Source organism: Scyliorhinus canicula, chromosome 15 (assembly GCF_902713615.1).
Source record: "Scyliorhinus canicula chromosome 15, sScyCan1.1, whole genome shotgun sequence".
NCBI classification, from domain to species: domain Eukaryota; kingdom Metazoa; phylum Chordata; class Chondrichthyes; order Carcharhiniformes; family Scyliorhinidae; genus Scyliorhinus; species Scyliorhinus canicula.
Genome location: NC_052160.1, coordinates 143,812,848 through 143,957,026, shown reverse-complemented (window position 1 = coordinate 143,957,026; position 144,179 = coordinate 143,812,848). Strand labels below are relative to the sequence as shown.

The 144,179-nt window shown below is 52.3% G+C and overlaps 2 protein-coding genes across 3 annotated transcripts; both read left to right on the top strand.

Moving 5' to 3' along the window:
• The first annotated feature begins 22,073 nt into the window (after positions 1–22,073).
• LOC119978215 (acidic mammalian chitinase-like) lies at positions 22,074–46,014 on the top strand. Of its 2 annotated transcripts, XM_038819661.1 has the most exons (12): positions 22,074–22,198; positions 22,301–22,405; positions 23,108–23,137; positions 24,719–24,920; positions 25,699–25,755; positions 26,803–26,968; positions 27,600–27,724; positions 32,894–33,017; positions 33,145–33,327; positions 34,513–34,629; positions 39,335–39,476; positions 45,299–46,014. In XM_038819661.1, exons 2-12 carry the CDS (start codon positions 22,381–22,383, stop codon positions 45,547–45,549), a joined length of 1,422 nt encoding a protein of 473 aa, XP_038675589.1. In that variant the 5' UTR covers positions 22,074–22,198; positions 22,301–22,380; the 3' UTR covers positions 45,550–46,014. The 2 variants fall into 2 exon arrangements, with proteins under 2 accessions (XP_038675589.1, XP_038675590.1); XM_038819662.1 differs by lacking the exon at positions 22,074–22,198 and having other exon boundaries at positions 24,720–24,920.
• Positions 46,015–50,865: 4,851 nt separating this feature from the next.
• Positions 50,866–121,822, top strand: LOC119978216 (chitinase-3-like protein 2). The gene is made up of 12 exons (XM_038819663.1): positions 50,866–51,112; positions 59,349–59,453; positions 60,095–60,127; positions 61,517–61,709; positions 73,224–73,280; positions 74,698–74,854; positions 75,582–75,706; positions 76,906–77,020; positions 77,157–77,339; positions 101,611–101,727; positions 109,598–109,739; positions 121,137–121,822. Exons 2-12 carry the CDS (start codon positions 59,429–59,431, stop codon positions 121,349–121,351), a joined length of 1,362 nt encoding a protein of 453 aa, XP_038675591.1. The 5' UTR covers positions 50,866–51,112; positions 59,349–59,428; the 3' UTR covers positions 121,352–121,822.
• The last annotated feature ends 22,357 nt before the right edge of the window (positions 121,823–144,179 follow it).

Sequence of the window (144,179 nt, the reverse complement as noted above, 5' to 3'; positions counted from 1 at the left end):
CCCGCACCCAGCGGGGCGGGGGGGTCCTGGCGGGATGGAGTGGCGTGAACCACTCCGGCGTCGGCCCGCCCCAAAGGTGCAGAATCCACCGCAACGTCAGGGGCTAGGCTGGCGGCGGAGTGGTTTGCGCCCCGCCAGCTGGCGTGGAAGGCCTTTGTCGCCACGCCAGCCGAGGCCGCAGGGACGCCGTCAGCCGGCCGACATGCATGGGAGCGTCAGCGGCTGCTGACGTCATCCCCACACATTCGCAGTGCAGGGGGGTGGGTGGGGGGGGGGGGGGGGGGGGGGTTCACCTACGCGTCGGCCATCGCGGAGGCTGACACGGCCGACGCGTAGGAAAAGAGTTCCCCCACGGCACAGGCCCGTCCGCGGATCGGTGGGCCCCGATCGCAGGCCAGGCCACCGTGGGGACACCCCCCGGGGCCAGATCGCCCGCGTCGTCCCCCCCCCCCCCCCAGGACCCCGGAGCCCGCCCGCGCCGCCAGGTCCCGCCGGCAAGAGACCTAGTCTAATCTACGCCGGTGGGACTGGCAAAGAACCAGCGGGACTTTGGCCCATCGCAGCGGGGGGGGTCGGAGAATCCTGCCCGGGTTGTCTGAGAGGTTTAAAACATGAAGGATACAAGTGTTTGTTTTGTGCACTTGTAATGAGATATTATGGTGGGATTGAGATACTGTGAATATATTGGATCTCACAGTTACATTTCTAGATAAGCTGTTGGTTTGTTTGAATGAGAAGTCTTACAACACCAGGTTAAAGTCCAACAGGTTTGTTTCAAACACGAGCTTTCGGAGCACAGCTCCTTCCTCAGGTGAATGAAGTGGTTTGTTCCAGAAACATATAGACAAATTCAGAGATGCCAGACAATGCTTAGAATGCGAGCATTTGCAGGTAATTAAGTCTCAACATCGACAACTGCCAATCTCCAGACACAATTCTGCAACTCATCCGCTTTATTCTGGATCACAACATCTTCACCTTCGACAACAAATTCTTCATCCAGATGCACGGAACAGCCATGGGGACCAAATTCACACTTCAATACGCCAACATCTTCATGCACAAGTTTGAACAATACCACCTCACCGCACAGGACCATCAACTGACGTTACACACCAGATACATCGATGACATATTTTTCCTTTGGACCCACAGCGAAGAATCACTGAAACGACTACACGATGACATCAATAAATTCCATCCCACCATCAGAGTCACCATGGACGTCTCCATCAAGGACGGTCACCTCAGCACTTCCCTTTACCGCAAGCTCTTGGATAACCTCACGATGCTCCACTTCTCCAGCTTCCACCCTAAACACATTAAAGAAGCCATCCCCTATGGACAAGCCCTCCGTGTATACAGGATCTGCTCAGACAAGGAGGAGCGTAACAGACACTGAAAGATGCGCTCGTAAGAACGGGATATGGCGCTCGACTCATCGATCGACAGTTGCAACGCGCGACAGCAAAAAACTGCACCGACCTCCTCAGAAGACAAACACGGGACACAACGGACAGAGTACCCTTCGTCATCCAGTACTTTCCCAGAGCGGAGAAACTATGACATCTTCTTCACAGCCTTCAACACGTCATCGATGAAGATGAACATCTTGCCAAGGTCATCCCCACACCCCCACTACTTGCCTTCAAACAACCGCACAACCCCAAACAGACCATTGTTTGCAGCAAATTACCCAGCCTTCAGAACAGTGACCACAACACCACACAACCCTGCCATGGCAATCTCTGCAAGACATGCCAGATCATCGACATGGTTACCACCATTACACGTGAGAATACCGCCCACCAGGTACGCGGTACATACTCGTGCAACTCGGCCAGTGTTGTCTACCTCATATGCTGCAGGAAAGGATGTCCCGAAGCGTGGTACATTGGCGAGACCATGCAGCCACTGCGACAACGAATGAATGGACATCGCGCAACAGTCACCAGGCAGGAATGTTCCCTTCCAGTCGGTGAACACTTCAGCAGTCAAGGACATTCAGCCTCTGATCTCTGGGTAAGCGTTCTCCAAGGCAGCCTTCAGGACGCGCAACAACACAGTATCGCCGAGCAGAAACTTATAGCCAAGTTCCGTACACATGAGTACGGCCTCAACCGGGACCTGGGATTGATGTCGCATTACATTCACCCCCCACCATCTGGGCTTGCAAAATCCTACCAACTGTCCTGGCTTGAGACAATTCACACCTCTTTAACCTGGGGTTACCCCTCTCTCTGGATCTGTAAAGACTTAATCACCTGCAAATGCTCGCATTCTAAGCATTCTCTGGCATCTTTGAATTAGTCTATATATATGTTTCTGGAACATACCTCTTCATTCACCTGAGGAAGGAGCAGTGCTCCGAAAGCTAGTGATTTGAAACAAACCTGTTGGACTTTAACCTGGTGTGAGACTTCTTACTGTGCTCACCCCAGTCCAACGCCGGCATCTCCACATCTTGTTTGAATAACAAAGGGAACTAAGAGGTGATAAGAAACATTTTGCATCTTACAGAAATTCACAGAATCACAGAAAATACAGCGCAGAAGAGGCCCTTCAGCCCATCATGTCTGCACCGACATGAAAAACACCTGACCTACCAACCGAATCCCATTTGCCAGCACTTTATCCATCGCCTTGAATATTACGTAATGCCAAGTGCTCATCCAGGTACTTTTAAAGTATTTGTTAAGTGTGTCCAGGAAAGTTCTTTGGAACAATATGTGGATGGTCCGACTGGACAGAGGGCTGCATTGCACCGAATACTGGAGAATGAGAGTGGCCAAGTCATCAAAGATGCAGTGGGGGGGGAACATGTGGCGAACAGTGACCACAATTCCGTTAGCTTTCCGATGCTCATGGAAAAGAATGAGTGTTGTCCTTGGGTTAAGGTGTTAAATTGGGGGAAAGGCAACTAGATTAGGCGGGATTTGGAGGCTATTGTTTGAGGGTAAATCCACATTTGGCATGTGGGAGTCTTTCAAGGAGCAGTTAATGGGAGTGCAGGACAGGCACGTGCCGGTGAAAAGGAAGGGCAGGAAAGGCAGGATTCGGGAACCATGGATGACCAGGGAAATTGAGAATCTTGTCAAAAAGAAAAAAGATGCATACGTGAGGTCGAGGCAACTAAAAACAGATAAAGCACTTGAAGAATACAAGGAAAGTAGAAAAGAGCTCTCGCAGAGAGTTAGGAGGGTAAAAAGGGGTCACGAAATGTCCGTGGCAGACAGGATTAAGGAGAATCCCAATGCATTTTATACATATATTAGGAACAAGGAGATAGCTAGAGAAGGAGTTGGTCAACTCAAGGACAAAGGAGGGAAATTATGCATAGAACTAAAGCAAGTAGGTGAGGTCATTAATGAGTATTTTGCATTGGTATTCACAAAGGAAAGACGTTAATTGGTGGTGTCTCGGAGGGATATGTAAATACTTTAGAACAGGATGTTATTACGAGGGAGAAAGCGTTAGGTATGTTAAAAAGCAGTAAGGTAGACAAATCCCCAGGGCCAGATGGCATCTACCCCAGATTACTGAGGGAGACAAGAGATGAAATCGTTGGATCTCTAACAGAAATCTTTGTGTTCTTATTGGTCACAGGTGAGATCACAGAGGATTGGAGGATAGCCAATGTTTTTTACGAATGGAGTGCTGTAACTAGTGATGTTCCGCAGGGATCCATACTGGGACCGCTGCTGTTCGTAATATAGAACATAGAACAGTACAGCACAATACAGGCCCTTTGGCCCTCGATGTTGTGCCGACTATTTATCTTAATCTAAGATCAACCTAACCTGCACCCCTTCAATTTACTGCTGTCCATGTGCCTGTCTAAGAGTCGCTTAAATGTCCCTAATGACTCTGACTCCACCACCTCTGCTGGCAGTGCATTCCACACACACACCACTCTCTGTGTAAAGAACCTACCTCTGATATTTTCCCTATACCTTCCTCCAATCACCTTAAAATTATGTCCCCTCGTGACAGCCATTTCCTCCCTGGGGAAAAGTCTCTGGCTATCCACTCTATCCATGCCTCTCATCACCTTGTACACCTCTATCAAGTCACCTCTCTGCCTTCTTCGCTCCAGTGAGAAAAGCCCCAACTCCCTCACCCTTTCTTCATAAGACATGCCCTCCAGTACAGGCAGCATCCTGGTAAATCTCCTCTGTACCCTCTCCAAAGCATCCACATCCTTCCTATAATGAGGCGACCAGAACTGGACACAATATTCCAAGTGTGGGCTAACTCGGGTTTTATAAAGCTGCAGCAAAACCTCGCAGCTCTTAAACTCAATCCCCCTGTTAATGAAAGCCAACACACCATATGCCTTCTTAACAACCCTATCAACCTGGGTGGCAACTTTGAGGGACCTATGTATGTGGACCCCAAGATCCCTCTGTTCCTCCACAATTCCAAGAATCCTGCCTTTAAACCTGTATTCAGCATTCAAATTCAACCTTCCAAAATGAATCACTTCACATTTATCAAGGTTGAACTTCATCTGCCACTTCCCGTACCAGCCTCCCCGGACAAAGAACAAAGACAATTACAGCACAGGAACAGGCCCTTCGGCCCTCCCAGCCTGCGCCGATCCAGATCCTTTATCTAAACCTGTCTCCTATTTTCCAAGGTCTACTTCCCTCTGTTCCCGCCCGTTCATATACCTGTCTAGATGCCTCTTAAATTATGCTATCGTGCCTGCCTCTACCACCTCCGGTGATAAAGCGTTCCAGGCACCCACCACCCTCTGCGTAAAAAACTTTCCACGCATATCCCCCTTAAACATTCCCCCTCTCACCTTGAAATTTTGACCCCTTGTAACTCTTAAGAAAAGCTTGTTGCTATTCACCCTGTCCATACCTCTCATAATTTTGTAGGCCTCAATCAGGTCCCCCCTCAACCTCCGTCTTTCCAACGAAAACAATCCTAATCTACTCGACTTTTCTTCATAGCTAGCACCCTCCATACCAGGCAACATCCTGGTGAACCTCCTCTGCACCCTCTCCAAAGCATCCACATCCTTCTGGTAATGTGGCGACCACAACTGCACGCAATATTCCAAATGTGGCCGAACCAAAGTCCTATACAACTGTAACATGACCTGCCAACTCTTGTACTTAATACCCCGTCCGATGAAGGCAAGCATGCTGTATGCCTTCTTGACCACTCCATCAACCTGCGTTGCCACCTTCAGGGTACAATGGACCTGAACTCCCAGATCTCTCTGTACATCAATTTTCCCCAGGACCCTTCCATTGACCATATAGTCCGCTCTTGAATTTGATCTTCCAAAATGCATGACCTCGCATTTGCCTGGATTGAACTCCATCTGCCATTTCTCTGCCCAACTCTCCAATCTATCTATATTTTGTTGTATTCTCTGACAGTCCTCCTCGCTATCTGCAACTCCACCAACCTTAGTATCATCTGCAAACTTGCTAATCAGACCACCTATACCTTCCTCCAGGTCATTTATGTATATCACAAACAGCAGTGGTCCGAGCACGGATCCCTGTGGAACACCACTAGTCACCCTTCTCCATTTCGAGACACTCCCTTCCACCACTACTCTCTGTCTCCTGTTACCCAGCTAGTTCTTTATCCATCTAGCTAGTACGCCCTGAACCCCATACGACTTCACTTTTTCCATCAACCTGCCATGGGAAACCTTATCAAACGCCTTACTAAAGTCCATGTATTTGACATCTACAGCCCTTCTCTCATCAATTAACTTTGTCACTTCCTCAAAGAATTCTATTAGGTTTGTAAGACATGACCTCCCCTGCACAAAACCATGCTGTCTATCACTGATAAGTCTATTTTCTTCCAGATGTGAATAGATCCTATCCCTCAGTATCTTCTCCAACAGTTTGCCTACAACTGACGTCAAACTCACAGGTCTATAATTCCCTGGATTATCCCTGCTACCCTTCTTAAGGGACAACATTAGCAATTCCCCAGTCCTCCGGGACCTCACCTGTGACAGGCGCCGGAATGTGGCGACTCGGGGCTTTTCACAGTAACTTCATTGAAGCCTACTCGTGACAATAAGCGATTTTCATTTCATTTTCATTTTCACTTCTCAACCCAGCTCTGCATCCTGTCAATGTCCTGTTGTAACCTGCAACAGCCCTCAACACTATCTACAACTTCACCAACCTTCGTGTCATCGGTAAACTTACTAACCCACCCTTCCACTTCCTCATCCAAATCATATATAAAAACCACAGAGCAGAGGTCCCAGAACAGATCCTTGCGGGACACCACTGGTCACCGACCTCCAGGCGGAATACTTTCCATCCACTACCAGTCACTGTCTTCTTTCGGTCAGCCAATTCTGTCTCCAGACAGTCAAATTTCCCTGTATCCCATGCCCCAAATATATATAAATGACTTGGAAGAAATCATAGCTGCTCTGATTAGCAAGATTGCGGATGATACTAAGATTGCATGAGTTGCGGATAGTGATAAAGATTGTCAGAGAATACAACAGGATATAGATAGGCTGCATAAGTAGGCGGAGAAATGGCAGATGGAATTTAACCCAGATAAATCTGAGCAGTAGCGGCCCTAGGGTTGCTGGCGCCCCGGGCAAGCTGAACTTCGGCGCCCTTGTAGTGATCCTACATAACAACCCTTACAAGTGCCAATTTTAAAGGCCTCCAGCACTGCGCTCCATCACCTTTCCCCGCTGCGGATAGCCTTTTCCTGCTCCCCTCTGCGGCCCTCCTCCCGCCGAGGACCCTCCGTGCAGCTACTGCCTCACACAGACACTGAGCAGCCGCCAGCGGCTGAACCAGACCTGCAGGCGGCCGAGGCCAATCAACATGGCGGCCGCACAGGGGGCGGGGCCGGGGCTGAAGGAGCACCCCACGTGACTCCGGGTTGCGCGTGGGCAGCTACTGAGCATGCGTAGCTGCCATCAAGCGGAGGCAACATGTTGCAAATGCGCAGATCGTCCTTAGAATCTTACAACCTCAGTACTGATGGCGCCCCCTAGCACATGGCGCCCCGGGCGACTGCCCGAGTTGCCGGTACCTTGAGCCGGCCCTGAATCTGAGGTGATGTACTTTGGTAGATCCAATTCTGGTGGGAGCTATAAAATAAATGGTAAAACCATCAGAAGCATAGAGACACAGAGAGATCTGATCCAATTCTGGTGGGAGCTATAAAATAAATGGTAAAACCATCAGAAGCATAGAGACACAGAGAGATCTGGGCGTGCTGGTCCACAGTTCCATAAAAGTAGCAGCACAGGTGGAAATGCTGGTAAAGAAAGCATATGGCATGCTTGCTTTCATCGGATGGAGTATCGAGTATAAAATCTTGCGAATTATGCTACAGTTATATAGAATGTTGGTCAGACTACATTTGGAATACTGCGTCCAATTCTGGCCACCACACTACCAGAAGGACTTGGAGGCTTTGGAGAGAGTATAGAAAAGGTTTACCAGGATGTTGCCTGGTATGGAGGGTATTAGCTATGAGAGAGATTGAATAAACTGGGATTGTTCTCCCTAGAGAGACGGAGGCTGAGGGGCGACCTGATAGAAGTTTATAACATTATTAGGAGTATTGATAGGGCGAACAGTTGGATGCTTTTTCCCAGGGCGGAAATTACAATTACAAGGGGGCACAAGTTCAAGGTGAGGGGGGAAAGGTTCAGTGGAGATGTACGGGGGAAGTTTTTTACACAGAGGGTGGTGGTGGCCTGGAATGCACTGCCAAGTGAGGTGGGTGAGGCAGATACGTTGGCGACCTATAAGACTTATCTGGATAGGCACATGAACAGATGGGTGTAGAAGGATACAGGCGGTTGGTCTAGATAGGACATGTGATTGACGCAGGCTTGGAGGGCCGAAGGGCCTGTTCCGTGCTGTATTGTTCTTTCTTCTTTGATGTGAGGCATCCTTCCTCCATCACCCTCCCAGGCAATGTGTGTCAGACCGTCACCACTCTTTGGGTGAAAATGTGTTTCCTCAAATCCCCTCTGAACCTGCAGCCCCTGAACTTGTGTCATCTCGTAACCAACCTTTCAACTAAGGGGAACTACGAGAGATTGGCCAATCTCATGGAGAGACACATGCAGTAACATTTGGAGTGGATGGAAGAGCAGTACCTCAGTCAGGAAAGGGTACAAGCCTCCCCCAGTAGCCTGGCTCACTCCACACATCGTGAGTGCTGACTTCCACAGAATACCTTTAATGGTGATTCCATTACAGGGACGGTTGCACTGTTCGCACAGCGGTTACTGGATTGGAAGACTACTGTGCACCAGCAGCCAGTTCCACCAATTCCCTCTGAAGGCCAATCCAGGGCTATGCAGGTCTCCAGGAATGGTTAAGGTACTGAGAGTCACCCTCACCCTACCAGCAGGGCCCTCATCCGGTCCACACGTTGCAGCAACAAAGGCTCAGGCAGAGATGCAGTGGTCACAGTCTGAGACAGGTCCCCAATGAGTGCCTGTACAATGAAGCTGGCCATCATGCTACTTATTGTCGTTTAGACAGCTAAATGATCAATCTGCTTCCACCTCCCCTGAGGCAACACAGGAGGCGGGGGGGGCATTTTGTCGGAGTGTGCATGAGCACAGGGTGCCATCTTCAATGTGGTTACTGTTTTCATCACATGTATCTACATCACATTTGAGCACTTGTTGAGTATATTTCTTTCATTTCTGCATGATTCGGTATGTATGTGCATGATAGTGAACTCAAAGGAAATATTAAAAATGTGAGGTTACTTTTTAACAGTAACATTGAGAGCGGCTTGCTGAGCTATACCCCTCAACATAGCTTCACCAGGAGCAAAGATGTGACCTAATTGTTGAGGCACATGAGAGCTTCCTCCTTCTCAGTTGCATCATATAAGCCTCCCAGAGGCCAAAGGCTCAGGCACTAAGATGCTCCTTATATCTTTCAGTTTCCACCTAAATGTCTTCATGATCTCACTACACGACCCTATGCTGGTCATCAAGTGCATCTCAAGCATAATTGTTGGGTGCTAGACATTGATCAGGACTTTGGCCTCGGTGGGGGCAGTACAGTTACGGTCGGCTGTGTAAGGTGCAGTTAAAATCGCCGTGACCACTACAGTAGTTGCATTATCGTTCCCACTGTCACAGGATGGGGTTTGTGTGGTTTGAGAAAGCAGAAGCCAGGCTTTTACATTTGATGCCCATTACACATTCCAGAACACGTTGAGAAAAAGTAATTTCAATGAACTTTCATGGCAAAGTTATCAAAACACCATGAACAGGATCTGCATGTATGGTGCAAAACACACTAATTTGATCTTTTATCGGGTTTCATATCACTATCTGCACTGGGGACATAGCTTTGTAATGGTCAAGTTGGTGGCATTCAGGTGAGAGTTGCCAGGTGAAAGGAACTCATTACCATACGTGTTTGAAAGATGCTGATGACTGCGTTTATGATGGAGAGGAGAGCTTCAGTTTGAATACGTATGGTTCAAACTCATTGATGTTGACTCATTCCTTCATGGGGGATGGGTAGCACCCTAAGTCAAAGTTTAAAGATCTTTCGGTGGAGCTGTGTCACGAGGCACTGTCTGATGCCAGTTGTTATTATAGTGATCTGGAAATCTGCTGGTATATAAAAGGTTAACAACTGTATTATAGTGTTAGACAACCACTAGATGGCACCAGATCCATGTTGACAAAGCTCTGCAGGGGGTCTGTGCACCATGCCGACTATTCAGGTTTATTTTACATGCAGGTAAATGAGCTGCTTACTATTCATTCCTCTGCTTCAACATTGAAGCTTGGATGTGGCAGATCTCACATTTGATCTGCAGAATGCAGATGTGACCCTTCACCTGACCCAAGCAACTCACCTTGCTACACAACAGAACATAGAACATAGAACAGTACAGCACAGCACAGAACAGGCCCTTCGGCCCTCGATGTTGTGCCGAGCCATGATCACCCGACTCAAACCCACGTATTCACCCTATACCCGTAACCCAACAACCCCCCCCCCCTTAACCTTACTTTTTAGGACACTACGGGCAATTTAGCATGGCCAATCCACCTAACCCGCACATCTTTGGACTGTGGGAGGAAACCGGAGCACCCGGAGGAAACCCACGCACACACGGGGAGGACGTGCAGACTCCACACAGACAGTGACCCAGCCGGGAATCGAACCTGGGACCCTGGAGCTGTGAAGCATTGATGCTAACCACCATGCTACCCTGCTGCCCCTTAGGTGACTGGAAATTTAGCGGCACCTGACCCACAATCTCTGCTGCTCTCCAGTGGCGCTTATCGCTGCTGCAATCTAAATCTATGTCTGATTGGTTGCAGCTGGCAGTTTGCAATGACCAACTGGGTGAAGGATGCTCTTGGTACTTTGTAACTCATTTACCGGAATCTCCAAATGTGGAGCATCTGGCTCCCTAGTTCCTGGTGTGGCTACTCGCTGTGACAGCCGATTAATTAATGAATTACTTCATGAAAATGCACTCACCACTTCATACAATCGTCAAATCTACAGCATGGAGACAGGCCTTTCGGCCCAAACTGGTCCATGCCAACCAAACTGGTCCATGCCAACCAAACTGGTCCATGCCAACCAAACTGTTCCATGCCAACCAAACTGGTCCATGCCAACCAAACAGGTCCATGCCAACCAAACTGGTCCATGCTAACCAAACTGGTCCATGCCAACCAAACAGGTCCATGCCAACCAAACTGGTCCATGCCAACCAAAAAGATCTCAGCTAACCACTGCTAATGGTGTGGTTGGAAGAAGAGACACGTGCTTGGTGCTGTATATATTACTTCTAACACTCCAAAGTGGCTTGCTGGGCACAATGCCAACCTGCATCTCTCCTGGGTTAATCTGACATGTTCAGACTGTTCTGATGCAACACTGCACATGTGAGGAACCTGGTCAAGGGTCAATGGTGTGGCTGCATCCAGCCAAATAAATGGCAACAGCACAAGTGGATGGTATAACGAGCATGGTAATGTTGTCCATTGAATCCAGCCACCTCACCAAATCAATGCATATTGTCTGCACCAAGCGGTGATGGTCAGACAGTGCCCAACTCCATTTCTACGTTTTGAGAATCCACTCAGTTGTTTAGTTCACCACACGTTTGATCACGAAACAGCAGGGATAATTTACCCACCGGAAAAGTCCAGACTGGAGTATGGATAATCCAACAGTCAGACCACATTTTAACATTAACTCGCAACTGGCAACCCAATGACGCCTCCTCCAGGTCTCAGGATGCACTGCATTCGTGGCAGTGCTCAGGCCGAAAACTCCAAAGGGATGCTTAATGTATGTGCCCAAGTCACCTGCCTCACGCTGGGCATGCCCTGACCCATCACCTCTTCCGGGCTCGCCTGGGAACCCTCTCTCCGATTCCAGCCTGCCTGGGAATTCTCCCATCTCAGCCCACCCAAACCAGGGGTTTAAATCTGGACCGGAACCTCGGCTTCATTAACTCAGTGATTTTCTCTGCAGGGGCCGCATCCAGCTGTGAACCAACAGGGCGTGTGTTTAGGCTTTAGTTGATGGTCATGCAACAGATCCATAAACCATCGTTTTTCAGCTAATGCCACAGTTCTTTAAAAACAGCAAGTCATTTTACAGTCAGTTGTCCTGGTCATGCACCCTAACACAGAATTAGAGAATCACAAGACAATCTGTGCTGTCACTGGGATGATTCAGCTCCGAAAAGCCTAAAAAAGATTGAAGGAAGTGAAACGTTTGCCACTCCAGCATCCGGTTAGATTTTAACCCCACTGATGTTTTCATAACAATGCTGTAAAAAAATATAAAGGTCAAGCAACACCTGTGGAGAAAGAAACAGAATGAACTTTTCAGGTTTCCTCAGAAACAGAAGAAGCTAGAGATGAAGTGTTTACAGCAAGTTCCGAGGCGGCAGCATATTCGATGTTGTGTTGTCACTGGGCTATTAAAGACCCGGGTTTGAAACTTGCCAAGGCAGATGGTCGAATTTGAATTCAATAAGCAGTTGGAATTAAAATATTGCACATTAAACCATTGGCAATTGTTACAAAAACAATTCACTAATTCCCTTTGGAGAAGGAAATTGGCTGCCTTACCTGGTCTCATAGAATTTACAGTGCAGAAGGAGGCCATTCAGTCCATCAGGTCTGCACTGGCACTTGGAAAGAGCACCCCACTTAAACCCACACCTCCACTCTATCCCCATAACCCAGTAACGACATGTAATGATTTTGGACACTAAGGGCAATTTAGCATGGCCAATCCACCTAACCTGCACATTAGGGGCTGGTTTAGCACACTGGGCTAAATCGCTGGCTTTGAAAGCAGACCAAGGCAGGCCAGCAGCATGATTCAATTCCTGTTCCACCCTCCCCGAACAGGTGCCAGAATGTGGCGACTAGGGGCTTTTCACAGTAACTTCATTGAAGCCTACTCGTGACAATAAGCGATTTTCATTTCATTTCATTTCATTTCTTTGGACTGTGGGAGGAATCCGGAGGAAACCCATGGATACACGGGGAGAACGTGCAGACCACGCACAGACAGTGACCCAAGACGGGAATCGAACCTGGGACCCTGGAGCTGCGAAGCGACAGTGCTAACCACTGTGCTACGGTGCCACTATCATGGTCTGAACAATATGTGACTCTCGACCACAGTGATATGGTTGAATCTTAAACGCTCTCTGAAATGACCTCGTCAGCCGCTCAGTTGTAGCAAATCACTGAAATCGAATTGATTTTATGAAGCCAGATGGACCATTGAATTCAGCACTCAAAACATCAAACTCAGCCCAAATGATCCTGTGAAGTCATATTTATTAACATCTGGGGGATGTCACATTGAGATCCCACCTGTGAACATGCTCAAGTTAAACATGAAAATCGCTCTTTTCACCTGCTGCCCACACAAACACTGGTCAGATAGAAATACCCTGGATAACTCCATCTCCACAGGTGCTGCCTGAGCAGAAAACATCACCAGATTCTTCTGTTTTTATTTCACACCACTGGAATCTTAAGTACTTTGCTTTTTTACACAACTGGATGCTTTCAGGAGAACAGTCAAACGTCTACTGATTGCTCAGTGGAATTTAATGGTGGGTTCCGACTGGATCCAGTGACATCTGGGACATGCGCAGTACAGCCATTAGTAAAAATCAATAACATGAAACACAGCAGATCTACCTGTCACACTGCATTGGGATCCCGGGAATGAAATGAAATGAAAATCGCTTATTGTCACAAGTAGGCCTCAAATGAAGGAACTGTGAAAAGCCCCCTAGTCGCCACATTCCGCCGCCTGTTCGGGGAGGCCGGTACGGGAATTGAATCAGAGCTGCTGGCCTGCTTTCAAAGCCAGCTCGTTAGCCCTGTGCTAAACCAGCCCCTAACAACGTTAATTCTGCTCACGTTTTCATAAAAACCGTGTGATTCCCAATTAGAACATAGAACAGTACAGCACAGAACAGGCCCTTCGGCCCTCGATGTTGTGCCGAGCCATGATCACCCTACTCAAACCCACGTATCCACCCTATACCCCCAACAACCCCCCCCCCCCCCCCGCCTTAACCTTACTTTTATGTTAGGACACTACGAGCAATTTAGCATGGCCAATCCACCTAACCCGCGCATCTTTGGACTGTGGGAGGAAACCGGAGCACCCGGAGGAAACCCACGCACACACGGGGAGGACGTGCAGACTCCGCACAGACAGTGACCCAGCCGGGAATCGAACCTGGGACCCTGGAGCTTTGTCACAATTGTGATTGGCAAGTGAAATCATTAACAGAGTAACCTTACACCCAGCAGCCCTAACATGTTCCAATGAGACCCAGGGCAGGACTCAATCCTGCTGCACACACTGATAAGGACATTCTCATTGCAACACTTCAATAGATGTTGCAGGTCCGTTATTGTATGATGAAATTACACACTTGTTACACAACTTTATGACCTGCTCCTGCAAATGTTGATATCATGCGGTTTGTGTCCCATGGTGCCTCATTTCAATGTAAACGGCAATCACACTGTTGCCATTTAAATTTTAAATTTGCATCTCATGTGATGGGCCATGTGCTAGCAACACGTCAAACTCTTCAATCTGTGAGCTGCTCCAAGTCTGTGCCATTGATAAACGAGCAGCTGACCAGAATGTTTTGGAGCATCTCAGTTCCAGCGTCAATTAACAACTTGAGTCCATCAGTTTTGGGAAGTCAGCCTGAAAATGTCACAGAGACAGGGATAGGATCAGGTTTCAGTTAAAACCTTAAATGACCACGTAGCGCAGACTGTAAGTAAAGAGGGCCTTTGGGGAAATGGTACCTCTTAGGAGCTGTGGAATTCTGTTTGGCACAGCCATAGATCAAATCATGTGTTTGTAAGCTAATGTTTGAGTGTGCTCAGGAATCCATGGTGAAGGGATCTTGAAAGGCGAGATGGAAACCCTGTGAGGTGAGCCATTGTTTAAGCCATCTGAGAGGGAATGATCTTTGGAGAGAGTTCCAGGCGAGATTGTCGAAGGTGAATGTGGGAATCTCTCCAGAAACAGAGTTTTAATGCAATTGTTTGACTTGGTGTTCACTGACTTCTGGGTGGGTGCTTGAGAAATCCACAGACCCTGTCTTGGTTGCATCTGTCATTTACTTGGTGTGTTTGACCGCAGTTCACCTGTTAATTCACATGCACCTCATTCTTCCCTGGATGTTACAGTATAAGCTACATATTATAAACAGTTTTAACTTTCTGAACTGCAACCGGAAATTTTGTTTTTGTTTGTTCAAAACCTAGAGGTTTTTAAAAAATTCATTTACAGGATGTAGGCGTTGCTGGTTAGGCCAGAATTTATTGCCAATCCCTTCAGAAGGTGGTGGTGTGTTGCCTTCTCAAACCACTGCAGTCCTTGAGGTGCAGAAATACCCACTGTTTTGTAAGGGAGGGTTCCAGGGTGTTTTCATGGCGATAGTGAAGGAACGGCCAATATCTTACCACATCAGGGTGGTGAGTGACTTGCAGGGGAACCCAGGTATCTGAGTGACTTGGTGGGGTTCCCAGGTATCTGCTGCTCTTGTCCTTCCAGATGGTAGTGGTCATGTGGTAGGATTTTGTGGCTTTTTTCTGAAATCAGAAGTCTTGAATATCATCCTTTATCTACTTTGAATAAAAAACCCCACATCTCCCACATCCCAGCGCCCAGCCCACATCCCAGCGCCCAGCCCACATCCCAGCGCCCGGCCCACGTCCCAGCGCCCAGCCCACGTCTCAGCGCGCAGCCCACGTCCCAGCGCCCAGCCCACGTCCCAGCGCCCGCCCCACATCCCAGCGCCCAGCCCACGCCCCAGCGCCCACGTCCCAGCGACCGCCCCACGTCCCAGCGCCCGCCCCACGTCCCAGCGCCCGCCCCACGTCCCAGCGCCCACGTCCCAGCGCCCAGCCCACGTCCCAGCGTCCAGCCCACATCCCAGCGTCCAGCCCACATCCCAGCGCCCAGCCCACATCCCAGCGCCCAGCCCACGTCCCAGCGCCCAGCCCACGTCCCAGCGCCCGGCCCACATCCCAGCGCCCAGCCCACATCCCAGCGCCCAGCCCACATCCCAGCGCCCGGCCCACGTCCCAGCGCCCAGCCCACATCCCAGCGCCCGGCCCACATCCCAGCCCACATCCCAGCGCCCAGCCCACATCCCAGCGCCCGGCCCACATCCCAGCGCCCAGCCCACATCCCAGCGCCCAGCCCACATCCCAGCGCCCAGCCCACATCCCAGCGCCCAGCACACATCCCAGCGCCCAGCCCACATCCCAGCGCCCAGCCCACATCCCAGCGCCCAGCCCACATCCCAGCGCCCAGCCCACATCCAGCGCCCGGCCCACATCCCAGCCCACATCCCAGCGCCCAGCCCACATCCCAGCGCCCGGCCCACATCCCAGCGCCCCAGCCCACATCCCAGCGCCCAGCCCACATCCCAGCGCCCAGCCCACATCCCAGCGCCCAGCCCACATCCCAGCGCCCAGCCCACATCCCAGCGCCCGGCCCACGTCCTAGCGCCCAGCCCACATCCCAGCCCACGTCCCAGCGCCCGGCCCACATCCCAGCGCCCAGCCCACATCCCAGCCCAGCGCCCAGCCCACATCCAGCGCCCAGCGCCCAGCCCACGTCCCAGCGCCCGCCCCACGTCCCAGCGCCCAGCCCACGTCCCAGCGCCAGCCCACGTCCCAGCGCCCAGCCCACGTCCCAGCACCCGGCCCACATCCCAGCGCCCAGCCCACGTCCCAGCGCCCGCCCCACGTCCCAGCGCCCGGCCCACGTCCCAGCGCCCAGCCCACGTCCCAGGCCAGCCCACGTCCCAGCGCCCAGCGCCCGGCCCACATCCAGCGCCCAGCCCACGTCCCAGCGCCGGCCCACATCCCAGCCCAGCCCACATCCAGCGCCCGCCGTCCCAGCGCCCAGCCCACACCAGCCCCAGCACATCCCAGAGCCCGGCCCACGTCCCAGCGCCCAGCCCACATCCCAGCCCACGTCCCAGCGCCCAGCCCACATCCCAGCGCCCGGCCCACGTCCCAGCGCCCACGTCCCAGCGCCCAGCCCACATCCCAGCGCGGCCCACATCCCAGCGCCCAGCGCCCGGCCCAATCCAGCGCCAGCCCACATCCAGCCCAGCGCCAAGCCCACGTCCCAGCGCCAGCCCACATCCAGCGCGGCCCACGTCCAGCGCCCGCCCCACGTCCCAGCGCCCAGCCCACATCCCAGCGCCCGGGTCCCAGCGCCAGCCCACATCCCAGGCCCGGCCACGTCCCAGCGCCCAGCCCACATCCCAGCGCCCGCCCCACATCCCAGCCCCGCCCCACGTCCCAGCGCCCGCCCCAGTCCCAGCGCCGGCCCACATCCCAGCGCCCGGCCCACGTCCCAGCGCCCGGCCCACGTCCCAGCCCACATCCCAGCGCCCCAGCCCACATCCCAGCGCCCGGCCCACATCCCAGCGCCCAGCCCACGTCCCAGCGCCCAGCCCAACCCCAGCCCCAGCCCCATCCAGCGCCCAGCCCACATCCCAGCGCCCAGCCACATCCCAGCGCCACCCCAGCCCACATCCCAGCGCCCAGCCACATCCCAGCGCCCGGCCCACATCCCAGCGCCGGCCCACATCACAGCGCCCAGCCCACATCCCAGCGCCAGCCCACATCCCAGCGCCCAGCCCACATCCCAGCGCCCACCCACATCCCAGCCCAGCCACATCCCAGCGCCCAGCCCACATCCCAGCGCCCAGCCCACATCCCAGCGCCCAGCCCACATCCCAGCGCCCAGCCCACATCCCAGCGCCGCCCACATCCCAGCAGCCAGCCCAGTCCCAGCGCCCGGCCCACATCCAGCGCCCAGCGCCCACGTCCCAGCGCCCAGCGCCCACGTCCCAGCGCCCGCCCCACGTCCCAGCGCCCGGCCCACGTCCCAGCGCCCAGCGCCCACGTCCCAGCGCCCAGCCCACGTCCCAGCGCCCAGCCCACATCCCAGCGCCCGGCCCACATCCAGCGCCCGGCCCAACATCCCACGCCCGGCCCCACATCCCATCGCCCGGCCCACGTCCCAGCGCCCAGCGCCCAGCTCACCTCCCAGCGCCCAGCCCACATCCCAGCGCCCAGCCCACGTCCCAGCGCCCGGCCCACGTCCCAGCGTCCCGGCCCACGCCCCAGCGCCCACATCCCAGCGCCCAGCCCACATCCCAGCGCCGAGCCCACGTCCCAGCGCCCAGCCCACATCCCAGCGCCCAGCCCACGTCCCAGCGCCCAGCCCACATCCCAGCGCCCGGCCCACATCCCCAGCGCCCAGCCCACATCCCAGCGCCCAGCCCACATCCCAGCGCCCAGCCCACATCCAGCGCCCAGCCCAGTCCCAGCGCCCAGCCCACATCCCAGCGCCCAGCCCACATCCCAGCGCCCAGCGCCCGGCCCACGTCCCAGCGCCCAGCCCACATCCCAGCGCCCAGCGCCCGGCCCACATCCCAGCGCCCAGCCCACGTCCCAGCACCAGCCCACGTCCCAGCGCCCAGCCCACATCCCAGCGCCCGGCCCACATCCCAGCGCCCGGCCCACATCCCAGCGCCCAGCCCACATCCCAGCGCCCAGCGCCCGGCCCACGTCCCAGCGCCCAGCCCACATCCCAGCGCCCGGCCCACATCCCAGCGCCCAGCGCCCGGCCCACGTCCCAGCGCCCGGCCACATCCCAGCGCCCAGCGCCCAGCCCACGTCCCAGCGCCCGGCCCACATCCCAGCGCCCGGCCCACATCCCAGCGCCCGGCCCACATCCCAGCCCACGTCCCAGCGCCCAGCCCACGTCCCAGCGCCCAGCATCCGGCCCACATCCCAGCGTCCGGCCCACATCCCAGCGCCCGGCCCACATCCCAGCGCCCAGCCCACGCCCCAGCGCCCGGCCCACATCCCAGCGCCCAGCCCAAGTCCCAGCACCCAGCCCACATCCCAGCGCCCGGCCCACATCCCAGCGCCCGCCCACGCCCCAGCGCCCGGCCCACATCCCAGCGCCCAGCCCACATCCCAGCGCCCAGCCCAAGTCCCAGCACCCAGCCCACATCCCAGCGCCCGGCCCACATCCCAGCGCCCGGCCCACATCCCAGCGCCCGGCCCACGCCCCAGCGCCCGGCCCACTCCACGCGCCACGTCCCACGCGCCCACCCACATCCCCGCCCCTCCCACATCCCAGCGCCCGGCCCACATCCCACGCCCGGCCCACATCCCAGCGCCCAGCCCACGCCCCAGCGCCCGCCCACGTCCCAGCGCCCAGCCCACGTCCAGCGCCCAGCCCACGTCCCAGCGCCCGGCCCAGCGCCCAGCCCACATCCCAGCGCCACATCCCAGCGCCCGGCCCACATCCCAGCGCCCGGCCCACATCCCAGCGCCCGGCCCACGTCCCAGCGCCCGGCCCACATCCCAGCGCCCAGCCCACATCCCAGCGCCCGGCCCACATCCCAGCGCCCGGCCCACATCCCAGCGCCCGGCCCCACATCCCAGCCCACATCCCAGCGCCCAGCCCACGTCCCAGCCCACATCCCAGCGCCCGGCCCACATCCCAGCGCCCAGCCCACGTCCCAGGCCACATCCCAGCGCCCAGCCCACGTCCCAGCCCACATCCCAGCGCCCGGCCCACATCCCAGCGCCCGGCCCACGTCCCAGCGCCCGGCCCACGTCCCAGCGCCCGGCCCACGTCCCAGCGCCCAGCCCACATCCCAGCGCCCAGCCCACATCCCAGCGCCCGGCCACATCCCAGCGCCCAGGCCCCACGTCCCAGCGCCCGGCCCACATCCCAGCGCCCAGCCCACGTCCCAGCGCCCAGCCCACATCCAGCGCCCAGCCCACATCCCAGCGCCCAGCCCACATCCCAGCGCCCAGCCCACGTCCCAGCGCCCAGCCCACGTCCCAGCGCCCAGCCCACATCCCAGCGCCCAGCCCACATCCCAGCGCCCAGCCCACGTCCCAGCGCCCAGCCCACATCCCAGCGCCCAGCCCACATCCCAGCGCCCAGCCCACGTCCCAGCTCCCAGCCCACGTCCCAGCGCCCAGCCCACATCCCAGCGCCCAGCGCCCGGCCCACGTCCCAGCGCCCAGCCCACATCCCAGCGCCCGGCCCACATCCCAGCGCCCGGCCCACATCCCAGCGCCCGCCCACATCCCAGCGCCCAGCCCACATCCCAGCGCCCGTCCCCCACATCCCAGCGCCCGTAGCCACATCCCAGCGCCCGGCCCACATCCCAGCGCCCGGCCCACGTCCCAGCGCCCTGCCCACGTCCCAGCGCCCGGCCCACATCCCAGCGCCCAGCCCACATCCCAGCGCCCACATCCCAGCGCCCAGCCCACATCCCAGCGCCCACATCCCAGCGCCCAGCCCACATCCCAGCGCCCAGCGCCCACGTCCCAGCGCCCGGCCCACATCCCAGCGCCCACATCCCAGCGCCCGGCCCCACATCCCGCGCCCACATCCCAGCGCCCGGCCCACATCCCAGCGCCCGGCCCACATCCCAGCGCCCAGCCCACATCCCAGCGCCCAGCGCCCAGCCCACGTCCCAGCCCACATCCCAGCGCCCAGCGCCCAGCCCACATCCCAGCGCCCAGCCCCGTCCCAGCGCCCAGCGCCCAGCCCACGTCCCAGCGCCCAGCGCCCAGCCCACGTCCCAGCGCCCAGCGCCCAGCCCACGTCCCAGCGCCCACCCCACGTCCCAGCGCCCAGCCCACGTCCCAGCGCCCAGCCCACGTCCCAGCGCCCGCCCCAGCCCACGTCCCAGCGCCCACCCCACATCCCAGCTCCCGCCCCACGTCCCAGCGCCCACCCCACATCCCAGCGCCCAGCCCACATCCCACGCCCAGCCCACATCCCATCGCCCGCCCGCCCATCCCTCGCCCGCCCACATCCCATCGCCCAGCCCACATCCCACGCTCCGGCCCACATCCCAGCGCCAGCCCACATCCCAGCGCCCAGCCCACATCCCAGCCGCCCCGGCCCACATCCCAGCGCCCAGCGCCCAGCCCACTTCCCAGCGCCCGGCCCACATCCCAGCCCGGCCCACATCCCATCGCCCAGCCCACATCCCATCGCCCGCCCACATCCCGCGCCCACATCCCGCGCCCGCCCACATCCCAGCGCCCACATCCCAGCGCCCAGCCCACATCCCAGCGCCCAGCCCACGTCCCAGCGCCCGGCCCCACATCCCCTGCCCAGGCCCACGTCCCAGCGCCCAGCCACGTCCCAGCCCCGCCCCTCCCAGCGCCCATCCCACATCCCAGCGCCCAGCCCACGTCCCAGCGCCCGCCCACATCCCAGCGCCCGGCCCACATCCCACGCGCCACCCACGTCCCAGCGCCCAGCCCACATCCCAGCGCCCAGCCCACGTCCCAGCGCCCAGCGCCCACATCCCAGCGCCCAGCGCCCACATCCCAGCGCCCAGCGCCCACATCCCAGCGCCCGGCCCACATCCCAGCGCCCAGCGCCCAGCCCACGTCCCAGCGCCCAGCCCACATCCCAGCGCCCGGCCCACATCCCAGCGCCCGGCCCACATCCCAGCGCCCGGCCCACATCCCAGCCCACATCCCAGCGCCCAGCCCACATCCCAGCGCCCAGCCCACGTCCCAGCGCCCGGCCCACATCCCAGCGCCCGGCCCACATCCCAGCGCCCGGCCCACGTCCCAGCGCCCGGCCCACATCCCAGCGCCCAGCCCCATCCCAGCGCCCAGCCCACATCCCAGCGCCCAGCCCACGTCCCAGCGCCCGGCCCACATCCCAGCGCCCAGCCCACATCCCAGCGCCCGGCCCACATCCCAGCGCCCAGCCCACATCCCAGCGCCCGGCCCACATCCCAGCGCCCAGCCCACATCCCAGCGTCCAGCCCACATCCCAGCGTCCAGCCCACATCCCAGCGCCCAGCCCACGTCCCAGCGCCCAGCCCACATCCCAGCGCCCGGCCCACATCCCAGCGCCCAGCCCACGTCCCAGCGCCCAGCCCACATCCCAGCACCCGGCCCACATCCCAGCGTCCAGCCCACGTCCCAGCGCCCAGCCCACATCCCAGCGTCCAGCCCACATCCCAGCGCCCAGCCCACGTCCCAGCGCCCAGCCCACATCCCAGCGCCCAGCCCACGTCCCAGCCCCCAGCCCACATCCCAGCGCCCAGCCCACATCCCAGCGTCCAGCCCACATCCCAGCGCCCGGCCCACATCCCAGCGCCCGGCCCACGTCCCAGCGCCCGGCCCACATCCCAGCGCCCGGCCCACGTCCCAGCGCCCAGCTCCCGTCACGGCGCCCAGCTCCCGTCACGGCGCCTGGCCAAGGATTGTAACAACTGTGAGAATTGTGTGTTATTTCCAGCAGCAATTTATCATTAAACATTCCAAACATTGAACATTACCGGCACATTACATCTCATCTGCAATGATACCAAGCTAACCATTAGATGGGTTAACAAATTATTACAATAGATCATGCAATACCACAGAATTGAGAGCCAAAATACATTGCAACACAGAAGTCACATGCATTTGTCTTTCAACACAAATTTTGCACAATACTATTATTCACAAAGTGCAAGAATGTGTGGGATGTGTTAATATGTGGATCAATCTATAAAAGGGCGTGAAATATTCAACTCAGTACAAACCGAAGCTGCTGCATACGGAGCTTTCATCGAGACCAACGTATGAGATACAATAACCTGAAAAGAGTTCACCCAAATTCAATGGCTTTAATAGATTTTAGCGGTTATTTCCATGAAAATTACTATGATTTTTTTTCTACAGGTTCTTTCTTAAGTGTGTTTTTGTAATCAGTGATACGACTGAACAGAAATCCAGTGACTGAGCAGATTCCCAGCTCCAGGATGGGGAAGGGGCTTCTCTTGACTGGTCAGTATTGGCTATTTTGTGTTGGATTATTTCCATTTCAGACGATCTGAAGCGGTAAATACGGCCACATCACCAGACGATTGTTTTCATCAGAAGGTCACTGGTTTCTCACCTTCTGTCTGTTCATGTGGCTGTTGTTTACACAGTGCCATGGGATTGTTTACATCCACAGTAACAGGCAGACAATGGAACAGTTTAACATCTGACCCAGAATGTGGCTGTCTGTGCGGGCACCATCCCTGTGATTGCCCAGTATGTGCTGGCACTGGCTGGGTTTCCGCAATGCCAACACCCACTCAGGTAATTATCCTTTTACATCCAGACTGACTAGAGTTTCACAAACTGTTAACCGACACAAAGTGCCGGTTCACCTGAGGAAGGAGCAGTGCTCCGAAAGCTAGTGTTTGAAACAAACCTGTTGGACTTTAACCTGGTGTAAGACTTCTTACTGTGCTCACCCCAGTCCAACGCCGGCATCTCCATATCGCACAAAGTGCGAAAGACCAAAATAAATCAAAATCAAAGACATAGCAATAGGTTACACAATAAAGCAATTAACTTCAGATTTGAGTCTTAGAAAATAGATTTATCTCATAATAATCATGCTGAAATATTAATTTTGATTTATTTGTAATCTTTAACACTAAAGTTCTGCAGATATTTTGTGGCATGAATTTGATCATGTGTTTTTTGTTATTTTAGTGTGTTTCATCTTTCTGCACATACCACTGGGTAAGTCAATGTACATTTCAGTTTATATAAAGTGATATATTTCATTGGTCCTGGGAATGCTAATTACATAGAACATAGAACAGTACAGCACAGAACAGGCCCTTCGGCCCTCGATGTTGTGCCGAGCAATGATCACCCTACTCAAACCCACGTACCCACCCTATACCCGTAACCCAACAACCACCATGCTACCGTGCTGCCCACAATGTGTGGTTATTTTACTGGGGTATTAATCCAATCGAACATGTGTTCAAATCCCAGAAGGGCAATTTTAGAAATTGGATTTGGTTTAAAGATTAAAGTTGCTGAAAACCAGGGCACCCCACAAAGTGCCCGCTGGCCCCAGCTGACCTATCAGCTCTACGGGCACGCTCCAGCAGAGACAGTGCCATCTTGTTGGCTGGGATGAGTGTGTGTGGGGAGTGTAATGTGTGTGTGCGGCTGGGATAAGTGTGTGTGGGGAGTGTAATGTGTGTGTGCAGCTGGGATGAGTGTGTGTAGGGAGTGTAATGTGTGTGTGTGGGGAGTGTAATGTGTGTGTGCGGCTGGGATGAGTGTGTGCGGGGAGTGTAATGTGTGTGTGCGGCTGGGATGAGTGTGTGTAGGGAGTGTAATGTGTGTGTGTGGCTGGGATGAGTGTGTGTAGGGAGTGTAATGTGTGTGGGCGGCTGGGATGAGTGTGTGTGGGGAGTGTAATGTGTGTGTGCGACTGGGATGAGTGTGTGTGGGGAGTGTAATGTGTGTGTGCGGCTGGGTGAGTGTGTGCGGGGAGTGTAATGTGTGTGTGCGGCTGGGATGAGTGTGTGTGGGAAGTGTAATGTGTGTGTGCGGCTGGGATGAGTGTGTGTGGGGAGTGTAATGTGTGTGTGTGGCTGGGATGAGTGTGTGTAGGGAGTGTAATATGTGTGTGCGGCTGGGATGAGTGTGTGTGGGGAGTGTAATGTGTGTGCGCGGCTGGGATGAGTGTGTGTAGGGAGTGTAATGTGTGTGTGAGGCTGGGATGAGTGTGTGTGGGGAGTGTAATGTGTGTGTGTGGCTGGGATGAGTGTGTGTAGGGAGTGTAATGTGTGTGTGAGGCTGGGATGGGTGTGTGTGGGGGGTGTAATGTGTGTGTGGGGCTGGGATGGGTGTGTGTGGGGGGTGTAATGTGTGTGTGCGGCTGGGATGAGTGTGTGTGGGGAGTGTAATGTGTGTGTGCGGCTGGGATGAGTGTGTGTAGGGAGTGTAATGTGTGTGTGCGGCTGGAGCTTGTCAGCCTCCCGACTGTCAATCATGGACCAGGTGACTCCCGCACTGTTTCCCATTGGAATCGATTGTGTTCCACGTGGTACCGATGCTGCCCCTAAACAGTCGCTGAATCGACCCTGGTGCGGCGCCAGTTTTGCTGTTGTTAAAGTCCCCGAATTCTACCCCGGCGTCAACCCTTAGTCTCAGGAACAGAGACTCCGGCTCACTGTTCCTCAGCACAAATTAAAGTAATTGGACCAAATACTCCAATGAAGACCTTAGATGAGCGGGATTGACTGATAGTCTGGAATGTTGTGGATTTTTTGCCATCTTGTGTTTTTCTTCATACTTCAGGCTCCTCCTACAAACTGGTTTGTTACTACACAAACTGGGCTCAGTACAGGCCAGAAGGTGGCAAATTCACCCCAACAAATGTTGACCCCCACCTGTGTACCCACCTGATTTATGCCTTTGCCAGCATGACGAACAACAAACTGACCACCTTCGAATGGAATGATCCCGCCATGTATGTGAAATTCAATAATCTGAAGACAAAGTAAGTTATATTATTCCCTCTGAGCTCTGTTTGTTACAGTTTAAAAATCCATTTCACAATTAATCTTTTACAATTCATCTCATGTTAAGTTACTTATGGGGCAGGATTCTCTGTTGCCCGACGCCGATATCGGGGCTGACGCCGGTTTGACCCCAGTCAGCCATGCTGTGCCCCTTTGGGAGTGGCGTAATCGCATCACGCTGCTGTTGCAACGCCATTGGCGCGTCATCGGAAAGCCCTCCCGCAATGCTCTACCCCCGATGGGCCGAGTTCCCGACCGAGCAGGGGACGTGTGGTCTGAGCGGTCGGGAACCTGGCGTGGCAACTGCGGACTGTGTCCAGCGCTGCCGCACTCGGCCGGGATCTGTGCCGCTGGCTGGGGTGGGGGGTGGTGTCTTCCACGCGGGCTGGGGGGGGTGGCCAGGGGATCGACCATGGCGGTTCGGGTCCACGCACGGCTGCCGCCATGTTGTACGGTGCGACCGCTGCAAGTCATCGCCGTGAGCACGCGCGGCCAGGGACCCGGCCATTCTCCGGCTGTTTTAGCGCGGGAGCCGGGGACTGGTGAGGGTTCACCGCTGGTTTCCAGGGTGAAAAATGCCCGCAAATTCTCCATTTGAGCCGGCACTTAGCCACTGAAATTCCAGCCCAGGAACTTTGGAACCAAGTAACTAATGTCATAATTGTGCTTTCTTCATATGAGAGAGGAAGTCATTGTTCATGTAACATGCCCTGAGCTTACTGCAAAATTGAAAATCATTGTTTTTTTTCTCAACAGGAATAATAATCTGAAAACACTTCTGGCTATTGGAGGTTGGAACTTTGGTTCGGCTAGGTAATATCGACGATAGTTTTGATTCTGCAAAATAGTTTCGGTCACAAACTCCAGAGAGTTAAGAAATAGCAATGACAGCATTTCTGCCGTTAACTAGTAAAATTAAGTTGGCAACTTTCAAATATGAAATATAAATATGGCACCAAACAGCCAGCTAACCAAGTTCCAGGCTTCTAATGAGATTGCTCGTGTCAGTGCAGAGAAATGTAGAGTCAGGCAAACTGGGGCCACTGCAACAGGAATTAAACTCGAAACCCATGGGGCACTATGAAAAATGACAAACTTTCTATCATCTGGAATTCTATGTACCCGATGTCAGTGACCCATAGGGTGGGAGCGGGAGAATCATCTGTCCTGTTTTATAGCGATCTTTCCCCCTCACACTTCTTCAGTGTTTCTTAAATCCTGTGATTCAACCACAGCTTGTGTGGGTGGTAAGATGACAGCAAAGTCTTAAAGCGGCAACACCCGGAAAGAGGTCATATATTTAAAGTGGCAATGCTCGTAAAGTGGCCCTGGGTGGGCTTCTCTGACGGTGAGATTCTCCGTTTCGCCAGCAGCGCACTCATGCCTGCGGATTTGCTGAGAGTGTGGGGGTGCCCACAATGGGAAACCCCATTGGCCGGGTATGGTGGGACGGAGAATGCCGCCCCATATCTTCAAAGTGGCAGTGCCCTTAAAGCAGCAACAGCAAGAAGGTTATGGACAGGAAGATTAAAGAAGACCCCGAGAGAGGGAGGGCAACTCTCAGCAAGGGCCCATAAGCAACCAATCATTATGTACACTTAAGTAGAAAATTATTTTGGCGGAATGTTTGGTGCAGTGCTAGAAATGTCGAAATGGCGGGGCAGCATTTCTGATTGAAGCTTTCACAACTCATTCTATTTTTTTGTAATGCAGTCATTGAGTGATTTTGAGTAGAGTTGAGCATGAGCTTGCCAAGTATTCACAGGAACAGTACTGGTCACAAGTACTCCATTGGCTCTCAGGTATAGCTTCGTGAATTTAATCTTTTCTCCATTTTCAACCTGCCCCCCTGTTGAGTAGGTTCAGTAACATGGTCGCCACGAAGCAAACCCGAACTACATTCATCAGCTCTGCAATCACCTTCCTGCGCAAGTATAGATTTGATGGTTTAGACCTGGACTGGGAGTATCCGGCTTCACGAGGCAGTCCAGCCAGCGACAAAAACCGTTTCACAACCTTGGTCAAGGTGAAAGTTCCAAAATTATCATCTTTAATCTAACATTACATCAGAATATTACAGGAATACTCCTTTGTAACTAATTCAGCTACAAATTGCATCTCATTCTTTGAGGACATTATTTTAGTTTTGCTAAAAGATTTACACACTGGGGGGGGGGGGGGGGGGGAAATGGGAGGGTGCAACGAAACAAGAGCAAATGAGTTTTAGAGGCCCGATAACCACGAATGCTTCCCGAATATCAGTAATGACGACATCCTTCTGAAAATGGCTGAAGGACATTACTGAAGATGTGCCCTGGCATATTTAGATAGTTCCCTCAGCTGTATGCTATAGACCAAGTGCTGGTAAATGGGATTAGTATATATTGGTATTTGATGGTCAGCATAGACATGGTGGGCTGAAGGGCCTATTTCTGTGCTGTAGGACTCTATATAGCTCTGTAAACGCATAGCTTAGTCATTCCACTAGGTGTCTGTGAAGTACACAGGACATTAAGTCCTATATATACAAATCAAATTACAACAGATTAAGAAGGACAGAATGCCCAACAATTGGACACTGCCAACATGAGCTGTCACTACACAAATGGTGTTCTGAAGAATGTCAATGATCATTTCACATCAAAATATGTTTGCAGGAATTACAAGAGGCTTTTCGAGCAGAGGCCCAGTCTTCTGGGCAGGCCAGACTCCTGCTAACCGCTGCTGTTGCTGCTGGTAAAAACATCATTGACGCTGCATATGAGGTTGCTGAGGTTTCAAAGTAAGTTCAACTTGTGTAAAGGTTTAATTTCGCAACTTTTGGAAAATGCTATTATTAAATCTGTTGCAAATAAACCAGTGGAAGTTAAATTCATCTTGTTAACGATTCGGAGGATGTTAATTTAAAAAATGTGGCGATAGAACTCTTCCTTACAGCCATTCATGGTGCAGGCTTGGATTGGATTTGTTTATTGTCACGTGTACCGAGGTACAGTGAAAAGTATTTTTCTGCAAGCAGCTCAACAGATCATTCAGTACATGGAAGAAAAGGGAATTAAACAAAATTCAAGAAAAGACAAGAAAATACATGAGAATACATAATAGGGCAACACAAGATATACAATGTAACTACATAAGCATTGGCATCGGATGAAGCATACATGGGTGTAGTGTTAATGAGGTCAGTCAATAAGAGGGTCATTTAGGAGTCTGGTGACAGTGGGGAAGAAGCTGTTTTTGAGTCCTCTTGAAATCAATTTCTTCTTTTTTAGTATTCCTCACTGAATACCATACAATCGAGAGCTGAATAACTGTCCCGTTTTGTTACTTCCTGTAGTACAGGCTGGGAGGCAACAATGTCCCTCAATGACGTTGTCCACAAAGGGGAGAATTTTAACTGTTGAAGGGGCATGGGTTCAGTGTCAGAAGCAGGGTTAAAATCTCAAAAGTTGCTCACGGCTCGAAAACCTGTCCAATTCCAGGTTTGACCTTGGTGTGAGTGAAACCTTCCAGAAGGTGTTGTATATGTAATTTAAACATTTATATCGCCAACCAGTTGGAGATTGAACCCTGGATTTTTGCCTGAAGAGTCAGCACACAGGTAACTACCCAGAGACCAAAAAGCAAAAACACAATGAGGAAGCATTGTTCAATGAGATGGGCAGGATTGAAAGTGTTTTAATGGTTAAATTGCAAAGCTGCCACCCTGGAAATATCAGATGTGTGTTGCGAGAACTGATTTCAAAGAATATTTCCAAATATTGGGAGTTATATCATCGTGACTGAACATTCCTATTTTCAGCCTTTTCCACCGCGTTGTTTGGAGTGTACTGCACCCACAATCACCCACTAACCCGTGTTGTTTGGAGTGTACTGCACCCACAATCACCCACTAACCCGTGTTGTTTGGAGTGTACTGCACCCACAATCACCCACTAACCTGTGTTGTTTGGAGTGTACTGCACCCACAATCACCCACTAACCCGTGTTGTTTGGAGTGTACTGCACCCACAATCACCCACTAACCCGTGTTGTTTGGAGTGTACTGCACCCACAGTCACCCACTAACCTGTGTTGTTTGGAGTGTACTGCACCCACAATCACCCACTAACCCGTGTTGTTTGGAGTGTACTGCACCCACAATCACCCACTAACCTGTGTTGTTTGGAGTGTACTGCACCCACAATCACCCACTAACCCGTGTTGTTTGGAGTGTACTGCACCCACAATCACCCACTAACCCGTGTTGTTTGGAGTGTACTGCACCCACAGTCACCCACTAACCCGTGTGCAGTTGTGCTTGAGGAGGGTGAGCATTAGTCATGCAATGGCAGATCCTCAGAGTTCTCAACACTCCTCCTTCCTCTGTCAATTTTGAAGGATCTGTGCGAGATAAAAGACGTGGGGCTGGGTTCTCCATTTGAGAGAATATGGGTTGGATTCTCCGTAGCACAACGCCAAAATCGTGATTGGCAATCGGTGGAGAATGGATTTTCGCGACCAAATCGGGGCCAGAGCCGGTTAGCAGCTGGTCCGGCAAGCTCCTCCCCCTCCAAACTGCCGTCATCGTGACACGCACCATTTCAACGGCGTTGACACATCATCAGCCAGTCCACCCGTGATGCTTCACCCCCGGGAGGTCGAGTTCCCAATGGCGCGAGACACATGTGGCCCAGGGTTCGGCAACTCAGTGTGACGGCTGCGAACTGTGTCCAGGACCACCACACCCGACCAGGATCCGAGCCGCTGGCTTCTGCAAGGGCTGGGGGGACAGCCAGAGGTTTGCAGGTTAGGTTACTCGCGTGGCTGGCGCCATGTTGTACGGCACGCCTGCTGCCGACATGCTCGGCCTGGAACCTGGCAATTCTCTGCGTGATGCATGGGCGTTTCACCCGGTGCTGATGCTAGCCCCTCACCGATATCAGAATTGGTAAGGGGTTCATGGCGATTTTCCGGTCGTAAAACAGCACGGGTGCCATGCTGGCGTCGACACTGAGCCGTAGGAACGGAGAATCCAGCCCGATGTTCTCCTACAGGATCTGAATTGCAATTGGTTTACAATCTCCCTGGGAGCGCAGAGTGGGAAGTAATTCAATGGAATCCTCTTACTGGGCCGCTAACTATTGGGTGGCCCAATAGCAAAGTTCCACAGCCATTAACCCTCACACCCCGCACCCTAAATCAGCCCCGAAGACCCTGCCCCACCGTAACTCGGTCCCGCACTTCAGAGCAGCCCCCCTCCCCAAATATGGGGGTGACCTGAAGCACTCGCCCCAGGGACCCCTGTAATAGGAAGACTGTTCGGGACCCCTGTAATAGGGGGACCTCCACACAGGCGCATCTGCCGAAAGGAAAAGGTCCCCACGGACCCTCACCCCACACACGGACCCCTCCACAGACGCTAGAAAGCAGTCCAGACTGGGGCAGTAAGAAGAATTACAGCTGTAACACTTACCTTGAAGCTCCACATGTCCATTCCTGGATGGAAAACAGCTGTGATCTGCATCTGGTTCCCACAGATCCATTAGCTGCAAGCCATTCATAGCTTTCTAGCAGTGGCCAGTGATTGACAGCTTCTACAAACCATCTGCAGCTTTGATTCATTGACCCCCCTTAACAGTTCAGAGGCCGAAGTGGTGAAACCCCAACGTTTGCAAACATTGCCACTTCAAAAGGTGGTAAGTTCATTCTAAGCACTAAGTGCACTCATGCATGTGATTGCACCACAGGTCCAGGGGGTGATTGACGGGATGTGTGTCCTCCTATGAGCACCGGCCCATAATAGGCGATCGTCACAAACTGAAAGTGGTTCCACTCAATGAGCATGCAGCTAGTGTGTGACCATGAGCTTCACACTGTTCACATCTGCGCCCAATACCCGGGCAGCTGTGCATGCTTCCTTCATCCTGGCACAATTGACTGTGCACCCCCGGGTGAGGGGTTTACCCCTGGGTGACAGGGGTTATCCATTGCTGTCGTGGCTGATGATACCAATCCGGAGGCCACATACCCACGCGGAGACCCGCTACAAAGATGCCCATGCCACGACCAGTGCCATGATCAAGTGCTGAATCGCTGTCCTGAAGATGCCGTTCAGGTGCCTTGACCGCTCTGGGCAGGACTTCCGGTAAAGTGTGAGGAGGGTCTCGCACATCGTGGTGGCCTGCTGCATCTTCCTCGTGCAGCAGAAGGGTGATGAAATGGAGGAGGGGGATGAATTCCAGGCCTAGTCCGATGAGGAGAAGGGCCAGGATGGGCCGGGCATCAGGCTCGGGCAGGCACAGGAGGCCACACGATGGGTGCGACATGAGCGGTGCGCATGGGACAGTCTAATGCCCTCCACGTTCACTGACTGCTGGGCATGGTTGGCGTCACCTTCATCCCAATCCACCTACCCCCCGCCACCCCTGGCTGACCACCCTCTCCCATGTCCAGCCGTCCTGCACCCCGCCCCTGCAACCACATGTGGTATGGCCCCCGGGTTGGTGGTAACAGTGAGTCTGGTCCCTGGGATGGAGGATGATGACCATCCGCTCTGCGATATCCTCAGGTGCTTCCCATCATTTGACAATGTCTGATTCCTGCCCAGGGTAGCACTTTCCACCATTCTCCTGGGTGATCCCTGCATGCGAGCTGGCCATTCCTTCACACGCTCCCACTGAACCCTCAGGGTGCAGGGTTGGGGATGGGATGCGGAGATTGGGTTGGGCGGAAGGGAGTGGCAGAGTACCAGGGTGATGGGCAAGGTTCGACCTGGGGGTCCTGGCTAGTGAACACATCCACCATACACCCATCTTGCCCCCTCCCAGTGCCCCCTCCGCAGCCATATCAAGCCAGCCCATTCCTCACACCCTTCTGACAGAGCACCGAGGCAGGTTGGAACATTTGTGCGCAGCTTTTTAATTTTCAAAGAACATGTGACCATCACGATAATGGTCTGTGTCCTAAACCCTAACAATATCCTGTGTGCCGCGCCCGTGCCATCTTAACTGGTGTCTACCATTCTAACCTTAAGGGCCATAACGCTCTGTTTAAGTGGATCCGCCGTTGGTATATCAATGGTGGGTTTGCTGCGATTCCGGCCCTGTAACCTGGGTACCCTTTGGCGGCCGTCCTCCAGAGTGACTGGGCTTGGATGGGTCTGGCAGTTGCTCGGGTATCTCAAGTAATGTGCTGGCACCCTGTTCTGCCCATTGCCACCCTGTTCTGCCCATTGCCACCTTGTTCTGCCCATTGCCACCCTGTTCTGTCCACTGCACAGACGATGCACCTGTGAGACGAGAGAAGGGTATCCGAGGTGCTACGATGTTCCAGCACCTCTTCTGCGGGAGTCACCTGCACGGTCCCCATCACCTTCTCTTCCCTTGGGGTCCCCGATGGACCCCAGAATACTCCTTGGGACGAGCCTTGCCCGTCCTGGAGGCCCACTCTCATCTCAACCAGCGTCTGCATGCTCACGGCCATGGGCTCAGGGACTGTGCCACCTGACGTAGTCACTGTGCCACCTCTTTCCGGGATTGACGTGGGTCAGCCAGTGCCTGGGCAGTGTCAATAATGCCCTCATCCATAACCCGTTGTGACTGGGCCAAGCTCTGGAGCTCTGAAGCTCCTCAGTGCAGGAAATGCAACCTCTGAGTGGAGTCTGGTCAGGCTGCTTCCTGCCAAGGCTCAAAGAAACCCAACAAAGTGCCACTAGATGGTGGAGTTGCTGGAAAAGACCTCGCTAATCCCTGCCTGGAACAGACTCTTCTTTTAAAGTTAAATTGCTGCCTACATTATCAAGAATAGCTATGGCCCCAATAGCCAATAGGTTGCAAACCTAGAGCTTTGACAGGGAATCAATGTTCTTGTATTGGAATCACAGACTCGGTAATAACTCACCATGATTATTATAATTAACAATTAAAACATTTTTGAAATGTAATGCTCCATGCGATAACTTATTTAACAGATATCTAGACTTTATCTCTGTGATGGCGTATGATTTTCATGGATCCTGGGAGACAGTCACTGGACACAATAGCCCCCTGTATCGTGGCTCTGGCGATCAAGGCCAATTTATTTATTATAACGTTGTAAGTACATCTTTGGCAGCTATATTGGGCTATTTTCATTCTTTGCCTAATATTTTACCAGCAAGTAATATGTTTTTTTCAAGTTAGCTAAATGTTAATAAAGATATCAAGCTAAATTATCTTGCAGAACTACGCTATGAACTACTGGAGAGGTAAGGGTGCTCCGGCAGAGAAACTGATTGTTGGGTTTCCAACATATGGACGTAGCTTCACCCTTAGCTCTTCGCAGACAGGTGTTGGTGCCCCAGTATCTGGCCCTGGGAAACCTGGACAATTCACCCGAGAGGCTGGATTCTGGGCCTACTATGAGGTAATCGTGCTGCAAATGTTAGTCATTTCATGGTAAGCTCTCCAAAGATTATCTTGAATGTATGAAAAATCAGAAAAATAGCCCACGTTTCACCATGGAATCTAATAACCCCCCCCGGTGATTCTCCAGGCCCCGATGGGCGAGCGGCCGTCCATTTTTGACCAGTCCAGCCGGCATGGGTTATGTATGGTCCCACATTGCGGGACGTGGCAGGTAAGTCTGTGGGGGAGGTCCTCGGTGGGGGGGTGCGTGGGGGGACCCGACCCCGGTTAGGGGTGGGGGCGCCACGGTGGCCTGGCCCGCGATCGGGGCCCACCGATTTGCGGGCGGGCTTGTTCCGTGGGGGCACTTCTTCCTTCCGCGTCGGCCCTTGTAGGGCTCTGCCTTGGCCGGCGTGGAGAAGAGAACCCCCCCCCCCGCGCATGCGCCAAAATACATCGGCCAGTCTGCACATGCACGGAATCATGCCGGCGGTTCTGCGCATGCGCGAACTCGTGCCGTCCCATCTCCGCCGGCTGGGGTGGCGCAAAATGCTCCGGCGTCCACCTAGCCCCTGAGACAGGTGAGAATCCTTCACCTGGGGGCCCATTGAATCCGGAGTGGTTGGCATTGGTTTTTCCGCCGGCGTGAGGACTTTATCCCCGGAAGGGAGAATCCCAGTCCTTATTTATTGGCATAAACCAAAGCCACAACCATTTAAAAGGCCGACACCAAAGGCCATTGGAAAGATTTGTTGAAGTGATTGATCCCCTATCGCATCATAATTGATTCAGCCTGTCATCATTTAAAAGATAAACCAACACCCATTAAAAAAAAATGTTTTTTTTAAAAATCGTTTATTGTCACAAGTAGGCTTCAAATGAAGCTACTGTGAAAAGCCCCTAGTCGCCACATTCCAGCGCCTGTTCGGGGAGGCTAGTACGGGAATTGAACCGTGCTGCTGGCCTGCCTTGGTCTGCTTTCAAAGCCAGCGATTTAGCCCTGTGCTAAACCAGCCCCATTAAATATTTATCGTGTCTTTGGAAAGATTTTGTAAAACCAGTTTACTTTTTAGAAGATAAGAGCTGATACATTTCAACATTTGTCTGGTGCAGTTGATTAATTAACAATGAGAGCTGATGAAGCAAGAGGAACAGGATTGATTTGTCTGCTACGTTATCTGTACTTATTGATATTGTTCGACAGGTCTGTCCTTTTTTGAAAAATGCTACTGTTCAATACATTGAAGATCAGAAGGTTTCTTATGCATTCAAGGGTAATCAATGGATTGGATATGACGACCAGCAGAGCTTCACAACCAAAGTAAGAGTTTGGAATTTAACTGTGTAATTTCACACATATGCTACAAGTATTCATCTTAACAGTTAATTACACAATAAGATAATTTTATCAAGAAAGATAAATCAATGGAGCTTTTGCAGTCAGCAGCTCAGAAACTGGTTAATTAATGATGTTCTTTTTCTATGAAAATCACGCTGATTGTGTTGTATCAGATTGCAGGGTGGAATATGTAACCCTTCTATTTACAAAAGAGGAAGGGAGAAAACAGGGATTTATAGGCCGGTTAGTCTAACATCAGTTGTAGTGAAAATGCGAGAGTGGATTATAAAGGATGTGATAACAGGCACTTAGAAAATACCACCGAGATGAGACAACGTCAACGAGGATTTCTGAAAGGGAAATCCTGGGCAGAATTCTGCCCCCCCCCCCGCCCCCCCCCCCCCACCCCATGCCGAGTGGGAGAATCGCCGGGTCGCCCTGCGGGTCCTGCCACGCCGCCCCGACACCCACACGTGATTCTTCCACGCCACCCCCCCCCCCCACCCCCTCCCCCCACCCCACACCCCCCCCCCCCCCCCACCACCAAACCAGCGAGGCGAGAATCACGCCTGGCCGCTCGGAGAATCGCCGCTCGCCGTTTGCAAAAGGCGAGTGGCGATTCAACGGCCCGAATGGGCCCAGCGTCCGTCCCAACACGACAGGTTCCTGCCGGCGCCGTCCACACCTGGCCGCTGCCAGCGGGAATAGAGCGCAAACGCTGGGGGGGGGGGCCTGGGGGGGGGGGGGGGGGGGGGGATGAATAAGGGAGATGTGGATGTGGCGTATTTAGATTTTGAGAAAGGGCAAGTTTCTTTGTTTGGGAGACTATGGGTGGAATTCTCCACCCTGCAGACCAGTTTTCTGGCATGGCAGTGCGATCCTCTGTCCTGGCAGGCGGCCAATGGAGTTTCCCATTGTGGTCACCCCCCCCACACCATCAGAGGACCCTGCTGGTGGTGAATCCCACCAGTGCTGAATTGCACATGATTGGGGAGCGTGAATCATAGAGCAATTCAGTATCCTTCGCCATGCAGATGTATGCATGGCAAGGAATTTGAGGGAATCACGCATTTTGAGCGGGCGGCTGGATAGCGAAGTCCCATGGCTGTCCCTCCACCCCGCCCCACATCGCAAATCGGGCGGCATGGTAGCACAATGGTTAGCACTGTTGCTTCACAGAGCTGGGATCGATTCCCGGCTGGGTCACTGTCTGTGCGGAGTCTGCACGTTCTCCCCGTGTCTGCGTGGTTTCCGCCGGGCGCTCTGGTTTCCTCCCACAAGTCCCGATGTCTTATGCTTGTTAGGTGAATTGGACATTCTGAATTCTCCCTCTGTGTACCTGAACAGGCGCCGGAATGTGGCATCTAGGGGCTTTTCACAGTAACTTCATTGCGGTGTTAATGTAAGGCTATTTGTGACAATAATAAAGATTATTCTTATTGTTACCCTCTCAGACGGGAGGAGCCGTTCGCCACACTGAGCTCTTGCTGCCTGATCTCAAAATCCCCCAGCTTCTTCGGCAGTTTCCCTTGCTGGCCCCCGTGTAAGACAATGCGGCCTAACTCCGCCAACTGGGTCCTTCTGTCTCCAATTGCGAACTTGTGTGGCAGAGACCGACACATGTAAGGTGGAGATCGGGGGGCAAGATGATAATGGGAGCTGGCTTAGCGGGTCCGTGTTTACAACCTGGGTGCCCGGGTGATGCTCAAGCATGTACCCATATGCCACTAACAATAGGGCCCAACGCTGTGCCAGGCAGATGCTATTGGCAGAATCATCTTGTCCTCTTTAAGCAATCCATGCAATGGCTTGCGGTCTGTTCTGATGGTGAAACGATGCCCGGACACAGGGGTGAAATGTCTTCACTGCAAAAACGACGGGCAGCCATTCTTTTTCAATCTCAGCATTGCTGCACACGGCAGCGTGCTGCTTAGGCTGTCGGTCTCTCCATTACATCGTCTCTGCAGTGGGATAACACCACCCCGATTCTATATGGGGGGGGCAACACAAGATCAAAAGGGGCTTTGAGGGGTTGTAGTGGGTCAACAATCCTGACGACAACAGTCGCTGCTTCACCTGGCGAAGGCCTCCACACCCGCTCTCCTTGCTGTGCCCTCCACACCCGCTCTCCTCGCTGTGACCTCCACACCCGCTCTCCTCGCTGTGCCCTTCACACCTGCTCTCCTTGCTGTGCCCTCCACACCCGCTCTCCTTGCTGTGCCCTCCACACCCGCTCTCCTTGCTGTGCCCTCCATACCCGCTCTCCTCGCTGTGCCCTTCACACCCGCTCTCCTCGCTGTGCCCTTCACACCTGCTCTCCTTGCTGTGCCCTCCACACCCGCTCTCCTTGCTGTGCCCTCCACACCCCCTCTCCTTGCTGTGCCCTCCATACCCGCTCTCCTCGCTGTGCCCTCCACACCTGCTCTCCTCGCTGTGCCCTCCACACCCGCTCTCCTTGCTGTGCCCTTCATACCCGCTCTCCTTGCTGTGCCCTCCACACCCATTCTCCTTGCTGTGCCCTCCACACCCGCTCTCCTTGCTGTGCCCTTCATACCCGCTCTCCTTGCTGTGCCCTTCATACCCATTCTCCTTGCTGTGCCCTTCATACCCGCTCTCCTTGCTGTGCCCTTCATACCCATTCTCCTTGCTGTGCCCTCCACACCCCCTCTCCTTGCTGTGCCCTTCATACCCATTCCTGATGTTTTTTCAAAAGTGCCTGCAGTTGTGCAGCGATGGTCACCACATTGGGATTAAATTTCCAGTAATGATTCACAATTCCCCAAAACAACGGCAATTTGGTTACCTTCTCTGGCCAATGAGCTCGTCTTAATGCTCGCACCTTCTCCTCTACTGGGCGAAAGCCGTCTCGGTCCACACATTATCCTAAATACATGATATCTTCTGCGTCAAAAATGCATTTTTCTCTCTCAAGGTGGTTGCCTGTCATTGTTGAGCCCGCGGTGGTGAGTGGTTCCCCGTGTACAGTGCCAACCTCAACTCGGTGTCTCTCAAGTTCAAGTGCTGGATTCCTGTCCCGATCCTTTCCTACGTCTGCCACCCTATCACTGAAGCCGCAGCCCCCATGTCCAGTTCCATTATGAGTGGGTTGCAATTCAACTACAGGCACTCACCTTTGTCGGGCAGCGCTAGGTGGAGGATCCTGGCTCTAGGCGGGCGTCTCCCTTAACCAAGGCGACACGTTTATTTTCGTAGTGTTTCTGGTCTCTGTGGTTTCATCGGTCACAAGTGCCCCTCCTCTGTGAGTCCTCCTCCAGTGGTTCAGGGGACGATCTCCCGCCTGGCTGAAGAGGCCCGGATGGTGTTTGGGCAAGGACTGGATCCCAGAGGTTCTTTTCCAAGGAGGCATCGCTTGTCTGAATGGGAGGCATCTTACCCTATTCACCTCCAGCTCTGGCGTACCTCATGGACTTCCTTCACCACAATCTCCCATGAGACAGAGATCTCGATGGCCCTTTTTAGGGGCCAGCAATTTCTGCTGGGTCACCGATGTTATTAACCCGACACACAAGGCAAATCCATAGCATGTCCAATAGGGATGGCCCATAGTCGCAGTGTTCCGCCAATTTGCATAAGTGTGCCAGAAACTCAGTGACCAAACCTCCCGGGGTTCTCTCGGCCGTATTGAATCAATATGTTTGGACAATGACCGAAAGCTTGGGGTCATAGTGGTTTGTTAGAGTCTCCCAATACATCAAAGGCTTGGAGTCTGGGGCCGCAGGATAGATTCGCTTCTGTATGATACTGAAAGTGGGGAATCCACAAACTGTTAAAAGAATGACCTTTTGGCGATCCCCCAGTAATGGCGTTCGCCCTGAAAAAATAGCGCGTACGCTCCGCATTCCGAACCCAGTCTTCCACGCTCGCATCAAAAGATTTGAGTCCACGAAGAGCAGGACTTTTGAACCAGTGCTGATCTCGCTCCTTCGTGTGGAGGTGGAGCCGTGGGCGAGCGTCCAGCAATGCTGCCTGTCGTTTAGTTTTACCCTCATCCCTAATATTTTAGTAAATGAGGAGCCCCTAAAGATGAGTCAAAAGTAGTTAATTCCCACACACTGTTAGGAAATTCAGCAACTAAGCAACAGTCCAGGCCCCAATCCCTTCTTGGGGCAACTTTTATCTTGGGGAATTAACGGGCCCTGCAGTTGGGCTTCTGCTCCTCACAGAGCCCCATGAGGAGATCGATCGGCCCATCCCCGTGGATCTCATGGGGGTGATAACACTATGGGGGGCGGTTTTGATCAGTTGGCTGGACATCTTGAAATGAAATGAAAATAGCTTATTGTCACAAGTAGGCTTCAAATGAAGTTACTGTGACAAGCCCCTAGTCGCCACATTCCGGCGCCTGTTCGGGGAGGCTGTTACGGGAATTGAACCGTGTTGCTGGCTTTCAAAGCCAGCGATTTAGCCCAGTGTCCTGTGACACAGAGCAAGGCTAACAGCGCGGTTTCAATTCCCGTCCCCGCTGAGGTTATTCATGAAGGCTCCGCCTTCTCAACCTTGCCCCTCGCCGGAGGTGTGGTGGTCTTCTTATTAAATCACCAGGAGTCAGCTCTCCCCCTTCCAAAGCGAAAAGCAGCCGGTGGTCATCTGGGACTATGGCAATTTTATTTTACTTTAAAAAAATGTACATACTTTTAAATTTTATTTTATATCTCTTTACCTGTAGGTTCAATGGTTGAAAAGTAACAACTTTGGAGGTGCCATGGTCTGGGCATTGGATCTAGATGATTTTAGTGGAACTAAATGCAATCAAGGAGTTTACCCTTTGATCAACAGATTGAAATCCCTCCTTCACATTGGTGATTCTGGTAAGTTATTATATATAAAACCCAACTGTAAGGATCCTCCTGTTGAACCATTGTTTGTTGATTGTTTTCTCCTTTTAAAGGTTTGCCGTTAATTTGAGCAGAGGCCTGTGTTAGTTACACTGAAGGCTGACATGTGACCTCTGGGCAAAGCCGTCGGCAGGAAGCTGTTCACATTTCAAATTAGCAGATTCCAGGAAGTTCAGCGCTGACACACTTTGATAGACTTGGCTGTTGGCCAATGGACTGACTGGAATTGCTGGGGCTTGACAATAGCCGCTGCTGATTGGTTGAGGTTTTCTCTGTGTGACTGTGGTTTCTCTTTTAGTTTCGTTTTGAACTCAGAGCTGGAGAAAGCTCTTTGTGTTTCTCTCCCTGAAATGTTAGAACCGCTCTGGAACACCCGGATGGGAACTCTGTTCTCTCCTCAGTAAAGCCAGAGGTCATCCTGGTGATACAGGAAACCAATTCAGTTTAAAACTCTGGCTAAAGCTCGGCTGAGGTGAGCCAAGGGAGTTTTAAGAATTAAACAGCCTGAGGCCGTTCCTTTGAGTGAAAGCCCTGGTTAACAAACGTTAAAGTGACTTCCCAGAGAAAATCCTGTTGTCTGGGAGTACTGACTGAATGCAGCTTCCAGAAGATCATCACTAATACAACACCGGTGGCTTCAGTCACTAAGCCCCCTGGGAGGACAGCCTGCAGCAAGGACTCCAATATCACAAGAAAGAGCTCTCTCTTTTCATCTTAATCCCTTCCCCCTCCCTCTTGTTTATCTGTCCTGTGTGTGTTTGGGTAGATGGTGGGACAGTAGAAGGGGGGCTTGTAGATTAGCTGTCCATTATTCTGTTATAATTATTGCATGATTCAACTTTGATTCTGTTATAAATGAACAGTTATTGTATTCAATTTACAAACCTGGTGTCTGTAACTTATTGAGCAGTCAAGGGGCCAAAGATTCTACAAATTCTGAATAAGTTATTGATTAATCCACTGGTGTTGGGACTCCGGGGTCGGTGGGCCTGAAACTGCCAAGCACTAAACCAGGGTATTGTAACATTAATTGGAGGCTCAGGTCCTGGACTTGGAACATTAGGTGGTGAATTTAGGTTATAGCGTAAATTAAAAAGAGACGCCGGGTTTATAGTGATATAACACGATGACTTTGGAAGCTGTTAAGCATTTTCTTCAGGTCGAGGGATTAACTCTGGTTTACTTAATCGGATTTCACAAAGACTCGCTAGTCGCATTGGCAGGTGAATTAAAAATAATATTTTATTGTTTAAATAATAATCCCGTTTGCTGTTATTCCTACCAAAATGGATAACCTCACATTTATCAACATGGTATTCCATCTGCCAGACCCTAGCCCATTCACTTAACCTATCCAAATCCCTCTGCAGACTTCCAGTATCCTCTGCACTTTTCGCTTTACCACTCATCTTAGTGTCATCTGCAAACTTGGACACATTGCCCTTGGTCCCCAACTCCAAATCATCTATGTAAATTGTGAACAATTGTGGGCCCAACACGGATCCCTGAGGGACACCACTAGCTTCTGATCGCCAACCAGAAAAACACCCATTAATCCCCACTCTTTGCTTTCTAATAATTAACCAATCCTCTATCCATGCTACTACTTTACCCTTAATGCCATGCATCTTTATCTTATGCAGCAACCTTTTGTGTGGCACCTTGTCAAAGGCTTTCTGGAAATCCAGATATACCACATCCATTGGCTCCCCGTTATCTACTGCACTGGTAATGTCCTCAAAAAATTCCACTAAATTTGTTAGGCACAACTTGCCCTTTATGAACCCATGCTGCGTCTGCCCAATGGGACAATTTCTATCCAGATGCCTCACTATCTCTTCCTTGATGATCGATTCCAGCATCTTCCCTACTACCGAAGTTAAGCTCACTGGCCTATAATTTCCTGCTCTCTGCCTACCTCCTTTTTTTAAACAGTGGTATCACGTTTGCTAATTTCCAATCCACCGGGACCACCCCAGAGTCTAGTGAATTTTGGTAAATCATCCCTAGTGCATCTGCAATTTCCCTAGCCATCTCTTTTAGCACTCAGGGCCAGGAGACTTGTCTACCTTTAGCCCCATTAGCTTGCCCATCACTCCCTCCTTAGTGATAACAATCCTCTCAAGGTCCTCACCTGTCATAGCCTCATTTCTATCAGTCACTGGCATGTTATTTGTGTCTTCCACTGTGAAGACCGACCCAAAAAACCTGTTCAGTTCCTCAGCCATTTCCTCATCTCCCATTATTAAAACTCCCTTCTCATCCTCTAAAGGACCAATATTTACCTTAGCCACTCTTTTTTGTTTTATATATTTGTAAAAACTTTTACTGTCTGTTTTTATATTCTGAGCAAGTTTACTCTCAAACCCTATCTTACCCTTCTTTACAGCAAATGAAGTTACTGTGAAAAGCCCCTAGTTGCCACATTCTGGCACCTGTTCAGGGAGGCTGGTACAGGAAATGAACCGTGCTGCTAGCTTGCCTTGGTGTGCTTTCAAAGCCAGCTCTTTAGCTCTGTGCTAAACCAGCCCCTAAGCTGATCCATAAATGTAAACATTTGTTCCATCACCCCCATCATTTTGAAAAGGATAGGGATTGGGAGAGGGAAAGGAAGGTCAGTAGGCAAGGTAGAGAAATGCTGCTCTGGCCTAAATGTCACCCCATATCAATGTGATGGACTCTTAATTGCCCTCAGTAATGGCTAAGAGCCACTTAGTTGAAGGGCAATAAGGGATGGGAAATAAATTTAGGACTTGTCAGCGTCCCCACATCCCGTAAAGGAATAGAAAAAATAGGGAGGGATGTGGCTGAGCTCACCATAACTGGCCCACACGTGACACACAATGCTTATACGGCCAATCTCGGTGTTGCTGGAGAGGAGAAGGTGGAGGTGGCAGAGCCGAGGACGATCTGGATGTGGTGGAGCCAAATAGAGGAACATGGTGGCACAGTGGTTAGCACTACTGCCTTACAGCGCCAGGGACATGGGTTAAATTTCAACCTCGGGAGTCTCTCTGTGGAGAGTTTACACTTCCTCCCCCTGACTACAAGGGTTTCCTCCGGGAGCTCTTCCCCCGCATCCCCCCCCCCCACACTCCTCTCTGCCCCCCCCCACCCTACCCTCACACACTCACTCACCCTGACACACCCTCACCCTGACACTCACCCTGACACTCACACTCACACTCACCCTCACTCCCCCTCACACTCACTCTCTCACTCACACACACACTCACTCTCTCACTCACACTCACACTCACCCTCTCACTCACCCTCACACTCACCCTCACACTCACCCTGACACTCACACTCACTCTCTCACTCACACTCACACTCACACTCACCCTCTCACACACCCTGACACACCCTCACCCTGACACTCACCCTGACACTCACCCTGACACTCATACTCACTCTCTCACTCACACTCACACTCACACTCATAGTCACCCTCTCACTCACCCTGACACACCCTCACCCTGACACTCACCCTGACACTCACCCTGACACTCACACTCACTCTCTCACTCACACTCACACTCACCCTCTCACTCACCCTCACCCTCACCCTCACCCTCTCACTCACCCTCACACTCACCCTCTCACTCACCCTGACACTCACACTCACTCTCTCACTCACACTCACACTCACACTCACCCTCTCACTCACCCTCACACTCAACCTCACACTCACCATCTCACTCACCCTCACACTCACTCTCTCACTCACCCTCACACTCACCCTCACACTCACCCTCTCACTCACCCTCACACTCACCCTCACACTCACCCTCTCACTCACCCTCTCACTCACCATCTCACTCACCCTCTCACTCACACTCACCCTCACACTCACCTCACACTCACCCTCACACTCACACACATACACACTCACTCACCCTCACACTCACCCTCTCACTCACCCTCTCACTCACCCTCACACTCACCCTCACACTCACCCTCACACTCACCCTCTCACTCACACTCACACTCACACTCACACTCACTCACTCACTCACTCACCCTCTCACTCACCCTCTCACTCACCCTCACACTCACCCTCACACTCACCCTCTCACTCACCCTCTCACTCACCCTCACACTCCCCCTCACACTCACCCTCACACTCACCCTCACACTCACCCTCACACACACACACTCACTCACCCTCACACTCACCCTCACACTCACCCTCACACTCACCCTAACACTCACCCACACACTCACCCACACACACACACTCACTCACCCTCACACTCACCCTCACACTCACACACACACACTCACTCACTCTCTCACTCACCCTCACTCACACACACACACTCACCCTCTCACTCACCCTCACACTCACCCTCACCCTCACCCTCACACTCACCCTCTCACTCACCCTCACACTCACACTCACACTCACCCTCACACTCACCCTCACACTCACCCTCACACTCACCCTCACACTCTCTCTCACTCACACTCACCCTCACACTCACCCTCACACTCACCCACTCACATACACACACTCACCCTCACACTCACCCTCACACTCACACTCACACTCACCCTCTCATTCACCCTCACTCACACACACACACTCACCCTCTCACTCACCCTCACACTCACTCTCTCACTCACACACACACTCACTCTCTCACTCACCCTCTCACTCACCCTCACACTCACCCTCACACTCACCCTCACACTCACACTCACCCTCACACTCACCCTCACACTCACCCTCTCACTCACCCTCTCACTCACCCTCTCACTCACCCTCACACTCACCCTCACACTCACCCTCGCACTCACCCTCGCACTCACTCACCCTCTCACTCACCCTGTCACTCACCCTCACACTCACCCACTCACACACACACACTCACCCTCACACTCACACTCACACTCACCCTCACACTCACACTCACACTCACCCTCTCACTCACCCTCTCTCACACACACACACACACTCACTCACTCACTCTCTCATTCACCCTCACTCACACACACACACTCACCCTCTCACTCACCCTCACACTCACTCTCTCACTCACACACACACTCACTCTCTCACTCACTCTCTCCCTCGCACTCACCCTCTCACTCACCCTCTCACTCACCCTCACACTCACCCTCACACTCACCCTCACACTCACCCTCTCACTCACCCTCTCACTCACCCTCTCACTCACCCTCACACTCACCCTCACACTCACCCTCACACTCACCCTCACACTCACCCTCTCACTCACCCTCTCACTCACCCTCTCACTCACCCTCACACTCACCCTCACACTCACCCACACACTCACTCACCCTCTCACTCACCCTCTCACTCACCCTCTCACTCACCCTCACACTCACACACACACTCACTCACCCTCTCACTCACCCTCTCACTCACCCTCGCACTCACCCTCTCACTCACCCTCTTACTCACCCTCACTTACCCTCACTCACACACACACTCACTCACCCTCTCACTCACCCTCTCACTCACACACACACACTCACTCACTCGCTCACCCTCACTCACACACACACACTCACTCACCCTCACACTCACCCTCTCACTCACACACACACACACTCACTCACTCACTCTCTCACACCCTCACTCACACACACACTCACTCACTCTCTCATTCACCCTCTCACTCAAAATGACAGAAAATGAGAGGAAGTAGGGGAGAGTGGGTGGTAAGTGGCAAAGAGAAGCAGAGAGTGGAGCACAACGTAATGAATCTCTTGATGATTTAGATGCCAGTATTTTGATTAAATCATATTTCCATTTTGTTTTGCAGAGGATCTCCCATCACCCCAAACCACAGCTTCACCGATAACCGGGTCACTCAAACCAAGGTCCAATGTTACAATTGCCACCCCTCAAAACAGTGGAAGCAATTGGTGCCAGGGGAGAGCGCAGGGTTCATATGTTGACCCAAATGATCCCCATAAATATTACGTTTGTGACAATGACCAAACCTTCCATCAGGATTGCCCTGCTAATTTGGTCTTTTCTGAAGATTGCCACTGCTGCGATTGGTCTCATTAATGCAATGGCAATGAACAGATTTGGTCGTCACATATTGCTTCAAAAAATTAATGAAAAATGAAAGAATGTAAAATGAAGATGAATTTGGTGACATGCTGGTATCATTGTATTGATCAGAATTCAACGTGATAGCGTAAACATGTCCCATAAATAACCCTAGCTGCATTGTATTTTCATTAAACTGTAACTTTTCATTAAGCTGCTTTATGGCTAAAAATTGAATTGCAGAGAATCACACAGAGAAGTATCCTTTAACTATTTACCAGTGGAAACAGATACAGTGCCATCAAAGAGCGATCTGAGAATGATCAATGTGTGATTTTAGAATCATCTCTGTATGCAGTAAATTGTGATCCTGCTTGATTGGTTAAAGCTGTCTTATTTTCCCTGCATTCCCATATGCTCCAAGTTTGCTCTCGGGGTCTTTTACACAGAAGTAAAATAAAATAAGATTCAATATCATGGATTGAACATCTTCTGTTATTTTGTTTTGGATTTTTAATTCCCTTTGTTTTATATTAACTTGAACCCCTACAAAGGAGGCAATTCTCCCCCCCCCCCTCCCCCCCCACGCCGGGTGGGAGAATCGTGGGGGTGCCGGGAGAGTCCCGTCACCCGCACGCGATTTGCAATTCTCCCACCTCCCCCCCCCCCCCCCCCCCCCCCCCCCCCCAAACGGCGCGCTGAGATTTACGGCAGGCTGCTCGGAGAATCGCTGCTCGCCGTTTGTAACGGGTGAGTGCCGATTCTCCGGCCCGGATGGGCTGAGCAACCTGCCCAATACGACGTGTTCCCGCCGGCTCCAACCATACCTGGCCGCTGCCGGCGTGAACAGCGCGGGAATGCTGCAGGGGTGGCCTGTGGGGGTGGGGGGGGGGGGGGGGTTGGGAGGGTGGGAGGGGGGATCGAGCACCGGGGGGGGGGGCGCTCAAGAGGAGTCTGGCCCGCGATCGGTGCCCACCAATCGGCGGGCCGGCGTCACTGAAGGACGCACTCCATTCCCCCACCACCCCGCAAGATCACTCCTCCATTTCTTGTGGGGCGGCCGCGGGGAGGACGGCAACCACGCATGCACGGGTTGGCGCCGGCCAACCTGCGAATGCACGAGTGACGTAATTTACACGATGCCGACCGCGTAATTTACACGCCGCCACTTTTACGCGGCGCCAGGACCCGCCCCCCGGGGGTAGAAGAATAGGGGGCGAGGAGCGGCCTCCGACGCCGGAGTGAAACACTCCGGTTTTCACTCTGGCGTCGGCACTTAGTCCCCTGTCGGGAGAATCCCGCCCAAAAGCTTTTTTGAGGTGATAAATAGGCGAGCACAGTTGTACACAGGCAAAAATGTCAATTTACTTTATAAATGGTAGGTGGGTATCTAAGTTTTGGAGCAGTTTAATATCAGAAACATGGAGGATTGACAAACACTGAGGGATGGTACAAACTGACAGCAACAGGACACAGATAGACCATCAGAATAGACAAACCAGTGCCCATGGATTGCTACATATGTCAGGCACTGACTTTCTCTGCCAAAAACATTCTGGCAATTTTCATTCTGCCTTTTAGGGCGAACAGCATAACGTCACGAGGAGGGCAGTGTGTCATAAAATCTGGACATCGTTTCACTTTTGTTTTGGAGTAGAGCACAGCACACACAGCTCTGCTGCTGATGCCTTCAACATTTCTATCTGTGTATATCTGTTCCAATGTCGCGAGTCTCAATAAACGAACCAACAACATGTTTGATCAACAAATGATTGCTGCCTTTATATTACAACAACACAACATGGTTCTCATCAGTTGTCAAGTAACCTGACAGCAGGATTAAGTCCAGGTATGGCATGGTGAACACCTTGGATCATACCACCGCTGCTACGATACGTGGGGCGAGTGACAGCAACCCCAACCCCGGAGTCCCAACAGTAGTGAATTCACCAATAATTTGTTTTTCCTGAAGATCTTTAACCCTTGACTGCTCCAATGAGTTACAGACACCATGTAAAACATTAACAAACTATTTATTAATAAAAAGGGGAAAAGATGAACAAATAAGGATATAAAAGGATAACCATCCACCAGACTAGCTAATCTCAAAGTTCCATCTCACCCTCTACCCAGACACACACAAGACAGGCACAAGGTAAGGGTCGGCGGGGAATAAAATAAAATAGGGATTCAAGGGGTAGGTCTGAGATGAGTCTTCACTACTGTGGTTGGGGCTGGTTTAGCACAGGGCTAAATCGCTGGCTTTGAAAGTAGACCAAGGCAAGCCAGCAGCACAGGTTCAATTCCCATAACAGCCTCCCTGAACAGGCACTGGAATGTGGCGACTAGGGGCTTTTCACAGTAACTTCATTTGAAGCCTACTTGTGACAATTAGCGATTTTCATTTCATTTCTGTGAAATAGATTTACTCACGAGGTTCAGGTTGGCGCAATTCCATCCTTTGACCACCAAATGGCGTCTCACATAAGAATTCCCGGTCATACGATTCCACCCTTCTGCATCAGATAATAATAATAATCTTTATTATCAAAAGTAGGCCTACATTAACACTGCAATGAAGTTACTGTGAAAAGCCCCTAGTCACCACATTCCGGCGCCTGTTCAGGTACACAGAGGGAGAATTCAGAATGTCCAATTCACCTAACAGTGCATCTTTCGGGACTTGTGGGAAGAAACCGGAGCACCCGGAGGAAACCCACGCAGACACGGGGAGAACGTGCAGACTCCACACAGGCAGAGACCCAGACCCATGCTGGGAATTGAACCTGGGACCCTGGAGTTGTGAGGAAACAGTGCTAACCAATGTGCTGCCGTGCTGCCCACTGAGCGGATGGAGGTATTCCTGGAGGGCTGAGATCAGTGCAGAGCTTGAAATGAAATGAAATGAAAATCGCTTATTGTCACGAGTAGGCTTCAATGAAGTTACTGTGAAAAGCCCCTAGTCTTTCCGGCGCCTGTCCGGGGAGGCTGGTACGGGAATCGAACCGTGCTGCTGGTCTGCTTGGTCTGCTTTAAAAGCCAGCGATTTAGCTCAGTGAGCTAAACCAGCTATCACCGCTTGTCACCGGCTATCAGGTGACTTCACCAACCACAGGCGCAGATAGGAGAACATTGAAAATCTGATTGACTGCTTGCCAAGTCTATTAAACGACATCACAAATTCTGCCACAGAGCGTAAAGGGGGTGTTTTCAGACCAGCCCATCTGAAAGAGGTTTACCCCCAGTGTTCAAAGTCTCCCATTTAAACAGAAATCCCAAAGGCTGCAGTAACTTTGCAGCAACCAACCTAAAGAATGGAGATCAGAACAGGAGGGGCATTAACAGGGAACACAGGACATCCAGACAATATCCAAATATACCTCTCCCCCTAAAGGAATAAAACATCTGGACATATATGTTTCATTACGATGTACGCAAGACACACAGCTCCCACACATGCCTGTCTAACCCAGCCACAATACAATCCCCTGCCCGGCTTCGGCATTAATGGCCAATTTAACTTGGAGCACACACGGAGAAATAAATACTTGCATTCATGTTATACTAACACAACACACAATTGCGATGATGACTGTGACAAAAACTCTTGCGTTCTGTTTTTTTAATGTCTCTGTAAATGCAAATATCTAACAGTTTGGAGATGTCGAGGCCGGCCAACACCTATTCATCCTCCGATGCCGTCGACATCCCACACTCTCCTCGCCGTTCCGTAGGCCACAACAAAGTTGCAGTTTCCTGCAGCATGTCCAGCATGCATCACTCCTCAGTTTCCATCTGAGCCAATCTCTGTAGTGGTAGTTGAGACAGAGGCTGCTTTGGAGGTCCAAATGGTTCGAGGTCACAACAGGGGTAGTTAACGGAATCTATATTCCATTGGCACCTGCCCTAGATCTATCTCTTGCTGACCCTCAGGAGCCTTCCTGACTGTCCGATTACCTTCTGCACCAACTTTGAGGATTTCTGACAATCACGCTACAAGTAGGGTTATTAATGCTGAATGTAGGAGTGGATTCACTGATAACCAATAGACCCTTTTCAACCCAACTGGCCATACATTCTCTCTTGGTCTTCACCGTGCCATCTTCAGCAACATGAGTTGCTGAGGAGTCAGACTTCTCAAAGTTAATTGACTCAATGGGCACTATTCCAGGGTGGCAACTTTTATGTCTTCATTGGAGTTTTAGTAACTACCACCTGCACCCCCACTTTCAGAATCAGAGTGTGGGACATCACTGACTCTACAACCAGCTTCGGTTTTCCTGGTCTCCGTGTTTGTAGAACAACTACAGGATTCGCTAACCACCTTCCCCTTAACTTCCGAAAAGGATTGATGGCCAACTACTTCACCTTCTTGGCTATCAACCTCTGCTATCTCGAAGAGACACTGTAAACCTTCAAATGGATGTGGGTCGACCAGCCGCTCGCTTACTCCTTCCGGTTCTCGTCCTGACTAACTGACGCTGTGCAGTCACGTTCCTTTCCTCCAGGGCCAGCCTACCTGAAGGGAGTGGAAATGGGGCTTACTCAAGAAGCGGTAACAAACTACCTTTAACAAGCCCGCTTCACCCACCTCCTCCAGGCTACTAACTCTTTGACGAGCTCTGGAAGAATTGCTCGTCAGTGTTCCAAGCTTACTTGGTGACGAGTCTACACGGGTGCAACTGTCTATCAGCGCGTCACAGTCACACTCGGGATCAAAATCAAGACTGTTGTCTGAATCTTCCTCCCGACTATAACTCTTCACCATCGCTTTGTAACCAGGACCTAGGTCGAAGTCAAGAGTCTTGTCTAATTCCTCAGCTATACGGACACAGTCAGTACTGCCATGGTCACTTGAAGCATGCTCAACAGCCATCAAAATCGCTTTCACTAAGTTCTCTGCTGCCCAATGAGTCCTCCTAGCTCCTGCATATCTGTCAGTCGACATTTCGGAGGCTAACTACAGCACTACCTTTGGACTCTCTTGTAACCATGGGTAAACCAGCACCTTGACTCCCACTAATGAGTTCCAGACACCAGATTTATCAGTAAAACACCAACAAACTATTTATTAATAAAAAGGAGGAAAGATAAATAACTGAATAACCATCCACCAGGCTACCTAATCCCAAGGTCCACTCCCACCCTCTGCCCAGACACACACAAGACAAAAGAGGGTAACAATGGGGCAAGATAATTATTGTCTGAAGCTAGACAGAGCGGAGCCATAAACAGGATGTGTAACTTTTACCTTGGATTGACTTGGATGCCCTTAATCCCGTTAACCTTTAACAATTTATATTTGGGTGATATGACAGTTGGCTGGTGGAAGGTTACACCCCATTCTGGGCAGTGGACGTGTACGATAACGACTGGTTGAAACGAGACAGAATGGAGACAATAAACCGTGACGGAACTAGGTCCTTGAACGTACGTGGACAAAAGAGTCAGAAGAGAAAAATTATATAAATGAACCAAACACAGCAGATTTGAACAATCCATGCGACGCTGAACTGCTGTCCCGAGAATCAGACACAGTAGATTTTGACTGGATTCTGTCACTTCTTACATACATACTGTGAGTATGATTGATTCTTCTAATGTTACACATGAGCCTTCTTATTTCCATTTGCGATTGCCAAACCAAATCATTGCAAAAGTAAAAGCTGAGCAGTTTCACTGTCGGAATTGTTACTGGCGTGACCAGGGTAGGACTCAGTTCCTGCTTCAATATTTTGCAGTTTTATTTTAACATTTTAACAGCTGTTGATCTGACGAACTTTCATACTTTTTAGCTCAACTTTATATAACGCTCCTGCAGAAGTTGCCCTCAGACAGTTTATGTCGTGTGGTACATGTCTGCAATTTGAGTATCAATAAAAATAATAATAATCTTTATTGTCGCAAGTAGGCTTACATTAACACCACAATGAAGTTACTGTGAAAATCCCCTAGTTGCCACACTCCAGCGCCTGTTCGGGTACAAGGAGCAAGAATTCAGAATGTCCATTTCACTGAACAAGCACTTTTTTTGGGACTTGTGGGAGGAAACCGGAGCACCCGGAGGAAACCCACGCAGACACGGGGAGAACGTGCAGACACCGCACAGACAGTGACCCAAGCCGGGAATCGAACCTGGGATCCTGGCGCTGTGAAACAACAGTGCTAACCACTGTGCTACTGTGCCACCCAATCACACTGTTAACAACTGATCTTTCCTTCTGTGTCTTGTGTGTAAATACTATGAAGCAGAGAGAATAGTTAGTGATACAGCTGCAGAATATCGAGAAACTGCTTTAATCTGTCGTCAGGATGAGTCACAGGTATCTCACCAATACATAAATCTCTCCGAGCCTCCGCCACTGAAACACACGACAAACCCGTAAAGATCAGCTGGCTGGAATGTTTTGTGGGGCCTAATTTCTCTTTTATTTGCACTTGAGAGAAGAACTTGTTCACAAAGTTGCGCAAATTCATAGCTCAAAGGTGAATGTTTGAAAAATGTGGAAAATTATCCAATTAATTGTCAGCAGCTTCGAAAGGCATGACATAGCACCTCACATCCCCTACCCTGTCCCACTCATACATTTCCCAAAATCACATGTCAAAGCAAATTGTTACATGGCATTTGGAATTTACACTGTAGATAGAACGGGTGCTGCGATTTCCTCCCACCGTCCAAAGATGTGCAGGTTACGTGGATTGGCCTCGCTGAATTGCCCCTTAGTCTCCAGGAATGTGGAAGCAGGGTTGTGGGGTTACAGGGGATATGGGGCGTAGTGGACCCAGGTAGGAAGCTCTGTGAGAGGGTCGATGCAGACTCGATGGGCTGAATGGCCTCCTTCTGCACTGTAGGAATTCTAATCAAGGTTTCCATATTACCCAATATCTCCGGAGTGAGAAAGAAATGCGACTAGATGAAAGATCGAAGGAAAACCCGAATATTAAAACACAGAAAGATTGTTGATGCTGTCTTTAATAGATCAAAGAAATAACCCGTGACTGAAGGCCAAATTTTTCAAACAGTTAAAGGAACTGGTAAATTTGAAGCCCATTAATACTTCACAATGACCTGTGTGGCAACAGGTACAAATGCGGAAATACTGGCAAACAATTTTTAAAATGTTTACTGAACCTTAAAAAAGGTGAGAACTCAAAAGCAACTTGTATCTGGATGAAAGAAACCCCATCAATACGTACCTAATAACAAGGCCACACGCTGCTTCAAGGTGACTGAAGAATTTTTTTTACTAGATTGGATGTCAATCTCATTTTCTCACTTTTTGTATTGTGGTAAAGTTTCCTTTTCACCTGTAAATGCAGATGTGTCTCCATTTTCAGATGTTTTGAACAGCCCATTCTGAGGGATCTCCCAGAAGATATATTCAATTAGGGGACAGTGGAGGGGGAGGTGGTGTGGCAAAGTGGCAATGTCGCTTGTATAATGATCCAGAGATCGAGCCTAATGCTTTGGAAGTTCAACCCCCCCCCCCCCAGAGATCCAGCCTAATGCTTTGGAAGTTCAACCCCCCCCCCATGGCAGCCAATGGGGACATTTAAATACAATTGATAAATCTGGAATTAGAAACTCATCTAATGGTGACCATGAAAACTTTTTTTTAAAATCCCATCTGGTTCACACTGGACTACAGACCCACAGGGACTGGGCTCTCTGCTAACTTAAGTGTGGTTACTCTGTCTGACTGAACCAGACGAGCTCTGAGCCACGTGCTGGTGGTGTGAGATTGTAACAACACCTTTGACTGACTCTCTAGATGTTCATCAGTGGAAAGAGGCGGAGTGTGAGTGCCTCGTGTCTTTTATAGTCAGATCCCACCCCTGAGTGTCCTGCCTGCTTATTGGTCATGTCCTGTTCTCTGTGTCCATTAGCTGCTTGTCTATATATCATTGTGTGTGCCTGCATATCATGACATCTCCGCTTTTTTTTAATGTTTGGATGACATATGTGAATGTATTTACAAGAATAGGCCAATATTAGCATATATACATGCAGTGGATGTGAACATATGTACATGTGAAAACAGCTGTCTAATGCGAGAACACAGAACATAGCAAACAGAACGAATGTTCATAAGTCCAGTCTCTGTGGCTTGCGTCTGATCCTGGTCAACCGCCGGAGAGGTGGTGGTGGGGACGACAGCGCCTTGACAGGCGGGATAGAAGTCTGACTGGTGGCCTCGTGAGTCGAGGTATCAGGAGGTGGTAAAGCAACAGAAGGAAACGGAGAGGAATATGGTGGCGGGCAGGCAGAATTGCGCAGTGCCCGTCTGTTTCGTCACAGAACAGAAGCATCAGCCAGGCGCACAACATACGAGCGAGGGGAAGCCTGTTGAACAACGACAGCTGGAGCTGACCAGCCTCCATCAGGGATCTTGACCCGAACAGCGTCTGACGGGGATAACACGGGCAAATCGGTGGCATGAGCATCATAGCCCTGTTTGTACCAGTCTCAGAGTTGCTGCACCTTCTGCAGCACTGGGAGGTGATCCAGGTTGGGCACGTGTATGGCTGGAAGTGTCGTTCGCAAGTCCCTGTCCATCAGGAGTTGAGCCGGTGACATGCCAGTGGACAGTGGGGTCGCCCTGTACGCAGGCAGTGCAAGGTGAATGTCAGATGTAGAATCCGCGGCCTTGCAGATGAGCTGCTTCACTATGTTCCCCCCTTTCTCAACCTTCCCGTTTGACTGCGGATAGTGTGGGCTGGAAGTGACGTGTTTGAACTGATACAACTGGACAAACAGAGACCATTCATGGCTGCTGAAGCACGGGCCATTGTCACTCATGACAGTGAGTGGGATACCATACCTGGAGAACGTCTCCTTACAGGCCTTGATGACGGTCCGAGATGTGAGGTCTGAGAGCTTCGCGACTTCAGGGTAATTGGAAAAGTAATCAATGATTAAAACATAATCATGACCATTTGCATGAAAGAGGTCGATGCCAACCTTGGCCCACGGAGTGTTTCGATTTCATGCTGCTGAAGTGTCTCCTTACTCTGGGCTGGCTGGAAGCATTGACAGGTTGCACAGTTAAGGACCATGTTCGCGATGTCCTGGCTGATCCTGGGCCAGTAGACAGCCTGCCTGGCTCTGCGTCTGCACTTTTCCACACCCAGGTGGCCCTCGTGGATTTGATGGAGCACCAAGCTCTGGAGACTGAGTGGAATTACAATCCGGTCCAGTTTGAGGAGGATACCATCAAACACCGTCAGGTCATCCTTTACATTGAAAAATTGAGGGCACTGCCCTTTTTGGCAGCCATTGGCTGGGTGTTGCATAACACGCTGCAAGAGGGGGTCTTTAGCTGTCTCCTCATGGATAGAATCACCTTCTCATCAGATGCCGGGAGGGTGCTAGCACACAGCTGCACCTGTGACTCAACCTGTCACTCAATGTGCCGGATGACGTTCAGTGGTTCACTGGGCACAGTGATGGAGTGGGACAGTGTATCAGCAATGATGAGCTCCTTGCCAGGCGTGTATAGAATTTACAGTACAGAAGGAGGCCATTCAGCCCATCGAGTCTGCACCTTGGAAAGAGCTCTTGGAAAGAGCACCCTACCCAAGGTCAACAACTCCACCCTATCCCCATAGCCCAGTAACCCCACCCAACACTAAGGGCAATTTTGGACACGAAGGGCAATTTATCATGGCCAATCCACTAACCTGCACATCTTTGGACTGTGGGAGGAAACCGGAGCACCCGGAGGAAACCCACGCACACACGGGGAGGATGTGCAGACTCCACACAGTCAGTGACCCAAGCCGGAATCGAACCTAGGACCCTGGAGCTGTGAAGCGATTGTGCTATGCACAATGCTACCGTCAAAGTCGTACCTTCTGTGTTTGAGGAGGATGCGCTGCAACCGAGGCGTCATGTCATTAAGGTCATTGTGGATAATGTGGACCAGGGGCCTGTGATCCGTCTCGACTGTGAATGTCGGCAGGCCGTAGACATTGTCGTGAAACTTGAGAACGCCAGTGAGAAGGCCCAGGCATTCCTTCTCAATTTGTGCATACCTTTGCTCAGTGGGCATCATTGACCTTGAATCGTAGGCAACCGGTACCTACCGGTTGTGTCATCGCGTTGCAGCAGAACCGAACCAATGCCATCTTGGCTCACATCTGTCGAGATTTGCGTTTCCCTGTCTGGGTTGAAAAATGCCAATACGGGTGCAGTGGTGAGCTTGGCTTTCAACTCCAACCACTCTGCCTGATGGGCCGCCTTCCACTCGAAGGCAGTGGACTGCTTCACTAGGTTTCGTAGGGCCGTGGTGTGTGAGGCCATGTTTGGGATGAACTTGTCCAGAAAATTGACCATGCCCAGGAAGCGCCATACCACCTTCTTGTCTTCCGGGTCGATGCCAACCTTGGACCACGGCTGTGATGACCTTGACCTTGTCTGTGTTGGGGCACACGACCTGCTGAGAGATCTGGTCTCCTAGGAACTCGAGTGTCGACATGTCAAAGCAACATTTGGCCCTATTCAGCTTCAGGTCATTGGCATGGACACAGCGGAATACCTGCTGGAGACGGGAAACATGCTCCTCAGGGGTCATGGACCATATGATGACGTCATCCATGTACACACGAACGCCTTCGATGCCCTCCACCATCTGCTCCATAACGCTATGAAATATCTCCGATGCCGAGACGATGCAGAACGGCATACGGTTATAGCAGTACCTGCCAAACGCTGTGTTGAAGGTGCAGAGCCTTCTGCTGGACTCATCCAGCTGGGTTTGCCAGAATCTATGTGACGCATCTTTAACTTCGTGAAAAACCGTGCATGTGCCATCTCACTGGTGAGTTCCTCCTGCTTCAGAATGGGGTAGTGTTCACTCATTATATTGTGGTTGAGATCCCTGGGATCAATGCAGATGCACAGGTTTCCAGAGGGTTTTTTAACCACCACCATCGAGCTGACCCAGTCAGTCGGTTCCGTTACCCTGGAAATGATCCCCTGCTGCTGCAGCTCCTTGAGCTGTTCCTTCAGGCTCTCCTTCAGCGGAGCCAGGACCCGGCGTGGTGCATGGACCACTGGCTTGGCATCAGGTCGCAGTAGGATCTTGTACCGATATGGCAAAGTGCCCATCCCGTCAAACACATCTGGATTCTGGGCGAGGATGTTGTCAATGCCAGCTTGAAGATCCACGTTGGAGGATGTTGTTGAATAAACCCGCTGCACCAGGTTTAGCTTTCTGTAGGCATGCGCGCCCAGTAGGGATGCCTTGTCCGGCTTGACAATTTCAAACCTTAGCCGTGCATGGGTACTCCGGTTGGAGACAAGTAGGTGGCAGGACCCCAGTGCCGTGATGGCATTACCGTTATAGTCCAGGAGCCTGCAGGCTGCTGGAAGGACCTTAGGGGGCTTCTTGATGCATTTGAAGTCTGCCTGTGAGAGGAGGTTGGCAGAAGCCCCTGTGCCCAGCTTGATCTGGATGGAGCAGCGATTGACCTACATCACCGCAGCCATTCGTCCTCCGAATCCACAGCGAGGATGGACTGAATGCGAGATGAGTTGGGTGTGGCATGATCATGTGTGGTAATGAAGCCCACTCGGTAGGCGGATTCCAGGCACTCATCCTCTGGATCCGTTGTACTACCAGGATCAGAATCCTGTCATCGTCGTTGCACATTCTGGACGTCCCTTTGTCGGAATTGGGAACGCTGGTTCCTGACTGGTGGTGCAGACCTGCACAAGGCTGCATAGTATCCAGGCTTCCCGCAGTTTAAACATTGCCTGCCTCTTGCAGGGCAGTGTCCCTTTAAGTGGCCGTTGCCACAGTTCGGGCACGTCATGACGTCGGCGTCGTGACACGGTGTACGTCGTCGCACATGCGCAGTGCGGTCGGCAGACGTCTGCACCTGCGCAGTGTGGGTGTCGGAGCTTCGTTATCTCGTTCGCATTGCGCATGCGTGGGGCTCTGGGAAAAGCGCGTGAGATTGCCGCTGTCTTCAATACTGAGGCGCTGCGTCCGGGAGATGGCCTACATACTCACTGCCTCGTGTGAGGCACGTTTCTCATTTTCAGCCGATTTGTACTGGGAATACCAATTCTTTGCATGCTCATGCACTGTACATGTTTCAATCGTGACTGGCAGGGTCATATGCTTGATTTTTAAGAGCTGTTCTCTCAGAGGATCAGAGTGTACTCCAAACACAATTTGGTCTCTGATCATGGAATCAGCGATATCACCAAAGTTGCAGGACAGCGCTAGCAGATGGAGGCTAGTTAGGAAGGCATTGAAAGGTTCATCTTTACCTTGAAGACGTTGTTTGAATATGTAGCACTCGAAGATTTCAATGGTGTTCACTTCACAATGACTATCGAACTAGTTCAGGATGGTCTGAAACTTTGTCTTCTCCTGGCCTTCGGTGAAGTTAAACGAGTTGAAGAGTTCGATGGCTTGATCACCCGCTGTTGAGAGGAGAAGCGCGATCTTTCTTGCATCAGACGCACCCTCGAGGTCTGAGGCTTGGATGCTCAGCAGAAACTTTTGCTTGAATATCCGCCAATTGGCACTGAGATTACTGAGGGTCCTGAGCTGGTGAGGAGCCTAAATCTTCTCCATGGTGCCGGGATACATTTGCTGGTCGTCACGGAACGGACTGAGGTAAGCCACCTTACATTAGTAGTCTCCTGGTATCATGTCGTGTTAGGTACACTAGTCTAACACTGGCTGCAACTGGATGCAGCTTAGATCAGAAAGATACTCCAGACCTTGAAGTTAGTTCAATCAGGTTTATTGAACTAATAGCACAGTTAGCACAGTTCTCTGTGAGTGCGACTCTCTGCTAACTTAAGTGTGGTTACTCTGTCTGACTGAACCAGACTAGCTCTTAGCCACGTGGTGGAGGTGTGAGATTGTAACAACACCCTTGACTGACTCTCTAGTTGTTCACCAGTGGAAAGAGGCAGAGTGTGAGCGCCTCGTGTCTTTTATAGTCAGATCCCACCCCTGAGTGTCCTGCCTGCTTATTGGTCATGTCCTGTTCTCTGTGTCCATTAGCTGCTTGCCTGTATATCATTATGTGCAGGTCTGCATATCATGACAATCCCTCTCTCCAGTCTATATATATGTTTCTGGAACCTACCTCTTCATTCACCTGATGGAGTAGTGCTCCGAAAGCTGGTGTTGTAATACTTCTTACTGCCCTCACCCCAGTCCAACGTCGGCATCTCCACATCATAATATAATAGAGGACAATTTCCATATTCGGATTTCATTGGCTGGTGCCTTGGATGGAATGTTCAGTAATTGTCCCTCAGCTTTTCAATGCTGAACTTTTCCTTTCCAGCTCTGACCCTCAGACCGTCAAATGTGACCCTCTCCTCTGTACTAACATTGACCATCTCTGTGCTCCAAATGAAAGACTGCGCTCCAATGAAAGGCAGCTTCCACTTTGTCTGACATTCCCCTCAATGTCTGACAGCTTGTCTGTTACCCGTTAGATTTGAATAGTTGGGTTTCTGAAGGTACGAGATCCCCGTGCACCACACGAGCAATTCAAGAGGCTGCGTTCAATTCCAGTCAGAGGGATGTAAATAACAGTTAATGAGCTTCTGAATGAGTGAAATTACCTTCCGTTCGCTGCCATGTGGCATTGCCACCTCGCTACCCTCCTGCCCCCTGCCTGACCCACTTCTCCTTTCCTGGGGTCAGCCTCCAACTGGAGAGGTTCTGCTCAATTCCACACCTCCCCCCACACCAAGTCCCAGCCCAGTGACCCCCATTAAATCCCACCCATTGTTTCTTTGCAAATTCCTCACTGTTCTCTGATTTCTTCTCCAGATCCTCTATTTAGTCTCGTGCTGGGACTCTCAAAGGCACCAGACAGAAATCCAGTGACTGAGCAGATTCCCAGCTCCAGGATGGGGAAGGGGCTTCTCTTGACTGGTCAGTATTGGCTATTTTGTGTTGGATTATTTTCATTTCAGACGATCTGAAGCGGTAAATACGGCCACATCACCAGACGATTGTTTTCATCAGAAGGTCTCTGGTTTCTCACCTTCTGTCTGTCTATGTAACTGTTGTTTACACAGTGCCATGGGATTGTTTACATCCACAGTAACAGGCAGACAATGGAACAGTTTAACATCTGACCCAGAATGTGGCTGTCTGTGCGGGCACCATCCCTGTGATTGCCCAGTATGTGCTGGCAATGGCTGGGTTTCCGCAATGCCAACACTCACTCAGGAAATCATCCTTTTACATCCAGACTGACTAGATTTTCACAAACTGTTAACCCGCATAATGTGTTCCCACCTTGGAGCTGATTTATCCGAAAGTGAAATCATCATCGAAGAGATCGATGTAGGGAGGGGCATTAAGTGTGGGCCAAGGTACGAGGAATCCCAACAAATCTAAATTGTCTTACAATTGTTAGAATTTACTTTCACACCAGAGAGTAATCAAAAGTATATTAAATTAGTTTAGTTTGTAATGGATCCTTTAACACTGATAATATGAAACAAGTATTTCAAACGTTTTTTCCAAATGTGATATGAAATGAAAATGCGTATTTATTTTTATTTTAGTGAGTTTGGTCTTCTCACAGTACGTATTGCTGGGTAAGTTTCTGTCCGTTTCTATTTTATATAAATTGGCGGGTTTCATTGGTCCTGGGAAAGGTGTCGGGTGGAATTTTATATCCTCATCCGGCAGCAGGTTTGGAGGTGGGAGGGGTTTAATCAGGTGGAGGGTGTGGGGTGGGGATCCCGCTTCCTTCACACCTCTGTCCCATTGAGTCCAGGATTGGTCAGGATTATGGATGGGATCCCCATCCTGATGCTAACTGAGGCCATGGGCAATTACTGCTTGTTGAAGGGTCACATTCCACCAGGACACTATCTGCCAGATTAGTTGGTTCAAGATCATAACTGGACAAGAAAAAGCTAATAATAATTCAGTTAGTTACACACAACATATTGAGAGGAGATTTGAAAGAGAATAGACAGGATCAATGAAGGTAAACTTGGCGGTTACCAATTAGAGACTGTCTCCAGGACTCTGATTCAATTTCTTTGGTCTCATTGGAACTTTCAAGGTTTGACAAGAGGGCCAACTTTTATCTCAGCAAATTGTTCACCTTAAGTAACATTTCAAATGCCACAAAACGCACATTTTTTATTCGAGGTTTGTGATAAGACGAGAACTCTGACATTACTTCCCCACCCAAAACATCACCAAATAATGAATAAAACGTTCAGGGAAATCCATTGAAGTGGATGCAGTGAATGGATTCGAGTGACAATTAAATGTGTGCAGTGGGAGAGGCGATTGAGTGACACGGTGAGAAGGTTTGAAGATCAGGTTGACTAATGTAAAAGTGAGAGGTTTATGCAGCGCAGAGACTTCCTAAACATGATTGTTTTCTTAGCCGTCAGCTCCTGGGATTTGCACCTCCCATCCTGCAAGCTATTTGTCATGATATGCAAACATGCAGCTAATGAACCCATAGAATAGGGCACGACCAATGAGCAGCCAGGTCACTCAGGGGTGGTATCTCATTATAAAAGGGATGAGGCACTCACACCTCGCCTCTTTCCACAGACCAGCATCTACAGAGTGAGACAGGTTGGTATCCTCAGCACCACACCCCAGCACGTGGCTTAGAGCAAGGCTGGTTCAGTTAGACTGAGTTACTACAGTTAGATTAGCAGAGAGTCGAACTCATCAAGTGGCAGCTTGTGTTATTCCAAGTTACATAACACAACAATGTTCACAGCTTCTCCTGTTTCTGTCTGTTATTCAGGTTCCACTAAACATGGTTTGGGTTAAATATCTGCCTTCAGTGTAAAATAAAACATGCAAATTAATATATTGAAAAACCTCAGCAAATGTTTATTCCCGTCAGGCCCAAGGATTCAGGAAAGTCCGTCACGTGTTTCTTTTTTCAGTTTTGTCACCTTACTGTCTTTAATATTTCAAATAACTACAATCTTTTCTTCACTCTTTAGTCTCCCCTTACGCACTGCTCTGTTACTACTTAAAAACATCTGACAAAAGGTCAGCAAAGATTAACTTCAACCCAGAAAGTATTGACCCTTACCTCTGCTCCCACCTGGTTTATTCAAACCCTGAAGAATCAGCCGATATCTCAAAGTGGAAGGACGATGCTATGTACAAGAGATTTAATGATCTGAAAAATAAGTAAGTGGTATCATTCTCTCTGAGCTGTATCAGTTACTAATTTAATAACCACTTTGCAATTTCCAGTGATTTTCACATTAACCTGTTGAAATAATTCCGTAACCAAGTGCGGAATCCTCTGCTCCTGCCTACAGTGGGCAGCTTGGACGGTGCCAACCTGCTTTCTGCCGGCGTGATGAACTTTTGCAGTTCAGCCTGGAAACTTGCACGGCAGCTCGAGCTTCCCAACAATCCCTTGGGAAAGGAATCAGTTTTGGGTGCATTTGCATTCCAGCTCTGCTGATTGACAGGCCAGCTCACCAGAATTCACTGCCCCTCCTAATTGTGTCCTCCACCAGCAAGAAACCAAAACGTTTACATTTGTGATGACATGTGGATGTCGCCTACTTGGCAGGTTGGACTTCTTCCTGGACTTTCAAATGGGTAGCCACTGCTAAGGCCTTTATGGGGGCCACTCAGAAAAGTCACTTCTTGATTGACTACGGGGTTTGGGAGGCCAAGCTGTGCAACGGCCTTTTTGGCTTAGATCAAGTGCAACAATCTGAATCGTGGATTGAAGAAAACATCAGGATAGAAGACACAGAAGAAGACAACATTTCAGCTGTAATGAACAAAGAACAAAGAAAAGTACAGCACAGGAACAGGCCCTTCGGCCCTCCAAGCCTGCGCCGACCATGCTGCCCGTCTAAACTAAAATTGTCTACATTTCCGGGGTCCATATCCCTCTATTCCCATCCTATTCATGTATTTGTCAAGATGCCCCTTAAATGTCACTATTGTCCCTGCTTCCACCACCTCATCCGGCAGCGAGTTCCAGGCACCCACTACCCTCTGTGTAAAAAAACTTGCCTCATACATCTACTCTAAACCTTGCCCCTCGCACCTTAAACCTATGCCCCCTAGTAATTGACCCCTCCACCCTGGGAAAGTCTCTGACTATCCACTCTGTCTATGCCCCTCATAATTTTGTAGACCTCTATCGGGTCGCCCCTCAACCTCCGTCGTTCCAGTGAGAACAAACCGAGTTTATTCAACCCCTGCTCATATCTAATGCCCTCCATACCAGGCAACATCCTGGTAAATCTCTTCTGCACCCTCTCTAAAGCCTCCACATCCTTCTGGTAATGTGGCAACCAGAATTGAACACTATACTCCAAGTGTGGCTTAATTAAGGTTCTATACAGCTGCAACATGACGTGTCCAGGCTCCAGAAAAGTATGCAGAATTTGCTGCAGTCGATGGGGGTTGTTGTCAAGGAGGATCTCCAAGAGGTGAAGGGCCAGCAAGCCTTACTCTACACCTTGGAGGCCTCCAAGGTTATCTTCCGGTCCAGAGTCCACTCCGTGGAGCAGGATGAAACGTGCTTGTGCTTCTTCTTCCAAAAGGTGCACAGAGAGTCCTCTGTGATTAGCTGCCTGAAGGAAGAAGATGGCTCTGTAAATCATTGCAGTCTGACATCCTGAGAATCACCAAATCCATTTATGCCGGACTGTATGATCTGAAGCCAACAGACAACACGGCTTCCCAGTCTTTCCTGTCGTCCATCACGGAGGTCTGAGACGACAGCGAGCGGGAAAGCCTGGACAAACCGCAATCTCTGGATGAGCAGACAAAGGCCGTCAAGTCCTTTGAGATGAGTTGTACCAGCTGAGTTGTATTTGGCTCTGTGGGACTGGATGGGCCCAGACCTGCTGGAAGTGTACGAGAGTATGCTTCGGGACGGCAGCATGTCAGAATCCATGAGGAAAGGCATCATCACCTTCATCTACAAGCAGAAGGGGGTAAGGGCAGAAATTTGAAATTGGCGACTCATTTCACTGTTGAATATGGATTATAAAATTCTAGCCAAGGTCATCGCCAATCGGGTCATGTCTGCTCTGGAGTCGGTGATCCACCCTGACCAGACCTGTGCTGTACCCGGCAGGAAGATCTCTGATAGCCTTGCGCTACTCAGGGATACGATCTTCTAAGTACAGGACAGGAGGGGGGACACCTGCCCCATCAGCCTTGACCAGGAGAAGGGTTATAGAATATAGAACAGTACAGCACAGAACAGGCCCTTCGGCCCTCGATGTTGTGCCGAGCAATGATCACCCTACTTAAACCCACGTATCCAACCTATACCCGTAACCCAACAACCCCCAGACAGAATATTTGACAGAATATCGCACACCTACATGATGGATGTGCTCTCCAAAATGGGGTTTGGAGAGGGAATTCGCAATTGGATCAAACTACTCGACACAAACATCTGTCGCGCAGTCTCAATCAATGGGTGGGTATCAGGAAGCTTGCAGATCAAATCTGGAGTCAGGCAGGGCTGCCCCCTCTCCTCTGCCTTGTGTATGTGTTGCATAGAACCTTTTGCCGAGTCCATTAGGAAGGATTCGGGCATAAGAGGAATGATGATCCCAGGCTCCGGAGGCATTCAGAGCACATCCAACCTGTACATGGACGATGTTGCCATCTTCTGCTCAGATCTGATGTCGATGCCCAGACTGTTGGTTCAAACTGGCCTGGGGAGCAAAGATAAAGCATGGCAAGAAGGAGGTTGTGTTCTTTGGTAACTGGGCCGACCGGTCCTTTGTCCCCTTCAACGTCAAGCGAGATTACCTGAAGGTGCTGGGGTATAGTTTGGAGCAGCTGGGACTTGCGGCCAAAAGTCTAATCATTGACTGTGAGGTACTCTCAGTGTTGCTGCGTGTGGCCCACAGCCTAGTCCTGCGTCGCAGCTGTCACCCGAGCCATCTTCAACTTCATCTGGAGGTCCAAGATGGATCATGTCCGAAGGAATGCCAAATCTCTGGATTAGGGAGGGAGAAGCATACCCAATGCTGCCTTTATCCTGATGTCCACCTTTATGTGCGGCTGCATCAAGCTGCGTGTGGACCCCGGTACTCAAAAACCAAGTGTCACTACGTACTGAGGCTCTATCTGCCCCGGTGTTGTGAAGGATGGGGCCAAGTAATTGGACCGTGCCGCATCACCTCAACCCCATGGAAACATATGTCAAGGAAAACACCTTTGTCCACAAGGCGATCAAGCAGTGGGCTGGAGGTAATGTCCTCACAGCCCTTAGGGAAAAGGAGATTTTGGATCCTGTCAGATGTTTCCCTGAGCAGACTGTCAGAGTCACCTGGCACAACGCCTCATCACTGGGTTGCCCCCGGAGTTGGCATGGTGGTGCCACAAGCAGTTGCCACCTGGTTCTGTTTAACTACAGATTTTTGGCAGAGTTGGAACCCCTATTGTGATGGTTTAAGCAGAAACATCGGGCGCGATTCTCCGCACCCGCGGAAAATCGTAAAACCGTCGTAAAAATCGGGACCGTTTTACGACGGTCGCGAAGGCTTCATTTCCCGACGGATTCACTTCCGGGAAATGGGCTAGTAGCGCGGCCGCGTCAATTACGTGCGTGATGACGACGGAACGCGGCGACGACACGATCACGCCCACATGACGCCGCCCGACGCCGTAAAAAGGCGCGGGCGACCACAGAATCTGTCGGGCAGGATGTTGGAGCCGAGGAGAGCTGCTCCTCGCTTTGTTGATGCGGACGTCGAGGCGCTGCTCGATGCCGTGGAGCAGAGGAGGGGCATCATCCGCCCGCGGAGAGGGCATCGCCAACCTGCCAGCGCGGTACGCCAGACCTGGCGTGACGTGGCTGCTGCCGTCAGTGCCGTGGGGCAGACCCCTCGCTCAGCTGAGCAATGTAGGAAGAAGCTACACGACCTCACCAGGTCTGCCAGGGTAAGTGCCATGAGGGTGCCCCCTAGTCACAACCATCCCTCCCCCTTAACTTAAGCACCCCCTGGACCTTGTTGGGGGGTCTGCCACCCGCGATATCGCGCTATGCGAGGTTGGCGGAACTGCAGCAAGTGAGACAACCCTCCCTGACAAACACTCACCCCTCCCCCATCCTCTGTCCCTTCACACACCCTGCCCACTGGGACACCTCCCCCATCCTCTGTCCCTTCACACACCCTGCCCACTGGGACACCTCCCCCATCCTCTGTCCCTTCACACACCCTGCCCACTGGGACACCTCCCCCATCCTCTGTCCCTTCACACACCCTGCCCACTGGGACACCTCCCCCATCCTCTGTCCCTTCACACACCCTGCCCACTGGACCGTCCAGCGGCCTGCCGAGCAAATCTAAATAACCCGTCTCATTCTCTTCCCTAGAACGTGATGCCGAACGACCAGGGCCGTCTGCCTCCAGACGGAGACAGGAATCTGCCGCCACCTCACCCGGGGCCTCACAACAGAGGGTGCCCGATCAGCGGGCAGCCCCATCCGCCCCAACCCAATCTGCGGACCAGGACGCACAGAGGGTTCGAAGTCCACAACCACCAGAAATGGCCAGGGACAACCCTCCTGACGCTGAGCAGCCCCACACCCTGGAGGAGGCCCTAAACATTGAGAGCATCGGGCTTGCAGCACTGCTTTCTCCCACCACATCCATCATCCCAGAGACACACACCCCGGCGGGCCTATTTAGTGATGAGTCTCCTGGGGCACAGTCTGGTTGGCACATCACAGCTGAGCAGGTACAGCAGGTGGAGGTCGGAGCAACAGAGGGCCCGGACTCGCGGAGAACAGACCAGGCCCAGGATGCAGCTGGCTCCCAGACGTTTTCTGAGTTCCTGGAGTTTATCAACCCACCCGCACAGCCGATGCCTCAAGAAACCCAGGGAAACAATGACGGGATGAGGGCTGCCTTCCTGGCTCTGCAGACGCTGTTAGAGGAGTCGAACCGCGTCCAAGAGCAGGGAGTGGTGCCGCTCATGGCAGAGACCCAGTCCGACACCGCACGGGTGGCATCCGCGGTGGAGGCAATGGGTCAGGTTATGCAAGACGTTGGGGTTAATGTGCACGCGTCATCCTCGGCCCTGGACAGGGTTGCCCTCTCACAGGCAGCAATGTGCCAGAGCCAAAACGACATTGCCGGCGCCCTGCGGGCCATGGCACAGTCCCAGCAGTCGATAGCACAGTCGCAGCAGTCGGTCGCGGAGACCATCAACCGCCTGACACATGTGCTGGATGGCGTCGTGCACACACAGGTTGAGGTTGCACAGTCCCTGGCGGGAATGTCTAACTCCCTGGACTCCGTGTCTGCAAACCTTCGGATCCTCGTGGATACCGTTGCAGGCCTCCAGGACTGGCAGCGCCAGGTGTCGGTGGTGCGACGGGGCACCTCCTCGTTCGCACCTCTGTCCCAAAGTGAGGCCCGGGGGCCACCGGGCTCCCCGAGGGAGGAGGAGGTTTCGGGGTCCGTCCCATTAAGGCCATCACGGGACGTCCCAGAATTCTCGGCCTCCCCCCGTCCCATCCTTGGTGCATCGGGAGGGCAGCAGGCAGAGCAGGGTGGCACAATGTCACCCGAGACGCCCGCAGAGCAGCCTGGCCCATCAAGGCCGGGTCGCCCCAGGAAACGCTTAGCCAAGGAGAAACGAGTCGAGGGGGGCGATTCGCAGCAATCCTCCTCCACTCCTGCTGTATCATCTGGGGAGTCACGTAGACGTAGTGGTAGGGCCCGTAAGGCAACTAAGATAGACACTGAGTAAGTTGGCACGGGTGAAGGGCACAGTTTAGTGGTAGGGGCTAGGGCACCTGTAAATAATTGTTAACATTAAACGCACTGTTCCACCTTACTTGTAATACCGTGTGATTGTTCCACAGCCACAGGAATCGTGATGGTGACCGAGTGTCGCTGGGGGTGACGGGTGTGCAGTCCCTGCCCCTACCCCCTCCCACAGCTAGCCCACGCGGGCACGTGATGGAGTGTCAGTGACAAACTCAGCGGCCACCAAGGTGGATGGTTCAGCTATTGCCATGGGTCAGACTCTCTCTAACGATTCTGAGCTCACAGCTCTTCGCAGAGCTGGCTGTCATCGTTCCACATGGCACTGATCACACCCGCTGACACAGCCATCAATGTTGTGCCATACCGTCTGGACCCAGTGATAAGCGTGATGTCGAAGTGAAGCAGTGTACACTGAGAGGGGGGGGGGGGGGGAGGGTTGTGGTGGTGGCAGTTGTGTGGTGACCCTCTGCATGACTAGTGATGCAGGTGGTGGTTTGGTGTTCATCGGGGACGTAACATGCGATGCGTGAACCGTGCTGCCACCAGGGCGTCGCGTGCCCGCCGTCCTTGCCGGGTCCGTCGTGCCGCCTCCTGGACATCACCAGCACCTGGGTCGTGTCTGCGTTCTGCGCCCGCCACTCCGCCAGCCTCCTCCTCCTCCTCCTCCTCCCTCGCCTCCTCCTCCTCCTCCTCCTCCTCCTCCTCCTCCTCCTCCTCCTCCTCTGTGCTGGCACCACTGCCACTAGCTTCTCCCTCCGCCTCCTGCAGCAGGTCATCTCCCCTCTGCATCGCGATGTTGTGCAGCGCACAGCAGGCCACTACAATGCGAGCGACCTTGTCGGGCTGGTACTGCAGGGCCCCTCCGGAGCGGTCCAGGCACCTGAATCTCATCTTCAGGAGGCCAAGGCAGCGCTCCACCACACCCCTGGTTGCTGCATGGGCCTCGTTGTATCGTGTTTCCGCATTGGTCTGAGGCCTCCGTATAGGCGTCATCAGCCAAGACCTCAGCGGATAACCCCTGTCGCCTAGCAACCAGCCCCTCAGCCGGGGGGGGGACGTCCCTCAAACATCGCAGGGATGAACGACTGCGGCAGTATGTAGGAGTCATGCACACTCCCTGGGAACCTTGCACAGACGTTCATGATCCTCATGTGGGGGTCGCATACCACCTGGACATTAATGGAGTATGTCCCCCTCCTGTTTGTGAACACGTCCCTGTCCACAGCAGGCGGGCGCATGGGGACGTGAACACAGTCGATTGACCCCTGAACCCTCGGTATCCCGGCCACACTGGCAAATCCACGAGCTCGTGAGTCTTGACTTGCTTGGTCCTCGGGAAAGGTGATGTAGCGATCGGCGATGGCATAGAGGGCGTCGGTCACATCCCGGATGCACCTGTGCGCCGATGACTGGGAGATCCCAGAGACGTCCCCGCTCGGAGACTGGAAGGAGCCGGTAGCATAGAAGTTCAGAGCGACCATCACCTTGATGGCAACCGGGATCGCGTGTCCTCCCCCCGTTCCACGTGGGGCGAGGTGCGACAGGAGTTCGCAGATATGTATCACCGTCTGCCTACTCAGCCGGAGTCTCCTCCTGCAGGTGATGTCCGTCATTGTTAGGAAAGAGACCCGGACACGGTACACCCTCGGCCTTGGTCGTCGCCTCTGGCGCCGTGGCTGCACCCTCACTCTCTCCTCTTCCTCTTCCTCCTCCTCCTCCTCACCATGCTGCTCGACGACTGGCAACTCCTCGGCCCTTCCCTCTGCTGCTGCAGCTGGCCCTGCATCCACTGCGGGTTGTGGCTGTGGATGCTGCTGCATCTCCAAATGCAGTGCAGTGGCCCCAACCACTGCGCAGAACATAGCCGTTCTGTTCGCAGACATTGTGCTAACGTACAGAAGGGTGGTGGGGGCAGAGAAACGGAACATGTTAGACGGAGGTTAGTCGACAACTCGGCAGCCGCCAGCCACGGGGTACCTGTGTGTCCCGGTGGTCTGGTCGCGCTGCTGACACGCGGGCAGCCTAACCCCTGGTCACTTTCTGCATCCAACGGCCAGTAAACTATGGCCTCCTCACGGGTGCGTCAGTGGCCTGTGTCCGGAAGCCACAGGGGAACCAACGGCCGTGTCCTCGTGACCGGCACACCATGGCATGGTGGCAGACACTTTGTAACGGGGTTGGACGGCTCACTCTCTACCTAACCCCCCCCCTCCGTCGCCCCCCACTGCCTCCCCCCACTGCCTCCCCCGTCTCCCCCACTGCCCCCTCCGTCTCCCCCACTGCCTCCCTCGTCGCCCCCGACTGCCTCCCCCGTCTCCCCCACTGCCCCCTCCGTCTCCCCCACTGCCTCCCCCGTCTCCCCCACTGCCTCCCCGTCGCCCCCGACTGCCTCCCCCGTCTCCCCCACTGCCTCCCCGTCGCCCCCCACTGCCTCCCCGTCGCCCCCCACTGCCTCCCCGTCGCCCCCGACTGCCTCCCCCGTCTCCCCCACTGCCTCCCCGTCGCCCCCCACTGCCTCCCCCGTCTCCCCCACTGCCTCCCCCGTCGCCCCCCACTGCCTCCCCCGTCTCCCCCACTGCCTCCCCCGTCGCCCCCACTGCCTCCCCCGTCGCCCCCACTGCCCCCTCCGTCTGCCCCCCACTGCCCCCTCCGTCTCCCCACTGCCTCCCCCGTCGCTCCCACTGCCTCCCCCGTCGCCCCCACTGCCCCCTCTGTCTCCCCCACTGCCTCCCCCGTCGCCCCCCACTGCCTCCCCCGTCTCCCCCACTGCCCCCTCCGTCTCCCCCACTGCCTCCCCCGTCGCCCCCGACTGCCTCCCCCGTCTCCCCCACTGCCTCCCCGTCGCCCCCCACTGCCTCCCCCGTCGCCCCCCACTGCCTCCCCCGTCTCCCCCACTGCCCCCTCCGTCTCCCCCACTGCCTCCCCTGTCGCCCCCCACTGCCTCCCCCGTCACCCCCCCACTGCCTCCCCCGTTGCCCCCGACTGCCTCCCCCGTCTCCCCCACTGCCTCCCCGTCGCCCCCACTGCCTCCCCCGTCTCCCCCACTGCCTCCCCCGTCTCCCCCACTGCCCCCTCCGTCTCCCCCACTGCCTCCCCTGTCACCCCCCCACTGCCTCCCCCGTCACCCCCCCACTGCCTCCCCCGTCGCCCCCACTGCCTCCCCCGTCGCCCCCATTCCCCCCGCTCTGGACCCCCTCCAGTTCTCAGGGATGCCTTCCCCGTTGTGGCCAGACTCGAGCGGTGCGCTGAGCGGTGCGCTGAGCGGTGCGCAGAGTGGTGCCCTGACCTCCTCCAAGCTGTCGTCAGCCAGGCCGACTGGTTGACGAATTTAAAAAGCAGGTGTGTTTCACGACGTGCAAACAGGGCGCCATGACATCGGGACTTCGGCCCATACGGGCCGGTGAATAGCGGGGGGGGGCTATCAGTGGCGATTCTGGTCGTGTTAGGGGCGGGAAGGAGGCGTTTGTCGGGAATGGCGACTCCGACATTTTGCGGGGTTCGGAGAATAGCGGGAGGGCGTCGGAACAGCGTCGCCGTAAAAATTTCCGACGCCCGCTATTCTCCGAACCGTCGTGAGTCCGGAGAATCGCGCCCATCCCCTTTGGGTTCTGTGGTAGAACCGGTGATGATGATTTGATAGACTTGGCAAGTAGTCAATCGGAAATGTACAATTTCCCATTGGGGCCTGTGATTGGTGGGGCCAGGCAGAAAGTTCTAGAGAGAAGGCGGATCTTGTGAAGAGTTGCAGGCACGAAGCAGTTTCGAATCTCTCTCTCTCTCTCTGCCTTCTGATTTAGGGAGCTTTCTACAACCTGCAGTTTCAGATTGGATACATGATTAGGAAATCGCTGGCTACAAAGAGCTATGTTGGCAGCATAGAAGAATCCCATAACTATTAAACTGTTTTTGCAGTTTAAACTCTTCCCCTCTGGTCTCGCCGTGTGTGCGTCTGCCTTGTGTGGGTCTGGGTGGAGGGTGGGGTTTGGCATTAGGTAGATTGGCAGATCATAGAACATAGAACACTACAGCGCAGTACGGGCCCTTCGGCCCTCGATATTGCGCCGACCTGTGAAACCATCTGAAGCCTATCTGACCTACACTATTCCATTTTCATCCATATGTCTATCCAGTGACCACTTAAATGCCCTTAAAGTTGGCGAGTCTACTACTGTTGCAGGCAGGGCGTTCCACACCCCTACTACTCTCTGAGTAAAGAAACTGCCTCTGACATCTGTCCTATATCTCTCACCCCTCAATTTAAAGCTATGTCCCCTCGTGTTGGTCATCACCATCCGAGGAAAAAGACTCTCACTGTCCACCCTATCTAACCCTCTGACTATCTTATATGTCTCTATTAAGTCACCTCTCAGCCTTCTCCTCTCTAACGAAAACAACCTCAATTCCCTGAGCCTTTCCTCGTAAGACCTTCCCTCCATACCAGGCAACATCCTAGTAAATCTCCTCTGAACCCTTTCCAAAGCTTCCACATCCTTCCTATAATGTGGTGACCAGAACTGCACGCAGTACTCCAGGTGTGGCCGCACCAGAGTTATGTACAGCTGCAGCATGACCCTGTGGTTCCGAAACTCAATCCCCCTGCTTATAAAGGCTAGCACACCATATGCCTTCTTAACAGCCCTATTAACCTGGGTGGCAACTTTCAAGGATTTATGTACCTGGATGCCGAGATCTCTCTGTTCATCTACACTACCAAGAATCTTGCCATTAGCCCAGTACTCTGCATTCCTGTTACTCCTTCCAAAGTGAACCACCTCACACTTTTCCGCATTAAACTCCATCTGCCACCTCTCAGCCCAGCTCTGCAGCTTATCTATGTCCCTCTGTATCCTATAACATCCTTCAGCACTATCCACAACTCCACCGACCTTCGTGTCATCTGCAAATTTACTAACCCATCCTTCTACACCCTCTTCCAGGTCATTTATAAAAATGACAAACAGCAGTGGCCCCAAAACAGATCCTTGCGGTACACCACTAGTAACTGAACTCCAGGATGAACATTTGCCATCAACCACCACCCTCTGTCTTCTTTCAGCTAGCCAATTACTGATCCAAACCGCTAAATCACCTTCAATTCCATACTTCCTTATTTTCTGCAATAGCCTACCGTGGGGAACCTTATCAAACGCCTTACTGAATGTTCTGTTATTCATTCATATATTCATCTTTTCCTCTTGTTATTAATAAACAGTTTGTTAACGTTTTTACTGATAAATCTGTTGCTTGCATCTCATTGCAACGGTCAGGGACAAAATCTCGATAAATTAATAAGAATTATTGTTAATTCACTTATATTGCGAGCCCAGGTTGAGGGGGGCTGGAATTGCCAATGCGCTCACCCAGGGTGTTGTGACAAAAGGCCCTGGTTGCTAGGTAACTATGACTGGTTTATTTATCCTTCATGTCATAGCACGTTCTAAGCACACTAGAAAAACAGTTGGAACTTAATCAACCCTCGCACATATAAACCTTAATCCAGCATTAATCCAACAGTTTTACCCTTCTACGCACAGAAGCATTAAATTAAATCCACTGAAAATTATTTCTAATTTTTACCAACACAAATATAAATCAATTAAAATAACCAGTGACTTCCTAACAGTGCTTCTTGCTCATACATATGTAATGAGTTTAGCACTATGAGATTGCAAAGGGCCAGTCATTTCACTCCCCCACATTGCCCCCCGCCCCACTCTGAGCCACCACCTCCATCCAATGAAATTTGCTCCACCATCCAATCCCGCTGCTGAACTTGAATTCCAGACCATACCCCACCCCCAGGTATCATTGAGAGAATCGGTGTGTATCGTTTATATGGGTGGAGAAATGAAATGTTGCTGTTGTAGTCTCCAACCTTATTCACTGCTATACTGACGCTTGTGGTTTCTGTCATTTTTCTGATCAGAAATAAGAATCTGAAAACGCTTTTGGGATACATCGGTTTAGCTTATGGGAACGGAAGGTAAAATTAATAATTTCTCAAATTGTTTAAGTCTCCAAGTTCAGTGGGTCGCAAGTTTGTAAATATCAATGTCAGCATTTCTGCGATTATTTTGGTAAAATTAAATAGGTCATTTTCAATAATGCAAAAGAACGATGGCAGCAGATACTGAGTTTATACAGTCCCAGGTTTCTTGTTAGATTACCCATGAAATGCTCAGGTTATCCTGTCGGACAGAGAATCCAAAAATAAGGCGACTTTGGTGGAATTTCAGTTGGTGGCTCCCCATCTGCTGAACGGGGAAGCCTGTGTGCCCCAAAGGGGAATTAGCAAAGATTATACATTTTTTTTTATCATGGAAGATCTGTCTGCACGTTCTGTCAGTGACCATGTGGAGGGGACAGGGAGAATCACCTGTCCTGACTGATATTCCCAGTTAGTTAATGGAGAATTTCCCCCAACTCCTTCTTTGCAATTCACAACAACACAAGATCATTCAACAGGAAGAAGGACATTCTTCATATATTCGCAAGAAAGTTTCCCACAATGGGCAGGACGCAGTCTCGCACGGCTAAGTGAATTTAGGAACCCACTTAGTCGTACCGACGCCGGATCAATCGGCCTTGCCGAGGAGACCCCAGCCGGGCTCCTGGTCTCCACAACAGGAACCGGGCGGAACAGTACCTGGAGGGGTCCCTCAGGGGAATGGAGGCCCCCAGGTGGTCGGCCTCCAGACAGGGTGGCACCCAGGTACTGCTAGAGCCACCCAGGTACCTTGCCCCTGACAGCCTGGCACTGCCATATGGACATATATTCTGGTCCTGCCTGAAGTTGGAAAATTTTGGTGGTTCATTTTTCGGCACCATGTCGGCGATCCCGCTCTTGGATTTAGAGCTAAGCCCATGGGGGCCATATTTGGGGTGTTGGACTAACCGGACACGCAGACGGAAGCGGGGGAAAATTTTTTAGCCTTTGCCTCACTAGCAGGTCCTGTTGGGGCGGAGGTCATCCTCTCCACCCAGTACCTGAGGTCATCCTCTCCACCCAGTACCTGACTATGGCTGGGCATATTCCTGTACTTGGAGAAGGCTAAGTTTACCTTGAGGGGATGATTGAGGGGTTCCACAAGAGCTGGGGTCTGTATATTCTTTACTTTAAAGAGTTGGTTACAGTCAGCTGCTGGGGGAGGAGGAAGGGTTTGGAGGGGACGGTAGGGATTGGTGGGGGGTTGCTATTTTTTCAGTTATTGGGGTGTTGGTTGATACAGTGCGGGAAGGTCTCTGTTGTTCTTGTTCTTTTGCATTGTTCTCTTTTATGTATAAAACGTTAAAATGTTAAAAACCAATTTAAAATATTTTCAAATGACCTGTTTGTGAGAAGGAAATTTACAGATTTAATGCTTTCTCTACTCCAACTTTCCCATGGTTACATCACCCAGCATTGCAATTACAAAGGAAAGCCGGGAAAAGTTCAGCAATTCTGTCGTGACTTTTCTGCGGAAGCACAAATTTGATGGTTTGGACCTGGACTGGAGGTTTCCTGATTACGGATGCAAATCACCGGAAGATAAACAACGTTTCACCCTCTTGGTCAAGGTGACAGGTCTCAGACTATCGTCTTTAATGTGACATCTTGTAAAGGTATTTGGAGATGATCTAAAGGCAATAATGTCGGCTCAATGCCAGTGAGGGCCGTACCTTCATGAAAACAGCTGCTGGAGGAGCAGAGAAAATGACTCGGGTATATTTAGTTTAAACAGGATCTCAGAGACGTGCACACAGTATCAGATATAATAAATTTGATGCATATCCATAGAAACACAGAAAATAGGAGCAGGAGGAGGCCATTCAGCCCTTCAAGCCTGCTCCGCCGCCATTCATTATGATCGTGGCTGACCATCCAATTCAGTACCTGTTCCCGATTTCTTCCCAAATCCCTTGAATCCTTTGGCCCCAGGTGCGACATCTAATTCCTTCTTGAAATCATACAATGTTTTGGCCTCAATTACTTTCTGAGGTGGCGAATTCCACAGACTCAACACTCTCTGTGTGAAGGAATTTCTCCTCATCTCTGCTCGAAATGGACACCCCGTTTCCTCGGGTTGTGACCCCTGGTTCTGGACACACCCACCATTGGGAACATCCTTCCTGCATCTTCCCTGTCTGGTCCTGTTAGAATTTTACATGTTTCCATGAGTTCGCCCCCCTCCAATGACAGTTCCAGAAGAATGGCCACTAATGTAGACTTTTCAAGTGGAGCTGTGATGACAGGATATGTTCTGAAGGATGTTCATCATCATTAAGATTTGCTCTTCCTTTGTAGGAAATGATGGAGGCCTTTAAAGCAGAGGCACTGAAAACTAAGAAGGCCAGACTCCTGTTGACAGCTCCAGTCACTGCTGATAAAAGGGCCGTTGAGGCCAAGTATGAGATAGCTGAGATTTCACAGTAAGCACAAGAAGATTGAAGCTTATGACCTTCGGAAAAAAAATTGGGCGTTGGATTCTCCGTCGCCCGACGCCATAATCGTGATCAGCGATAGGGCAAAGAATGGATTCCGATGACAGAATCGGGGCCGGCACCCGGTTTGATGCCGGTCCGTCATGGTCCGCCACCTCCAAACCAGTGTTATCATGACGCTCGCCGTTTCAACGCTGTTGGCGCATCATCAGCCAGTCTACCCGCGATGCTCTGCCCTGATGGACTGAGTTCCTGACGGCGCGGGCCACGTGTTGTTCTATCGGTCGGGAACCCAGCGTGCCGGCTGCGGAAAGTATACAGCCCCACCACACTTGTCTGGGATCCCGGGGGGGGGGGGGGGGGGGCTTCTGCTCAAGTTGGAGGGAGTGGTGGGGGGGTGGCCAGGGGGTGGGTTGGGGTCGCGGTTGATGGGTTAGGGTTCATGCATGGCCGGCACCATGTTTCATGGTGCGACCGGTGCAGTATATTCTATGTCTATAAAAAATGACTTTCCTCTTGGTTGGAGGGTGTTGGGTTTGAGAGGTGCACAATGCATATCACTTCCACACTGAGGGAGTGCTGTAATGCCAGGGCTCCATCCCTTAGATAAACTGAAATCAAAGCCCTGTCTGATCATAGAATCATATAATTTACTGTGCAGGAGGACATTCGGCCCATCGAGTCTGCACCAGCCCTTGGAAAGAGCACCCTACCCAAGTCCACACCTCCACACTATCCCAGTAACCCCATCTAACCTCTTTGGACTCTAAGGGCAATTTAGCATGGCCAATCCACCTAACCTGCACACCTTTGGACTGTGGGAGGAAACCGGAGCACCCGGAGGAAACCCACGCAGACACGGGGAGAACGTGCAGACCCCACACAGACAGTGGCCCAAGGCTGGAATTGAACCTGGGACCCTGGAGCTGTGAGGCAGCAGTGCTAACCACTGTGCCACCGTGCTGTCCCACAGGTGGATGCAAAACATCCAGAGAAGTAAGGAGACTCCTGTCGTCAAAACTGGCCTCAACTCCAACAGCCAATGATGGGAAGCAAACCTGGAATCTTGCTTGGTAATCAGTGTTTGGCAATACGACCCACTGACCCAGTAAAACCTATGATTAGATATAATTAACTATCTAAAACATTTGGGATTGTATTGCTACATTTGGTACTTTCTTAAACAGGAATCTAGACTTTATCGCTGTGATGACATTTAACTTTAACGCGGGGAACATTGTCACTGGACACCACAGCCCCCTGTATCATCGCTCCTTCGACGTCAAAAAAGAACACAATATTGTAAGTATGTCCGCTTAGAAATAGACGCCCATGTTTTATTATTTATTATTATTGAATATTTTAACAATATAATATAGGAAATGGTTTTTAGCTATGTAAAACCTCAATAAAGATACCAAGCTATGTTATTTTGCAGAATTACATTTTGAAATACTGGAGGGACCAAGGTGCAGCACCAAAAAAACTACTTGTTGGATTCCCAACGTTTGGAGTCACCTTCACCCTCAAAACGTACAACACAGCGATTGGTGCTCCCGTTTCTAAAAGTGGGAAAGCTGGTTCATTCAGTGACACAAGCGGAATCTTGGCTTATCACGAGGTAATTATGCTGAAAATGTTACTTGGCTTTCACATGATAAAGTTTCTCAAATTGATTTCACGTGGAAAGTGATCAGGACGAAATTGTTTCACGACATTGTGGTGGAATTTCCTTGCTGGTTGTGTTAAAATTAGAATTACGCTTTGTTTCTGCAAAAACATGTGTATATACGGATATATATTTATACACATATCTAGAATCAGATTGAAATAGGGAAAGGAACAGGCCAGTGGCGTGACTGTAACGTTCCTGGAAACTCTGTAAGGTTTTGGTTCTCCAGAAACAAATCAGTGAAATTATTATTTTTGGTCGTTGACAGCTTCATCCCTGGGTCAGAGAAGAACTCTGCAGTATCATAGAATATACAGTGGAGGGAGGCTGTTCGGTCCATCGAGTCTCTACTGTGGTGGTCGTAGATTGACTAGATACAATACAACTGAGCAAACACTAGAGGGAGCATGGGAGAGCTATAAATACACCGGGACAGGAAGTGAGGACACACTTCACGGAAGGCAGAACTCGTAGCAGGACACAGACACACAAGCAGGTAGCATTTGAGGTAGCCATATGTTAAGCTCTGAAGAGAGAACGAATTCACAATAAAGCATCTTCTCCGCATTTGAGACTACGAGCTTTATTAAGACACGAGGAACAACACATGGTACCAGCAGTGGCTTCAGACGCTTACTACAGGACAACTCAGCTGCAGACACAGAAAGAACAAAATGGCATGGAAATCTCCTACTGGACATTCGACTTGGGAAGACATCGCTGATGGGAGGATGTGCCTTGGATACCCACTTCAGCTGGACACGACTGGAAATGTAAGAAGTGTCTGGAAAATATTTAAACAATGGTTCGATTTAGGTATCATAGCTAATGATGCAGCAGCAGCCTCAGACGAAATTAAAATAGCAATGCTCATCAAAGGACATGAAGCTAGGAAAGTTTATAATGGATTTAAATACTCAAAAGGTGAAGACAGAAACAGCTTACAAACAATACTAAACAAATTTGAAGAGTACTGTAAGGAATTTGAACAGCACTGTATGCTCAGAGGCCAAACTGCACAGAGACTGAGTGATGCAAAACTTAAAAAATCAGGAAAAGAACAAGAAATCGCGAGTGAAAAGTACAGATCAAAAAGAAGAAATAACATGAATTTTTCACAAAGCCAAAACGCTGAAATCCAGTCCAGATCGAAAAGAAAAGGTAACTTACAACTTTCAGAAAGAAAAAACGCTGAAATCCGCGATAAAATGGCGTCCGACCACATTTTGCAGTCTTGGGCACACAAAGAACTACAAATTGCGTCTGCGCATGCGCCGGAACCTGAAGCCGCGCATGCGCAGTTCCAACCATCCGTTCATCGTTCTGCGCATGCGCCCGCCGCGCATGCGCAGTGTAAAAAGGTTAGTGGTGCATGCGCACTCTCAAAAAGTTTTGGTCGCGGATTGTTATACGCATGCGCAAGTCGCGCATGCGCAATGGACACAAAACCGCACAGTGAAGGAAGGCCGATTTGCGCATGCCCAATTCATTCCTACGCGTGACGTCATGACGTCTGAGCATCCCGACCACGCCTACTTAAAAGGGAAATGCCCGAAAATTGAAAACAAGATACTTAAAGTGGTAAAAACCAATTTTTCTTGCCTCAGAACACAGAAAAACGCCTGAACTTAAACCAGCAGTTGAAAATAACTCGCACAACACCCTGGAAAAAGCAGTCTGCACCACCCAAAGTGAAGAAAAAGAATTCCGAAACAACAAAAGATGATTTGTTTTTCGAAGATTACTACTCAGACATGGCTGAGTTAGTCGGATATGCTAATCACAGCATCAGCGACACGGTCGCAAAGTTCAACACGAATCAACTCGTGGTAGAAGAATCCAACCAAGATGATTTGGTTTTCAAAGAATACTACTCAGACATGTCTGAGTTATTCGGATATGCTGATCACAGCATCAGCGACACGGTCGTAAAGCTCAACACGAATCTACTCGTGGTAGATGAATCCAACACCATGATGCCATGGCAGCTCGTCAATACATTGGATGACAGCAATACCCATGACGAAGACGACGCCACACAGAGAGCACAGAAAGACTCCACAGAGCGAGCGATGACAGGCTCCACAGTGCGAGTGATGAAAGACTCCAAAAGGGATGCAAGCAAACACTACCTGGCAAACACCATGCATGAACAAGACCATGAAGGTAAACCCGCTGTATCTGAGCAACCGCAAGCAGACTATGAAAGTCAACCAAGCTCACATGAACAAGAAGAAGACAATGTACCTCTACCCACTGCATGCGAAAACAGTGACAAGGTGATCACACTCGACGTACAGGATCACAGCGAGACTGACAGTTCTCAGCTTGTCTGTACAGAAGCACAGAGTCGGGCCACCCAACAGTCCAGAGAGACCACGCCAACAGAAACCATGCAGGTTTTGACTCCAGAAGAGGAGCACCTGGAGTCCAGAGAGACCACGCCAACAGAAACCATGCAGGTTTTGACTCCAGAAGAGGAGCACCTGGAGTCCAGAGAGACAACGCCGAAAGAAACCATGCAGATTTTGACTCCAGAAGAGGAGCACCTGGAGTCCAGAGAGACCACGCCAACAGAAACCATGCAGATTTTGACTCCAGAAGAGAAGCACCAAGAGTCCAGTGAGACAACATCAACAGAAATCATGAAGATTTTAACTCCAGAAGAGGAGCACCAAGAGTCCAGAGAGACCACGTCAAGTGAAATCATGCAGATTTGGACTCCAGAAGAGGAGCGCCAAGAGTCCAGAGACACCACGTCAACAGAAATCATGCAGATTTGGACTCCAGAAGAGGAGCGCCAAGAGTCCAGAGACACTACGTCAACTGAAATCATGCAGATTTTGACTCCAGAAGAGGAGCGCCAAGAGTCCACAGACACCACGTCAATTGTAATCATGAAGTTTTTGACTCCAGAAGAGGAGCGGCAAGAGTCCAGAGAGACCGCGTCAAATGAAATCGAGAAGAAGTTGACTCCAGAAGAGGAGCACCAAGAAAGAAAAGGTGAGGAATCAAATCCTCCACAAATGATTGATGTCACCAGCACCGATGCAACATCAGATCATTCTCACCATTCTCGAGACGAAATGTTCAATGACTCAAATTATCCACACGGGACACTCATAGAGCATAACAAGAAAAACAAAAGCCAAAAGAAGCACAGCAGAAACGAGAACAACAACAGCAAGAACAAAAGCAACATGAAGCGCGACAAGAACAACACCAATAGCAAGAAGCACAGCAGAAACGAGAACAACAACAGCAAGAACAAAAGCAACATGAAGCACGACAAGAAGAACAACAATAGCAAGAAGCACAGCAGAAACGAGAACAACAACAGCAAGAACAAAAGCAACATGAAGCGCGACAAGAACAACAAAAATCGCAAGAAGCACTGCAGAAACAAGAATTTCGACAGCACCAACAAAAACTACAACAACAACGACAAAAACTACAAGAAGAACAACAAAACCAACAAGAAGCATAACAAAGATAGCGACGAAAAAAACAGCACCAAGAACGGCAACGAAAACAACAAAGTCAGGAACAAAGATAGCGACAACGACAAAGACAGGAACGACAGAAACAACAGCAATGAAACAACGACTTGTACACAATGGTACTACTCGGCACATGAAGGACAATGCCACAGCACACTGCAAAACAATGACAACACTACAAACATGCCATGGGATGACAACGAATCGCACAAACTCACATCTGCTCTAGAACAAGCAAGCACACCAGCTTTCAAGGCAGATTAAATAATACATCGATACCACAAGCACAGAAAAAAGTCCATGTCAGTCAATATCAGTGGTTCGACCATGCAAACACCTCGGGATGACACATTGGTTACTTAAAATAACAAGGAACACCAACAACATTCACAACGGAGTTGCAATATCAATATCACCACGTCATCAACAACAAAAAGAAAAAAAACTCTGAACAAATTCATCAAGTTTGGACTCATAAATGTTTTTATTAAGATTGGACACATAAATACATTGGCTTTGTAAAATATGCAATAGCACCATCACTTGTATAGATACGCATATCATAAGTAACTGTTTTGTACAATTTTCTTTAACGATGTACAGAAAATATGTATAGAGAAAAAGGGGGATGTGGTGATCGTAGATTGACTAGATACAATACAACTGAGCAAACACTAGAGGGAGCACGGGAGAGCTATAAATACACCGGGACAGGAAGTGAGGACACACTTCACGGAAGGCAGAACTCGTAGCAGGACACAGACACACAAGCAGGTAGCATTTGAGGTAGCCGTATGTTAAGCTCTGAAGAGAGAACGAATTCACAATAACGCATCTTCTCCGCATTTGAGACTACGAGCTTTATTAAGACACGAGGAACAACACATCTACCAGCTCTTGGAAAGAGCAGCCACTTAAATACATGCCTGCCCCATCTCCCGTAACCCAATAACCCCACCTAATCTTTTGGACATGGAAAGTAGTGGGAGAACAATTGCTAGATACTGACACCAAACAGCATATGAAGCTGAATTGGACTTTTTATTTAACCTTGCTTAATTAGTATGTGAATGGAGAATGGAAGGTTCCTGACTGAAGAACACCCATTAGTTTGGTAAACTATTAGAACTTTTTAGACTGGATGACTTCAACCCAACTTTAAGACAAAGGGCTCAACATTTGATTCGGTATTTAAAATACAGTAAAGTTGTACAAGGTGGCTGGCACATGCCGACTCTTTTGTGTTTGGTGTATAACTGGTCATAGGATCCCGATAGTGCAGATGGAGACCATTTTGCCCATCAAGTCTGCATCGACCCTGCCTAGGACCAATCCTCCACCCTAATCCTATAACCCCATCCTAAGGGGCAATTTAGCCTGGTCAACCCACCTAACCTGCACATTTTTGGATTGTGGGAAGAAACCGGAGCACCCGAAGGAAACCCACACACACACGGGGAGAACGTACCGACTCCGCACAGACACCTGAGGCCGGAATTGAACCCAGGTCCGTGGCGCTGTGAATCATTGTGCCACCGTACCATCCCGTCTGGGATGTTATATTCTGTCTTAATCTCTGATTAAAGTCAACATATCCACGTTTTAGTTGCAGTTGATCCTGTTTGATCAGCTGATTATTACATCAACCAGACTTTGAAAGATTCAAAACATTACAATTCTCTGACCTTCGACTATAACATCAATGGAAACTCTACTGAAGTGACACAATTGGCCATTTCTACAGTATCTCGAGGAATTTTGTAAAATTTCGACAAGCATTAAGGTTGGAGATCAGAAAATTCTTCAGGGAAATGCCAGGTTTATATCACATCAGGTCTCAGAGACATCGCAATGTGCTTCAAACACAGTGAACAATGTTCGGAAAACAAAGGTAGTTTTAACGGATTTATATTTGTTTTGATAAACATTGGAAATAAGGTGAAGTTTTAAGTGGATTTAATTTAATGTTTCTGTGTCTGGAAGGATAAAACCAATAGTTAAAATTCATGCTGGACAAAGGTGTTTGTTTGGGTGGGGTTGGTTTCAATTCCAACTGTGTCTCTAGTGTGCTTGGAGAGGAAGAATAAATAGAAGTAAAGTGAAAGCAAATTACTGCCGATGCTGGAATCTGAAACAGAAAATACTGGACAATCTCAGCAGGCCTGACAGCCTCTGTGGAGAGAGAGAAAGAGGACTAACGTTTTGAGTCTGGATTACACTTTGTCAAAGCTCGAGGGAACTGGAAATGGGGTCTGTAGTGGGGGTTCGTGGAGGGGTGACGATGGATAGGGGGGTCAGCATTAATTGGAGATTGACAAAGATGTTATGGACAGAAAGACTAAAGGAATGTAAATGGGGGAGTTTAAGGTGAAGGAAGTTGCTGATAGTGGGACAAAAAGAGATTAGAATGTGTGAATGGCAGGTCAAAGGTGAGCAGAGTGTCAAAGGGCAACTAGGAAAAGGGAACCAGTGGACAAAGTGGGGCAGAGGGGGGTGGGGGGGGGGGGGTGGGGGGGGGGGGGGGTGGGGGGGGCAATGGTGAGGGGAAAACAGTGAAATGGAAGAAATTAAAATAAATTGGTAGAAATAAAAATGGGGTGAAGGTGGAGGAAAGAGTCCACAGTCTGAAGTTGCTGAGCTCAGTGTTAAGTCTGGAAGGCTGCAATGTGCCCAATTCGGAAGATGGTGTCCTGTTCCTCCAGTTTGAGCTGGGCCTCACTGGAACATTACAGCAGGCCAGTAGAAGTAAGGGGCTTATTAGTAACTAGAGGCACATACAAGGATTTTTAAAAAGCTTTTAAGTTTCAGTTTAAGCTCAATTTGTGAGTAGGTGGAGGCAGGACCCCTGGGAATGAACATCTGTCAATTTTGCCAGAAGACAGAGTGGCCAGGAGTTGAGCTGCAAAGAACTAGGCTTTCGACAAGACAAACTACAGTCCAGATAGGCAGGAAATTGGGACAGGAAGAATGCTTAAGACTACTGGAGTTAAATGAATAGAGACCAAGGTATTGTTCAGAAGAATTCCAGGAACAGTCTGCAAAGTGTTCTCTGTTAGAGAGCCAATGATTTTAACCAGATTTAAAGTGGGACAGGAACTTTCAAAGTTCAAACAGATGTCCGGTGTCATTTTAATACAGTCTGGCCATCAAGTCTTAAAGAAATAGTGAGCAGGGGCAGGACGGTGGCGCAGTGGGTTAGCCCTGCTGCCTCACGGCACTGAGGTCCCTGGTTCGATCCTGGCTCTGTGTCACTGCCCGTGTGGAGTTTGCACATTCTCCCTGTGATTGCGTGGGTTTCGCCCTCACAACCCAAAGATGTGCAGGTTAGGTGAATTGGCCACTCTAAATTGCTCCTTAATTGGAAAAAATGAAGTAGACACTCTAAATAAAAAAATAAAAAATGTGAGCAGTTTGCCCAGCAGTCAAGACGAAGAAATCCTAAAGGGGTTTGTGTAAAATCCAGGACCGGATTCACTGTTCAAGGTGGGGTGGAAGCTTTGCTTAATAGTTTCAATTGGAAAACCTGGTCTGGATTTCAGAATCCAAACTATTAAGGATTTTTATGAGAGAAGATTCTAAAGCTTATTTTTTGGAGTGAAGTTCGGATTCGCTCATGTGACAATCAGCGAAGGGGATTCTGAGGAGAAACCACAGGCTCCATCTCCGAGTTTCAGAGGGAAGAGTGTATGTGTAATGAGACACAGGCCTATGAGATTGGCCAATTAGAATACCAGTTCCCTGATTAGTGGCCCAATCAGGGAACTCGTTTCTCTGTATATAACAGGGAGTGTCAGATCTTATGCACTCCCGGTGTAGACAGTGAGCTGAGTGCATGCCTGCTGTAGAGAGCGAGCTGAATGCACGCCTGCTCTAGACAGCGGGCTGAGTGCACTCCCGGTGTAGACAGCGGGCTGAGTGCACTCCCGGTGTAGACACTGAGCTGAATGCACTCCCGGTGTAGACAGCGGGCTGAGTGCACTCCCGGTGTAGACAGCGGTCTGAGTGCACTCCCGGTGTAGACACTGAGCTGAATGCACGCCTGCTCTAGACAGCGGGCTGAGTGCACTCCCGGTGTAGACAGGGAGCTGAATGTACTCCCGGTGTAGACAGGGAGCTGAATGCACTCCCGGTGTAGACAGCGAGCTGAGTGCACTCCCGGTGTAGACAGGGAGCTGAATGTACTCCCGGTGTAAACAGGGAGCAGAATGTACTCACGCTGTAGACAGCGCGCTGAGTGCAATCCCGGTGTAGACAGCGGGCTGAGTGCAATCCCGGTGTAGACAGGGAGCTGAATGTACTCGCGGTGTAGACAGCGAGCTGAATGCACTCCCGGTGTAGACAGTGAGCTGAATGCAGTTCCGGTGCAGACAGTGAGCTGAATGCACTCCCGGTGTAGACAGTGAGCTGAGTTACTCCCGGTGTAGACAGCGAGCTGAATGCACTCCCGGTGTAGACAGCGAGCTGAATGCACTCCCGGTGTAGACAGCGAGCTGAATGCACTCCCGGTGTAGACAGGGAGCTGAGTGCAGTCCCGGTGTAGACAGTGAGCTGAATGCACTCCCGGTGTAGACAGCGAGCTGAATGCACTCCCGGTGTAGACAGCGAGCTGAATGCCCTCCCGGTGTAGACAGCGAGCTGAATGCGCTCCCGGTGTAGACAGCGAGCTGAATGCACTCCCGGTGTAGACAGCGAGCTGAATGCACTCCCGGTGTAGACAGGGAGCTGAATGTGCTCCCGGTGTAGACAGTGAGCTGAATGTGCTCCCGGTGTAGACAGCGAGCTGAATGCACTCCCGGTGTAGACACTGAGCTGAATGCACTCCCGATGTAGACAGCGAGACTGAATGCACTCCCGGTGTAGACAGCGAGCTGAATGCACTCCCGGTGTAGACAGGGAGCTGAATGCACTCCCGGTGTAGACAGGGAGCTGAATGTACTCCCGGTGTAGACAGGGAGCTGAATGCACTCCCGGTGTAGACAGGGAGCTGAATGTACTCCCGGTGTAGACAGGGAGCTGAATGCACTCCCGGTGTAGACAGGGAGCTGAATGCACTCCCGGTGCAGACAGGGAGCTGAATGTACTCCCGGTGTAGACAGGGAGCTGAATGCACTCCCGGTGTAGACAGGGAGCTGAATGTACTCCCGGTGTTGACAGGGAGCTGAATGCACTCCCGGTGTAGACAGGGGAGCTGAATGCACTCCCGGTGTAGACAGGGAGCTGAATGCACTCCCGGTGTAGACAGCGAGCTGAATCCCCTCCCGGTGTAGACAGCGAGCTGAATGCACTCCCGGTGTAGACAGCGAGCTGAATGTACTCCCGGTGTAGACAGGGAGCTGAATGCACGCCTGCTCTAGACAGCGGGCTGAGTGCACTCCCGGTGTAGACAGGGAGCTGAATGTACTCCCGGTGTAGACAGGGAGCTGAATGCACTCCCGGTGTAGACAGCGAGCTAAGTGCACTCCCGGTGTAGACAGGGAGCTGAATGTACTCCCGGTGTAAACAGGGAGCAGAATGTACTCACGCTGTAGACAGCGAGCTGAGTGCAATCCCGGTGTAGACAGCGGGCTGAGTGCAATCCCGGTGTAGACAGGGAGCTGAATGTACTCCCGGTGTAGACAGCGAGCTGAATGCACTCCCGGTGTAGACAGTGAGCTGAATGCAGTCCCGGTGTAGACAGTGAGCTGAATGCACTCCCGGTGTAGACAGCAAGACTGAATGCACTCCCGGTGTAGACAGTGAGCTGAGTTACTCCCGGTATAGACAGCGAGCTGAATGCGCTCCCGGTGTAGACAGCGAGCTGAATGCACTCCCGGTGTAGACAGCGAGCTGAATGCACTCCCGGTGTAGACAGGGAGCTGAATGTGCTCCCGGTGTAGACAGTGAGCTGAATGTGCTCCCGGTGTAGACAGCGAGCTGAATGCACTCCCGGTGTAGACACAGAGCTGAATGCACTCCCGATGTAGACAGCGAGACTGAATGCACTCCCGGTGTAGACAGCGAGCTGAATGCACTCCCGGTGTAGACAGGGAGCTGAATGCACTCCCGGTGTAGACAGGGAGCTGAATGTACTCCCGGTGTAGACAGGGAGCTGAATGCACTCCCAGTGTAGACAGGGAGCTGAATGTGCTCCCGGTGTAGACAGCGAGCTGAATGCACTCCCGGTGTAGACACTGAGCTGAATGCACTCCCGGTGTAGACAGGGAGCTGAATGCACTCCCGGTGTAGACAGGGACCTGAATGTACTCCCGGTGTAGACAGGGAGCTGAATGCACTCCCGGTGTAGACAGGGAGCTGAATGTACTCCCGGTGTTGACAGGGAGCTGAATGCACTCCCGGTGTAGACAGGGAGCTGAATGCACTCCCGGTGTAGACAGCGAGCTGAATCCCCTCCCGGTGTAGACAGCGAGCTGAATGCACTCCCGGTGTAGACAGGGAGCTGAATGCACGCCTGCTCTAGACAGCGGGCTGAGTGCACTCCCGGTGTAGACAGGGAGCTGAATGTACTCCCGGTGTAGACAGGGAGCTGAATGCACTCCCGGTGTAGACAGCGAGCTGAGTGCACTCCCGGTGTAGACAGGGAGCTGAATGTACTCCCGGTGTAAACAGGGAGCAGAATGTACTCACGCTCTAGACAGCGAGCTGAGTGCAATCCCGGTGTAGACAGCGGGCTGAATGCAATCCCGGTGTAGACAGGGAGCTGAATGTACTCCCGGTGTAGACAGCGAGCTGAATGCACTCCCGGTGTAGACAGTGAGCTGAATGCAGTCCCGGTGTAGACAGTGAGCTGAATGCACTCCCGGTGTAGACAGTGAGCTGAGTTACTCCCGGTGTAGACAGCGAGCTGAATGCACTCCCGGTGTAGACAGCGAGCTGAATTCACTCCCGGTGTAGACAGCGAGCTGAATGCACTCCCGGTGTAGACAGGGAGCTGAGTGCAGTCCCGGTGTAGACAGTGAGCTGAATGCACTCCCGGTGTAGACAGGGAGCTGAATGCACTCCCGGTGTAGACAGGGAGCTGAATGCACTCCCGGTGTAGACAGCGAGCTGAATGCGCTCCCGGTGTAGACAGCGAGCTGAATGCACTCCCGGTGTAGACAGCGAGCTGAATGCACTCCCGGTGTAGACAGGGAGCTGAATGTGCTCCCGGTGTAGACAGTGAGCTGAATGTGCTCCCGGTGTAGACAGCGAGCTGAATGCACTCCCGGTGTAGACACTGAGCTGAATGCACTCCCGATGTAGACAGCGAGACTGATTGCACTCCCGGTGTAGACAGCGAGCTGAATGCACTCCCGGTGTAGACAGGGAGCTGAATGCACTCCCGGTGTAGACAGGGAGCTGAATGTACTCCCGGTGTAGACAGGGAGCTGAATGCACTCCCGGTGTAGACAGGGAGCTGAATGCACTCCCGGTGTAGACAGGGAGCTGAATGCACTCCCGGTGTAGACAGGGAGCTGAATGTACTCCCGGTGTAGACAGGGAGCTGAATGCACTCCCGGTGTAGACAGGGAGCTGAATGTACTCCCGGTGTTGACAGGGAGCTGAATGCACTCCCGGTGTAGACAGGGAGCTGAATGCACTCCCGGTGTAGACAGGGAGCTGAATGCACTCCCGGTGTAGACAGCGAGCTGAATGCACTCCCGGTGTAGACAGCGAGCTGAATGCACTCCCGGTGTAGACAGCGAGCTGAATGCACTCCCGGTGTAGACAGCGAGCTGAGTGCACTCCCGGTGTAGACAGGGAGCAGAATGCACTCCCGGTGTAGACAGCGAGCTGAATGCACTCCCGGTGTAGACAGCGAGCTGAATGCCCTCCCGGTGTAGACAGGGAGCTGAATGCACTCCCGGTGTAGACAGCGAGCTGAATGCACTCCCGGTGTAGACAGCGAGCTGAAAGCACTCCCGGTGTAGACAGCGAGCTGAATGCACTCCCGGTGTAGACAGTGAGCTGAATGCCCTCCCGGTGTAGACAGGGAGCTGAGTGCACTCCCGGTGTAGACAGGGAGCTGAATGCACTCCCGGTGTAGACAGGGAGCTGAATGCACTCCCGGTGTAGACAGTGAGCTGAGTGCACTCCCGGTGTAGACAGGGAGCTGAGTGCACTCCCGGTGTAGACAGCGAGCTGAACGCACTCCCCGTGTAGACAGCGAGCTGAATGCACTCCCGGTGTAGACAGCGAGCTGAATGCACTCCCGGTGTAGAAAGCGAGCTGAATGCACTCCCGGTGTAGACATCGAGCTGAATGTACTCCCAGTGTAGACAGGGAGCTGAATGCACTCCCGATGGAGACAGTGAGCTGAATGCACTCCCGGTGTAGACAGCGAGCTGAATGTACTCCCGGTATAGACAGGGCGCTGAATGCACTCCCGGTGTAAACAGGGAGCAGAATGTACTCACGCTGTAGACAGGGAGCTGAGTGCAATCGCGGTGTAGACAGGAGCTGAATGCACTCCCGGTGTAGACAGTGAGCTGAATGCACTCCCGGTGTAGACAGGGAGCTGAATGTACTCCCGGTGTAAACAGGGAGCAGAATGTACTCACGCTCTAGACAGCGAGCTGAGTGCAATCCCGGTGTAGACAGCGGGCTGAATGCAATCCCGGTGTAGACAGGGAGCTGAATGTACTCCCGGTGTAGACAGCGAGCTGAATGCACTCCCGGTGTAGACAGTGAGCTGAATGCAGTCCCGGTGTAGACAGTGAGCTGAATGCACTCCCGGTGTAGACAGTGAGCTGAGTTACTCCCGGTGTAGACAGCGAGCTGAATGCACTCCCGGTGTAGACAGCGAGCTGAATTCACTCCCGGTGTAGACAGCGAGCTGAATGCACTCCCGGTGTATACAGGGAGCTGAGTGCAGTCCCGGTGTAGACAGTGAGCTGAATGCACTCCCGGTGTAGACAGGGAGCTGAATGCACTCCCGGTGTAGACAGGGAGCTGAATGCACTCCCGGTGTAGACAGCGAGCTGAATGCGCTCCCGGTGTAGACAGCGAGCTGAATGCACTCCCGGTGTAGACAGCGAGCTGAATGCACTCCCGGTGTAGACAGGGAGCTGAATGTGCTCCCGGTGTAGACAGTGAGCTGAATGTGCTCCCGGTGTAGACAGCGAGCTGAATGCACTCCCGGTGTAGACACTGAGCTGAATGCACTCCCGATGTAGACAGCGAGACTGATTGCACTCCCGGTGTAGACAGCGAGCTGAATGCACTCCCGGTGTAGACAGGGAGCTGAATGCACTCCCGGTGTAGACAGGGAGCTGAATGTACTCCCGGTGTAGACAGGGAGCTGAATGCACTCCCGGTGTAGACAGGGAGCTGAATGCACTCCCGGTGTAGACAGGGAGCTGAATGCACTCCCGGTGTAGACAGGGAGCTGAATGTACTCCCGGTGTAGACAGGGAGCTGAATGCACTCCCGGTGTAGACAGGGAGCTGAATGTACTCCCGGTGTTGACAGGGAGCTGAATGCACTCCCGGTGTAGACAGGGAGCTGAATGCACTCCCGGTGTAGACAGGGAGCTGAATGCACTCCCGGTGTAGACAGCGAGCTGAATGCACTCCCGGTGTAGACAGCGAGCTGAGTGCACTCCCGGTGTAGACAGGGAGCAGAATGCACTCCCGGTGTAGACAGCGAGCTGAATGCACTCCCGGTGTAGACAGCGAGCTGAATGCCCTCCCGGTGTAGACAGGGAGCTGAATGCACTCCCGGTGTAGACAGCGAGCTGAATGCACACCCGGTGTAGACAGCGAGCTGAAAGCACTCCCGGTGTAGACAGCGAGCTGAATGCACTCCCGGTGTAGACAGTGAGCTGAATGCCCTCCCGGTGTAGACAGGGAGCTGAGTGCACTCCCGGTGTAGACAGGGAGCTGAATGCACTCCCGGTGTAGACAGGGAGCTGAATGCACTCCCGGTGTAGACAGTGAGCTGAGTGCACTCCCGGTGTAGACAGGGAGCTGAGTGCACTCCCGGTGTAGACAGCGAGCTGAACGCACTCCCCGTGTAGACAGCGAGCTGAATGCACTCCCGGTGTAGACAGCGAGCTGAATGCACTCCCGGTGTAGAAAGCGAGCTGAATGCACTCCCGGTGTAGACATCGAGCTGAATGTACTCCCAGTGTAGACAGGGAGCTGAATGCACTCCCGGTGGAGACAGTGAGCTGAATGCACTCCCGGTGTAGACAGCGAGCTGAATGTACTCCCGGTATAGACAGGGCGCTGAATGCACTCCCGGTGTAAACAGGGAGCAGAATGTACTCACGCTGTAGACAGGGAGCTGAGTGCAATCCCGGTGTAGACAGGAGCTGAATGCACTCCCGGTGTAGACAGTGAGCTGAATGCACTCGCGGTGTAGACAGCGAGCTGAATGTACTCCCGGTGTAGACAGGGCGCTGAATGTACTCCCGGTGTAAACAGGGAGCAGAATGTACTCACGCGGTAGACAGCGAGCTGAGTGCAATCCCGGTGTAGACAGCGGGCTGAGTGCAATCCCGGTGTAGACAGGGAGCTGAATGTACTCCCGGTGTAGACAGCGGGCTGAATGCACTCCCGGTGTAGACAGTGAGCTGAATGCAGTCCCGGTGTAGACAGTGAGCTGAATGCACTCCCGGTGTAGACAGCAAGACTGAATGAACTCCCGGTGTAGACAGTGAGCTCAGTTACTCCCGGTGTACACAGCGAGCTGATGGACTCCCGGTGTAGACAGCGAGCTGAATGCACTCCCGGTGTAGACAGCGAGCAGAGTGCACTCCCGGTGTAGACTGCGAGCTGAATGCACTCTCGGTGTAGACAGCGAGCTGAATGCACTCCCGGTGTAGACAGGGAGCTGAGTGCAGTCCCGGTGTAGACAGTGAGCTGAATGCACTCCCGGTGTAGACAGCGAGCTGAATGCACTCCCGGTGTAGACAGGGAGCTGAATGCACTCCCGGTGTAGACAGCGAGCTGAATGCGCTCCCGGTGTAGACAGCGAGCTGACTGCACTCCCGGTGTAGACAGCGAGCTGAATGCACTCCCGGTGTAGACAGGGAGCTGAATGTGCTCCCGGTGTAGACAGTGAGCTGAATGTGCTCCCGGTGTAGACAGCGAGCTGAATGCACTCCCGGTGTAGATAGGGAGCTGAATGTACTCCCGGTGTAGACAGGGAGCTGAATGCACGCCTGCTCTAGACAGCGGGCTGAGTGCACTCCCGGTGTAGACAGGGAGCTGAATGTACTCCCGGTGTAGACAGGGAGCTGAATGCACTCCCGGTGTAGACAGCGAGCTGAGTGCACTCCCGGTGTAGACAGGGAGCTGAATGTACTCCCGGTGTAAACAGGGAGCAGAATGTACTCATGCTCTAGACAGCGAGCTGAGTGCAATCCCGGTGTGGACAGCGGGCTGAGTGCAATCCCGGTGTAGACAGGGAGCTGAATGTACTCCCGGTGTAGACAGCGAGCTGAATGCACTCCCGGTGTAGACAGTGAGCTGAATGCAGTCCCGGTGTAGACAGTGAGCTGAATGCACTCCCGGTGTAGACAGCAAGACTGAATGCACTCCCGGTGAAGACAGTGAGCTGAGTTACTCCCGGTGTAGACAGCGAGCTGAATGCACTCCCGGTGTAGACAGCGAGCTGAATGCACTCCCGGTGTAGACAGCGAGCTGAATGCACTCCCGGTGTAGACAGGGAGCTGAGTGCAGTCCCGGTGTAGACAGTGAGCTGAATGCACTCCCGGTGTAGACAGCGAGCTGAATGCACTCCCGGTGTAGACAGCGAGCTGAATGCACTCCCGGTATAGACAGCGAGCTGAAGGCACTCCCGGTGTAGACAGCGAGCTGAGTGCACTCCCGGTGTAGACAGGGAGCAGAATGCACTCCCGGTGTAGACAGCGAGCTGAATGCACTCCCGGTGTAGACAGCGAGCTGAATGCCCTCCCGGTGTAGACAGCGAGCTGAATGCACTCCCGGTGTAGACAGCGAGCTGAATGCACTCCCGGTGTAGACAGCGAGCTGAAAGCACTCCCGGTGTAGACAGCGAGCTGAATGCACTCCCGGTGTAGACAGTGAGCTGAATGCACTCCCGGTGTAGACAGGGAGCTGAGTGCACTCCCGGTGTAGACAGGGAGCTGAATGCACTCCCGGTGTAGACAGGGAGCTGAATGCACTCCCGGTGTAGACAGTGAGCTGAGTGCACTCCCGGTGTAGACAGGGAGCTGAGTGCACTCCCGGTGTAGACAGCGAGCTGAACGCACTCCCCGTGTAGACAGCGAGCTGAATGCACTCCCGGTGTAGACAGCGAGCTGAATGCACTCCCGGTGTAGACAGCGAGCTGAATGCACTCCCGGTGTAGACATCGAGCTGAATGTACTCCCAGTGTAGACAGGGAGCTGAATGCACTCCCGGTGGAGACAGTGAGCTGAATGCACTCCCGGTGTAGACAGCGAGCTGAATGTACTCCCGGTATAGACAGGGCGCTGAATGCACTCCCGGTGTAAACAGGGAGCAGAATGTACTCACGCTGTAGACAGGGAGCTGAGTGCAATCCCGGTGTAGACAGGAGCTGAATGCACTCCCGGTGTAGACAGTGAGCTGAATGTGCTCCCGGTGTAGACAGCAAGCTGAATGCACTCCCGGTGTAGACACTGAGCTGAATGCACTCCCGATGTAGACAGCGAGACTGAATGCACTCCCGGTGTAGACAGCGAGCTGAATGCACTCCCGGTGTAGACAGGGAGCTGAATGCACTCCCGGTGTAGACAGGGAGCTGAATGTACTCCCGGTGTAGACAGGGAGCTGAATGCACTCCCGGTGTAGACAGGGAGCTGAATGTACTCCCGGTGTAGACAGGGAGCTGAATGCACTCCCGGTGTAGGCAGGGAGCTGAATGCACTCCCGGTGTAGACAGGGAGCTGAATGTACTCCCGGTGTAGACAGGGAGCTGAATGCACTCCCGGTGTAGACAGGGAGCTGAATGTACTCCCGGTGTTGACAGGGAGCTGAATGCACTCCCGGTGTAGACAGGGAGCTGAATGCACTCCCGGTGTAGACAGCGAGCTGAATGCACTCCCGGTGTAGACAGCGAGCTGAATGCACTCCCGGTGTAGACAGCGAGCTGAATGCACTCCCGGTGTAGACAGTGAGCGGAGTGCACTCCCGGTGTAGACAGGGAGCTGAATGCACTCCCGGTGTAGACAGCGAGTTGAATGCACTCCCGGTGTAGACAGCGAGCTGAATGCCCTCCCGGTGTAGAGAGGGAGCTGAATGCACTCCCGGTGTAGACAGCGAGCTGAATGCACTCCCGGTGCAGACAGCGAGCTGAAAGCACTCCCGGTGTAGACAGCGAGCTGAATGCACTCCCGGTGTAGACAGTGAGCTGAATGCACTCCCGGTGTAGACAGGGAGCTGAGTGCACTCCCGGTGTAGACAGGGAGCTGAATGCACTCCCGGTGTAGACAGGGAGCTGAATGCACTCCCGGTGTAGACAGTGAGCTGAGTGCACTCCCGGTGTAGACAGGGAGCTGAGTGCACTCCCGGTGTAGACAGCGAGCTGAACGCACTCCCGTGTAGACAGCGAGCTGAATGCACTCCCGGTGTAGACAGTGAGCTGAATGCACTCCCGGTGTAGACAGCGAGCTGAATGTACTCTCGGTGTAGACAGGGCGCTGAATGCACTCCCGGTGTAAACAGGGAGCAGAATGTACTCACGCTGTAGACAGGGAGCTGAGTGCAATCCCGGTGTAGACAGGAGCTGAATGCACTCCCGGTGTAGACAGTGAGCTGAATGCACTCGCGGTGTAGACAGCGAGCTGAATGTACTCCCGGTGTAGACAGGGCGCTGAATGTACTCCCGGTGTAAACAGGGAGCAGAATGTACTCACGCTGTAGACAGCGAGCTGAGTGCAATCCCGGTGTAGACAGCGGGCTGAGTGCAATCCCGGTGTAGACAGGGAGCTGAATGTACTCCCGGTGTAGACAGCGGGCTGAATGCACTCCCGGTGTAGACAGTGAGCTGAATGCAGTCCCGGTGTAGACAGTGAGCTGAATGCACTCCCGGTGTAGACAGCAAGACTGAATGCACTCCCGGTGTAGACAGTGAGCTCAGTTACTCCCGGTGTAGACAGCGAGCTGATGGACTCCCGGTGTAGACAGCGAGCTGAATGCACTCCCGGTGTAGACAGCGAGCAGAGTGCACTCCCGGTGTAGACAGCGAGCTGAATGCACTCTCGGTGTAGACAGCGAGCTGAATGCACTCCCGGTGTAGACAGGGAGCTGAGAGCAGTCCCGGTGTAGACAGTGAGCTGAATGCACTCCCGGTGTAGACAGCGACCTGAATGCACTCCCGATGTAGACAGGGAGCTGAATGCACTCCCGGTGTAGACAGCGAGCTGAATGCGCTCCCGGTGTAGACAGCGAGCTGAATGCACTCCCGGTGTAGACAGCGAGCTGAATGCACTCCCTGTGTAGACAGGGAGCTGAATGTGCTCCCGGTGTAGACAGTGAGCTGAATGTGCTCCCGGTGTAGACAGCGAGCAGAATGCACTCCCGGTGTAGACACTGAGCTGAATGCACTCCCGATGTAGACAGCGAGACTGAATGCACTCCCGGTGTAGACAGCGAGCTGAATGCACTCCCGGTGTAGACAGGGAGCTGAATGCACTCCCGGTGTAGACAGGGAGCTGAATGTACTCCCGGTGTAGACAGGGAGCTGAATGCACTCCCGGTGTAGACAGGGAGCTGAATGTGCTCCCGGTGTAGACAGGGAGCTGAATGCACTCCCGGTGTAGACAGGGAGCTGAATGCGCTCCCGGTGTAGACAGGGAGCTGAATGTACTCCCGGTGTAGACAGGGAGCTGAATGCACTCCCGGTGTAGACAGGGAGCTGAATGTACTGCCGGTGTTGACAGGGAGCTGAATGCACTCCCGGTGTAGACAGGGAGCTGAATGCACTCCCGGTGTAGACAGGGAGCTGAATGCACTCCCGGTGTAGACAGCGAGCTGAATCCCCTCCCGGTGTAGACAGCGAGCTGAATGCACTCCCGGTGTAGACAGCGAGCTGAATGCACTCCCGGTGTAGACAGCGAGCTGAGTGCACTCCCGGTGTAGACAGCGAGCTGAATGCACTCCCGGTGTAGACAGCGAGCTGAATGCGCTCCCGGTGTAGACAGCGAGCTGAATGCACTCCCGGTGTAGACAGGGAGCTGAATGCACTCCCGGTGTAGACAGCGAGCTGAATGCACTCCCGGTGTAGACAGCGAGCTGAATGCACTCCCGGTGTAGACAGCGAGCTGAATGCACTCCCGGTGTAGACAGTGAGCTGAATGCACTCCCGGTGTAGACAGGGAAGCTGAGATGCACTCCCGGTGTAGACAGCGAGCTGAATGCACTCCCGGTGTAGACATCGAGCTGAATGCACTCCCAGGTGTAGACAGGGAGCTGAATGCACTCCCGGTGTAGACAGGGAGCTGAGTGCACTCCCGGTGTAGACAGCGAGCTGAATGCACTCCCCGGTGTAGACAACGAGCTGAATGCACTCCCAGGTGTAGACAGCGAGCTGAATGCACTGCCGGTGTAGACAGCGAGCTGAATGCACTCCCGGTGGAGACAGTGAGCTGAATGCACTCCCGGTTAGTAACAGGCGAGCATGAAATGTACTCCAGCTGTAGACAGGGAGCTGAGTGCACTCCCGGTGTAGACAGTGAGCTGAAGGCACTCCCAGGTGTAGACAGCTGAGCTGAATGCACTCCGCGGGGGTAGACAGAGAGCTGTGAATGTCCTCCCGGTGTAGGACAGGGAGCTGAATGTACCTCCCGGTGTACAACAGGCGAGCATGAATTCACTCCCGGTGTAGAAGCTGAGACTGGATGCACTCCCGATGTAGACAGAGAGACTGAATGCACTCCCGGTGTAGACAGCGAGCTGAATGCACTCCCGGTGTAGACAGGGAGCTGAATGCACTACCGGTGTAGACAGGGAGCTGAATGTATCCCGGTGTAGACAGGGAGCGAATGCACTCCCGGTGTAGACAGGAGCTGAATGTACTCCCGGTGTTGACAGTGAGCTGAATGCACTCCCGGTGTAGACAGGGAGCTGAATCGACTCCCGGTGTAGACAGGGAGCTGAATGCACTCCCGGTGTAGACATCGAGCTGAATGCACTCCCGGTGTAGACAGCGAGCTGATTGCACTCCCGGTGTAGACAGCGAGCTGAATGCACTCCCGGTGTAGACAGCGAGCTGAGTGCACTCCCGGTGTAGACAGGGAGCTGAATGCACTCCCGGTGTAGACAGCGAGTTGAATGCACTCCCGGTGTAGACAGCGAGCTGAATGCCCTCCCGGTGTAGACAGGGAGCTGAATGCACTCCCGGTGTAGACAGCGAGCTGAATGCACTCCCGGTGTAGACAGCGAGCTGAAAGCACTCCCGGTGTAGACAGCGAGCTGAATGCACTCCCGGTGTAGACAGTGAGCTGAATGCACTCCCGGTGTAGACAGGGAGCTGAGTGCACTCCCGGTGTAGACAGGGAGCTGAATGCACTCCCGGTGTAGACAGGGAGCTGAATGCACTCCCGGTGTAGACAGTGAGCTGAGTGCACTCCCGGTGTAGACAGGGAGCTGAGTGCACTACCGGTGTAGACAGCGAGCTGAACGCACTCCCCGTGTAGACAGCGAGCTGAATGCACTCCCGGTGTAGACAGCGAGCTGAATGCACTCCCGGTGTAGACAGCGAGCTGAATGCACTCCCGGTGTAGACATCGAGCTGAAGGTACTCCCAGTGTAGACAGGGAGCTGAATGCACTCCCGGTGGAGACAGTGAGCTGAATGCACTCCCAGTGTAGACAGGGAGCTGAATATACTCCCGGTGTAGACAGCGAGCTGAATGCACTCCCGGTGTAGACAGGGAGCTGAATGCACTCCCGGTGTAGACAGTGAGCTGAATGCACTCCCGGTGTAGACAGCGAGCTGAATGTACTCCCGGTGTAGACAGGGCGCTGAATGCACTCCCGGTGTAAACAGGGAGCAGAATGTACTCACGCTGTAGACAGGGAGCTGAGTGCAATCCCGGTGTAGACAGGAGCTGAATGCACTCCCGGTGTAGACAGTGAGCTGAATGCACTCCCGGTGTAGACAGCGAGCTGAATGTACTCCCGGTGTAGACAGGGCGCTGAATGTACTCCCGGTGTAAACAGGGTGCAGAATGTACTCACGCTGTAGACAGCGAGCTGAGTGCAATCCCGGTGTAGACAGCGGGCTGAGTGCAATCCCGGTGTAGACAGGGAGCTGAATGTACTCCCGGTGTAGACAGCGGGCTGAATGCACTCCCGGTGTAGACAGCAAGACTGAATGCACTCCCGGTGTAGACAGTGAGCTGAATGCACTCCCGGTGTAGACAGCAAGACTGAATGCACTCCCGGTGTAGACAGTGAGCTCAGTTACTCCCGGTGTAGACAGCGAGCTGATGGACTCCCGGTGTAGACAGCGAGCTGAATGCACTCCCGGTGTAGACAGCGAGCAGAGTGCACTCCCGGTGTAGACAGCGAGCTGAATGCACTCTCGGTGTAGACAGCGAGCTGAATGCACTCCCGGTGTAGACAGGGAGCTGAGTGCAGTCCCGGTGTAGACAGTGAGCTGAATGCACTCCCGGTGTAGACAGCGAGCTGAATGCACTCCCGGTGTAGACAGGGAGCTGAATGCACTCCCGGTGTAGACAGCGAGCTGAATGCGCTCCCGGTGTAGACAGCGGGCTGAATGCACTCCCGGTGTAGACAGCGAGCTGAATGCACTCCCGGTGTAGACAGGGAGCTGAATGTGCTCCCGGTGTAGATAGTGAGCTGAATGTGCTCCCGGTGTAGACAGCGAGCTGAATGCACTCCCGGTGTAGACACTGAGCTGAATGCACTCCCGATGTAGACAGCGAGACTGAATGCACTCCCGGTGTAGACAGGGAGCTGAATGCACTCCCGGTGTAGACAGGGAGCTGAATGCACTCCCGGTGTAGACAGGGAGCTGAATGTACTCCAGGTGTAGACAGGGAGCTGAATACACTCCCGGTGTAGACAGGGAGCTGAATGTGCTCCCGGTGTAGACAGGGAGCTGAATGCACTCCCGGTGTAGACAGGGAGCTGAATGCACTCCCGGTGTAGACAGGGAGCTGAATGTACTCCCGGTGTAGACAGGGAGCTGAATGCACTCCCGGTGTAGACAGGGAGCTGAATGTACTCACGGTGTTGACAGGGAGCTGAATGCACTCCCGGTGTAGACAGGGAGCTGAATGCACTCCCGGCGTAGACAGGGAGCTGAATGCACTCCCGGTGTAGACAGCGAGCTGAATTCTCTCCCGGTGTAGGCAGCGAGCTGAATGCACTCCCGGTGTAGACAGCGAGCTGAATGCACTCCCGGTGTAGACAGCGAGCTGAGTGCACTCCCGGTGTAGACAGGGAGCTGAATGCACTCCCTGGGTAGACAGCGAGCTGAATGCACTCCCGGTGTAGACAGCGAGCTGAATGCCCTCCCGGTGTAGACAGGGAGCTGAATGCACTCCCGGTGTAGACAGCGAGCTGAATGCACTCCCGGTGTAGACAGCGAGCTGAATGCACTCCCGGTGTAGAAAGCGAGCTGAATGCACTCCCGGTGTAGACAGTGAGCTGAATGCACTCCCGGTGTAGACAGGGAGCTGAGTGCACTCCCGGTGTAGACAGGGAGCTGAATGCACTCCCGGTGTAGACAGGGAGCTGAATGCACTCCCGGTGTAGACAGTGAGCTGAGTGCACTCCCGGTGTAGACAGGGAGCTGAGTGCACTCCCGGTGTAGACAGCGAGCTGAACGCACTCCCCGTGTAGACAGCGAGCTGAATGCACTCCCGGTGTAGACAGCGAGCTGAATGCACTGCCGGTGTAGACAGCAAGCTGAATGCACTCCCGGTGTAGACAGCAGGCTGAATGCACTCCCGGTGTAGACATTGAGCTGAATGTACTCCCAGTGTAGACATGGAGCTGAATGCACTCCCGGTGTAGACAGTGAGCTGAATGCACTCCCAGTGTAGACAGGGAGCTGAATGTACTCCCGGTGTAGACAGCGAGCTGAATGCACTCCCGGTGTAGACAGGGAGCTGAATGCACTCCCGGTGTAGACAGTGAGCTGAATGCACTCCCGGTGTAGACAGCGAGCTGAATGTACTCCCGGTGTAGACAGGGCGCTGAATGCACTCCCGGTGTAGACAAGGAGCTGAATGCACTCCCGGTGTAGACAGCGAGCTGAATGCACTCCCGATGTAGATAGCGAGCTGAATGCACTCCCGGTGTAGACAGGAAGCTGAATGCACTCCCGGTGTAGACAGCGAGCTGAATGCACTCCCGGTGTAGACAGCGAGCTGAATGCACTCCCGGTGTAGACAGGGAGCTGAATGCACTCCCGGTGTAGACAGCGAGCTGAATGCACTCCCGGTGTAGGCAGTGAGCTGAATGCACTCCCGGTGTAGACAGCGAGCTGAATGCACTCCCGGTGTAGACAGGGAGCTGAATGCATTGCTGGTGTAGACATGGAGCTGAATGTACTCCCGGTGTAGACAGCGAGATGAATGCACTCCCGGTGTCGGCAGTGCTCTGAATGCACTACCGGTGTAGACAGCGAGCTGAATGTACTCCCGGTGTAGACAGGGAGCTGAGTCACTCCCGGTGTAGACAGAGAGCTGAATGTACTCCCGGTGTAGACAGCGAGCTGAATGCACTCCCAGTGTAGACAGGGAGCTGAATGTACTCCCGGTGTAGACAGGGAGCTGAATGCACTCCCGGTGTAGACAGGGGGCTGAATGCACTCCCAGTGTAGACAGCGAGCTGAATGCACTCCCGGTGTAGGCAGCGAGCTGAATGTACTCCCGGTGTAGACAGTGAGCTGAATGCACTCCCGGTGTAGGCAGGGAGCTGAATGCACTCCCGGTGTAGACAGCGGGCTGAATGCACTCCCGGTGTAGACAGGGAGCTGAATGCACTCCCGGTGTAGACAGCGGGCTGAATGTACCTGGTTGTTCTGCTGTTGGTTTTGTAAATTAAAGAAAATTCTGGTGAAAAGGATTTCTGCCTCTGTGTACTTATTTCAGTCTGAATATCTAAATAGTCAGCCCCAGTGTTGTTATTCACAGGATTGTCCAAAGATGTGCGGGTTAGGTGGATTGGCCATGCTAAATTGCCCGTAGTGTCCTAAAAAGTAAGGTTAAGGGGGGGTTGTTGGGTTACGGGTATAGGGGGGATACGTGAGTTTGAGTAGGGTGATGATTGCTTGGCACAACATCGAGGGCCGAAGGGCCTGTTCTATGCTGTACTGTTCTATGTGCTATGTTCTATGAATGTCTGGCCAATTAAAACATGGCAGCAACTTGCTGAATAGGCAAAGAAGAATAAAGTTTAACATTTGATTTGAGGGTAGTGCTGCTAACAACATGGCAACCTCTCAGTAAAAATCAAGACTTTCCACTGATGTCCTGACGTGGAACCCACGGCCACTGGGCTCAGAGTGTCGCTAACGGAGCCAAACACACACCTGACGGGTTATAGATAATACAAAACCTTTGTTTTGATATGGTAATAAGGTTTCCTTTTTCAAAAGAAGTTTACTCTGATAAGTCCAACATTCTTCTCCTACTGTTAAAAAATATATTTTATTAATTATGAATATAATTAGATTACAATACAAATGTGATTGAAATTAGGGGGGTACAGCATTTATGTGTCTGACATGTTAATGATACTTATTCTTACTGATTGACAGATCTGTCCATTTTTGAAAGGTGCTGCCATAAGAATGATAAAAGATCAGAAGGTTCCTTATGCATTCAAGGATGATCAGTGGCTCGGATTTGACACTCCGGATAGCTTCATAACCAAAGTAGGAGTTTTGAATTTACTCCATAATTTCACACATATGCTCTCAGTATTTAGTTTTCAGTTCATTAATGTGATCAGAGATTGACACATATCACAACAAAATCATTTTATGAATGAAGTTTGAACAATGGGGCTTTTATCAATCATCCCCTTAGAGGCCGGTAGTACTGTTCACTGAAAAAACAGCGCTGACTGTTGTCATAATATATACCAGTTTATCATGGTGCAGGCACACACTGATGGACACACACAGGGACCAATCAACATGTACAAACACCGCAGCCAATCGCCAGTTAGAATGCACACACTATAAAGGCAGAGGACACCACGGTTCCCGCTCATTCTGGGTGCTGCCTCTCAGTGTAACAGGAACTTATCCAGCCCAGCACAGACTTACAACACGTGCTGAGAGAATTCAACTGGTTCGGACAAGGCTTAAGTCTCCAGTTTAAGTTAGCATCATTTAGACACATACAGGGACCAATCAGCATGTACAAACACCGCAGCCAATCACCAGTTAGGGGCTGTTTAGCACACTGGGCTAAATCGCTGGCTTTGAAAGCAGACCAAGCAGGCCAGCAGCACGGTTCGATTCCCGTAACAGCTTCCCCGAACAGGCGCTGGAATGTGGCGACTAGGGGCTTTTCACAGTAACTTGATTTGAAGCCTACTCGCGCCAATAAGCGATTTTCATTTCAGTTAGAATACACACACTATAAAGGCAGAGGGCACCACGGTTCCCGCTCATTCTGGGTGCTGCCTCTGAGTGTAACAAGAACTCATCCAGCCCAGCACAGACTCACACCACGTGCTGAGAGAATCAACTGGTTCGGACAAGGCTTAGGTCTCTTAGCATTATTTAGAGCCACAGTCATCGTGTGTTAGTTAGTTAGAAGTTAGTTAATAAAATTGAGTTGAACCTTCATCAGTGTTGGAAGTGTCTGTTCATCCCTCAAGTCTTTCACTAGCCAACACTTCAACTGTGTTGTCCAGTCTTTCCCTTTCAGGGTCACATTTGCACTTATACATATTCATGTGCCGATGAGCATATTTCAGAAAGAAACGATTTGGCAAAACTATCAAATGAATTTCAGAAATAGTTGCGGTTTTAAAGAGAGAAACAACGGCCGAGCAATGGAAAGCAACGACGTGGCAAAACAATTGTTGAGTTAAATAGTGAGCAATAAAAATGGCGAGAATGTTGGCGGGTCAGTGTGTGTGGGCCCGCGTGTGCTGGTGTGCGGTAACTAGTGTGAGACTGGGCGTCAGGCAGACTTACCCTCGCCCCCACCACCCGCACACACTCACTCTCTCTCTCGCACACACAAAGTTACTCCCTCTCTCTCACACACGCATGCAGTCACTCATTCACTCACACACACACACACACACACACACTCAGAGTTTCTCCCGCCCAGTCGCTGGTCCTCACGCACAGGGCCACCAGGGGGGGGGCTGGAGGGGGATTGGAGGCCGGCCCACACTGCGGAGTAATGTGACCGAGATGCCATATTTCTCGAGTGTGGGCAGCACGGTGGCCTAGTGGTTAGCACTCCTGCCTCACGGTGCCGAGGTCCCAGGTTCGATCCCGGCCCTGGGTCACTGTCTGTGTGGAGTTTGTACATTCTCCCCCTGTCTGCGTGGGTTTCGCACCCGCAACACAAAAAGAAGTGCCGGGTAGTTTGATTGGTCACGCTAAATTGACCCCGAATTGGAAAATATGAATTGGGAACGCTAAATTTATATATTTTTTAAAAATTCCTGGGTGCAACGTATTTTAATGCTGTACATTTATGACCCTAACTGCACTGGTCCCCATTGGTCCTGCCTCCCTACACCCCCCCACCCCACCCCCCACCTAGTCACCCGCTTTAAACCCCCTTCCTCCCCAGCGGAGGCCAGTGCCGGGGCCAGTGCCGGGGCCCAGTGCCGGGGCCAGTGCCGGGGCCAGTGCCGGGGCCCAGTGCCGGGGCCAGTGCCGGGGCCAGTGCCGGGGCCAGTGCCGGGGCCCAGTGCTGGGGGCCAGTGCCGGAGGCCGGTGCCGGGGCCAGTTCTGGAGGCCAGTGCTGGGGCCAGTGCCGGAGGCCAGGGCCAGTGGCGGAGGCCGGTGCCAAGAGGCCAGTGCCGGGGCCAGTGCCGGAGGCCAGTGCCGGGGCCAGTGCCGGAGGCCAGTGCTGGGGCCAGTGCTGGGGCCAATGCCGGAGGCCGGTGCCGGGGCCAGTTCCAGAGGACAGTGCCGGGGCCAGTGCCGGGGTCCAGGGCCGGGGCCAGTGCCGGGAGCCAGTGCCGGGGTCCAGTGCCGGGAGCCAGTGCCGGGGTCCAGTGCCGGGGCCAGTGCCGGGGCCCAGTGCCGGGGCCAGTGCCGGGGCCCAGTGCTGGGGGCCAGTGCCGGAGGCCGGTGCCGGGACCAGTTCTGGAGGCCAGTGCTGGGGCCAGTGCCAGAGGCCAGTGCCGGAGGCCGGGGCCAGTGCCGGAGGCCGGTGCCAAGAGGCCAGTGCTGGGGCCAGTGCCGGAGGCCAGTGCCGGGGCCAGTGCCGGAGGCCAGTGCTGGGGCCAGTGCTGGGGCCAATGCCGGAGGCCGGTGCCGGGGCCAGTGCTGGGGCCAGTGCCGGGAGCCAGTGCCGGGGTCCAGTGCCGGGGCCAGTGCCGGGAGCCAGTGCCGGGGTCCAGTGCCGGGGCCAGTGCCAGGGCCAGTGCCGGGGCCAGTTCCGGGGCCAGTGCCGGAGGCCAGTGCCGGGGGCCAGTGCCGGGGCCAGTGCCGGGGCCAGTGCTGGGGGCCAATGCTGGGAGTCAGTGCTGGGGCCAGTGCCGGGGCCAGTGCCAGAGGCTGGTGCCGGAGGCCAATGCCGGGGCCAGTGCTGGGAACCAGTGCTGGGGCCAGTGCCGGGGCCAGTGCCGGGGCCAGTGCCAGAGGCCAGTGCCGGGGCCAGTTCCGGAGGCCAGTGCCGGGGCCAGTGCCGGGGCCAGTGTCGGGGCCAGTTCTGGAGGCCAGTGCCGGGGCCAGTGCTGGGAGCCAGTGCCGGGGCCAGTGCCGGTACCGGTGCCGGAGGCTAGTGCCGTAGCCAGTGCCGGAGGCTAGTGCCGGGGCCAGTGCCGGGGCCAGTGCCGGAGGCCAGTGCCGGGGCCAGTGCTGGGAGCCAGTGCCGGGGTCAGTGCCGGAGGCTGGTGCTGGAGGCCAGTGCTGTGAGCCAGTGCCGGGGCCAGTGCCGGGGCCAGCGCTGGGAGCCAGTGCTGGAGGGCAATGCTGGGGGCTGGTGCCGGAGGCCAGTGCTGGGAGCCAGTGCTGGGAGCCAGTGCCGGGGCCAGTGCCGGGGCCAGTGCCGGAGGCTGGTGCCGGAGCCAGTGCCGGGGCCAGTGCCGGGGCCAGTGCCGGGGCCAGTGCCGGGGCCAGTGCCGGAGGCCAGTGCCGGAGCCAGGGCCGGGGCCAGTGCCGGAGCCAGGGCCGGGGCCAGTGCCGGGGCGAGTGCCGGGGCCAGTGCCGGAGGCCAGTGCAGGGAGCCAGTGCCGCGGCCAGTGTCGGGGCCAGTGCCTGGGCCAGTGCCGGGGCCAGTGCCGGAGGCCAGTGCCGGGGCCAGTGCCGGAGCCAGTGCCGGGGCCAGTGCCGGAGGCCAGTGCCGGGGCCAGTGCCGGGGCCAGTGCCGGGGCCAGGGCCGGAGGCCAGTGCAGGGAGCCAGTGCCGGAGGCCAGTGCAGGGAGCCAGTGCAGGGAGCTAGTGCCGGAGAGCAGTGCCGGAGGCCGTTGCTGGAGGCCGGTGAGATACGCAGTCTGCAGCCGCCACGCCAGGTTCCTGAAAGTTGAGAGAACATGTCTCCAACGCCATCGGGAAGTCAACCCATCGGGGGTGGAGCATCAGGGGATGGCCTCATGTGACGTCCTGAGGCCGTGCCAAGGGCGTGCAGTGTATTCCTTGAGTACGCCGTTTTTGGGGGGGCAGAGCATCCGAAAAATACCGCCGCCCCCCTTTCGGCGTAAAAACGAATTCTCTGGCCGATCGCCAAACACGATATTTGGCGTCGCAGTGGGAGAATCCCGCCCATGGTCTCCCTGAGATATTATTGGAGCTCCGTACCTGAGAGATTGTGGTAGATTCTGGCCAGGATACTCTCAGCTGAACTTGGCTCGGGGACGGAGAATCAGGCGTCAGACCCACGATCGGATCCGGCACCTTCCCGGAGAATCGCCACCAATCGCACGCGGTGACGCAGCACGGGTCAGGTGCCATGGAAAGAGGCCCCCGCTGCGATTCTCCGCCGACAACTGGCCTCGTTCCCGCCGGCTTGGTTCACTCATGGTTCCACTCGGCGGGAGCTCGGAGTGGCAGCTGCAGATGCAGTCCGCGGCCGCTCTGGTGGGGGCCGGGGGATCCGTCATTGAAGGAGGCCTCCAGGACGGTCAGGCTCGCGATCGGGGGCCACCGAGTGGCGGGTGCGCGCAATCTGTAGGGGGTCGATATTGTCGGGGCTGGCCTGCTGTGTGGGTCTGCCATGTTGCGCGGGGCCCTCACAGACGGCCACTGTGCGCATGCGCGGACCCCCATGGGCTGAAGTGTAGGGCCCCGTATTGGCAGCCCAAGCTGTGACGACTACTCCAGGGCTCTGCTAGCCCCCTGCAAATCGGAGAATCACTCTGCACTTTCTCCAGGAAAATCCAGAGTGATTCGCGCCTGTTTTCACGTGGGCGTGGGGACGTAGCCCCAATATCAGAGAATTCCGCCCTCGATGTCCAGTCTGCCATTCGTGCCTGTCTGATCTCGGTGCAGTGATTCTGGCTGTATTGTGAAGAGAGTTCTCAGACTGGGCTTTTCCCAACCCTTCAGACAGAGCATTAAACTGTGAGCAAATTCCTTCCACTAGATCACGTAGAGCCTTAAAGAAACCACACCTGGAGTAGCATGTGCAATATTGCTCTACTTACTGAAGTAAAGATATACTTGCCACATAGGGAGTGTAACAGAGATTCGGGCAGACTGTTCTACGCGCTACAAAAAGCCAAGCATTTTGCCACGTTGATAAACTTGGTCGAGCAACATTTGAACACAAAACCCAATTAGATTCCGCTTCCATATGGCCTTCCAGACCCAAGGATTGTCCAATAGAGATTTTATGGTGCATTTCGTGAAACTCGCCAAAACATGCAAATTTGGGCCCACTTTGAATGAATTCCTGCGAGACCACTTCATTTGTGCATTTTCAATGCTGCTGCACAGCGGGAACTACTTACAGAAACCTACTGATCCTCCAGTGAGCAATCAGTGTCTCCCGCGAGAGCAGAGAGCTCAACCTCGGTCAGCGGAGCGGCCACCGGCTTGTCTGGCACCAGAACCGAGGAACATAACCACAGCAGCAGCGGGGGGCACATCGGAGGGATGTTGGCCATTGCCACGGAGTGCCCGAGGCCCACCGGGGCAGCTCTCCCGAACTGGGGTACCAAGATGGCAGCCGCAGGCAACAAACCTAGTGCCAGGACCACAACACCAAACAAACCTTTGGAGATCTCGTCTCCCGCCAGACCCCCAGGTGTTACCGACCCCCTCATGATCCCGCATACTAGATGGATTATCGGGACCATTCCTATCATCAACGCCATTGCTTGATGGCACCCCCCACATCCGGATAGTGCTGCAGGTCAAAGGGCACGCTACTGAGATGGAACTCGATATCGGAGCGGCGGTCTCAATAGGAAGCCGCTGTACGTTAAATAAGATTCGATCCAGCATCCAGGTTGGCCACGTATATAGGGGAGTCACTGGCCATTGAAGGCACCACTCTGATACCCGTAGCTCTAGACCGTTACCTGGTCCCACGCATCGAGGACCTTTATGCCAAGCTCAATAAGGAAAAAAATTTACAAAATTGGACATGAGTCACGCACACCATGGATCCCGGCTTCAGATGTTTGTCACCATTAATACCCACAGAGGGCCGTACCAACACACTTGGTTGCCGTTCGAGGTTTCATCAGCTTGTGCAATATTTCAAAGGGAGATGGAAAACATCCTGAAGGGTTTACCCAAGGTGGCCATGTATCTGGATGTCTTCCTCACCACTGGAACCTGGGACAAGGAACACCTGGAAAACATGGCTGAAATCCTCTGGTGGTTCGAGCAGGCCACTTCTGTTAACGTGCCACGTTTCCCCTTACAGGGTGGGGGCCATCCTCACACACCGCATGCCTGATGGATTGGAATGAACCATAGCATTCGCAACCTGAACGCTCACCGACGTGGAGCGCAATTACCCATAAATTGAGAAAGAAGGCCTGGCTGTCTTTTTGGGGTTTGCAAATTCCACCAGTATGTCTACGGCCACACATTTACAAACCACAAACCACTGCTTGGGTTATTTAAAAACGATCGATCGCGTGATTCCCGCAATCACGTAGGCCTGGGTCCAACGGGGGACTTTGCTGTTCGTCGCGTACGAGTATACCTTGGACCATCACTCTGCCACAGGGTTCCCAAATGCTGACATATTGAGCTGTCTCCCCCTCTCCATCAGGCCACTAACACCCACATTGGCCGAAGATCTCATCGCCACCATGCATTTTATGGACTTCTGCTGGAGGTGGGTCGCAACGAGGAATGGACCCAAACCGACCCACAATTATCCAGGGTCCGCCACATCATCCTTTACTTAGCCCAACACCAGGCTTTGCCCGAAGACCTGAGGACCCACACAACAAAACTCCCAGAGCTCAGTGTAGAGGATGGTGTCTTCCTGTGGGGGGGGGAGGCGTGGGTAGTCGTCCTGGAACATGGATGCCCCTCACCCCCCACCGCTGCAGGATCCCCACAATAGACACCATGGGGTGGTGAAGATGAAAATGCTTTCCCGCAGTTACGTCTGGTGTCCCGGAATCGACTCCGACATGGAGAAGGTATCTCAGCGCTGTGGCCCATGCTAAGAGCCTCAAAAAGCTCCGGCGGCAGCGCCGATTCACCGGTGGGAATGGGCAGGCAGCACACGGTCCAGCACACATATCGACTTTGCCGCCCATTTCAGGGGAAAATTCAGGGGATCATTGTGGACGCTCACCCCGAGTGGCTGAAAGTCTACAGGCTGCAGACCATGACCATGAGGGCAATGGTGGACCAGCTACGGCATGTCTACTGACGAGGCGACGCCTCAGGAAACGCTTAAGGCTAGTTATCCCGAACATCAGGGAGTGGGTTCGTTGAGGACAGGAATGTTCAGAGGTGGGCATGTGCCGGCGCATGCTTCTGCGCTGTTTTCAGCTCGGGGATGCTGTCTATGTACAAAATTTCCCAGGCACATTGTACATGCCCAACGGGACCAGTTTTACAGCTCCGGTTTGTAACATGGAGAGGCCCCACCTTCTAATCCCGTTTCCAACTTTGACTCCAGGCTCCATTTGCTGAGCCAGCAGCCATTCGGATAATTCCAGACTTGTGAACACCACATTGAAACATTGTTCAGCCCCGTCCAGTACAAACCATGACACAGCCTCAGAGGAAGGGACAGGTCATTTAGGACTGAGGTGAGGAAGAATTTCTTCAGGCAGAAGGTGGTGACTCTTTGGCATATTCTGGCCCAAAGATCTGTGCAGTATCAGTGGTTGAGAAAGCTCAAGAGTGAGATTGATAGATTTCTACATATTATAAAAATCAACGGATATGGGGATAGTGCAAGAAAATGATGTTGAACTGGAAGATCAGCCGTGATCTCCTTGACTGACGGACTGATCTTGAGACACTGAATGGCCAACTCCTGCTGCCATTTCTTATGTTCTCGCATATCGAGAATTTTAACTTTTATCTTTTGAAAGAACAGTACGAAAGTACGAAATCTTCAATAAAGTAACTATGTTGATGAACACTTACTAATTGTATTTTCCATCCAATGTGTCTGTAGGCTCAGTGGCTGAAGTACAATCATTTTGGAGGTGCCGCAGTATGGGCCTTGGATCTGGATGACTACATTGGGAATAATTGTAATGAAGGAGCTTACCCTTTGACCAATGCATTGAAGACTGCTCTTGACATTAGTGATTCTGGTAAATTATTATATGTTACACAATTAAATATGAGCTGCTTCCTATTGCTGCAGTGTGTAATATTTCAACAAATCTTGAGCTGGATTACCCGCCGGCGGGATTCTCCGTTTTGCTGGCGCCCGGGGGTTTCCCGACGACTAGGGGCTGCCCCACAATGGGAAACCCCAGTGACCAGCCGGTGTAACGGACAATTCCGCCGGTGGGTCGATGCAGAACAGTGGCGCGGCGGGGCAGAAAATCCAGCCCCTAATGTGTACATGTACTTCCTGTCTACAAAACATCACTTCCTGCTGTCATATTTGAGCCTGCATTTTCTATTTAAGATCTGATGTCCACATTTAGATTGCACGCTGCCTCTATAAACTCTCCCCACTGTAACCACATACTCAGGGGTGACATTGTCATGTCTCAGCACAGCACCTCTCCATGCCTGACTTATACTGGAAATAAACTTCGAAACAACAATCAGCTCACCTTCTTTGCTTCCCAAATTACTGTAAACTTTGTCATTTTACTTCCAATAATATCATAACTGAAAAGTATTTCCCAAAGTTAATGGCAAATTGCTAGTTTCTTAATGGGGACTGTGTAATGTTACCAAATCCTGGGTGAATAATCTCCCACTTAATAACCCAGCCCCTGGTTAATAACCCCCCCCCCCCCCCCCCCCCCCCCCCCCCATCCCTAAACCCCCCCCCCCCCATTCAGTAACCCAGCCCCTGGTCAATAGTCTCCCACTTAAATACCCAGCCCCTGATTGATAACCCACCTCCCCCCACCCCCCCCCCCTCACCCCCCCCCCCCCCCCCACCCCCATTCAGTAACCCAGCCCCTGGTAAATAATTTCCACTCAATAACCCAGCCTCTGGTCAATAATCTCCACTCAATAACCCAGACCCTGGCCAATAATCTCCACTCAATAACCCAGACCCTGGCCAATAATCTCCACTCAATAACCCAGACCCTGGCCAATAATCTCCCATTGAATAACCCAGCCCCTGGTCAATAATCTCCACTCAATAACCCAGCCCCTGGTCAATAATCTCCACCCAATAACCCAGACCCTGGCCAATAATCTCCCATTGAATAACCCAGCCCCTGGTCAATAACCTCCACTCAATAACCCAGCGCCTGGTTCAATAACCACCCCCCCCCCCCCCCCATTCAATAAACCAGCTCCTGGTCAATAATCTCCACTCAATAACCCAGACCCTGGCCAATAATCTCCACTCAATAACCCAGACCCTGGCCAATAATCTCCACTCAATAACCCAGACCCTGGCCAATAATCTCCACTCAATAACCCAGACCCTGGCCAATAATCTCCCATTGAATAACCCAGCCCCTGGTCAATAATCTCCACTCAATAACCCAGCCCCTGGTCAATAATCTCCACCCAATAACCCAGACCCTGGCCAATAATCTCCACTCAATAACCCAGCCCCTGGTCAATAATCTCCACTCAATAACCCAGACCCTGGCCAATAATCTCCCATTGAATAACCCAGCCCCTGGTCAATAACCTCCACTCAATAACCCAGCGCCTGGTTCAATAACCACCCCCCCCCCCCCCCCATTCAATAAACCAGCTCCTGGTCAATAATCTCCACTCAATAACCCAGCCCCTGGTCAATAATCTCCACTCAATAACCCAGACCCTGGCCAATAATCTCCACTCAATAACCCAGACCTTGGCCAATAATCTCCACTCAATAACCCAGCCCCTGGTCAATAATCTCCACTCAATAACCCAGCCCCTGGTCAATAATCTCCACTCAATAACCCAGCGCCTGGTCAATAATCTCCACTCAATAACCCAGCACCTGGACCAAAGAGTCCACTTGCTCTCTGCTCTTGTACAAAGCCACAGGAGGGTGAGTTCTCTGGAATTCTCTTGCTCCCAGGTGGAGGCTCTGCTCCTTCTGTATTCTCCTGTAGCTCTGCAGCTAAATGAAACGTCTTCCTCAGTGTCTCTTTGCTTGCTTAGGAACAGTGTCACGGGGCGGTGCCTAGTGGGGCCTCTGGTGAGCTCCACGGAGGGAGTGGTTACCTTCTCTGTGGCAAGGAGGGAGGATGGGCTCCTTATTGCGTGGAGCGGGGGTTCTCTGTGTACGTGGGGATGGGGAAATTATTAGCCTCTTATCGGAGACTGGGACGCAACAATCTCAGATTGCCCGGTGTAGACAACATTTTCCACACCCCCCCAACCCCCGCCACCTCAGCAATGTGACGGTGAGAACCCTGCCTACAGGGAGAGCTGCCCCCGGTTCTTGCGTCTCCGCCGACGCCCTATGCAGGAAACAGAAAGTTCCGCTCATTCTTACTCATCCTGTAACAACCTCAACCTGTAGATTAGGCAGTGGGGCACGGGCATTGTATTACCAGTCCAGAAATTCAGGGGGGAACTCTGGGTGTATTATTCCTTGTGTCTGAATAAAGTTCGTAGTCTTGCAGTTGAAGTAGATGCTTTATTTCGATGAGTTTGTTCTCTTTCCAGCTCTGAAACTGTCACATCAGAGCTGCCTGTCTGGGTCCTGCTCACCAGTTGCCATTCTTGTGAAGAGAGAGAGGCTGACTTCCTGTTTGTCTATGTATTTATACATCTCTGGTGCTCCCTCTAGTGGTTACGTAGTTGTTGGGTATTTACCTGAACCCCTTGTGTATACACAGTGATGCATATCATTACATCCTCCCTTTTTTCTTTTTACATATTTTCTGTACTTTGTTGAAGAAAATTGTACAACACAGGTATGATGATGTGTACAAGTTGTGATGATATTGATGATTATACAAAGCCAATTAATATTTATGAGCCCAATCTTAATTTAAAAAATGTATGAGTCCAAACTTTATGAATTTGTTCGGTTGAGTTGCTTTCTTCTTCTGTTGTTGAAGTGGTGATGTTGATGTTGTCATTTCTTGTGAACATCGTCAGTGTTCTTGTGTTTAAGTAACCAAGAAGTCATCATGAGGTTTTCAAATAGTCAAATCACTTTGTTGTCTGATTTAGACTTGTTTCTTTCTATGCTTGTGGTAGCGATTCTGTATGTCATCTTTGTTGTCTGACCTGGACTTTTTCATGTGCTTGCGGTATTGATTCTGTATGTCAACGTTGTTGTCTGACCTGGTCTTTTTTCTGAGTTTGTGGTATTGATTCTGTATGTCATCTGCCTTGAAAGCTGGTTTGCATGTTTCTAGTGGAGCAAATGTGAATTTGTGAGATTCGTTGTCATGCTGTGGTATGTTTGTACTCTTGCCGTTGTTTTGAACTGTGCTGTTACATTGTCCTTTATGTGCAGAGTTGTACCATGTCGTGCAAGTTGTTGTTTCATTGTTGTCTTTGTCGTTTCTGTCTTTGTTGTTTCCGCTGTTGTCCTTGTTGTTTTTGTCGTGCTTGTTGTTGCTGTTGTTGCCTTTGTTATGCTTCTTGTTGTTGATTTTGTTGTTGTTCTTGTAATTTTTGTTGTTGTGCTTGTAGTTTGTAGTGCCTCTTGATGTTTGTGTTGCTGCTGTTATTCTTGTTTCTGTTGTGCTTCTTGTGGTTTTTGTTTTTCTTGTTGCACTCAATTACTGTTCCATGTGGATAATTCGAGTCATTCTCAAAATTATTTGTGTCAGTGTCCTTTGTGGTATCTGGGCCGGGATTCTCCCCTACCTGGCGGGGCGGGGGTCCCGGCGTTTTGGAGTGGCGTGAACCACTCCGGCGTCGGGCTGCCCCAAAGGTGCGGAAGTCACCGCACCTTTAGGGGCCAAGCCCTCACATTGAGGGGCTAAGTCCACGCCGGAGTGGTTCCTGCTCCGCCGGCTGGCGTGAACGGCCTTTGGCGCCACGCCAGCCGGGGCTGAAATGACTTTGCCGGCCGGCGTAAGTCCGAGCATGCGCCAGAGCATCAGCGGCTGTTGAAGTCATACCGGTGCATGCGCAGGGGAGGGGGTCTCTTCCGCCTCCGCCATGGTGAAGACGTGGTCTCACTGGACTCAAGAGTAGTTTCACTTTGTTGAGTGCTTCTGTACATACAAGCTGAGATCTGTCAGTCTCGCTGTGATCTTGCACATCTTGTATGGGAATTGTGATTTCTTTGTCACTTGTCTCACATACAGTGGGTAGACATTCAGTGTCTTCTTATTGGTTAAATGAGCTGGGGAGACGTTCATAGTCTTTTTGTTGTTCACGTGAGCTTGGTAGACTTTCATAGTATGCTGCTGGATGCTCAGATAAGGTTGATAGACCTACATGGTCTTGTTCATGCATGGATTTCGCTATGGAGTCTTAAAGAACATAAGAACATAAGAACCTAAGAACTAGGAGCAGGAGTAGGCCATCTGGCCCCTCGAGCCTGCTCCGCCATTCAATTAGATCATGGCTGATCTTTTGTAGACTCAGCTCCACTTTCCGGCCTAAACACCATAACCCTTAATCCCTTTATTCTTCAAAAAACTATCTATCTTTACCTTAAAAACTTATAATGAAGGAGCCTCAACTGCTTCACTGGGCAAGGAATTCCATAGATTCACAACCCTTTGGGTGAAGAAGTTCCTCCTAAACTCAGTCCTAAATCTACTTCCCCTTATTTTGAGGCTATGCCCCCTAGTTCTGCTGTCACCCGCCAGTGGAAACAACCTGCCCGCATCTATCCTATCTATTCCCTTCATAATTTTAAATGTTTCTATAAGATCCCCCCTCATCCTTCTAAATTCCAACGAGTACAGTCCCAGTCTACTCAACCTCTCCTCATAATCCAACCCCTTCAGCTCTGGGATTAACCTAGTGAATCTCCTCTGCACACCCTCCAGCGCCAGTACGTCCTTTCTCAAGTAAGCAGACCAAAACTGAACACAATACTCCAGGTGTGGCCGCACTAACACCTTATACAATTGCAACATAACCTCCCTAGTCTTAAACTCCATCCCTCTAGCAATGAAGGACAAAATTCCATTTGCCTTCTTAATCACCTGTTGCACATGTAAACCAACCTTCTGTGACTCATGCACTAGCACACCCAAGTCTCTCTGAACAGCGGCATGCTTTAATATTTTATCGTTTAAATAATAATCCCGTTTGCTGTTATTCCTACCAAAATGGATAACCTCACATTTGTCAACATTGTATTCCATCTGCCAGACCCGAGCCCATTCACTTAACCTATCCAAATCCCTCTGCAGACTTCCAGTATCCTCTGCACTTTTCGCTTTACCACTCATCTTAGTGTCATCTGCAAACTTGGACACATTGCCCTTGGTCCCCAACTCCAAATCATCAATGTAAATTTTGAACAATTGTGGGCCCAACACGGATCCCTGAGGGACACCACTAGCTACTGATTGCCAACCAGAGAAACACCCATTTATCCCAACTCTTTGCTTTCTATTAATTAACCAATCCTCTATCCATGCTACTACTTTACCCTTAATGCCATGCATCTTTATCTTATGCAGCAACCTTTTGTGGGGCACCTTGTCAAAGGCTTTCTGGAAATCCAGATATACCACATCCATCGGCTCCCCGTTATCTACTGCACTGGTAATGTCCTCAAAAAATTCCACTAAATTAGTTAGGCATGACCTGCCTTTTACGAACCCATGCTGCGTCTGCCCAATGGGACAATTTCTATCCAGATGCCTCGCAATTTCTTCCTTGATGATAGATTCCAGCATCTTCCCTATTACCGAAGTTAAACTCACTGGCCTATAATTTCCTGCTTTCTGCCTACCTCCTTTTTTAAACAGTGGCGTCACGTTTGCTAATTTCCAATCCACCAGTCTTGAGTTGCTTCCATTGTGGAGTCTGTCAACGAGCTCTCTGTGGAGTCTTTCATCGCTCTCTGTGTGGAGTCATGCAGTGGTCTCTCTGTGGAGTCGATCTGTACTCTCCCAATGGAGTCGTTCAATACTCGCTGTGTGGCATCGTTTTCTTCTTGGGTATTTAACTGGTTGCTGTCATCCAATGTATCGACGATCTGCCATTGCATCATGGTATTGGATTCATCTACCATGAGTAGAGTCGTGTTGAGCTTTTCAACCGTGGCGCTGATGCTTTTATGATCATCATAACCAAATAACTCAGCCATGTCTGAGTAGTATTCTTCAAGAAACAATCATCTTTATTTGTTTCGGATTTGTCATCGTGCTCTTCATGTTCAATGAACAAATCATCTTCTTTGGTTTTGGATTTGTCATTGTGCTCTTCACTTTGAGTGGTGCAAACCGCTTGTTCCAGGGTGCTGCGGAGGTTGTTTTCAACTGCCGGTAGAAGTTCAGGCATTGTTCTGTCTTTCGAGGTGAAAAAATTGTGTTTTGTAGCTTTAAAACTTTTTTTTCAATTTTCGGACATTTCCCCTTTGGGTCCGGGGCCTCTGACGTAGTGTCGCTCGTGACATACAGTGTAAGAATGGATTACGCATGTGCAAATCACTTTTCCTTTACTGTGCTCTTTTTCGCAAACTGCGCACGGGCGGCTTCTGCATGCCCAGATCCCTCTTCGAGCTGTGCGCTCTTTTTGTTCGACTGCGCATGTGCAGATTGCGCATGCGCAGAACGATTTGCGCCCAAAGCACCGTTTTTCAATTGTGCATGTGCAGTTGCCGTTTCCTGCGCATGTGCAGACCCAGATTTGTGGGTTTTGTTCTCCGGGGAGTTTAAAATGTGCTCAGACACCATTTTAACTTCTTCAGACCCGTGGAAAAGAGCTTTTCTGCCGTTTTTTTCTTGTTAAAAACTTAAAGTTATTTTTTTCTTGCAATCCGCACTTGTCAATCGCAATTTCCAGCATTAAACCTTTCTGTTCTGATGATTTTTTGAGTTTCACATCACTCATCCCCTGTGCAATTTGGTCTCTGAGCATTGAATGTTTTAAGCAGCATTGTTACTGGTGTTACAGTATTCTTCAATTTTTTTTAAGTATTACTTCTAATTTCTTGTTGTCTTCACCTTTCAATTAATTAAAGCAGTTATAGATTTCTCTAGCTTCATGTCCTGCTAGGAGAAGTGCTGTTTTCATTTCTTCTGAGGCCACGCTCAACTCATTAGCTACGATATACAGTTCGAACATTTGTTTCACGATTTTCCATCTATGAATAAATTACCAGTTGTTTTCCGCTGCGGTGGAGTTCCAATGAGTTGCATTGACTCAGCAAAATCTCCCCACGTCCGAGTTTTCTTCTGTTTTCAATCGTGCTTTGTCTGCATCTTGTGTAACTTTTCTAGTAAGTGTTCTGAAGTCACCTGGACCTGGTACCATGTATTATTCCTTGTGTCTGAATAAAGCTCGTAGTCTTACAGTTGAAGTAGATGCTTTCTTTCTATGAGTTTGTTCTCTCTCCAGCGTTTACACTATGTTACATCTGAGCTGCCTGTCTGTGTCCTGCTCACCAGCTGCTGTTCCTGTGAAGAGACAGAGGCTGACTTCCTGTTTGTCAATGTATTTATACATCTCTGGTGCTCCCTCTAGTGGCTGCTTAGTTGTAGTGTATTTATCTTAACCCCTTGTGTATGTACAGTGATGCATATCACTACACCGGGGACCCGGGATTGATTTCCTCCATGGCAGATGGTGAAGATTAAATTCATTGAAAGAAATCTGGAATGAAAAGTATGAAGTTAACTCTGAAATCATTGTCGAATATCAAAAAAAGGCCCATGTGGTTCGCTGATGTCTGTTAAGAAGTAAATCTGCACCTGTGTTGGAGTGGTCTCCATGTGACTCCATACCCACAATGCCAAAATCTTCACCTGTGGCAGACTGGTCTCCATGTGACTCCATATCCACAATGCCAAAATCTTCACCTGTGTTGGAGTGGTCTCCATGTGACTCCATACCCACAATGCCAAAATCTTCACCTGTGTCAGACTGGTCTCCATGTGACTCCATACCCACAATGCCAAAATCTTCACCTGTGTCAGACTGGTCTCCATGTGACTCCATATCCACAATGCCAAAATCTTCACCTGTGTTGGACTGGTCTCCATGTGACTCCATATCCACAATGCCAAAATCTTCACCTGTGTCAGACTGGTCTCCATGTGACTCCATATCCACAATGCCAAAATCTTCACCTGTGTTGGAGTGGTCTCCATGTGACTCCATACCCACAATGCCAAAATCTTCACCTGTGTCAGACTGGTCTCCATGTGACTCCATATCCACAATGCCAAAATCTTCACCTGTGTCAGACTGGTCTCCATGTGACTCCATATCCACAATGCCAAAATCTTCACCTGTGTCAGACTGGTCTCCATGTGACTCCATACCCACAATGCCCAAATCCTCTCTGAAATGGCCCAGCAAGACACACAGCTCAATGGCACTAAGTGCTGGCCCAGCCTGTGATGCCCCCAAATAAATTCTCCACACCCTCTTCTCTGAGTCTCTTGATCAATACTCTAGAATTCACTGTAATTTACTCTGCTCTGAGGTAGGAATTCTTTACTCTCCCACTGCAGTAAGGTTTTCTGGCAGACAGTGTGTCAGAGAATGCAAGATCCCTTTTCCGTCTCTTTTCGGAGTCATTTTACCCTCAAACACAAACTCTGGGTTGTGACGCCGGCCATCAGCCATGTATGAACACAAGCTGACCATTCCCCTGGCCACAGGCTTGGCTTTTTCTACTGCATTCCCTGTGGGTTACCTTACACACCAGCAACTTTCTTTTCCATGTCCTGCTTCCCCACATTGAAAACACACAGGGCGCCTTCTAATGGTCTCTCCTCTGAGTTCCTCTTTTAAAATTTGGGGACTCTTCAGTCCTTCCTTCATTATTCTCTTTTTCTCCCCAGACTGTCCCGACTTCATCTATCTCCCTTCTATCTCTCCCTTGCCTGTGAGAATGACCAGATTGAAGCTTACATTGGATCAGGGGTTGTTGATTACCTCATGGTCATCTGTTACTGGGGCTTCCGATCCAACTGGAATCCTAGCTCCAGTTTCTTCTGCTGTCAGCTGTACTTTTACAATCTTGGTTTTGACAGTCTCTGGTTTCATGCTGATCTTCAGTTCTTCCCAATTCAATTTCAAGATTGTGGGCCACAAACTTTTAAATTTCAGGTTTCTGAGCTTTTGGTCAGATTTCTACCTCGAAACACCCAGCCACCCTTCAATCCCTCAAGGTGTCGGCTCTGAGAAATGCTCCAAGTTATTTCACTCTATTCCAAACAGATCCTTGCTTTGAAAGTGGACATTTTGTTCGCACTCCGGCAGGGTGACTCCAGAAACACCAGCACTGGGGTTCTGAAAAGTACGTCTCAGGGTTAATTTAGTTCCCACTGCCAATTCCTCTCGTCTGTGGGTTCGAAACTCAGGACCTTAACCCCTAAATTTGCATTACGAATAGATGAGGGGGGAGTGTGCTTTGTCTGGGATTCTTCGATCCGGCGGCGGCTTCCCCATTCTCTGGCACCGATTCTTGGGCACCCGTGGGATTCCTGCCACGCCGGTCGGGGGCCGTTGACAGCAGCCACCCCCGGCGATTCTCCAGGCGTCGATGGGCTGAGTGGCCGACGAGTTTGGCTGGCCGAGTCCTGAGTAACCTACACCGGCGGGTCCTGGAAGGTGAGTGTGCGGGGGCCGTCCTGGAAGGGGGGCGGGGGGATCCGACCCCGGGTGGGGCCCCCACGGTGGCCTGGCCCAGGATTGGGGCCTACCGATCGCTGGGCGGGCTGGTTCCGTGAGGGCCTACTTTACTCTGCGCCGGGCCCCTGTAGGGCTCCGCCATATTGCCCGGCAGCCAGCGCGGAGAAGAGAAACCCGCACATGCGCGGAAATACACCGGCCATAGTGCGCATGCGCGGAAATAACCCGGGATGTTCTGCGCCGGCTGGAGCTGCGGGGACCACTCCGGCGTCAATCTAGCCACCTAGTAAGGGGAGCATTCCCCATTATCAGGGTCCGCTGACGGCGGAGTGGTTGGCGCCGCTTTTCACGCTGGCGTGGGGACAGAGCCCCATTATTAGAGAATCCCGCCCTTTGTGTTTCATAGAATAGAATGTGACTTCACAGAGGCAAATTAGCAGTTCGCGGGTGACACCGAGGTAGATTGGCTGATAGTGTTGAAGATTGTCAGAGGATACCGCAGTACGTAGATAGGTTGGAGACTTGGGCAGAGAAATGGCAAATGGAGTTTAATCCGGGCATATGTAAGGTAATGCATTATGGTAGGTCTAACATAGAGGGAAAATATACCGTAAATGGCAAAGCTCTTCGGAATATAGAAAGTCAGAGAGATTTGGGAGTGCAGGTCCACAGATCTTTGAGAGTGGCAACACAAATGGACAAGGTAGTCAAGAAAGCATACGGAATGCTTGCCTTCATTGGACGGGGCATCGAGTATAAAAACTGGCAAGTCATGCTGCAGTTGTAGAGAACCTTGGCAAGGCTACAGTCGGAATATTGCGCACAATTCTGGTCGCCACACTACCGGAAGCATGTGGATGTTTTGGAGAGGGTGCAGAGGAGGTTTACCAGGATGTTGCCTGGTCTGGAGGGTGTTAGCTATGCAGAGAGGCTGAATAGACTCAGACTGTTTTCATTAGAACAACGAAGGTCAACAAGATTATGAGGGGCATGGATAGAGTGGATGGGCAGGCACCCTTTCCCAGGGTGGAGCGGTCATTGACCAGGGGGCATAAGTTTAAGGTCCGTGGGGCAAAATTTAGAGGAGACGTGTGAGGCAGGTTTTTTACGCAGAGGATTGTGAGTGGCCTGGAACGCGTTGCCAGGGGAGGTTGTGGAAGCAGATGTATTAACGCCGTTCAAAAGGCATTTCGACAAATACACGGATAGGATGGGTATAGAGGGATACGGCACAAGGAAGTGCTGATGGTTTTGGTCAAAGTTGGTATCATGACCGGTACAGGCTTGGAGGGCCGAAGGACCTGTTCCTGTGCTGTATGGTTCTTACTTTAAACTTGTGTCAATTGTTCACAAAAAGGCACATATATTTTATATATAAATGACCAGCTGATAAAATGACGAAGTAATATTCTGTATAGCACATCTTTGCCACATTTTCCAGATCTGGTCAATGATTTGTTCCACTTTCCACTCTACCTCCCATTGCAGAGTGTTCAATGGTTTTTCCGGCACACTTTGAACATCTGTTTCTAAAGCTTTCATCAACTCGTTCAGAGAGTCCCCAAATTTTTCTTCAGCGTCCATGGTTTCAATCATTTCCACAATCTTTCTCGCACTGCAGGTCAATGTCCTTTCTCGGCTCCGGGGGGCACTTTGTGAGCTCAAGGTGTGGGCTCAGCACGATTTCTTGTGAAGAAGAACTTCCTTATATCAACATGAGGCTTAAATTTGGATTCTCGTACAGTTTAATTTTCAGTTTAATTATTTGTGCAGAATGGAAATCTTTGATTAAAACCAGATCATTGAAATATTCTTTACATTTTGTTTTACAGGAGATGGGAGAAAATCATTTCTTTCATTGTCATTCACAAAAAGCAACACAGTGGAAGTCAGAGATTGGTGCCATGAAACACCCAATGGGTTCTATTCATTCCCAAGTCATTCGCATAAATTTTACAACTGCGCTTGTGGAGAAAGCCACATTATGGTTTGTCCTAAAGGAATGGACTTTAATGATAAATGTCATTGTTGCAACAAATGCAAGTAAAAAAATTAGATTAGATTGCAAATATTGCTTCAAAATGAATAAAAAAATAATGGATGCAAAATGAAACTGAGCTGGTTTGACAATGTATTGCCAGAACTCAATGCAGTAACGTGTGACTGCTTCATAAGTAACCACAACTGTGTTTAAATTTAATGAGCTGATTGTAGTAATCAGTTTACTGATCAGGAGAAATGATTCATGATTAATAATCAAATAGCATAGAATTAGCAAAAGAGAACAGTTGGGTAGGTGTTAATGGAAACGATGCAGTGTCATTAACGTAGAGTCTGAGCATGATAACTGTGTGATTTTACCATCAGCCTATGGACACATTAACCAATCACCTTGCTTGATTCATTGAAGCAAATTAATTGTCACATATTCTTTCATTCTCGCTTCAGCAGTTCCCTTCCGCTTTTAACTCAAATAACTTTCAAAATGAGAATATCAGTAAAGATATCGTCAATTGGTTATGTCCTGTTATTTTGTTGTGAATGTCTTGCCTCTTATTTATTTGCGCCTACACAGTATCGTTCAGATGTTGGGGGTGGGTTAATACACAGACACAATGCTCAGTCGCCTGCGCCGATATCCTGTCCGGACAAGAGGAAGCTGCTTCCAAATAAAGTCACCTCATTGGAAACCTGCCGACAATTAAAGGACAATCTCCACCTCTCAAATCCCTATACCAAGTATCGGTGTCCCAAATAATTGATTATTCCACAATACAAATGATTGATATCCTTTTTTTATTGTGGAATTTTACAGTGGAAATTTATGTAAAGGGAGTGGCCACACTTCCCATGGTTTATAAATGAAGGGTGTATTGTGTTCTTGTCTCTGCAGTGAACTGCTGGTGACTTCACTAGAATGATGATTTATTGATGTACATGTGGTTAAGTAACAATAATTGGACTCTCCTGGAACTACCCTGACATGTTACACCTTACAACCATCTGATAAGAGTCCGATGTCACATGATCGATGTCTCAAGACCACATCGTAGATCTGTATCGCCACCTGCTGGTTGGAGGTTGCACCACCAACTATATACAATATTGTCTACAGGCATATCACCATGTGGCTGGAAACCTCAAGTCAATTTTACGGCTGTTGTGACATTAATTGATTCTGTGGATAAGGCCGCAGATTGGCCTGGTCTGTGGCTGCGCATGCGCATTGCGGCGGACTACCAAAACCTGCCCCCCTGTAATCCCCCTTGCCACTCCCTTACCACCCCCCACCAGCCCCCGTAACCCTCGCTGAAGCCCCCCCCCCCCCACCAGCGGAAGGGCTCCTCCCCGACTGTGGCAGCGCTGGCTTCAGTTCGCAGCCACCACGCGAGGCCTTCGAAAGTTGTGAGGACACGCGCCCCACGCCGTCAGGGACTGGGCCCATCAGGGGCTGAGAATCAGGGGAGGGCCTCAGTTGACCTCTGAGGCCGTGCCCATGGCGTGGTGTACACCATTTTTGAGGGGGGAGCATTGCAAAAATGGCGCTGCCCTCGATTCCAGCGTAAAGTGGATTCTCCAGCTAATCACTGAACGGATTTCAGCGTCGGCGATCGGAGAATCCTGCCCCATCTCTTATCTGGGAAGGGGGGGGGGGGAGGGTGAGAAAGAGACAGTCCATGCATCCCTTGACCCTCTATTCTGCCTCAATCTCATGGCCATCCTACAGCTGATCGACCATCACCATTCCTGCCACCCAGCACAATGACGATGAGCTGCTAGTCACAGCAGGAAACTTGCACAGTCACTTACACTGCCCAATGTCCCTGAATGTTCATCCACAGCCTCCAGTCCGATTGACCCCTCCCTTCACTCCGTCCATAATCATAAAATCAAAGAAAAGTTCCAGCACAGAAGGAGACCATTCAACCTATCTTGTCCATGCTAGCCTGAGCACATTCAGGTGCCCTTTCTAAACCAGCTGCCAGTGGTGGAGGCCACCCAAGAAGGGGGATTTTTCTGGCTGTCAGGGATAAATAGACCCGGAGGCAGATCTGCCGTGTGATTCAGCACACTGTAGGCGGGAATGGAATTCGGGAAGTTCAAGAGCGAGGAGGTTAAAAGTTCCGCTTCTGTTCCGAAAAGGCATCAGCCTGACTCTTCCATTGGCACCAGTTGTGAAGGCTGAGCTGTATCAGCGACGCCACAAATGTATGTCACAGTTAACTTCCTAAATAATTTAAAAACCTCTGCACCTACTACCCCCGTCATCACCTTCATCAGGCTCTGCCCCAGATGACAAAAGCCAGACCCAATCTCCACCACCCACTAAATCAGGTCGTCTACACCCTCTCACACCCAGTGGACATCCGAACAATTCCATATCGTGATGTATTTCTCCGTTTCCAGAGTTTATTGTAGAACAAAGGAATCAAAGTTCATAGCTCCGACCAACCAGATCCTGAGGGTGAAATGTTCCATTTATTTCTAGGAGGCAGATTCAAGCCAGTCATTCAAGAGGGAATTAGATGATTACTTGAATAGAAACATTGTGCAGGGTTATGGGGTGAAAGGCACGAGAATGGCACAAAGTTACAATGCTCCTTCGGGGAGCTGGTACAGACATGCCGGGCGAATGGCCTCCCTGTGCCCCATAGCAATTCTGTGATTCTGCAAAATCTTTGCCAAGCTGTGAAATGTCCAAAACCTTGGATTTGTGTCTATCCGAGTATTCTGGTAATTTTAAATAATACTCATCTGATATACCTTCATGTTATCTGGTTTGCTTATATATATAACACAAGGAACATTCTGTGAATATAGAAACCGTAAAACTCTCATGAGATTTGGAATGGAAAGCTGGGGAAAGACATAGGGCTGGATTCTCCGATTTTCAGGCTACGTCCGGAGGAAGTGTCTGGTTTTACGAGGAAAGAATCGGCGAGGCCCCAGCACCGATCCTCCAGCTGGTGAGGAACTAGCAGCCGCGCCACACAAAATGCACAGCCTTCCCGATGTAAACGCCTGGCGAATTGATGGTCCATAGCCGACATGGCGACGACCTTCAGGGGTCATGCCATACAACATGGCGCCGGCTGCCCGCGGACCCGCCTGCCAGATAATGTACCCCTGGACTCCCCCATGCCACCCGCCACCAGTCCCCCCAGCCCTCGCCGAAGCCCCCTCGGCCAGCTGCACGGCTCCCCCTGTGGTATTATTATACATGCCAGTAAAGTAAGGGTTAATAAAATGTACACAGAGAGCCATTAGAGGGAGCTAGTCTCAGAAGTATAGAAGAGATGATGCAGAGCCTTGTGGGACAGAAGGTTGGAGTAGGTGGTAGGAGCAGGAGCTGGCTAGAAGGACTGAAGATAGTGAGGGAGCAAGAGAGTAGTTGATTATGTTAGTGAGGTACATGTAGATAGTCAGTACAGTTTATGTTTGATCAATCAACTGGTTGTTTCTTTGGAATAGGAGTTGAATCCAGTTAGTAGTGTTAAATTAAATAGTTTTGTTGGTTTACAAGACTCGTTGTCTGATCAACACTACACATCGAAGCTACCCGGATAGAGCAGAGAACACCCCCCCCCCCCCCACCCCGACTGTGTCACAGTCCGCAGCCGTCACGCCAGGTTCACAAACGCTGAGAGAACATGTGTCCCGTACCATCAGGAACTCCGCCCATCGGGGGCGGAGCATCAGGGCGGGGGGCCTTTAGGCAACATCCTGAGGCCGTTTCAGCAGCGGGCGGCGTACTCCTCGAGGATGGGGGAAGATCAGCCGAAAACAGACACCGCTGCCAATTAGGTCGTAAACAGGGATTGTCCGCCTGATCGGCGATTACAAAATGGGCATCGGGAAGCGGAGAATCCCACCCAGCGGGAGGCATGCTTGAAAGTTACGATGAAAATGTGAGATTTTCAGTGAGATGGCTTACACCCTCTTGAGAGGACAGGAAGGGCCTTGGTGTTACATTTCATCAGGAAAATAGACTTCAAACTCTCTCAGCGCTGCAATGGATTGTCAGATAGAAGCTGATGCTGGAATCTCAAACAAAAGCAGGAAATGCTGGACAATCTCGTTTCGAGTCGGGATGTCTCTTTGTCAAAGCTGGCGAGAACTGGAAAAGGGGGTCTGATATTGTCGTGGGGGGGGGACTGGATAAGGGGTGAGCGATTGGTGGAGATTGACAAAGATGTCGAGTACAGAAGATGAAAGGAATGTAAATGGGGGTGATTAAGGCTAAGAAAGGGGTGATAGTGGTACATAAAGTGATCAGAATGCGTGAATGTACATGGGAAGAAAAGGGAATTAAAAAAAATTCAAGAAAATACAAAAAAATACATAATAGGCAACACAAGGTGTACAATGTAACTGCATTAGCATTGGCATCGGATGAAGCATACAGGGTGTAGTGTTAATGAGGTCAGTCAATAAGAGGGTCATTCAGGAGTCTGGTGACAGTGGGGAAGAAACTGTTTTTGAGTCTGTTCGTGCGTGTTCTCAGACTTCTGTATCTCCTGCCCGATGGAAGAAGTTGGAAGAGTGAGTAAGCCGGGTAGGAGGGATCCTTGATTATGCTTCCCGCTTTCCCCCGGCAGCAGGAGGTGTAGATGCAGTCAATGGATGGGGGGCAGGTTTGTGTGATGGACTGGGCGGTATTCACGACTCTCTGAAGTTCCTTGCGGTCCTGGGCCGAGCAGTTGCCATACCAGGCTGTGCTGCAGCCCAATAGGATGCTTTCTATAGTGCATCTGTAAAAGTTGGTAAGGGTTAATGTGGACATGCCGAATTTCCTTAGTTTCCTGAGGAAGTATAGGCGCTGTTGTGCTTTCTTGGTGATAGCGTCGACGTGAGTGGACCAGGACAGATTTTTGGTGATGTGCACCCCTAGGAATTTGAAACTGCTAACCATCTCCACCTCAGCCCCGTTGATGCTGACAGGGGTGTATACAGTACTTTGCTTCCTGAAGTCGATGACCAGCTCTTTAGTTTTGCTGGCATTGAGGGAGAGATTGTTGTCGTTACACCACTCCACTAGGTTTCTAGCTCCCTCCTGTATTCGGACTCTTCGTTATTCGAGATCCGGCCCACTATGGTCGTATCGTCAGCAAACTTGTAAATGGTGTTGGAACCAAGTTTTGCCACATAGTCGTGTGTGTACAGGGAGTAGAGTAGGGGGCTAAGTGCGCAGCCTTGCGGGGCACCGGTATTGAGGACTATTGTGGAGGAGGTGTTGGTGTTCATTCTTACTGATTGTGGTCTGTTGGTCAGAAAATCGAGGATCCAGTTGCAGAGTGGGGAGCCAAGTCCTAGGTTTTGGAGCTTTGATATGAGCTTGGCTGGGATTATGGTGTTGAAGGCGGAGCTGTAGTCAATAAATAGGAGTCTGATGTCGGAGTCCTTGTTTTCGAGATGCTCTAGGGATGAGTGTAGGGCCAGGGAAATGGCGTCTGATGTGGACCGGTTGCGACGGTATGCGAATTGAAGTGGGTTAAGGCGTTCCGGGAGTATGGAGGTGATGCGCTTCATGATCAGCCTCTCGAAGCACTTCATTACGACTGACATCAGGGCCACCGGGCGGTAGTCCTTGAGGCATGTTGCCTGGTTCTTCTTTGGTACCGGTATGATGGTACCAAATGGCAGAACAAAGGTGAGCAGTGTGTTAAAGGGCAACAAAAAACAGATTGCCCAAGTGGAGTGGGAGGAGGTCGGGGGCAATGGTGAGGGAAAAACAGATCGATGGAAGAAATTTAAACAGATTGATGGGAATAAAAATGGGGTGAAGGTGGAGGAGTGAGTTCACAGTCTGAAGTTGTTGAACTCAATGTAAAGTCTAGAAGGCTGTAAGGCAGCACGGTGGCGCAGTGGGTTAGCCCTGCTGCCTCACGGCGCCAAGGAACCAGTTTCAATCCCGGCTCTGGGTCACTGTCCATGTGGAGTTTGCACATTCTCCCCGTGTTTCGCCCCCACAACACAAAGATGTGCATGGTAGGTGAATAGGCCACTCTAAATCGCCCCTTAATTGGAAAAAAAATGAATCGGGTACTCTAAAATTAAAAGAAAAAGTCTACAAGGCTGTAACGTGCCTAATTGGAAGATGAGGTGCTGTTCCTCCAGTTTGCGTTGGGCTTCACTGGAACATTGCAGCAGGCCAAGGACGGACATGTGGATGTGAGAGCAGGGCGGTGAGCTGAAATGGCAGCGACAGGAAGGTCTGGGTCCTGCTTGCGGACAGACCGGAGCTGTCTGCTAAGCGGTCACCCAGTCTGTGTTTAGTCTCTCCAATCTAGAGTAGATCACACTGGGAGCAGCGAATGCAATAGACCAGATTGAAGGAGGTGCACGTGAAGCGCTGCCTCATTTGAAAAGAATATTTAGGGCCTGAGATGGTGAGGAGGGAGGAGGTGAAGGGGCAGGTGTTACACCTTCTGTGATTGCATGGTAGGTGTCGTGGGAACAGAGTGATGAGTTGGAGATGATGGGGGAGTGGACCAGGGTATCCTGGAGGGAAGGGTCCCTGCGGAATGCTGACAGGGGGAGTGAGGGGAAGATGTGTTTGGTGGTGGAATCATGCTGGAGTTGGCAAAACTGGCGAAGGATGATTCTTTGAATGCGGAGGCTGGTGGGGTGAATAGTGAGAACAAGGGAACCTATCCTCATCTGGGAGGGAGAAGAGGGGATGAGGGCAGAGGAAGGGGAGAATGTTCGGACACGATTGAGAGCCCTGTCGACCCCAGTGAGTGGGAAACCACGATTAATGAAGAATGAAGACATGTCAGCAGAGTCGTTTTGGAATGCGGCATCATCAGAACAGATGTGACGGAGGTGAAGGAACTGGGAGAATGGGATGGAGTCCTTACGGGATGTGGGGTGTGAAGAGCTGTAGTCGAGGTATCTGCGGGAGTCAGTGGGTTTGTAATGGATATTCGTGGACAGTCTATCCCCAGAAATGGAGATAGAGAGATCAAGAAAGGGAAGTGTCAGAGATGGAGCATCTGAAGGTGATAAAGGGGAGGAAATTGGAAGCGAAATTAATAAATTTTTCCAAGTCCAGACGGCAACTTGAAGGGGCACCAAAACAGTCATCGATGTACATATAAAAGAGTTGTGGGACGGGGCCGGAGTAGGACTGGATCAAGCAATGTTTCACGTATCGCAAAATGGGGCAGGTAAAACTGGGACCCATCTAGGTACACAAAGCAACATCTTTGGTTTGGAGGAAGTGAGACATGTTAAAGGGGAATTATTGAGAGAGAGGACAAGTTCAGCCGGACAGATGAGAGTGCTGGCGGATGGGGATTGTTTAGGCCGCTGTTCGAGGAAGAAGTGGTGGAAAATGGAGTTAAAAAGGGATTGTACATCCTTGTGGGGAATGGAGGGAGAGGGATTTGACATCCTGGTGGGGAATGGAGGTATAGAGGGATTGGACACCCTGGTGTGGAATGGGGGTATAGAGGGATTGGACATCCTGGTGGGGAAAGGAGGTATAGAGGGATTGGAAACCCTGGTGGGGAATGGGGGTATAGAGGGATTGGACATCCTGGTGGGGAATGGAGGTATAGAGGGATTGGACATCCTGGTGGGGAATGGGGGTATAGAGGGATAGGACATCCTGGTGGGGAATGGGGGTATAGAGGGATTGGACATCCTGGTGGGGAATGGAGGTATAGAGGGATTGGACATCCTGGTGGGGAATGGAGGTATAGAGGGATTGGACATCCTAGAGGGGAATGGGGGTATAGAGGGATAGGACATCCTGGTGGGGAATGCAGGGAGAGGGATTAGACACCCTGGTGGGGAATGGAGGTATTGAGGGATTGGACATCCTGGTGGGGAATGCAGGTATAGAGGGATTGGACATCCTGTTAGGGAATGGAGGGAGAGGGATTGGACACCCTGGTGGGGAATGGAGGGAGAGGGATTGGACATCCTGGTGGGGAATGCAGGGAGAGGGATTGGACATCCTGGTGGGGAATGCAGGGAGAGGGATTGGACATCCTGGTGGCGAATGCAGGGAGAGGGATTGGCCATCCTGGTGGGGAATGGAGGTATAGAGGGATTGGACATCCTGGTGGGGAATGGGGGTATAGAGGGATTGGACATCCTGGTGGGGAATGGGGGTATAGAGGGATTGGACATCTTGGTGGGGAATGGCGGTATAGAGGGATTGGACATCCTGGTGGGGAATGCAGGGAGAGGGATTGGACACCCTGGTGGGGAATGGAGGTATTGAGGGATTGGACATCCTGGTGGGGAATGCAGGTATACAGGGATTGGACATCCTGGTAGGGAATGGAGGGAGAGGGATTGGACACCCTGGTGGGGAATGGAGGGAGAGGGATTGGACATCCTGGTGGGGAATGCAGGGAGAGGGATTGGACATCCTGGTGGGGAATGCAGGGAGAGGGATTGGACATCCTGGTGGGGAATGCAGGGAGAGGGATTGGACACCCTGGTGGGGAATGGAGGGAGAGGGATTGGCCATCCTGGTGGGGAATGGAGGTATAGAGGGATTGGACATCCTGGTGGGTAATGGGGGTATAGAGGGATTCGACATCCTGGTGGGGAATGGGGGTATAGAGGGATTGGACATCTTGGTGGGGAATGGCGGTATAGAGGGATTGGACATCCTGGTGGGGAATGGGGGTATAGAGGGATTGGGCATCTTGGTGGGGAATGGCAGTATCGAGGGATTGGACATCCTGGTGGGGGATGGAGGGAGAGGGATTGGACATCCTGGTGGGGAATGGAGGTATAGAGGGATTGGACATCCTGGTGGGGAATGCAGGGAGAGGGATTGGACATCCTGGTGGGGAATGCAGGGAGAGGGATTGGACATCCTGGTGGGGAATGGAGGGAGAGGGATTGGCCAGCCTGGTGGGGAATGGAGGTAAAGAGGGATTGGACATCCTGGTGGGGAATGGGGGTATAGAGGGATTGGACATCCTGCTGGAGAATGGGGGTATAGAGGGATTGGACATCTTGGTGGGGAATGGCGGTATAGAGGGATTGGACATCCTGGTGGGGAATGGGGGTATAGAGGGATTGGGCATCTTGGTGGGGAATGGCGGTATCGAGGGATTGGACATCCTGGTGGGGAATGGAGGTATAGAGGGATTGGGCATCTTGGTGGGGAATGGCGGTATCGAGGGATTGGACATCCTGGTGGGGAATGGAGGTATAGAGGGATTGGACATTCTGGTGGGGAATGGAGGGAGAGGGATTGGACATCCTGGTGGGGAATGGAGGTATAGAGGGATTGGACACCCTGGTGGGGAATGGAGGTATAGAGGGATTGGAAATCCAGGTGGGGAATGGAGTTATAGAGGGATTGGACATCCTGGTGGGGAATGGGTGTATAGAGGGATTGGACATCCTGGTGGGGAATGGAGGTATAGAGGGATTGGACATCCTGGTGGGGAATGGAGGGAGAGGGATTGGGTATCCTGGTGGGGAATGGGGGTAGAGAGGGATTGGACATCCTGGTGGGGAATGGGGGTATAGAAGGATTGGACATCCTTGTGGGTTATGGGGGTATAGAGGGATTGGACATCCTGGTGGGGAACGGAGGTATAGAGGGATTGGACATCCTGGTGGGGAATGGAGGTATAGAGGGATTGGACATCCTGGTGGGGAATGGGACTATAGAGGGATTGGATATCCTGGTGGGGAATGGGAGTATAGAGGGATTGGACATCCTGGTGGGGAATGGAGGTATAGAGGGATTGGACACCCTGGTGGGGAATGGAGGTATAGAGGGATTAGACATCCTGGTGGGGAATGGGAGTATAGAGGGATTGGACATCCTGGTGGGGAATGGAGGTACAGAGGGATTGGACACCCTGGTGGGGAATGGAGGGAGAGGGATTGGACATCCTGGTGGGGAATGCAGGGAGAGGGATTCGACATCCTGGTGGGGAATGCAGGGAGAGGGATTGGCCATCCTGGTGGGGAATGGAGGTATAGAGGGATTGGACATCCTGGTGGGGAATGGGGGTATAGAGGGATTGGACATCCTGGTGGGGAATGGGGGTATAGAGGGATTGGACATCTTGGCGGGGAATGGCGGTATCGAGGGATTGGACATCCTGGTGGGGAATGGAGGTATAGAGGGATTCAACATCCTGGTGGGGAATGGAGGGAGAGGGATTGGACATCCTGGTGGGGAATGGAGGTATAGAGGGATTGGACACCCTGGTGGGGAATGGAGGTATAGAGGGATTGGACATCCTGTTAGGAAATGGAGGGAGAGAGGGACTGAACATCCTGGTGGGGAATGGAGGTACAGAGGGATTGGACATCCTGGTGGGGAATGGAGGGAGAGGGATTGGACATCCTGGTGGGGAATGGAGGTATAGAGGGATTGGACATCCTGGTGGGGAATGGAGGGAGAGGGATTGGACACCCTGGTGGGGAATGGAGGGAGAGGGATTGGACATCCTGGTGGGGAATGCAGGAAGAGGGATTGGACATCCTGGTGGGGAATGCAGGGAGAGGGATTGGACACCCTGGTGGGGAATGGAGGGAGAGGGATTGGCCATCCTGGTGGAGAATGGAGGTATAGAGGGATTGGACATCCTGGTGGGGAATGGAGGGAGAGAGGGTCTGAACATCCTGGTGGGGAATGGAGGTACAGAGGGATTGGACATCCTGGTGGGGAATGGGGGTATAGAGGGATTCAACATCCTGGTGTGGAATGGGGGTATAGAGGGATTGGACATCCTGGTGGGGAATGGGGGTATAGAGGGATTGGACATCCTGGTGGGTTATGGGGGTATAGAGGGATTGGACATCCTGGTGGGGAACGGAGGTATAGAGGGATTGGACATCCTGGTGGGGAATGGGACTATAGAGGGATTGGACATCCTGGTGGGGAATGGGAGTATAGAGGGATTGGACATCCTGGTGGGGAATGGAGGTATAGAGGGATTGGACACCCTGGTGGGGAATGCAGGGAAAGGGATTCGACATCCTGGTGGGGAATGCAGGGAGAGGGATTGGCCATCCTGGTGGGGAATGGAGGTATAGAGGGATTGGACATCCTGGTGGGGAATGGGGGTATAGAGGGATTGGACATCCTGGTGGGGAATGGGGGTATAGAGGGATTGGACATCTTGGCGGGGAATGGCGGTATCGAGGGATTGGACATCCTGGTGGGGAATGGAGGTATAGAGGGATTCAACATCCTGGTGGGGAATGGAGGGAGAGGGATTGGACATCCTGGTGGGGAATGGAGGTATAGAGGGATTGGACACCCTGGTGGGGAATGGAGGTATAGAGGGATTGGACATCCTGTTAGGAAATGGAGGGAGAGAGGGACTGAACATCCTGGTGGGGAATGGAGGTACAGAGGGATTGGACATCCTGGTGGGGAATGGAGGGAGAGGGATTGGACATCCTGGTGGGGAATGGAGGTATAGAGGGATTGGACATCCTGGTGGGGAATGGAGGGAGAGGGATTGGACACCCTGGTGGGGAATGGAGGGAGAGGGATTGGACATCCTGGTGGGGAATGCAGGAAGAGGGATTGGACATCCTGGTGGGGAATGCAGGGAGAGGGATTGGACACCCTGGTGGGGAATGGAGGGAGAGGGATTGGCCATCCTGGTGGAGAATGGAGGTATAGAGGGATTGGACATCCTGGTGGGGAATGGAGGGAGAGAGGGTCTGAACATCCTGGTGGGGAATGGAGGTACAGAGGGATTGGACATCCTGGTGGGGAATGGGGGTATAGAGGGATTCAACATCCTGGTGTGGAATGGGGGTATAGAGGGATTGGACATCCTGGTGGGGAATGGGGGTATAGAGGGATTGGACATCCTGGTGGGTTATGGGGGTATAGAGGGATTGGACATCCTGGTGGGGAACGGAGGTATAGAGGGATTGGACATCCTGGTGGGGAATGGGACTATAGAGGGATTGGACATCCTGGTGGGGAATGGGAGTATAGAGGGATTGGACATCCTGGTGGGGAATGGAGGTATAGAGGGATTGGACACCCTGGTGGGGAATGGAGGTATAGAGGGATTAGACATCCTGGTGGGGAATGGGAGTATAGAGGGATTGGACATCCTGGTGGGGAATGGAGGTAGAGAGGGATTGGACACCCTGGTGGGGAATGGAGGGAGAGGGATTGGACATCCTGATGGGGAATGCAGGGAGAGAGATTCGACATCCTGGTGGGGAATGCAGGGAGAGGGATTGGACACCCTGGTGGGGAATGGAGGGAGAGGGATTGGCCATCCTGGTGGGGAATGGAGGTATAGAGGCATTGGACATCCTGGTGGGGAATGGGGGTATAGAGGGATTGGACATCCTGGTGGGGAATGGGGGTATAGAGGGATTGGACATCTTGGCGGGGAATGGCGGTATCGAGGGATTGGACATCCTGGTGGGGAATGGAGGTATAGAGGGATTCGACATCCTGGTGGGGAATGGAGGGAGAGGGATTGGACATCCTGGTGGGGAATGGAGGTATAGAGGGATTGGACACCTTGGTGGGGAATGGAGGTATAGAGGGATTGGACATCCTGGTAGGAAATGGAGGGAGAGAGGGACTGAACATCCTGGTGGGGAATGGAGGTACAGAGGGATTGGACATCCTGGTGGGGAATGGAGGGAGAGGGATTGGACATCCTGGTGGGGAATGGAGGTATAGAGGGATTGGACATCCTGGTGGGGAATGGAGGGAGAGGGATTGGACACCCTGGTGGGGAATGGAGGGAGAGGGATTGGACATCCTGGTGGGGAATGCAGGGAGAAGGATTGGACATCCTGGTGGGGAATGCAGGGAGAGGGATTGGACACCCTGGTGGGGAATGCAGGGAGAGGGATTGGACATCCTGGTGGGGAATGGAGGGAGAGGGATTGGCCATCCTGGTGGGGAATGGAGGTATAGAGGGATTGGACATCCTGGTGGGGAATGGGGGTATAGAGGGATTGGACATCCTGCTGGGGAATGGGGGTATAGAGGGATTGGACATCTTGGTGGGGAATGGCGGTATAGAGGGATTGGACATCCTGGTGGGGAATGGGGGTATAGAGGGATTGGGCATCTTGGTGGGGAATGGCGGTTTCGAGGGATTGGACATCCTGGTGGGGAATGGAGGTATAGAGGGATTGGGCATCTTGGTGGGGAATGGTGGTATCGAGGGATTGGACATCCTGGTGGGGAATGGAGGTAGAGAGGGATTGGACATTCTGGTGGGGAATGGAGGGAGAGGGATTGGACATCCTGGTGGGGAATGGAGGTATAGAGGGATTGGACACCCTGGTGGGGAATGGAGGTATAGAGGGATTGGAAATCCAGGTGGGGAATGGAGTTATAGAGGGATTGGACATCCTGATGGGGAATGGCTGTATAGAGGGATTGGACATCCTGGTGGGGAATGGAGGTATAGAGGGATTGGACACCCTGGTGGGGAATGGAGGTATAGAGGGATTAGACATCCTGGTGGGGAATGGGAGTATAGAGGGATTGGACATCTTGGTGGGGAATGGAGGTACAGAGGGATTGGACACCCTGGTGGGGAATGGAGGGAGAGGGATTGGACATCCTGGTGGGGAATGCAGGGAGAGGGATTCGACATCCTGGTGGGGAATGCAGGGAGAGGGATTGGACACCCTGGCGGGGAATGGAGGGAGACGGATTGGCCATCCTGGTGGGGAATGGAAGTATAGAGGGATTGGACATCCTGGTGGGGAATGGGGGTATAGAGGGATTGGACATCCTGGTGGGGAATGGGGGTACAGAGGGATTGGACATCTTGGCGGGGAATGGCGGTATCGAGGGATTGGACATCCTGGTGGGGAATGGAGGTATAGAGGGATTCGACATCCTGGTGGGGAATGGAGGGAGAGGGATTGGACATCCTGGTGGGGAATGGAGGTATAGAGGGATTGGACACCCTGGTGGGGAATGGAGGTATAGAGGGATTGGACATCCTGGTAGGAAATGGAGGGAGAGAGGGACTGAACATCCTGGTGGGGAATGGAGGTACAGAGGGATTGGACATCCTGGTGGGGAATGGAGGGAGAGGGATTGGACACCCTGGTGGGGAATGGAGGTATGGTGGGATTGGACATCCTGCTGTGGAATGGAGGGAGGGGGATTGGACATCCTGGTGGGGAATGGAGGTATAGAGGGATTGGACATCCTGGTGGGGAATGGAGGGAGAGGGATTGGACACCCTGGTGGGGAATGGAGGGAGAGGGATTGGACATCCTGGTGGGGAATGCAGGGAGAGGGATTGGACATCCTGGTGGGGAATGCAGGGAGAGGGATTGGACACCCTGGTGGGGAATGGAGGGAGAGGAATTGGCCATCCTGGTGGAGAATGGAGGTATAGAGGGATTGGACATCCTGGTGGGGAATGGAGGGAGAGAGGGTCTGAACATCCTGGTGGGGATTGGAGGTACAGAGGGATTGGGCATCCTGGTGGGGAATGGGGGTATAGAGGGATTCGACATCCTGGTGGGGAATGGGGGTATAGAGGGATTGGACATCTTGGTGGGGAATGGCGGTATAGAGGGATTGGACATCCTGGTGGGGAATGCAGGGAGAGGGATTGGACACCCTGGTGGGGAATGGAGGTATTGAGGGATTGGACATCCTGGTGGGGAATGCAGGTATAGAGGGATTGGACATCCTGGTAGGGAATGGAGGGAGAGGGAGTGGACACCCTGGTGGGGAATGGAGGGAGAGGGATTGGACATCCTGGTGGGGAATGCAGGGAGAGGGATTGGACATCCTGGTGGGGAATGCAGGGAGAGGGATTGGACATCCTGGTGGGGAATGCAGGGAGAGGGATTGGACACCCTGGTGGGGAATGGAGGGAGAGGGATTGGCCATCCTGGTGGGGAATGGAGGTATAGAGGGATTGGACATCCTGGTGGGGAATGGGGGTATAGAGGGATTCGACATCCTGGTGGGGAATGGGGCTATAGAGGGATTGGACATCCTGGTGGGGAATGGGGGTATAGAGGGATTGGGCATCTTGGTGGGGAATGGCAGTATCGAGGGATTGGACATCCTGGTGGGGAATGGAGGGAGAGGGATTGGACATCCTGGTGGGGAATGGAGGTATAGAGGGATTGGACATCCTGGTGGGGAATGCAGGGAGAGGGATTGGACATCCTGGTGGGGAATGCAGGGAGAGGGATTGGACATCCTGGTGGGGAATGGAGGGAGAGGGATTGGCCATCCTGGTGGGGAATGTAGGTATAGAGGGATTGGACATCCTGGTGGGGAATGGCGGTTTCGAGGGATTGGACATCCTGGTGGGGAATGGAGGTATAGAGGGATTGGGCATCTTGGTGGGGAATGGCGGTATCGAGGGATTGGACATCCTGGTGGGGAATGGCGGTATAGAGGGATTGGACATCCTGGTGGGGAATGGGGGTATAGAGGGATTGGGCATCTTGGTGGGGAATGGCGGTTTCGAGGGATTGGACATCCTGGTGGGGAATGGAGGTATAGAGGGATTGGGCATCTTGGTGGGGAATGGAGGTATAGAGGGATTGGACATCCTGGTGGGGAATGGAGGGAGAGGGATTGGACACCCTGGTGGGGAATGGAGGGAGAGGGATTGGACATCCTGGTGGGGAATGCAGGGAGAGGGATTGGACATCCTGGTGGGGAATGCAGGGAGAGGGATTGGACACCCTGGTGGGGAATGCAGGGAGAGGGATTGGACATCCTGGTGGGGAATGGAGGGAGAGGGATTGGCCATCCTGGTGGGGAATGGAGGTATAGAGGGATTGGACATCCTGGTGGGGAATGGGGGTATAGAGGGATTGGACATCCTGCTGGGGAATGGGGGTATAGAGGGATTGGACATCTTGGTGGGGAATGGCGGTATAGAGGGATTGGACATCCTGGTGGGGAATGGGGGTATAGAGGGATTGGGCATCTTGGTGGGGAATGGCGGTTTCGAGGGATTGGACATCCTGGTGGGGAATGGAGGTATAGAGGGATTGGGCATCTTGGTGGGGAATGGCGGTATCGAGGGATTGGACATCCTGGTGGGGAATGGAGGTAGAGAGGGATTGGACATTCTGGTGGGGAATGGAGGGAGAGGGATTGGACATCCTGGTGGGGAATGGAGGTATAGAGGGATTGGACACCCTGGTGGGGAATGGAGGTATAGAGGGATTGGAAATCCAGGTGGGGAATGGAGTTATAGAGGGATTGGACATCCTGATGGGGAATGGGTGTATAGAGGGATTGGACATCCTGGTGGGGAATGGAGGTATAGAGGGATTGGACACCCTGGTGGGGAATGGAGGTATAGAGGGATTAGACATCCTGGTGGGGAATGGGAGTATAGAGGGATTGGACATCCTGGTGGGGAATGGAGGTACAGAGGGATTGGACACCCTGGTGGGGAATGGAGGGAGAGGGATTGGACATCCTGGTGGGGAATGCAGGGAGAGGGATTCGACATCCTGGTGGGGAATGCAGGGAGAGGGATTGGACACCCTGGCGGGGAATGGAGGGAGAGGGATTGGCCATCCTGGTGGGGAATGGAAGTATAGAGGGATTGGACATCCTGGTGGGGAATGGGGGTATAGAGGGATTGGACATCCTGGTGGGGAATGGGGGTACAGAGGGATTGGACATCTTGGCGGGGAATGGCGGTATCGAGGGATTGGACATCCTGGTGGGGAATGGAGGGAGAGGGATTGGACACCCTGGTGGGGAATGGAGGGAGAGGGATTGGACATCCTGGTGGGGAATGGAGGTATAGAGGGATTGGACACCCTGGTGGGGAATGGAGGTATAGAGGGATTGGACATCCTGTTAGGAAATGGAGGGAGAGAGGGACTGAACATCCTGGTGGGGAATGGAGGTACAGAGGGATTGGACATCCTGGTGGGGAATGGAGGGAGAGGGATTGGACACCCTGGTGGGGAATGGAGGTATGGTGGGATTGGACATCCTGCTGTGGAATGGAGGGAGGGGGATTGGACATCCTGGTGGGGAATGGAGGTATAGAGGGATTGGACATCCTGGTGGGGAATGGAGGGAGAGGGATTGGACACCCTGGTGGGGAATGGAGGGAGAGGGATTGGACATCCTGGTGGGGAATGCAGGGAGAGGGATTGGACATCCTGGTGGGGAATGCAGGGAGAGGGATTGGACACCCTGGTGGGGAATGGAGGGAGAGGAATTGGCCATCCTGGTGGAGAATGGAGGTATAGAGGGATTGGACATCCTGGTGGGGAATGGAGGGAGAGAGGGTCTGAACATCCTGGTGGGGATTGGAGGTACAGAGGGATTGGGCATCCTGGTGGGGAATGGGGGTATAGAGGGATTCGACATCCTGGTGGGGAATGGGGGTATAGAGGGATTGGACATCTTGGTGGGGAATGGCGGTATAGAGGGATTGGACATCCTGGTGGGGAATGCAGGGAGAGGGATTGGACACCCTGGTGGGGAATGGAGGTATTGAGGGATTGGACATCCTGGTGGGGAATGCAGGTATAGAGGGATTGGACATCCTGGTAGGGAATGGAGGGAGAGGGAGTGGACACCCTGGTGGGGAATGGAGGGAGAGGGATTGGACATCCTGGTGGGGAATGCAGGGAGAGGGATTGGACATCCTGGTGGGGAATGCAGGGAGAGGGATTGGCCATCCTGGTGGGGAATGGAGGTATAGAGGGATTGGACATCCTGGTGGGGAATGGGGGTATAGAGGGATTCGACATCCTGGTGGGGAATGGGGCTATAGAGGGATTGGACATCCTGGTGGGGAATGGGGGTATAGAGGGATTGGGCATCTTGGTGGGGAATGGCAGTATCGAGGGATTGGACATCCTGGTGGGGAATGGAGGGAGAGGGATTGGACATCCTGGTGGGGAATGGAGGTATAGAGGGATTGGACATCCTGGTGGGGAATGCAGGGAGAGGGATTGGACATCCTGGTGGGGAATGCAGGGAGAGGGATTGGACATCCTGGTGGGGAATGGAGGGAGAGGGATTGGCCATCCTGGTGGGGAATGTAGGTATAGAGGGATTGGACATCCTGGTGGGGAATGGCGGTTTCGAGGGATTGGACATCCTGGTGGGGAATGGAGGTATAGAGGGATTGGGCATCTTGGTGGGGAATGGCGGTATCGAGGGATTGGACATCCTGGTGGGGAATGGAGGTAGAGAGGGATTGGACATTCTGGTGGGGAATGGAGGGAGAGGGATTGGACATCCTGGTGGGGAATGGAGGTATAGAGGGATTGGAAATCCAGGTGGGGAATGGAGTTATAGAGGGATTGGACATCCTGGTGGGGAATGGGTGTATAGAGGGATTGGACATCCTGGTGGGGAATGGAGGTATAGAGGGATTGGACATCCTGGTGGGGAATGGAGGGAGAGGGATTGGGCATCCTGGTGGGGAATGGGGGTATACAGGGATTGGACATCCTGGTGGGGAATGGGGGTATAGAGGGATTGGACATCCTGGTGGGGAATGGGGGTATAGAGGGATTGGACATCCTGGTGGGGAATGGGGGTATAGAGGGATTGGACATCCTGGTGGGTTTTGGGGGTATAGAGGGATTGGACATCCTGGTGGGGAACGGAGGTATAGAGGGATTGGACATCCTGGTGGGGAATGGAGGTATAGAGGGATTGGACATCCTGGTGGGGAATGGGAGTATAGAGGGATTGGACATCCTGGTGGGGAATGGGAGTATAGAGGGATTGGACATCCTGTTGGGGAATGGAGGTATAGAGGGATTGGACACCCTGGTGGGGAATGGAGGTAGAGAGGGATTAGACATCCTGGTGGGGAATGGGAGTATAGAGGGATTGGACATCCTGGTGGGGAATGGAGGTATAGAGGGATTGGACACCCTGGTGGGGAATGGAGGGAGAGGGATTGGACATCCTGGTGGGGAATGCAGGGAGAGGGATTCGACATCCTGGTGGGGAATGCAGGGAGAGGGATTCGACACCCTGGTGGGGAATGGAGGGAGAGGGATTGGCCATCCTGGTGGGGAATGGAGGTATAGAGGGATTGGACATCCTGGTGGGGAATGGGGGTATAGAGGGATTGGACATCCTGGTGGGGAATGGGGGTACAGAGGGATTGGACATCTTGGTGGGGAACGGCGGTATAGAGGGATTGGACATCCTGGTGAGGAATGGGGGTTTAGAGGGATTGGGCATCTTGGCGGGGAATGGCGGTATCGAGGGATTGGACATCCTGGTGGGGAATGGAGGTATAGAGGGATTCGACATCCTGGTGGGGAATGGAGGGAGAGGGATTGGACATCCTGGTGGGGAATGGAGGTATAGAGGGATTGGACACCCTGGTGGGGAATGGAGGTATACAGGGATTGGACATCCTGGTAGGAAATGGAGGGAGAGAGGGACTGAACATCCTGGTGGGGAATGGAGGTACATAGGGATTGGACATCCTGGTGGGGAATGCAGGGAGAGGGATTGGAAATCTTGGTGGGGAATGGAGGTATAGAGGGATTGGACACCCTGGTGGGGAATAGAGGGATTGGACATCCTGGTGGGGAATGGGAGTATAGAGGGATTGGACATCCTGGTGGGGAATGGAGGTATAGAGCGATTGGACATCCTGGTGGGGAATGGGATTATAGAGGGGATTGGACATCCTTGTGCTGAATGGGAGTATAGAGGGATTGTACTTCCTGGTGGGGAATGGAGGTATAGAGGGATTGGGCACCCTGGTGGGGAATGGGGGTATTGAGGGATTGGACATCCTGGTGGGGAATGGAGGGAGAGGGATTGGACAACCTGGTGGGGAATGGAGGGAGAGGGATTGGACATCCTGGTGGAGAATGCAGGGAGAGGTATTGGACATCCTGGTGGGGAATGCAGGGAGAGGGATTGGACACCCTGGTGGGGAATGGAGGGAGAGTGATTGGCCATCCTGGTGGGGAATGGATGTATAGAGGGATTGGACATCCTGGTGGGGAATGGGGGTATAGAGGGATTGGATATCCTGGTGGGGAATGGCGGTATAGATGGATTGGACATCATGGTGGGGAAAGGGGGTATAGTGGTATTGGGCATCATGGTCGGGAATGGCGGTATCGAGGGATTGGACATCCTGGTGGGGAATGGAGGTATAGAGGGATTCGACACCCTGGTGGGGAATGGAGGGAGAGGGATTGGACATCCTGGTGGGGAATGGAGGTATAGTGAGATTGGACACCCTGGTGGGGAATGGAGGTATAGAGGGATTGGACATCCTGGTGGGGATTCAAGGGAGAGAGGGACTGAACATCCTGGTGGGGAATGGAGGTACAGAGAGATTGGACATCCTGGTGGGGAATGGAGGGAGAGGAATTGGACACCCTGGTGGGGAATGGAGGCATGGAGGGATTGGACATCCTGGTGGGGAATGGAGGGAGAGGGATTCGACATCCTGGTGGGGAATGGAGGTATAGAGGGATTGGACATCCTGGTGGGGAATGGAGGGAGAGGGATTGGACACCCTGGTGGGGAATGGAGGGAGAGGGATTGGACATCCTGGTGGGGAATGCAGGGAGAGGGATTGGACATCCTGGTGGGGAATGGGGGTAAAGAGGGATTGGACATCCTGGTGGGGAATGGGGGTATAGAGGGATTGGACACCCTGGTGGGTTATGGGGGTATAGAGGGATTGGACATCCTGGTGGGGAACGGAGGTATAGAGGGATTGGACATCCTGATGGGGAATGGAGGTATAGAGGGATTAGACATCCTGGTGGGGAATGGGAGTATAGAGGGATTGGACATCCTGGTGTGGAATGGGAGTATAGAGGGATTGGACATCCTTGTGGGGAATGGAGGTATAGAGCGATTGGACATCCTGGTGGGGAATGGGATTATAGAGGGTATTGGACATCATTGTGCTGAATGGGAGTATAGAGGGATTGGACTTCCTGGTGGGGAATGGAGGTATAGAGGGATTGGGCACCCTGGTGGGGAATGGGGGTATAGAGGGATTGGACATCCTGGTGGGGAATGGAGGGAGAGGGATTGGACACCCTGGTGGGGAATGGAGGGAGGGGGATTGGACATCCTGGTGGGGAATGCAGGGAGAGGGATTGGACATCCTGGTGGGGAATGCAGGGAGAGGGATTGGACACCCTGGTGGGGAATGGAGGGAGAGGGATTGGACATCCTGGTGGGGAATGGAGGTATAGAGGGATTGGACATCCTGGTGGGGAATGGGGGTATAGAGGGATTGGACATCCTGGTGCGGAATGGGGGTATAGAGGGATTGGACATCTTGGTGGGGAATGGCGGTATAGAGGGATTGGACATCCTGGTGGGGAATTGGGGTATAGAGGGATTGGGCATCTTGGTGGGGAATGGCGGTATCGAGGGATTGGACATCCTGGTGGGGAATGGAGGTATAGAGGGATTGGACATTCTGGTGGGGAATGGAGGGAGAGGGATTGGACATCCTGGTGGGGAATGGAGGTATAGAGGGTTTGGACACCCTGGTGGGGAATGGAGGTATAAAGGGATTGGACACCCTGGCGGGGAATGGAGGGACAGAGGGACTGAACATCCTGGTGGGGAATGGAGGTACAGAAGGATTGGACATCCTGGTGGGGAATGGAGGTATAGAGGGATTGGACATCCCGGTGGGGAATGGAGTTATAGGGGGATTGGACATCCTGGTGGGGAATGGGGGTATAGAGGGATTGGACATCCTGGTGGGGAATGGAGGTATAGGGGGATTGGACATCCTGGTGGGGAATGGAGGGATAGGGATTGGGCATCCTGTTGGGGAATGGGGGTATACAGGGATTGGACATCCTGGTGGGGAATGGGGGTATAGAGGGATTGGACATCCTGGTGGGGAATGGAGGGATAGGGATTGGACATTCTGGTGGGGAATGGGGGTATAGAGGGATTGGACATCCTGGTGGGTTATGGGGGTATAGAGGGATTGGACATCCTGGTGGGGAACGGAGGTATAGAGGGATTGGACATCCTGGTGGGGAATGGAGGTATAGAGGGATTGGACATCCTGGTGGGGAATGGGAGTATAGAGGGATTGGACATCCTGGTGGGGAATGGGAGTATAGAGGGATTGGACATCCTGGTGGGGAATGGAGGTATAAAGGGATTGGACACCCTGGTGGGGAATGGAGGTATAGAGGGATTGGACATCCTGGTGGGGAATAGAGGTATAGAGGGATTGGACATCCTGGTGGGGAATGGGAGTATAGAGGGATTGGACATCCTGCTGGGGAATGGGAGTATAGAGGGATTGGACATCCTGGTGGGGAATGGAGGTGTAGAGGGATTGGACACCCTGGTGGGGAATGGGGGTTTAGAGGGATTGGACATCCTGGTGGGAAATGGAGGGAGAGGGATTGGACACCCTGGTGGTGAATGGAGGGAGAGTGATTGCACATCCTGGTGGGGAATGCAGGGAGAGGGATTGGACATCCTGGTGGGGAATGCAGGGAGAGGGATTGGACACCCTGGTGGGGAATGGAGGGAGAGGGATTGGCCATCCTGGTGGGGAATGGAGGTATAGAGGGATTGGACATCCTGGTGGGGAATGGGGGTATAGAGGGATTGGACATCCTGGTGGGGATTGGGGGTATAGAGGGATTGGACACCCTGGTGGGGAATGGAGGGAGAGAGGGACTGAACATCCTGGTGGGGAATGGAGGTACAGAGGGATTGGACATCCTGGTGGGGAATGGAGGGAGAGGGATTGGACATCCTCGTGGGGAATGGAGGTATAGAGGGATTGGACACCCTGGTGGGGAATGGAGGTATAGAGGGATTGGACATCCTGGTGGGGAATGGGGGTATAGAGGGATTGGACATCTTGGTGGGGAATGGCGGTATAGAGGGATTGGACAACCTGGTGGGGAATGGGGGTATAGAG

Bases quoted from the DNA above. Each gene is read 5' to 3' on its own strand.
- LOC119978216 (XM_038819663.1), top strand. From the start codon at position 59,429: ATGGGGAAGGGGCTTCTCTTGACTG. The intron at 75,707-76,905 runs GTAAGCACAAGA...TTTCTTAAACAG, and splicing joins GAGATAGCTGAGATTTCACA to GAATCTAGACTTTATCGCTG. The intron at 77,021-77,156 runs GTAAGTATGTCC...GTTATTTTGCAG, and splicing joins TCAAAAAAGAACACAATATT to AATTACATTTTGAAATACTG.
- LOC119978215 (XM_038819661.1), top strand. From the start codon at position 22,381: ATGGGGAAGGGGCTTCTCTTGACTG. The intron at 26,969-27,599 runs GTGAAAGTTCCA...ATATGTTTGCAG, and splicing joins GTTTCACAACCTTGGTCAAG to GAATTACAAGAGGCTTTTCG. The intron at 34,630-39,334 runs GTAAGAGTTTGG...CTTTACCTGTAG, and splicing joins AGCAGAGCTTCACAACCAAA to GTTCAATGGTTGAAAAGTAA.